This window comes from Ictidomys tridecemlineatus, chromosome 13 (genome assembly GCF_052094955.1).
Source record: "Ictidomys tridecemlineatus isolate mIctTri1 chromosome 13, mIctTri1.hap1, whole genome shotgun sequence".
NCBI classification, from domain to species: Eukaryota; Metazoa; Chordata; class Mammalia; order Rodentia; family Sciuridae; genus Ictidomys; species Ictidomys tridecemlineatus.
Window position 1 is genome coordinate 39,142,863 of NC_135489.1, and position 144,179 is coordinate 39,287,041.

The 144,179-nt window shown below is 35.4% G+C and overlaps 2 protein-coding genes and 1 long non-coding RNA gene across 4 annotated transcripts; 1 reads left to right on the plus strand and 2 right to left on the minus strand.

Annotated features, from left to right (window-relative positions):
* Window positions 1–18,351: 18,351 nt before the first annotated feature.
* On the plus strand, window positions 18,352–109,072 carry LOC120886180 (uncharacterized). Its single transcript, XR_005728949.2, has 5 exons — window positions 18,352–18,615; window positions 85,516–85,831; window positions 101,080–101,202; window positions 107,877–107,913; window positions 108,946–109,072. It is a non-coding gene; the product is annotated as an uncharacterized LOC120886180 (long non-coding RNA).
* On the minus strand, window positions 31,696–57,246 carry Dsg4 (desmoglein 4; the record flags this gene model as incomplete). The annotated part of the gene is given in 15 exon segments (XM_078030691.1): window positions 31,696–32,463; window positions 35,185–35,393; window positions 36,803–36,866; window positions 37,016–37,155; window positions 38,860–39,165; window positions 41,177–41,395; window positions 43,910–44,049; window positions 45,354–45,625; window positions 48,732–48,917; window positions 50,135–50,269; window positions 50,536–50,702; window positions 52,581–52,725; window positions 53,235–53,390; window positions 55,437–55,568; window positions 57,187–57,246. Coding segments are annotated over 15 exon segments (3,099 nt in total), but the record flags the coding sequence as incomplete, so codon positions are not given.
* On the minus strand, window positions 84,351–117,348 carry Dsg1 (desmoglein 1). 2 transcript variants are annotated; one of them, XM_078030693.1, is made up of 17 exons: window positions 117,301–117,348; window positions 108,660–108,695; window positions 108,121–108,252; window positions 106,670–106,825; window positions 104,750–104,894; window positions 102,522–102,688; window positions 100,708–100,842; window positions 100,232–100,417; window positions 97,597–97,856; window positions 95,756–95,895; window positions 93,510–93,719; window positions 93,336–93,467; window positions 90,728–90,861; window positions 90,357–90,429; window positions 88,244–88,452; window positions 84,802–85,672; window positions 84,351–84,735 (listed from the first exon to the last, which is right to left on the minus strand). In XM_078030693.1, the coding sequence occupies exons 1-17, from the start codon at window positions 117,346–117,348 to the stop codon at window positions 84,581–84,583; spliced, it is 3,189 nt and encodes a 1,062-aa protein (XP_077886819.1). In that variant the 3' UTR covers window positions 84,351–84,580. The 2 variants fall into 2 exon arrangements, with proteins under 2 accessions (XP_077886819.1, XP_077886818.1); XM_078030692.1 differs by having other exon boundaries at window positions 84,351–85,672; window positions 93,336–93,578; window positions 93,654–93,719.
* Between the last annotated feature and the right edge of the window lie 26,831 nt (window positions 117,349–144,179).

The window sequence follows — 144,179 nt, forward strand, 5'->3', positions numbered from 1 at the left end:
AAGTGATCTAATGATAGATACAAAAAGGTATGAAAACAAGGTAGATAAAATCAATATGAATTTACTATGTTCTCCAGTTATCTTATGTCTTCTTCATTTACACATTGTAAATCTTCCTTTCGGTGATAAAGCATTTCACAGAGGTTCCCAAGTATTTTTTTTAAAACATTTATTTTTTAGTTGTAGGTGGACACAATACCTTTTTATTTTATTTTTATATGGTATTGAGGATTGAACCCAGTGCCTCATGCATGCTAGGTGTGAGCTGTACCCCTGAGCCACAACCCTAGCCCCAGGCATTCTCAAGTATTTTTAAGTGTCAGGGGGGCCTTGACTTTTGTTTTTCTAGTACTCAAATTGTACCAATATTATTATTAATTTCTTAGGAGACAGATTTTTTAAAAAAATTGTCTCATTTACTTAGTGGTACTGGGGATTGAACCAACTACTAAGCTACATTCCCAGCCCTTTTAATTTTTTTTTTTTTTTTAACCTTGAAGCTGGGAGCAATGGCTCTTGCCTATAATCCCATTAAGGGGAGGCTGAGGCAGAAGGATTGCAAGTTTGAGACCAGCCTCAAAAAAATAAAATTGAAAAATAAAAAGGGGTGAGGATGTGGCTCTGTGCTAGGGTGTCTCTGGCTTCAATCTCTAGTACCACAAAAAAGTTTTTTTTTGTTTGACACAAAATTTTTCTAAGTTGCTAAGGCTGACCTTGAATTCACAAAAAAATGCTCCTACATTAGCCTCCTGAGGAGCTGGGATTGATTACAGGCATATGCTACCACGCCCAGAAAGAAAAATAATTGTTTTAAATTAAATTTCAACTCTCCACTCATGGGAAGAAATAGCAAGGTGAATATTCTGCTGTCAGGAGATGTGACTGCCAGTGGAAATAGACACTCTGGTTTGTTGGAAGCAACATCTAAATTTCATGCTCTGCCACAGATGCTGATCTGTAGGATAATTGAGTCTGGGAGCAGCACAGAATTAAGAAGAAACAATCTCACTGTAAGTTACTGAGAACCATCCGCCTCAGCATGGGAGGAAATGGGATGCTTCTGAAAATAAGCATCTGATCGTTTTTCATTTTTCAAGGCCAGTGCAGTTTTGCACCAAGGACTCACATGTCACTAGCTTTGCACTTAGGCTTCATACACTGATGCCTTCAGGATCAGCAAGTTCCCAGTAGGTTTGTCAAAACCTGTAAAACTTGCACAAGTTATGGTACTCTGTATTTTACTATTGGTATTCTAACTGGAAGCTACTAAACCTCTGAAAAGATTAATTAGAGAGAACAGAAATTTTAAGTATATTGTGTTGCTGATATTTTTCAAGGGGAAGAATAATATTTCCATCTCACATAGATCTTTTTCATCCTTACCTAGTGTGTAGGAAAACTTTGACTTGAGTTTAAACACTTTTTCCCCCAATAGTTTTGGACATTCTAGTTGGTTTTCCTTTGAATAAACATCATTATCCCATCCATTGACAAAGATTAGAATTCATTACCTACCTGAACTGTTTATAAATCTTCCCTATATAATTTTTTCTATTTTATATTATTTCTATATTTTTTCTATATTTCACATTAACTTATGTTATTTTTTATTTGTTTTAATTAGTTACACATGATAGTATAATGACCTTGACATATCATACACTTGAATCAGATGAGATATAACTTCTTATACAGGTTGCAGAATCATATTGGTCATGCAGTCACATATACACACAGTAATAATAATGTCTGTTTCATTCTACTATCCTTCCTATCCCCTCATCCTGTCCCCTCTCCTCCCACCACTTCTTTCTACCTAATCTAAGGTAACACTATTTTTTTTCTCACATCTTCATACATGTATTTTGTATAACGATGAGGGTCCCCTTCCACCATAAGCAGCTGATCATATTTCATTTTTCAGGGCCAGTGCATTTTTGCACTAAGGACTCACATGTCACTAGCTTTGTTCTTAGGCATCATGCACTGATGCCTTCAGGATCAGTGCAATGCATGCAATTCCCCTTCTCCCTCCCTTTCCCTCCCAACTCTCTTCCTAGGAAGAGCATGGGAAGAAGATCAAATTAACTTTTTAAAAACATCATTTCAATTTACTTTCCTTTATAGAAATTTCTAAAGATTCCTATGGTTCATTTAGTCTGATTATAGGTGTTTCTCAAATTACAATCCCTGCAGCATGGATTTTTGCTCTTTGATCAAAGACTGGGAAAGCTGCAACAGATATGGACTTGTTCTGGGAAGTTTACCCAAAGAGGGATGAAAGGGGGTTGGGGATTGTAGCTCAGGGGTAGAGTGCTTGCTAAGCACGCAAGGGCTCACAAGTTTGATTCTCAGCATTCTGGGGAAACAAAAAAAAAGAGAAAAACTCCATCTCTATTGTCTCTTATGAGCACAGCGTGTTCATGAGTCAGTTTAGGCTTCATTTTTGATGCCTTAGACAAAAGGCCAATTTTATGGATATGTGTACATGTTGCTCAACTCTGAAGCTTAATATTAATCTTCCACTCTCCAGGGTGAAGTCAGATTCTCATGACACTCTTCTGTTTACTTAGACTTTGAAGTGATACAAATTAAGTTCAATTGGGTTGGTCAGCTTTCATTTGAAGGAAGTGCCTTAGCTTATGAAGTCTTACCTCTAGTTCCTAAGTGTTATCATACTGAGGCTCCTCAATATTCAATTGGTCTATCAAGAGTTTTCCTTTTGGAAAGAATTATCTTTTGATAATTTATGTTTTGCTAAGAAATTATTCTCATCTTTTAGCATTTTCAAATTTATTATCACATATTTGCACACAGCACTTTTCCTAGACATTTTATGGTGGATTTTTAAGGAATAAATGTAATTTTAGCAGTGAGACTCTAGGAAGTAAAAAGAATCACAATTAAAAATTGTTAAATACTTAGGAGGAACTTTCTTAAGACTGTAAAGAAGAATGTTAATGAAGGATAAGATCAAAGAGAATAGAAAGATATAATTACATTCCTGGATGAAAAGAAATAAAATAATCAATTCCTATTAACAAAAGGTTAATGCAAATCTCATACTTGACATCTAGTCTAAATAGGGGATGGAGGTTGGAGGAAGATTTTTTAAATCTGAAAGTTTATGTGGCAGAAAAATATGTTTCTAAAAGCTAATAACATAATAAGTGGGGGTGGGGAGATAGTTCAGTGGTAGAATGTGTGCGTGCTTAGCATAACATATAGGCCATAAGTCAGGGGAAAAAAAAACTAAGAATAAAAAGAGTATGGAAGGGTCTTGCCTTACCAGGTATGGAAACTTAATGCTACTGTAATCCAAAAAAACAAACTTTAGACACAATCGTTGTTTCTGGATCGAGTGTTTCCATGTGGGAGAACTTAGGCTACAGCAAGACTAGGCTGATTTAGCTTCCCATCCCTCTTTTGTTCCTAATTATGGATAGAGAAAGAAATCATCTAATTGATGATCCTGGGAAAAGGAGCTGAACTTGCTGGACTCAGTCCCCGGGACTCTCCATCTAGGGTTGTCTCTTTTGGAAGCAGCCTGTTCACCGGTTTGTGCCTCTTCTAGCTATAAGCTCATGGGTTGGGGGTGTCCCGGGGTGTACCACAGCCTTTGCAGTGGTATCTGTGGCTGTCTGTGATTGGGTACATTCATTCTGACTTGAGATTCAGGATGCTCATTGTAGTTGCCCGCATTCACATCTATTATGGTACAAATAAGAAAGCATATTTTTTGTCTGTTTCCTATATCTTATTTCACAATTGCTTCCCATATAAGAAGATGAGAGAAGTTGGTGCCCTAACATCTAACAAAGATGGTATTGTTCTAGAAGTGGATGGATTAAGTAGAATGCACAAAGTAGAATATTCTGTGGACAATAAAAAGAATTGATTTGAGATATGCCTTTTGATTTGTTGGTAAACTACTGACTGCTGTTGAGTGAGAAGAGCAAGATGTAGAATAGTATATCTAACGTTGTTACATGTGTTTATATGTGGAAATGGATTTGTATGTTTTATAGGACTGTAAATGATTACTTGAACATGGAGAAAATATGAAGGACAAATAAAAAGCTGCTAGAATGAATGACTATGATAAAGAAACCACAGTTCTGGCTGGGTGCTGTAGCACATGTCCATAATCCCAGAGACATGGGAGGCTGAGGCAGGAGGATTGCAAGTTCAAAGCCAGCCTCAGAAACTTATCGAGACCCTGTCTCAATAAATAAATAAATAAATAAATAGGTCTGGGGATGTGGCTAAGTACCCTTGGGTTCAATCCTGGTACCAAAAAAAAAAAAAAAGAAAAAGAAAAAAGAAACCACAAGTATGTGTTCAGGAGAGAGGGGAGGTAATTAAACTAAAAAGGAAACAGAATAAGAAAGATTTCATCGACAACTTTTGACAGAATATATGGCAACATCACATTTATTCATCTATGCCAAATATGTCAAATTAAATATACAAGTATAAAATATTAAAAAGAAAAATAACATTTTGAGAAATTACAGTTACTCTTTTTCCTTTCAAAGCATTAACTACTAAGAAAGCAGGGATGTTACTATTTGATGTTTAAAACCAGTTACATAAAAATGGACTTGACCCCAAACCTGAAAAGGTATACGTAGTTATTATTTTATGGGCTTGTCTTGTAATAAAAATAGCCTGAAAATGTGAAGCTATTAAATTTTTTTGAACTACGTGTTTTGCTTTGAATAAGAACAACATGGTCTAAAGAAATATGAATCAGCTATACACATGCTTCTGAAAGTGTTGTCAGAATGATCGATTTATTGTGTGCATTTATTTCTGGTACGACTGGTAGAGAAGTGCATGAGAACTGAGAGAGACAAGAGCAAAAATAAAAAGGAGCATTATTTTTACAGTAAGTTTGAAATAAAACTCCCAAAGAGCATCATTCATTATTTTGGAAATAACACTTTTTTTTTTTATTGCAGAAGATAAGAGAATTGCTGTTCTGGCAAGGGGTGTTAATAAAAAGTGACATTACTAGGTGCACTGGGAGTTGCTAGCCATTTTTAGGAGCATAGAAATTTCTAGAAATTATCCTAGCTGTGTTGGTGGAGGGCCTGGCTCAAGGCAAGTAGGCAGATTCCAACAGGTAATTATGGCAGCCAGCTGTCCTTGTCAGCAATTTCAAGGCAATGCGCTTGAAGAATCTACTTGTATACCATTCCTTTGGTTTCCTAAAATCATGGTATTTTCTGGAATTCCAGATAGCAGAGATTCATATGCATATCAAAATGGGATATTGAAAATATTGTTATAGTGTGAAACATGTATCTGGTCTTTCCCCCCTTATTCTATAACTCCTTCTCCAAGGCTGGCTGTAGAGACTTGAATTTCTACTTCCCAAGGTGGGTTGTAGAACCCATTCTTCTCTTGTGCCTCTCTGTCTTATAATTGATCATGGAGAAATTTTCTGACCTATGCTTTTGGATCCTAGGCCAGAAGACACTCTTCATTCCAGAGGGTCCTGCCCCACACCCTGGAGGGAGGAATGCTGCACAGAAGGCCAAGAAAAATGTTTAAAGTAGACAGGCCTTGCAGGGTTTCCCCACCCAGCCTATTAGCAACCAAGGCTCCTTTAAAACCCCAAAGTTCAGGGCTCAGAGAGCTTTTGCATAGCTGAACACATTGAGGTTCTTAAAAGGTGCTATATCTGGAGAGAACCTGAAAGATCAGTGCCTCTTTTCACAGATCTTGCCCAATACATCTTTTCATCTGATTCCTTTGTAATAAACTAGTAAAGGTAAGTAAATATAGCTCTGAATTCTGTGAGCAGCTCCAGCAAATTGATATAACCTGAGGAGGGAGTTGTAGGGAACCGTGATTGATAGTCTATGGCCAGAAACACAGGTAAAGTTGGGTGTGGTGGTGCACACCTGTAATCTCAGCGACTCAGGAGGCTTAGGCAGGAGGGTGGCAAGTTCAAGGCTAGCTTCAGCAATTTAGCAAGGCAGAAGCAACTTGGTGAGACCCTGTCTCAATATAAGAACTAAGGTGGGCTGGGGATGTGGCTCAGTGGTAAAAGTGCCATGGGTTCAATCCCCAGAAGAAGAACAACAAAAACACTCCAGGATTTGGGGACTGGCATCTAAAAATATATCAGGTCCTGGGCCAAAGCCCCCAGCTGTGGGATTGAAGCTATCTCCAGACAAAGAGTGTCTGAACTAAATTGAACCAGAGGACAGCTTCTGGTGTATGCTGTAGGGTTCATGGATTGCTTGATGGGGGCAGGAGAGAAATCCCTACCCATTTTGAGGTCACTGAAGTGTTGCTGTGGTGTAAAAGAAGAGGGAGAAGGAGACACTTTGTTTTTCTGACAATCACAATTGTATTTGCCTATTTTGTGCTCACTTTCTTCTTAATTTTTAAACGTTTATTTTGGAGGTTTACTAAAAACAATTGATGAATTACAACTTCTTAATATTCAGCTAGGAATTGTTTATTCTTGCCCTCCTCCCCAAAAAATTTTAAAAGCTTTATATTTTTAGACACATCGTAATCACCACAAGTCCATAGTTTATATAAGACTTCATTCTTGGTGGTGTACATTCTGTGGGTTGGATAAATATATAATAATATGTATTTGCTGTTAGAATATCAAAATATTTTAACTCTCCTGAAAATCCTGTGTTCTGCCAATTTATTCTTCTCCCTTCTCAAGCCCTAGTAGCCGATGATATTTTTCTGTCTCCCTAGTTTTGCCTTTTCTATCATGTCATATGGTTGGACTCATACAGTATGTACAGTATGTAGTCTCTTCAGACTGGCTTTTTTATGTAGTAATATGCATTTATGGTTCTTCCATGTCTTTTTATGCCTTGGTAGCTCATTTTTTTTAAAGTGTTGAATAATATTCCATTGTTTGGATATACACTCTGTTTATCATTCACCTTCTAAATGACATGTTGGTTGCTTCCCAGTTTGGGTAATTATAACTGAACTGCTGCAAACAATGATGTGCAGGTTTTTGTATGGATGTAAGTTTTCACTTCTTTGTGTTGATACCAAGAAATGAAATGGCTGGGTCACGTGGTAAGAATGTTTAGTTTTGTAAGAACCTGTCAACTATCTTCCAAAGTGGCTGTATCATTTTGCATTTCCACCCCCAAATGAATGTGTGTTCCTCTTATTCTACATCCTCACCAGCATTTGATGCTTTCAGTGTTTTGACTATTTAATTGGTGTGTAGTGGTATCTCTGTTTTTAATTTGCACTTCCCTGATGACATAAAACACGAGGGATCTTTTTATAAGCTTATTTGCCATCTATTTCTTTTTTGATGAGGTAATTGCTCATGTCTTGGCCCATTTTAAAAAAAGACACTGGGGCTTCAAAGTTGAATAAGAAGCAGACTGTGTCTTCTAGAAGCCTTAAATATAGGGGACTGAGGACACAGTACCATGTGACATGTGCCTTACTTGCTGTGGGTATAAAGCGTGACGCAGGGAAGGACTCTCATTTGGATTAAAGAGTTAGGAAATCTTCCTGAAGCTAAGTAGGAGCTAGAAGGGAGGACATTCTAGAGGGAACAACAGGATGGCAAGGAAGTGTCAAATTACAGGCCATCCTTCACTCTGGAGGCCAAAATTGTCTGGTACAGTTGGCACAAGGGTGCTTTGGGCAATGTGATAGCAGGAGACAATGTAGAAAGACATTGGATCATCAGGGATCTTTATCCTTGGGTGGAAGATCACCAAAATCTTTAAGAAGGGGAAATGAAGTCACATTTGTTACTGTAATGATAGCTTTGGCTTCAGTGTGGAGGAGGGAATGAGACAGGGTGATGGTCTATCACTCAAGGCAACAGAAGAATCTCTTTGACCAAAGCTACAAAGAACATTCTGTTTTTCATGACATTCTGATTGCTTTCAGAAAGGCTACATTAAAACTTGGAAGCCACTATCAATATCAGAGAGAAAGTAAAACAAAGAAAACAGTAGATCCCCCCAGCTCCCAACAGTGCTAATCTTTGCAATACAAAATTTAAATTTTTAATCAAAGTCATTATTACCAAAATCAATTAGATGAATGTTAGAAACTCTTTTTCTTCTATGAAAAAGTTTTATCATTTCTTTTCATGAAAACTTAAAGCTCTTCTGCTCTACAAGAGACAATGTGAAGAGAATGAGAAGACAAACTACTAACTGGAAAAAAAATGCAAAAGACAAATCTGATAAAAGACTAGTATCCAAAACATATGAAGAAATCTTAAAATTCAACATTAAGAAAACCTGTGTCTCTGCAGGAAGTTAGATCTTCATCCACTAAGGAGTGTTCATGGCTCTTAAATTTCTCATGAGTCTTCATTACGAGAGCCCTAAATATGACTCCAACTGATGTCAGCAAATGTAGCAGGTGGGTTTATATGATTTATGCAGAAGGAATGTACTATAGCCATTCTTTAGAGTGATGGACAGTGAAGCTGTCATTTGATTTCAAAGAAGCTGACATTTGACTTTTCAAAAGTAGGCAGTGCACATCAGCAGGTGATACAGTTGTGTGCTGTGCTCTATTCTGTAGGCTGAAGTCTTCCACTGTTCCTAGGAGAGAACCTGCTTTGTACATATGCATGAAAGCTTGTATACATATACATATACATCTGTCAACTGCTGAAAACACTGACCTGGAGGTCGTTTAATGTGTGTTTCTTAAAACCTCAGACACTGTTTCCCCCACTGAAATTCCATGTAGTGTATAGAACTCTTTATCTTTTATTCGTCTTTTCCTTACCATCATTTTTATTTTTATTTAAGAAAATACAGAAAAAAAAAAGAAAATACACAAAGGCCTGAGTGATGGACTGTGAGCTCCCAGTTCTTGAGGTTTTGTTGTTTTAGATATCACTTTTATTTTGTTTTTTCTGGAAGATTACACTACAAGTCACTTTTCTTGGTATATGTATGCTAAATCTAGGATAATCCAAGCGACTCAGGTTGAATTAGCATCATAGTCCATGCCCCAGACCCTGGAGATTGGTAATTGCCATGAACTTAATCCTAGGGTTGTGCCAAGCGTCTTATCAGGAAATTGAATCACTTCATCCAAAGTTGCTAAACTAGCAGAACAGAAGCTTTAAGTCCCAGGGTGGAGTTGTGTGGGAAGAGCTGATGGAAAATGAAGTCAGAACTGAGGCATGTGGAGCTGGGAAATCCGTACATGGAGGGAGTTGCTAGTGCTAATGCCTGAAGTGATTTCTCCTCTGTACTTTTCGATTGCATAAATTAAAACATTCCCTCTTCCTCATTCCTCCCTCTTCCTTTTTTTTTAATGGAGATTTCTTGGAAAGCTGGGAATGGAACCACCATTTGACCCAGCTATTCCCCTTCTCAGTCTATTCCCTAAAGACCTAAAAAGAGCATGCTACAGGGACACTGTTACATTGATGTTCATAGCAGCACAATTCACAATAGCAAGACTGTGGAACCAACCTAGATGCCCTTTAATAGACTAATGGATAAAAAAAAAATGTGGCATTTATATACAATGGAGTATTACTCTGCATTAAAAAATGACAAAATCATAGAATTTGGAGGGAAATGGATGGCATTAGAGCAGATTATGCTAAGTGAAGCTAACCAATCCCTAAAAAGCAAATGCCAAATGTCTTCTTTGATATAAGGAGAGTAACTAAGAACAGAGTAGGGACAAAGAGCATGAGAAGAAGATTAACATTAAACAGGGATGAGAGGTGGGAGGGAAAGGGAGAGAGAAGGGGAATTGCATGGAAATGGAAGGAGACCCTCTGGGGTATACAAAATTACATACAAGAGGAAGTGAGGGGAAAGGGAAAAATAATACAAGGGGGAGAAATGAATTATAGTAGAGGGGGTAGAGAGAGAAGAGGGGAGGGGAGGGGGGATAGTAGAGGATAGGAAAGACAGCAGAAGACAACAGACACTAGTATGGCAATATGTAAATCAATGGAAGTGTAACTGATGTGATTCTGCAATCTGTATACGGGGTAAAAGTGGGAGTTCATAACCCACTTGAATCAAAGTGTGAAATATGATATATCAAGAACTATGTAATGTTTTGAACAACCAACAATAAAAAAAAAAACAAAAAAAAAAACAAAGAGTCACTTGTTCATCTTAGACTTGTCAGGTGCAGGGTACAGAAGATAAGTTCCCTCCATGCAAATCACTAGTACCTAGAAGGACATCAGGGAGTATAGCCCTCTGAATAGCCTGCTTCTGTTGATGCAGATGAGTTGGAAAATTTGAAGTTGACCAGTTGTCCTTTTTTCTCCTCCTTTCCTCCCTCCCCCACCCCCTGCTCTCTTTCTTTCTTATTTCTTTGTCCTTCTTTTTTCACCTGCTACATTTGCTGACATCAGTTGGAGTCATATTTTTGGCTCTTGTAATGAAGACTCATGAGCAATTTAAGAGCCATGAACATTCCTTAGTAGATGAAGACCTAACTTCCTGCAGAGACACAGGTTTTCTTAATGTTGAATTTTAAGATTTCTTCATGTTTTGAATAATAGTCTTTTATCAGTTTATCTTTTGCAATTTTTTCCAGTTAGTGGTTTGTCTTCTCATTCTCTTCACATTGTCTCTTGTAAAGCAGATGTTAATTTTAATGAAGTCTACCTTATCAATTATTGGGATTTTTGCAAAAAAAAAGGTCATTTCTATACCTAAGATAATCTAGATTTTTCTCCTATGTTTTCTTCCTGGAGTTTGATAATTTTGCATCTTGCATTTAAGTCTATGGTCTACTTTATTTAATTTTTTGTGATATTTTTATCTAGGTCCACTTATTTCACATGTGAGTGTCCAGTTGTTTCAGAACCATGTGTTGAAAAGACTATCATTTCTCCATTGTTTTGCCTTTACTCTTTGTCAAAAATCAGTTGACTATATTTATATGGATTTTTTCCTGGATCTCTGTTCTGTTCCATTCATCAATTTACCTATTCTTTTGTTAGTATTACACTATCAATACTGAAGCTTTCTAGTAAGTCTTGAGGTCAGGTGGGATAGGTACTCTAACTTGACTTTTCCACTTTAACATTGTTTTTCTCTACTCTGGGTCTTTTGTCTCTACACAAAAACTTCAGAATTGATTTGTCAATATCAACATATAACTTCTTGGGATTTTGATTGGGATTGAATTGAATCTATAAGATCATGTAAGGAATAATGATGACAATATTAAATCTTTCTATCCATGAACATGGAATATCTTTCTATTTATTTAGTTCTTTTTTGATTTCTTTCAAAACTTTATAGTTTTCTTCATTTAGATCTTGTACATAGTTCATGAGATTTATAACTAAATACTTAATTTTGGGGATACTAGTTTAAAAAGTATTGTTTTAAATTTCAAACTCTACTTGTTTATTGCTAGTATATAGGAATGTGGCTGACTTTTGTATATTGATCTGTGCTCTGCAACATTGCTCTAATTGCTTAGTACTTCCAGGAGATTCATTTTGGTTTTGTTGATTCTTTTAGATTTTCTACATAAACAATCATGACATTTGCAACAAAATCAGCTTTATTTTTTCCTTTCCAATGTATATTCCTTTTATTTCCTTTTCTGTTTTATTGCATTAAGCAGAACTTCTATTTGGTGTTCAAAAGTAGGGGTGAGAGGGAAGATCTTTGCATTCCTGATCTTATTAGAAAACTTAGTGTTTCTTACCATTAAGTATTATGTTAGTTTTTTTTTCTGTAGAAAGCCTTTATCAAGTGAGGATATTCTCTTCTGTTTTAATTTACTGAGAGTTTTTATTATGAGTGGGCATTGGGTTTGGCCAAATACTTTTTCTGAATATATTGCTATATCATGTGTTTTTTTCTTTAATATATTGATATAATCATGCTATTTTTCTTTCTCATCCTGTTGATGTGATGGATTACATTGATTGATTTTGAATGTTAAAATAGCCTTGCATATCTGGAATAAATTCCACTCATCTATGGTGTATAGTTCATCTTATATATTGTTGTTGGATTTCCTAATATTTTGTTGAGGATTTTTGCAGCTATGTTCCTGAGAGGTATTAGTTTGTATATTTGTGTGTGTGTGTGTGTGTGTGTGTGTGTGTGTGTGTGTGTGTGATGTCTTTGTGCGGTATCATTATTAAGGAGTTAGGAAGTATTCCTCCTGCTTCTACGTTCTGATAGAGATTGTAGAGAAGTTGTGTAATTTCCTTCAATGTGTGGTAGAATTCACCAGTGAACCCATTTGGACCCATTGTTTTCTGTTTTGGAAGGTTGTTATTTATTGATTTGATTTCTTTAATAGATATTATATTAATGTAGTTTTATGTATAAAACTAAATTTAGGAATAGTGTAGGGTTAGACATAGGGTTAGGGAATGAATATATATATCAAAAACATGAATATTCACAAGAATGTACATATGAAAATGTGTATGAAAATATATATGTTTTGAAATAGGCAAGGATTTAATTTGAATCATAAATACAGATTTTTAATTTGCCAGATAGTAGTCTTTTTTTTTTTTTAAATCTTTGTGAGCTTTGGAAGAATGTGCCTTTCAAGGAATTGGTCCATTTTATCTGAATTATCAAATTTGTGGGCACAGAGTTATTCACAGTATTCCTTTATAATTCTTTTAATGTTCATGGAATCTATAGTCATGTCACCCCTTTCATATCTGATTAATAATTTGCGTTTCCTCTCTTTTTCTTAGTCTGCCTAGAGGTTTATTGATTTTGTTGATCATCTTGAAGAATTAGATTTTGGTTTCATTGACCTTTTCTTTTGGTTTTTAATTTCATTGATTTCTGATCTAGAAAGTTTATTATTCTCTTTTTCTGTTTACTTTGGATTTAATTTGTTCTTCATTTTGTAGTTTCTTAAAGTAGGACCTTATATTGTTTATTTTAGATCTTCCTTCTTTTCTGGTATATACATTCCATGCTTTTCCCATTTGTTTATTTTTTACAAAATGAGTCATTGTGCCTTGTTTTAAGTTAGAAAATAACAAACAAAAAAGAAAATAAAGTCATCAAATTTCAATCATCCACAGATTACCTCTATTAGTGTACTTCTTAATGTTTATGCCTTCTCTGGAACATTGAGATAATTATCTTTGCAGAGTTTGGGGGAGAATAAAGTAATTTAAAAATGACTTAAAATACTTAGCATTACATTTAAGTACATAGAAAGTACTTAGTGAATATTAGTTTCCCTTTCTTCTTGAAATTTTTTTTCTAGTTACATGTATTCATTTTTTTAAAAACCAAAATAAGATTCTACTGTATATGCTATTTTGTCACTTGCTTTTTCTGACCTACGAATTATCTCTACTTTGTCATGTCGTATAGTCATCTTTTCTATATTTGGTTCATATTAAAAATTCAAATAAGACAAAAATGACTTATATATAGATGATTTGTCCAAATCAGGATCTGATTCAGGAAAATTACACTTCAAATTTCCTTTACTTTAGTAGGGTCCTTCTACTTTTCATTATTTCAATGATATCAACTTGTTGAAAAGCTGAGGCAGTTATCCTACAAATGTCCCACCTTTGTTTTGGTTTTAACTTGTCTTATTGTTACATATTTATAGTCCTTTGTATTTTCCTTATTATCTCTAAAGATTTGTGAGACTCAAATCAAACATTGTGCAGAATGCATTCTGGATACTTCATACTGCATTAGCATTAGAAGATAGAGTAATGTCTGGTTGACTCTCTTCTCTCTCTCTTCTGTTTGGTCTTCGGACTGCAAATTAGTTCAGGTTAAAATAAGGAATTCAAACTTCAAAGAGGATTATAAATCTGAAGTGATGGTCTATTAAACTATGACTTGATTTCCAAAATATTAACCTGTTGTGCAAAGTTTCAGAAATATATCAGATGTTAAACTAACTCATAGGCCCTTCAACTGCCTCCAGTGGTGCTCAATAGATCAGTAGACCATACAGGTTCAGACAGGAGGGCAGATGCAAACCTGAAAGATGAGTCAGCTCAATTTCCTCCTTTCCTCTCATTTTATTATCCACAAAATCAGCATCATAGAGGCACATGGGAAATGCAAATCCAAACGTGCTTTTCCTTGCTTAAATCCCTCAACATCTCCCCGACTACTGCAAGATGAACTTGTGGCTTTTTAGAATCCACAGTTTTCATCTTGCAGTAGTGAACATCTCCAGCTGTGTTTCTTGGCATGCACTTCATGCTCTTTGTTGCCTGTGTCACAGCAGACTGCAGACTGCTGGCGGTTGCCAACCCCACTCCCTTGAACCGCACTTCTTCACCTCTTTGGTAGCCCTACCCTAACTCTAAGCCCTGAATCCATGGGTACTTTTCCAGGTATGCATTTCTGATTACCCACTCTAGCTTGTGCCCTGGATTTGTGTCTTCATGCCCAGAGAATCTTGCTAGAGCAGACTTTCTCTTTTTCTTTTCTTCTTCTTTTTTTTTCTTTTTATTTTTTTTTTGTGTGTGGTGCTAGGCATTAAGGCATCTTGTCTCATGCATACCAGGCAAGAGCACTACCACTGAGAACTACCGCTGTTCAGTCCTGAACCCAGAGCTGACTTCAGGGTTACACTGAAATGTTTAAGGGTTGATCTGTTAGTTAATCTATTGATTAGTCTGCGATATCCCCAAGAGTGTGGACTGTCTCTTGTTTCTCTTTGTACTCCCAGTGACTCAGTGATTCATGGTAGATGTCCAGTGAATATTTGTGGAACCGAAGTAAACTTGGTGGATTGAAATGCTGAGCAAAATGTGGGCTAAAATTTGTATTTCTGAGGATGATATCAAGGAACAGGGTTGGGAATCCTGAGAGGAAGTCTAAAATCAGGGTCTGAGATACAAGGTCTTACTCTAGGATGTGCACAAGGTTCAGTGGCTGATAAAGTATTCATTAAGATAGTATTTAGCAATTCAAGTCAGGGTTAAGGGGATGTAGGATCAGAAAAAGACTTGGCCATAAAGACTGGGTTGAAAGAAACAAAAAACAATCCCCCGCCCCTGGCAAAAAAAATAGAAATAGGGTACAAAATAAGAATAATACATCAGGAATCTGTATAGGCAACCATTTTGGTTACCCAACTCCAAACTCGGAAGTGACTTTCTGTCCTAGAACAAGGACTCCAGCTCTGCCCTGTGCTGGCTTCCTGGTAAGGTTGAAGAAGAAGGCTGGGCAGAACAGCAGGCTCCTGCAGGCTGGTGAGCACAGGCTTCTAATGCCTTTAGGCACGCCCTTCCTGCTCTCACTCTTCCTGTGATTTCTATTCTGCCTCCTCCTCCCTCTTTCTCTTCTGGATACTCTCTTTTCCCCCTCTCTGCCTATTCCTTCCTCTCTTTCTGCCCTCCACCCCCCAGTACTTTTTCCCTTTGTCTCGTCTCTCTTCTTTACTACTTCTGGGCAGAATGTAAGTTCAAGTTTGTATTACCAGCTGATCAGAGGAAATTGTATATTTTGTATTTTCACTTACAAAAGTAAATGCCCCCAAATGCCCCCTTCCACACTTTTAGAAGATCAACTAATTAAATTGCTTGGTCATCATTTAGAATGAATTAAAACCCACCATGTTAAGCTGGGCTTGGTTCCCAGTGGCTCCCAGAGGCTGAGGCAGGAGGATCACGAGTTCAAAGCCAGTCTCAGCAAAAGTGAGGCACTAAGTAACTCAGTGAGACCCTGTCTCTAAATAAAATAAAAAATAGGGCTGGGGATGTGGCTCAGTGTTCTAGGGCCTCTGAGTTCAACTCCTGGTACCAAAACAAACAAACAAACAAAAACACCTCACTATGTTAGAACTTAAAAATAGGCTACTATGAGTTGGGGGTGAGGGTGGGATGGCTGCCCTGGGCCTGACCCCAATAACAGGTGGATTGCTGGAGCTCAGGTCCCTTTTCTTAGGACACCAGTACAGGGAGAGTGGACGGTATAGCACAGCATCCCAAGGGATTCCTGAGGTCTTTCAGAACTTAGGGACAATGTTTAGGTCCCTTAGGTCTATCTCTTAGGGACAATGGTTCATTGCCCTCCCGGAGGCTTCATTCCCAACTTACTCAATTGGCCATAAACATGGTGGGAATTTCATACCTGGAGTTTTCTCACAAAGGAGATTCTTCAGAATTTATTTCCTGTTGAAAAAAAGGACGGGAATGCCCCAGACCATGGTGTCCAAGGAATTTACTTTTTGAAAACAATGACCATGAAGCCCAGAGAGGGAAGGGACTCATTTGTGGTGGTACCTGAGCCAGAATCTCATCCCCAATTTTCAGGTTACCATGACAAAATATTACTGGGTAATGGGTCCATGTATCAACCTTTACAAAATGCAATCTGTGTATAACTCCGAAGGTTGAGATCAAAACAAAAAGGGAGTGAAAAGCAGGTTTGCTTGGTTTAATTCAAATGAGCAAACAAATATGAGGCACCTACAACCCATTGCCTATACTCCACGTAGGCCAACTGTCTCCTATTAGTGACAAAGACAATAGGCCCATGGTAGATGATTCGTGTTTTTACAAATTCTTCCACTGAAATCCAGGGGAGTGACTACTTTCTTCCCAGCATTTTCTAGGAAGAGGTATTCTGTATAAAAAACCTATCCTGTGCTGACCTTCATGTAATGTGAATAATATCAAGTGCACTGAAGTACCTTTCCTATACATAGTATTTGATCTGCTCTAAGAGGTACTGCCCTGTGACTAGTGTGGCAGCTAGGGATAGCTTCCCCATTCCTAGAATTAAACACTTCTTAACTTCTTTCAACTTATCTATTGAATTCAGGCACTTAAGAACTTGAAGCAACCTGGTGAAGTAGTATAATAGCTCACAGATTTCTTCGAACCACAAATCAGGGTCAAAAACATAGTTGATGTCATCAAAAATACATACCTACACAAATACATATATAGAAATGAAATGAAAGTTTTATAGAACAATCCTGTTACTTTGTGTAATGTATTCTGATTTTTAAATGTTCTATTTAATTCCATTAATAATGTTAGTATAAACTGGGCCTGGTGGCACATGCCTGTAATCCCAGAGACTTTGGAAGCTGAGGCAAGAAGAAATTGCAAATTCAAAGCCAGCCTCAGCAATTTAGTGAGGTACTAAGCAACTTAGAGAGACCCTGTCTCAAAATAATAAGTTAAAAGGCTGGAATGTATCTCAGTGGTTAAGTGCTCCTGTTCAATCCCTGATACCAAAAAAAAAAAAAAAAAAAAAAGTTAACATAGCCAGGTGCAGTAGCACATACTTGTAATCCCAGCAACTCAGGAGACTGAAGCAGGACGATAACATGTTCCAGGCCAGCCGCATCCACTTAGTGAGATATTGTTAAAAACAAAAAAAACAGGGGGATTAGAGGATGTAGTTCGGATGGTTGGGTGCTTGCCTATTGTGAGAAAAGCCCTGGGGTTCAATACCGGGTACCATACACACAGAAACAGCATAACTTCATAACATTTTTCAGATTGGCCAATAATTTGAAAATCACTGATTTAATCCAATACCCTAATTTTATAAATAAGCAAAGTAAGGTAAAAAGACTTTAGTGACTTCTCCAAGAATTGAGCCCAAATATAAATATAATTATCAATCTAGTCATGCAGAGGTATAAGCCTTGGAATTTGAATCATCTGATCTTTATTTTTCCCTTATAGGTTGACAACATCTTTTTATGATTTATGTTTTAGCAAGTTAGATTTTCCTATTACCAACCTATAGCTATTAGAAGGGATAAATTTTTAGTAGTGTTAAGAAGTGATGAAGATAATTCAATCAACAAGTATTCATTCCACAAGCATTTATGAAGTATCAATATGTGCCAGGCACATCCTGAACTTAGAGATAGGGATGCAATCCTGGATTAGGGTCTCTACAGGTTTGAAAAAAAGAAAAGAATTCAGTGCATGTTGTGAAAGATAATGTATAACTGACTGACCATGTGAAACTATTTGATAAGTATTTAATGAAAGCCCTTTATGATGATTATATTTTTTTAAAACTCAACTTGACCTAACAAGACTCTATATAAGGTGGCAACAAGTGACCATCATAAGACTGAGAAGGGTGGTGAAAATAATCATGAGCTGTCTTGAAAATCCAGAAAGTGTAGTTCTTACTAATTATTCACTCAAACTTTAAGACTCTCCAGATTTCAAAATTCATTATAAAGCACTTCCTTACTTTGACTAGATTTTCCAGGTGACAGTGAAAGATGTGAGATTCTCTTTCTTACTGTGAATCAGTGAGATGCATATCACAGAGCTTAGGCGCTTCAGCTTCAGATTTCATTTCTGAGTCTTTTTCCTGCTAAGCCACATGCTTTGGGGCCTTAGCAGAGGGTGCTTCAGGAGCCCTTTGCCAAAGCACACAGTGAAGTGAACACACCCTCATCTTTAGAGAAAGGACCTCTCTTTTTTTTATTCTGCAGAAACTACAACTCCTAAGCCAGTGGGACTTCCTGGAATCTTCTCTCCTTTCCCCTCCTTTTACCTCTAGGGGAGGGAAGTGTGTGGAGGGAGGAATCTGGTTTGCTCCCCAGACTTTGTCTTTGAAGGTAGCCTGCTGCGCTGGGCAGAAGGGAACTGGTGTCCTGAAGAGGCTGGAAGGGCTGGAGTCAAAGAAGGTAGGTGTGCTGCCCCCTCCTGTTCGGCTATAGAATTGCTCCCTCTTCCAGATGCTCAGCTTGCTTTCTCCAGTAGAAAAGAAACTCCTTGTACCACTTATCACAGATTCCTATGGTTGACTCCAGAGGCACAACTCCTAAACTAAACCAGGTGAGTTTCCCAGGGTAAAATAAAGGATTTTCCTTTACTTTCATTTCTTCAAATAATTAGTTATTTTTTACTGATACTTTTTTTATCACTTTTTTTTTAAAGTTGTCAGTGGATCTTTTATTTATGTATATGCGGTGCTGAGGATCAAACCCAGGGCCTCACACATGCCAGCTAGCACTGTACCAATGAGCCACGACTTCAACCCTACTGATACATCTTTACAAAATTGGGATGGGTGTAAATTTCCAGTTAACTCCCTCCCCCTCCCCTCCAGTAACCTTTTTGTAGTGCTTGCTGTGTGTGTGATTTGGCCCTCAAGTACTGTTAGATTTTAGTACTTAGTGAAAGCATTCTGAATCACTGTTAAGATGTTGTGGAGCTTATGCTGCTGTATAAAAATATAATAACCATGAGAAAAAAAGGTTAATGAATCTTATTATCTTGAGATATTTGTTTCAGGGAGTTGGCATCCAAGCTTATAGTTACTAGGAAATTGATGACTGTATGAGCCAAATATTTCTTCCTATGTCCAGGCCTTCCATCTTCTTTGTTCAAGGGATAAAACTCAACATTTTTTAAAAAAGTTTAATTGCTCTTTTTAGTTATTCATGACAATAGAATGTATTTTAACACATTAAACATACATAGAGTCTAACTTCCCATTTTTGTGGTTGTACATGATGTGGAGTTACACTGGTCGTGTATTCATAGATAAACATAGGAAAGTAATGTCCAATTCATTCTACTGTCTTTCCCATTCCCAACTCCCCTCCCTTTTCCCCACCACTCACTGTCAAATCAGGTGAACCTCCACTCCTCCCTCACCTTTGCCTATTGTGAGTCAGCATCCACATATCAGAGAGAACATTTGGCCTTTGGTTTTGGGGATTGGCTTATTTCACTTAACACGGGAGTCTCCAGTTCTGTCTATTTACCTGCAAATGCCATAATTTCATTCTTCTTTACAGCTGAGTAATATTCCATTGTGTATATATACCACATTTTCTTTATCTATTTATCTGTTGAAAGGCACCTAAGTTGATTCCATAGCTTAGCTGCTATGAATATTGATGTGGCTATGTCATTGTAGTATGCAGATTTTAAATCCTTTGGGTATATGATGAAGAGTGGGATAACTGGGTCAAATGGTGGTTCCATTTCAAGTTTTCTGAGGAATCTCCGTACTGCTTTTCACAGTGGTTGCACCAATTTGCAGTCCCACCAGCAAGTATGAGTGGACCTTTTCCCCCACATCCTCATAAATATTTATTGTTGCTTGTTTTCTTGATAATTGCCATTCTGACTGGAGTGAGATGAAATCTCAATATAATTTTAATTTGCATTTCTCTAATTGCTAGAGATGTTGAACATTTGTTCGTATATTTGTTGAGCAATAGTATTTCTTCTTCTGTGAAGTGTCTGTGCAGTTCCTTTGCCATTCATTGACTTATTTGTTTTTTTTTTTTTTTGGTGTTAAGTTTTTTGAGCTTTTTATATACTGTTGTGATACGAACTAATCAGTAAAATAAATAAGAGTGTAAGTTACAGGTTATAGATTAGTAAAAAATATAGATAACAGATATAAGATTTTGATAAGTGAGAAAGACAATTATAAAGCAAGAACTGTCATAGACAGGCCTAAGAATTTTCCCCCCAAATTGTACTCAATCCAGGATATGGTGGTCTTGGTGACCTACATGACTTTGAAGTAGATTCTCACCCCCACTAGCCACCTGCTCAAACTCAGGATACGGTTGTCTAACAGTTGCTCAGACCCAAGATGCAGTTAACTGAGTAGCAAGTTAATAGCTTTTTTTTTTTTTTTTTTAACTTCTCCAACTTTCTTGCTTGCTAACTGGGAAATTCCAATCCTACTTAGGGCTCACAGGAAACTATTTTTTTAGCTTCTGTGATTGGCTGCTTGCATGATGCTGAGAAAAGTCCCTGAGCTGTGGTTTTTGTCCTTAAATTCCCAAGACATAGGCAAGGAAATTGCTGTTCTCCCACAGAGCTTCAGTCTCTACAGGCGGGTGACAGTCCCTGGCCAGGTAAACAAAGCTCTCTTTGATTTGAATTCGGACTTTGAGTGTTTTCTGAAGCAGCTCCTCATAACAATACCCTGGAGATTAATGCTCTCTCTGAGGTATAGGTAGCAAAGATTTTCTCCCGTGTAAGCTCTCTCTTCATGTTCTTGATTGGTTCCTTTGCTGTGAAGAAGCTTTTTAGTTTGATAAAAATCCCATTTATTGATTCTCGATTTTACTTTTTGCACTTTAGGAGTCTCATTGAGCAATTTGGTTCCTAAGCTGACATGATGTAGATTTGGGCCTACTTTTTTTTTCTAGTAGGCACAGGGTCTCTGGTCTAATGCCTAGGTCCTTGACCCACTTTGAGCTGAGTTTTGTGCAGGATGAGAGATAGGGATCTTACACTTTGGTATATATGGATTTCCAGTTTTCCCAGTACCCTTTGTTGAAGAGGCTATCTTTTCTCCAATGTATGCATATGGTGCCTTTGCCTAGTATGAGATAACTGTATTTATGTGGGTTTGTCTCTGTGTATTCTGTTCTGTACCAATGGTCTATATGTCTGTTTTGGTGCCAATACCAAGCCATTGTTTTTCTTTTTCTTCTTCTCCTTCTCCTTCTCCTTCTCCTTCTTCTCCTTCTAACCAGGGATTGAACTCAGCCACTGAACCATATCCTTAGCTCTATTTTGTATTTTTTAAAATTTAGAGTCAGGGTCTCACTGAGTTACTTAGTGCCTTGTTTTTGCTGAGGCTGGCTTTGATCTCCCAATCCTCCTGCCTCAGCCTCCGAGCCACTGGGATTATAAGCTTCTGCCAGGGTGCTCTGCTTCATTTGTGTTACTATAGCTTTGTAGTATAATTTAAGGTCTGGTATTATGATGCCTCCTGCTTCACTTTTCTTGCTGAGGATTGGTATGTCTATTCTGGGCCTCTTTTATTTTTTTTTTCCAAATGAATTTTATGACTGCTTTTTCTATTTCTACGTAGAATGTCATCAGAACCTTAATAGGAATTGCCTTAAATCTGTATCGTGCTTTTCATAGTATGGCCATTTTGACAATGTTAGTTCTGCCCATCCAAGAGCATGGGAGATCCTTTCATCTTCTAAGATCTTGTACAATTTCTTTCTTTAGTGTTCTGTAGTTTTCATGATAGAATCTTTCACCTCTTTTGTTTGATTGATTCCCGCCCCCCGCTTTGATGATACTGCAAATGGGATAGCTTTCCTAATTTCTCTTTCAGTTGATTCATTAGTGATATATAGGAATGCAATTGATTTTTCGTTGTTAATTTTTATATCCTGCCACTTTACTGAATTCATTTATGAGGTCTAGAAGTTTTTGGTGGAGTTTTTTTTTTTTTTTCCGGGGGGGTTATTCTAAATATAGAATCATGTCATCAGCAAATAGAAATAGTTTGAGTTCTTCTTTTCCTACTCATATATCTTAAATTTCTTTGTTCTAATTGCTCTATCTAGAGTTTCCAGGATTATGTTGAATAGAAGTGGTGAAAGAGAGCATTTCTGTCTAATTCCAGTTTTTAGAGAGAATGCTTTCAATGTTTCTCTATTTAGAATGATGTTGAACTTGGGTTAACATATGTAGCTTTTACAATGTTGAGGTATGTTCCTACTATCTTTATTTTTTCAGGTGTTTTGAACATGAATGCATGCTGTATTTGTCAAATGTTTTTTTCTGCATTTATTGATGTGATGAATTATGTTTATTGATTTCCTAATGTTGAAACAACCTTGCATCTCTGGGATGAACCCTACTTGATCACGGTGCACTATCTTTTAAATGTTTTTGTATGCAATTTGCCAGTATTTTATTAAGAATTTTTGCACTTATGTTTATCAGAGAGATTAGTCTGAAATTTTCTATCCTTGATGTGTCTTTGGTTTTGGTATCAGGGTGATATTAGCTTCATAGAATGCGTTTGGAAGGGTTTCCTCCTTTTCTCTTTCATGGAATAATTTGTGTAGGATTGGTGTTAGTTCTTCGTCATAGTGATATGATATATTATATTTTTAACTCAGTCTTACAGATTTAATCCCACAACTGAAAAGGAAACTGAACTCCAGAGATGAAAGTAATTTATATAACTATGACTATTGCAAATTGGTATATAAGGTTTTCACTAATATCAAGAATGAGCTTGTTAACAATATGTTGTAACACACAGATTCTTAAATATATGCATTCTTTGACCAGAAATTTCAATTCCAATGGAAAGGACATAAAATGCATATAAAACTTCATGCACAAAGATATTAATCACATCATTATTCATAATACGAAAGAGAGTGGGGAAAACCTCATGCATAGGATGCACTATCTCTTAAAATGCTTTTACAAAGACTAATAAGTGCAAACCTCTATATATGATAATTTCAACTTTAAAAATATATACAAGAGTAAAGGTGTAGAGAAAAATTCAATAACAGTCATGACTTTGGATTTCATAGACATTAGCTGTCAGTTGAAAGATAGAACTGTGTTAGCATTAACTGAGGAAAACAATCTTAGTATTAACAGTAGTAGTTTCTGGCTAATGGGACATGATTTCTACTTTATATTTTCCAAATTTTGTACAATAGCACACATTACTTTTATACTAGGAAAATAGTGCTTAACTCCTAGCCAAAAAAAAAAAAAAAAAAAAAAAAAGGCTCAAAGTCTCAACACTGACTTTTCTTTTGATTTCACTACTTTTCATTCTAAATGTAGAAAGCATATTATTCTGAAGGTGAAAGACTGGGTCTGAATTTCCCTGTTCTGCTCTTCCAGCACATGGCCCTACAGGTAGAATCCTACAGAAGGGCATTTACCGGGCACTGTGATTTTAGGCTACAGTGCCCTCTTTGGGACAAAGTTGGCCTAACTGACTACCACCATTTGCTGCTGATGACAAAGGCACAATTGTAATATGATTTTGGGATATGGGCAATTAATAAATCAGTTACCCTAAGGGTTAGGATGTAGATGAAACTAATCATTTTCTTACTATATTGGTTCATTAAAACATCTTCTCTGTTGGTCTCCTTGTGAATAGCTCTATCACTCTCCCAATCATACCAGAGCAAACTTCATAAGTGACTTCAAATTCACTGTTCTCCTTTAAATAGCTTGATAATTCTCTTTAACCTTCAGATAGAAATAACTATTCCTTAGCCTGTCACACACATCCAAGCATCTCACTGCTTGTAGGTAGAACCATCTTCCTTCATCCTCAATCTTACCATTTTCAGGGTTTGGAGGAGCCAATCTCTTTCTTCACCTTCCCTGTGGCTTAATAATTCTAATAGTACAGCTATCCCACTGTCTTTCCCATTCTGTTGGCTGGGAATGCCCTTCTCATTTCTTCATCTGGCTATTTCCTGTGGTTCCTGTTGGACTGGGCTCAAAGGTCAGTTCTGAGGAGAAGTCTTCCTCATGTCCACTACGTGGGACCCTTCTTCTCTCCTCCATCAACACTCATCCATAACATGTATATAATACAATACTTGCTTGACTCTATTTTAACTCTTCACTTCTTCCTGTATCTCTCTATGAAGACTTGATGGTGAAGACTGTAGTTTACTTCTCTACCCCTGCTCTTAGCTCACTGGCAAGTAGCGAAATCTCCTCAAAAACAAAAACAAAAAAAAAACCCCAGTTAGCCAATGGAAGAATGAACATTGGAACTGCTCATGGGTCACAGTGGTTCCTACATAATTTTAAAATTTTTTCTTAATTTCCTTCATCTTTAAAAAGAAGATCATGAGGTGGATTGAATGAGAAAGATTTTGAAAAGCAAAATCTTTCTCATTCAATGAGACATGTGAATAATCTATATATTTTTTTTCTTTTTCTTTTCTCTAACCCCTATCTAGGTTCATGTTCCTCTCACCTGGTGGCTCATGCCTCACCGATACTCAAGTCTCCTCCCAGTCAGTGCCTCCTTGTTTGTAATGAGACGTCCCAGTCAATCAGTGTTTATACTGATCACACAGTGTGCACTGTGACTTTTCTACCAACACCCACCATCAATCATCACATATTCACTGCCTGCCTTTAGACACACATTCAACATCTCTCTCACCTTTCACTTAGTCATCTGTTAGTCACAGAGAAGTTTAGCTCTATGAATTCGTAACCAAAGTGTGATCCGTTTTCTAAGAAAAAGGTTGATCTTTTGAGCCAACAGCCACAAATATAGGTTGTGGTGTTTAATTTTCATTTGTTCTACTTTAGTTCAGTTTGTTTTATCTACATCATATATTGACCCTCCTAGACTGCCTTTCTTATGCACAATTCAACTTGCATATGAACCAATGAACAACCACTGTCTGGTGTCTTAGCACATGCTGGCTGTCTGCCAACACATTAATAACCAGAGAATCATTCTAACCCATAAAACAGAATTAATTTGTAAAATAGTTTGGATAATTTTCTTGCTTTTATTGTATTATTTTAAAGAATGGCATGGTTTCTTACAATCTTTTGTGTATTTGCTATTTTTATCCACAGTAGTCCTGGCAAAGTCACTGCCAATTAAATTACTCCTTCCCAATATAAACTCAGGCTACTATTATTTCAAGTAAGCTGAAACAACATTTAAAGAAGATGTCTTAGCAAAGTAACTTTCATTATCTGTATTTAACATTTAGATTATGTTTAAAATATGGTAGTAGTTTTTTAGATATTGCAACATCCATGAAAAAAATAATTACATGGTATTTTGTAATAATAAGTTGGTTTTCTAGAAATGGGATTTTTTTTTCCAGGAGCATGGGAATTTGATATTTTGGGATCATTTGGTTGGCTTTTATGATTGTTTTGAGAAATATATTATAACTGAAAGCAAATAACTTTTATACTGATTTTAATATTGGCAACTCTACTTTTCTTCAGATGAGTGATCTTTTGTTTTTACTGAATTTATAATAAGAAATACTTTTGAAAGAAAATATAAGTTGTCATTCAACCAATGGTTATAATGAAAGGCAATCTCTTTATCAATTGGCTTTGTCTTGCAAATTTCCAGAAGTTTTAACATTTTTCTGAAGTATTCTATGTAACATTCATACTATAAAAGGAAAAAATATAGATTAATGCTTAAGTTTTGAGGGTCTCAAAGTTATTAATTTATAAATTCAATTTAATTAGTTATTTCTATAAAATCCTTCAAGTTTATATTTTTAGCTTAAGTATCAGAAATGTCCAGATAATTAAAAAAAAAAAGAAATTAGTTGTACTGTACCTACAAAATACCAAAACACACTGAAAAATAGAGTGGGATAGCTGTAATATTAGAATTATCAGCATACATAATACTATATTATTGTAAGAGAAGTCTATTTAAATATTTATGGTAATTTATAAAATTTATTTAATGATTTATTTTCATTTAGTCAACTTATATTTACTAAGTATTAGATTCTGTATAATAGATGGGTAACATCAAGTAATCAAGTAGTACTAGATTATTAAACCTTTAAACTTGTTCAATAAATCAATTGTTATTATTTATAGTTAAGCAATCTTGCCAAGAATAGTTGGTGGAAATAAAAATTGAAGTTCTTTTTTTTTTCTTTTTCTTTTTTTTATTGGTTGTTCACAACATTACAAAGCTCTTGACATATCATATTTCATACATTAGAATCAAGTGGGTTATGAACTCCCATTTTTACCCCAAATACAGATTGCAGAATCACATCGGTTACACATCCACATTTTTACATACTGCCATATTAGTGACTGTTGTATTCTGCTACCTTTCCTATCCTCTACTATCCCCCCTCCCCTAAAATTGAAGTTCTTTTTGAGAGGAAAATTTGGGAAAACTCTGTAAAAATGATTTGACATATCCTTTGTTATCCCCCTTTGAAGAGGGAATTTCAGCTTCTGTGTCTATATGAATGTGTGTGTAGAATGTGTATGTAAGCTATAAGCTAATGTTCATGTAGCATTATTTATAATTATAAAAACTGGAGTCCATCTTTTTGGTAACAAGAAAATGATAACAATGCATGTTGCAAATATATGAATATATGCAGATTTTTTGAAAGAATGAAATCTGACATTGAATGATGTTTATTATAATGTGAGAAAATCAAGTTACAGATGAGTATGACAGAAAAAAATATTCAATGACGAAATCATGGTGCCAAACTCATATTGTAATAGCTCTATTTTGGTTAACTCTGGGAAAAGCCACTCTGCTGTCATGGCTGTAAATACTGGCTGTGTTGGATATTAGTGGTGGATTGCAATTGTCAATTCTGCATTATTATCATCATTCACTTTTAAGGTTTTCAAAGTCCCACCAAAGTCAGCTCCCAGTCATTGTATCCCTGTTAAATACATAAAAAAGAAGTCCTTGTGAATCAATGTTTATTTTGGCCATTTTTCAGATTCACATTCCAGGCTCACTTTCTCTATAACACTTTTAGGATTTATTTTATCCATCTACATCATCATTGTTTCCAAAAAAGCATGAGACCATAACTTCATTTTGGTACTCTGTATGCAAAAGATCCATTTTGCCTGAATTTTCATTGTGGGTTATACACTTGCATATTCTTGCTAAGGGTGACATTTGCACAAGGCTTTGGAAGATCACCTCAGAGCCTGCTATCTAGAGGGACATTGTTGAACTAAAGACACTTGGTTTCAGGTGCTAGAGAGAATTGAACTATATTCTTCTAAAATTAATAAGGGCATACTAAGTCCTAGACATTCTAATAATACTGCAGATAGAGAAATGAGAAGAGTGTTGTTTTTGATTTCAAGGAGTTCACAGTCTAGCAAATAAAGTAGAAATAGTGTGTTCATTATTCAAGGGAGCAAGGAAGGAGAGCTTCAAACAAGCAGGTTGTGGTTGTGGGAGGAAGATCCAGCAATGCTCCTGAGAATTGGCAGTGCTTGAGGTGTGTTGAGGGGTAAGAGAAAGCTAAACAGATGAGGGGAGTGGAGAGGGTTCTAGATTAAGGAACTAGGGTGGTGCAGGGTGACAGAAGGATGAGGAAGCACGCCTTGTTCCAGAAATTATGAATAGGCCACACACCTCTCTTAAAGTAATAAAAAAAAAGTCAAGGGCATTCATTGTGTAAATTTAATTAACACAGAGAATGACTAATTAGCATCACTTTAGATAATTCAACCCAAACCAGAGCTCTCTTTAGTGGTGATCTGAAAGATCTCCTTGTCTTGGGATGTTGACTTAACAGATCCTGACTGCTACAGAAGCAAATACCAGGCTCTCAGCGTCAGTGATCCCTTCATGAGGGTGTGTCTGTTGTGGTGATCAAAGCACAACAGCTGTCCCATAAAATAGGATCTGGCTACTGCTTGGCCCAAAAGTTTCACCAATTAAATCCAACCCTCTAATGAGATTCAAGATCCTCTTTCCCTCATGTATCCTTCCAGAATAACAGTAACAGATTTTGGTGAGTAAGAATAGTCTTTGGAGTTAGATTTTTGATTTGATTTTTAAACCTGCTACTCACGTAAGCTCTAACATAAAAGTAACAATTTTTAACTTGAGCATCTTCATCTGTGACATGGGTATAAATCATACCTTATTAGTGTTGTTTTGAGGATTCAATAGGATAATTTATGATAATTCAATAGAATGATTTATGATTATATGGCAATTTTGTAATTCAGATTCAGATATTTTTATTATATTTAATTTGAATATTTAATAGTTTTTAGATATGTTTTTGACCTTTGAATCTTTGTAATTCCTATCAGACAAAATCTACTTGACCAAGGCTAGATGTCACCATCTTCAAAGCAACTTTCTCAATTCCCCCAACTGAAATTAATCATTCTTTCCTTATTTCCGTAGAAATTGGTACATTTAGTACAGAAATAATAATAGTAATTTTGTTGAATTTAAATCCAGTGGGAAGAGACAGTGTAAGAGACTATAATTACAATGTCTAGAATAATTTCTGATGTTTATTCATATGATTTGTTATTTTATAATGAGCATTCAAAAATAAAACAATGATTCTATTAAGAATTCTTCCATTAATAAACAAACGGATTATTGTGATTTCAATTTACAAATGAATTCATGCTCCTGTATCATACACACAATGAGAAGAATGACACTCATCTAGTGACACAATGGGAAAAGCTTTCCCCAATGGGTATCTGTGTTTATGCCTGGAATACGATGTGTACCCAGAATAAAATGAAGCATTTTTTTCTCTCTTAGCACACATTTTTTTTAATTGAAGAATTATATAAAACATTATTACATTTAGTAAGATATTGCAATCCAAAATATTAAAACAGGGGATTTTTAAAAGAATAATTCCCTTTGAACAAATTAATAAATATGCTCATATTCTTAGTGATTTCCTTTCCCCTCACCTAAGATTTTTCCAAGAGAGTCCATTCATTCATTTAGTAATGCCATCTACTTAAGCAATTCCACAGGTCAGGCAATATGGCTCAAACAATATGCTGTTATATTTATTTATCAAATCTCATTTCCTAGACTTCTGCATTCATTGTCAAACCTTAACATAAATGCTATATTAAGTTTACTTCGTGGACAAAACAGTATTCTAACTCTTAAGCAGTGAAGAGGGATCTTGGTTGATGCTTTCTATTTTGTTTGGGATGATATTTAGAAATGCCTCACTTTCAGAATCTGGAAATATAGATTCTGAACAATGCTCACCATCAGGGCATGATGAGAAAGTTGCCTCTCACTGTATGCTGAGAGAGAAAATGGAAAGCTTCTGTTCTTGTTTTCACAGAGAATGTGGGGGAAGGCATCCATAAGAGGTGGATTTTCTCTTTTAGAGGTAATTGTAAGTTTTTGTGTATTGATAAAGAGAGAGGAAAAACTTCACAGAAAAAAATCTCTTACTCTTCTCACAAGTAGTTTCATCTCCTTTCAAACTTTTAATCTGTTAAATCAATGCTTATTTCTATTTTATTTATTTCTCAAATTTCATAGTGTTTTCAGTTTTGACTTCACTAACAGTTTACATTCAATTATCCACTAGTCATTTTATAATTCTGAGAATTATTGGTTTAATAGAATGCACATTTCAAGAGTAATGTCCATGTCAGGACAGAACTGAACACATGAAGAGGCTATAGGGTGGGCCGTTGATTGTTAAAATGACCATAAACCAGTGATACTTGGCTCCACCCTAGATTTCATCAAATTATAGATTAATAAAGTGTAGCAGAATCTTTGTTATAAATAACTAAAGTGAGGAATGACTAACAATTGACATTACCCACAATTTGAAAACTAGTACAAAATGGGCAATGCTTTAGTTATTTTGCACTTAAACTTCATAAAACCTATTTTAAGAGATACTTTTTGTTCCAAATAGCAACAGCAAAGTCCATGCAATAGACAAAATTTAATCCTCTTCATTCTGATGAAGTTATAGTATTGAAACACTGGCTAGGGTATCTGAACAATGGGTTCAAGGTTTTGTTCTACAACTAGCTCTTTGTGGTCATTTAATCCATTTTTAGATTCATTGTCTATAAAATTGGTGAAATGGGTAAATGATTATGTAAGATGACTCAATTTCTATAATAGTTTTATTCATAAAGGAACAAACAAAAAACCAAGAAGTCCAATTACTTCCTTATGAAAGGAAAAAGCCCTGAAAATGTTTATTTCATTTCATTTACATTATCTTTCTAGTCACATTATAGTTACTGCTATATAGTTTACATATCTTACAGAATTAAATAAAACCACTCTGCAGAATTTCTTTTTCTTAAGCCAACTTTTATGTCTACTGAAGCAATCTGTGCACGTTTCCATTTCATTCATTCAGTGTGAGTAGTAATATTAGAAACCCAGCTTGGTAATGGATTAAATAGGTTACTAGTTATTCTTGGTAGGAACTCAAAGTCATATTTCAGAGTTTTATTTTAAGTATAGAAATGAATTAAAGGCTCTATGAAGATAGGAATCATGTCTGTCTTTTTTACCTCTGTGCTCACAGACCCAAGACCAGTGTTCAACATCTAGTAGCTTCTAAGTAAATATTGTTCGGTATATTAAAAAAACTATAGGTGTGCTTTAGAAAACATCTGGCTGCCAAATGAAAACCCTATGATCCAGGTCGATAAGACTGCTTAAACTATGTTTCAATAGTTTTAGACAAAATTAGAAAAAAGTAGTGAAAAAATTCCCTTTACTGGGGAAAATGGTAAGATTTCTCTTAAAATCTGTTTTTATTGTAGATTTGTCATAAATTTTCTTTTTCAATTCTAAATTAATATTACAGTAATGATACAAATCGATAAAGTGCAATAAAATTGATATGTGTATATATACTTCCTTTTGAGGAGCCACTTCCTGTTGGCAAACTCTTCTTAAAAAATTAAGCATGCCCTATCACTTAACATTGCTTATCTTGAGAAATCGTTTGAAAAAACAAATGACTTCAGATATCTATTAACATGTTCCATATTCCTTTACCATTTCCTTTCAGAAATGTACTTTCCATTAGAAAATTTTTAAAAGAAATATTTCTCTAAAGAAAAATGTTGCCAGATAAGACTTCTTTGCAAATTCCAAGAACGTGGACATCTTGATTTATGTGACTTTCTACAGGCCTCAAGACCCACTGGATTTGTGAAATGAGTTATGCACTTTAGACAATATCAAAGGATACAAAATATTTTCTTTAAGTTTTTTGGCATATATTGAAAATCAGAAAAAACTAAGAAAGACTTATCTAAAGTGCTTAGCCATATTTATCCCTCAAAAGATCCAATCAAAGCCACATTAAACTTAGAACATCTGAATGTTTGTTGCCTATTAACATTTTAAATATAGTACATTATACATCTTGGATGAATGTTTTGGTGACTATTAGGCTGCAAGATCAGCATCTAGTATACTGGTCATAAATCACTTACTGTTGGGAGTAATGTATGTTACTATATCTTGTTACTCTGTGTCGAGATGTCATTGGGGATGTAGAGCCAATGGTTTGGCTTATGTGAATGTCTGGACTCACCATTTGTGTCACTTGAATTTCTGGCCCTACCAAAATACCGCCACTCATCACAGGTCCCATGCAACCATCAGTCATGCTACCATTGTTCACGTCAGGCATACCAGGGCTAGACAGGACTCTCTCGGCATAGTATACATTGTGTGTGTTGGCTAACTCGGCAGGCACACAAATATTCCCTTGAACATCATAGACAGGTGCCATCACTGTTTCTGTTACTACCACATTGGGAGGAAGCTGAGGATCAAAAACAATTGTTGTGGGTTGTACACATGGGTCAGTCGTAGTGTAAGTCTCAGTCACTATGATATCCCCATGAATCATGGGTTCAGAGGCTGCCATTTCTGCTTGGAATTCAGCTTCTGAGAGAGTCATTCCTGAAGATTCATTAACAAAGTAATTAGGTCCCAGCAAAGGGAGGTCAGTACTGATAGGGATACAGGCCTGGTGTGAAGGAAATGGCTCAATTTCGGTGTCTAAGCAGATTTCAGCAAGAGTCCGAAATTTTGGATCTAAAGTTTCCATGTAGCTTTCATCCAGGTCGTCCACGATCCAACTGCAGCAACCAATGGAGCCCACTGGTGACCCAACTCCCTCATGGTCGTAGATAAGCAAGCAGTCATTGGCTGGTCGGCCTTCATCCTCATCTGCATATGCGTATGCTTTCTAAAATTAGAAGAAAAATGGAGAAGTAGAAGTTTCCTTTCCCTTAAAATAATCAGAGAAGCCCTGCCAGTGGCCCACGCTTATAATCTCAGAGGCTGGGGAGGCTGAGGCAGGAAGATTGTGAATTGAAAGCCAGCCTCAGCAAAATCGAGGTGCTAAACAACTCATGAGACCCTGTCTCTAAATAAAATGTAAAATAGGCCTGGGGATGTGGCTCAGTGGTCCAGTGCCCCTGAGTTAAATCCCTGGTACCTGCCCCCCAAAAATAATAATCAAAGAAGACTAATAGCAATGCTTCAGAGACTTCTAAGATTAAATTAAGGAATAAATTGAGGAAAAAGACTAGCACTTAATGTATTACTAAATAACTGGAATTTTTAAAAAGGAGATCAGATTGCATTAATGATGCATTCAATTTGAGGATTAAACATGAATTTCTCTTATTTGAAAACTAATAAATGATAATGACTATATTTTGTTCAGATTTGAATCAAAACTAATATTTAAATCTTTTGAAGTTATAGACTTTTGTTTCTGGAATAAAATTGTATTTAGTTATGTTCAAACTATTTTTATAAAGAGAGATATTTGATCAATTTGAAATGAAAGCATTTATAAAGATTTATATCTTTCTGAGCTACAGAGACTTGTGTTAGAATGTTCATGAAATTTTATGTGGCTTGAGCTGAGATAGCTGGAATGATCCCTGGAGTTAGTTCCATAAAAAGGAAGGCACTAAAAGATCATCTACCATGATTTTCAAATTATTCTTTAAAGAAAGACATTTAAAATGAAACCTTAGGTTGGAGCACAATATGTAGAATAGAACAGATACAAGTAGAATCTCCCTGTTTGGAGGAGGTGCCAGCTCTCTTCCTTCTTCCCTCACCTATAATGGTCTTTGTTATTTAAAATCAGAAAGAAAAAAAAAAAAACTCGAAAAAGCCTTATCTAAAGTACTTAGCAATAAATCTTATGGAATCTTACAGGTCCAGCAGAACAGCATTTGAAATCCCTTGATATAGTTCAACCTTCTGTTTACCTTATAAAGTAACTACAAGCCCAGAGAAGGTAAGAGTTGAATTGCTTGCCCAAGACCCACACAGTCTTAAAATAAAACTTCAAATCCAATTTTCCCTTTTACACAATATGGTGTTTCCCCTCTGATCCAGCTTTTAAATTCTACCATTAGAAATGGAATGATTTTTAGGCTTTGTACCAACAATTCGTGAGTTAAGAATAACCTTAAGCCTTTGTTATGTAATATTTGGAATGACTCCTCAGTAAGAGGGTAATCTCCTCTTGCACGCATGGAACACAAATTAGTTGGGGGGGGGTGTAGGGGTAGATGTTGGAGATGTGTAAAGTGGCAGGAAGGAAGCATTAGTAAAATTTTGCAGAGGCTCACGTTGGGGTAGGGAGAGCTTGAGTCTCCTGAAATCACCTCAAAAATTTAGCACCATTTTTAAAGTGTCGAGCTAAATGTTTTGGGAAGGATGATCTCAGTTCCCACAAGGGAACACATTTTTATTTTGTCTCATAAAGCACTGATGATAACCAAAGGAAAAATGCCAGGTGCAATTTGCCATTAGTGGTAGAGCACCTTTGATACTGGTGGGGTTTTATGAATAATTTAAAAAAATATTTCTTCTATGATATATTTTTTGTGCCTGTTCGTTGAATGAATTAATGGTATCTACCATTCATTTCAATGAGTTTATGGTCTGAAACAGTATTTTTACTTGTTTAAATAAGAGACAGGGTTTCACAAAGTTGCTAAGGCTGGCCTGGAATTTGAGATCCTCCAGTCCCAGTCTCCTGTGTCTCTAAGATGACATGTGTGCACCACTGAGCCCAGCTTGTTGCAAAAGTATTTTTTTAACTACTAATTTTAAGATATAGTTTACATCTACAACAACATCTTCAGCATTTTTTTTTTTTTGTGAATAGCAGTGGTGAAATTCATGACTGAGTAATGGTGAATAAAATGGGTTTATTGAAATATGAGATCCAATGAATTGCTAATTAAGCAAATTAAACTTTCTGAATAGGATACACAAGATTTATTTACCCATTATGTCATTGTATTAGGCAAACTCGGTGACTATGGGCCTTTCTTCTTTGGGATGCTCATTAATAGACCTATGACCCTTTTTCTTTGTGAGAGTGAGTCTAGTGGAAGGCAGGATGGGTGACCTCCCTTCTAGGTCCTCATTTGTAACCAAGTTGTGGTGATGCTATATGTGTACCTGAGCTTTCACTCCCTTCACTTCCCAGTTTTGACTTTTAATTTATTCTTCTCCATTTCTGGAGAACAGATGGGACATCATAAAGAGAGGACATGAATGCACATTTTTTTGGTGGTTTTTTTTTTTTTTTGATCAGAATTCTTCTTGTTTTTTGATGCTATGGGAAACACAGGAGAAATCAGAAGGAAACAGAAGACAAGAAAATGGAAAAGAGAAGTGGAGAATGAAGAGGAATGCTAGCTTTTTTTCTTTTGTTTTTCTTTCTTTTTTACAGTATTAAATTTTGTTATGGCAACTGAATATGTAATACTGCTGTGAGTTGGCTTTATGTATGTTAAGGAGAAGTAAACTGTTTCTTTATTAAGATTAGGATAGGTCTAAGAATATTTGAATGTATTTCTGGAGGGGTCCACTGCCCTTGTTTTCATGGTTAGTCACAGATATGTTGTGTGTAACTGCGTAAGAGAATTACCTCTGAGAAGTAGCTGTCCAGGAAGGCCATGTTCATGCCGGTGTCTGCATACTCCCGCAGGGTGCCTATGGTAGAACTCCTCTTCCTCAATGTCCCCATAGTTCCTCCAGCCACCATGCCCTCAGCCATTCCAACGCCTGTATTGAGTTCCACTCCTGACACACCTCCTTCAACTGTTCCTCCACCTGCATAGGTGTTGGTGTAGATTTCTGAAAAGAGAGGATGTCCCTTAATAGTGCTTGAGTTGCTTGCGTTGCTCATGCACCCCAAACATTGCCAGCTGCTGTCTTCCACCCCTCCACACCATACAATAAGCAGGCAGGCTCTGGAAAACCAGGCAAAGAACAGCAGGAATTACACCCAGAATCTCCAGGATTGGTGAGAAAACAAAAGTAGCTGATACAGAGGGAGCAAGTTATGGGAGATAGACTTCGTGTATGCACAGAACCTTCTCCTCTAGACTTAGAGGTGTAGAGCTTGCCAAGAGGAGCGGGGTCTCTGCATTGGTGCCAGTTCCTGCCTTTGCTACCTCTGGCAAGTGCCCCAGCTCCCCTAAAAGGATGTGACTTGCATTTCCAACAGTTGGAATTCCAGGTCCTCATTCACACTGGTACTGAATGGAGAGCTGGAATTCTCACAGGAATGTTCAGTCAATGTATATCTTTGCATGGAAAGTGTCAGACTTGGGATACTAAGGAAAAGAAATCTCATGTCTGCTTCAGAATGGGGCAGCTCTCTATTTGGTTCCAGCATTGCACAATATCCGGGTATTTTTCAGTATTCTAAAGTGGGGGTGGGACTGGTAAGTTAGGAAAGTATAAGACACTGTTTAGGCAAAAGAACATGTGAATTGAAGGAAAATTCTTCAATTTTTATTAGAACATATTTGCTGCTTTTTCTTTTGTTCTTATTTATATTATTGTAAATAATCCCTGTAAGAGCCTATGCTCTGTCAGGGACAATTCTCATGTATATTTTGTGACATCTACCTGTATCATACCTAATATATGTGTAAGTTTTGATATCATATTTAATATTTGTGTGTGTTTAGTTTATTCCTCCTAGCTACACTTTGAAGTAGGTATTGTGATAATTTTTATTTTAAAGAGAAGGAAATAGGCTCAGGGAAGTTGGGTCTTGCCCAGGGACTATTATTACTAATGAGTGGCTGAGCCAGGAATCAAATGGAAGCACTCTTATTTCAGAGTTTGTTGTAAAAGTCAAGTTTAAGATAGAAAAATAAAGTGGCCACTTGAACATATCACTTTCCCGGTAATTATACGATCCATTAAGGAGATCGACAGATATTTTTGGGGGGAGGGAGGGGTACCAGGGATTGACCTCAGGGGCATTTGGCCACTGAACCACATCCTTAGCCCTATTTTGTATTTTATTTAGAGACAGGGTCTCACTGAGTTGCTTAGTGCCTCGATTTTGCTGAGGCTGGCTTTGAACTTTCAATACTCTCGTCTCAGCCTCCAGAGGTGCTGGATTACAGGCATGCATCACTGTACCTGGCTGGATATGTTATTTTTTATAAGGTACTTTTAGGTGAGATACGTTTAGTTGAATAATTTTGCAAATTGAAAAAGAAAAACAAAATTTGTCGTTCACTGACCAGAGGAATCAATACGATCCTGGGTATTAGAAGCTGTCATGGGTGCGCATATATTGGACACATCCTGAAAAGAAAAAAAAAAAGATTTTAAAACAAATATGTTAAACATTTTAACATTGACATCCACTCATTTTTGTGTCATGGGTAATTATTAAAGCATGCAAAAGTTCCACCTAAACTCTGTGCTTCTCTGCAAAGTGACAGACCACTTACCCTGTCCTCGGGTTGGGCCCCCTCTATCCTCCAGGACTGCATCACTCCTTCTCCACCCTCAGGCACAGGAGCAAACCTGGTCCCCAGGCCCTCTGGTTGTCTTCGTTTGCAGCAGCACATGAGCAGCAAGAGTGGCGACACTGCCCAAGAAAGCAATAAGTAAGGGTTAAAGTCTGTCACTCAATCTAGGAAGCCAATGAATTCATTTTTTTTTGTGGCATTATGGTTAGAACCAAAGGGATAAATATTAAGATAAAAAATATTTAGGATAAATACTAAAATAAAATAAATTTTGCTCCTACAGGATTGAGAACACATATCCATGTCTATAAATACTAACTTACCAAATCACATAGGACTTTAGAATGGAAATGGAGGGAGTGTGAGATCACTTAATTCAGACACTTTATTGATAAATTAGGAAAGTAAAGTCCACCCTTTCCTCTAGTCCAAGACTCCTGAGCCTGTTGGTAGCTTATTCAAGTTAGGAAGACTAATGAAATTCTAGTGCTATCCTGCAGAAAATGTAGCTGATTCTGGGTTTTAACCTTCAAATTCCCAAAGGCTTAAACATGCAGGGGCTTAGGTCTCATTTTGAGTTAGGGCTCAGATGTAAGTGATTATAAAGCCTTCTAGGTGTTTCTTATGTACTGCTAGGGCTGAGAACAGCTGATTTAAAGGCTAGCTGCCATCTCTACTCAGTTGCTCTGGAATTGTGTTTTGGGAAAATGTCTCTAATATTATTTTGAGCATCATCCATTATTTTTTATAGCTTTGCAAAATCACAGATTATTTTAAGGATGATAGGCTGTCCAAAAGTCAGTTGCTAATTTTTTATACTTTGAAATGATAATGTTTTAATTTGTGCTCATTCATTAACACATGTTCAATCCTTTTTAATTTTAGAACCAGTGTTTGAACCCCATGAAACTTAAGTCTTGCAAGGGCAACCTAAAATACGTGAAGTATTTCTGTTTTGAGGCTCTGCATGGTTTTTAAAAAGATATAGAGAGAGGAGAACTTCATTTTGAAAGTTCTGCTTGGGGCTCTTGCCATGGTCTTAGTTCAGAGCCCAGAAGCTAATTCCCTTTTCTAAACTCGATTCCAAGCATCCTATTGCATCATAGACAGCAGGTCACCAGATCACCTGAGCTCCAGGTCCTTACTGATTCCTTGTTGCCTGTGGACCAAAGCCCAGAACATTTGGTATATCATGAACGTGCCTCCACGTGGGCCCCCGACCTATTTTTTAGCCTGTTCACCTCCTGAGTGTGCTCTGCTTTTCCATCCTCCTCCTGTCTGTTGTTTTATTTTGTTTTTTGGTTCTGAGGATTGAACCCAGGGCCTCACTCATGCTAAGCATATGCTGGGATATACTCCTAGCCTCTCTTCTGTTTGTGCTTTTTCTTTGTTGTAGATGGCTATTTGGCTTTCCTACACACATCATCCTTCTAAAAAAATTCTCAGCTTTCAAAGGCCAGCTGAAAATCCATTTCTTCCATGAATATTTTCCCAACATTCCTATTTTGAATTAATTGCTTTTGCTTTTCTGCTCTTAAAGCATGTTGATGAAATTCCGATTATAAGCTTATTTTATGCTCTTCTATATTTATGTTGGTGATTAGCATGGTTTCTCATTTTCAGGACACTCACTAACTTCAGGTCAGTTACCATTATTGAATAGATGCCTACCTTATCAGCCCCATCGTTTATTTCCAAGGGCACACAAAAATTGCCATAGATTCCAAAAAGAAACAGCCACGTGAGCCTAGCCATCCTGGTGTGCCTGGTGACAGCCCTATTTTGAAGAACTGCTGAAAAGGTGGACTTAATACAATACTTACAGAGCAGAAGTAAGCCACCCATCGCCATCATGCCAATTGCTGCTGGTCCGAGACCAACATTTGAATCTCCAGCTTGGTCATCAGTGATTGTCCCATACATGTCATCAGGGGATGAGCTGATGTCTTCAATATGGATACCCGGAGTGCTAGAGTGCAGGCATATGCCATTGCTATCACAACTGCAGGCATCAAACTGCACAATCTGTGGCAATTCACATGCCCTGTTATAGCTGTCCTTCACTAGGATTGGGATTTGGTGAAGTCCTGGAGATATCACCTCATCAGTCGTCAGGATTGCAAAGGTCCCTGAAAAGGAAGAGAAGAAACAGAATCAATTAAAATTCCCTGAGGGTGGCTCTTAATACCCAAGACTAAATTAGAAACCGAAGTTTCCATGCTCTTAGTCATAAAGCATCCTCTCCTTTGATTAATATTTTCATTTATAATTAATTGTTCAGTACTGCTCCCTGCTTATTTCTACAAAGCAGGCAGGGACTCTGTTGGTTAATTCTGGAACAACAATACCTGGAATTTGATAGACACTCAATAAAATTGGTCTAATGATGAATTATATTTAGTTGAAAAAAATATTGGAAGTTTCCTACTGAGTATTACAGTTCACAAAATAACCTCCTTAGAGCTGTTATTTATTAATTGCCTTTGCATTTAAAATTAATTCAATAGCTATTCTAATTCTTTGTGCTACCTTGCTTATGAATTTCTATGTGAAATATTGCTTAAACATTGGTTGATATATACTTATTAACCCAGGGAAAGTTTAGAGATGATTAAATCTTTACCTAAAATATGAATAGTAACAAACTAATGTTAATAGTAACTGATTAATGTAACACATATTTTTTTGTTGTTGTTGTGATGGTTTATTACCTTCAGTCAGCTTTATAAAAAGCCAGCTGTGTCTGCCAAAATCTAACCTGTGCACAAAATAAGAATCAAGTAAGGCAACATCACAGCAAGTAGACAAAGTTCATTGTATTCTTCAACATTAAAATGGATTCTAGGAAAATTCTCTCTGGTGTGGTTATATTTATTGGCAAATTTATAATGTCATTTGTATACCTTTGCCAACCTTCATGTAAAACAGTTTTTAAAGATATTTTTTACTCAGAATACCTAGGATATGAATGAAGAAAAAAGTGGCTAGCAATTATCATTTAAGAATGGTCTATTAAGCTTTTTAGGGGAAGGTAGATTGAGAGTTATCTTGATTTTAGTGGAATTTCTTTAATGTGTTTAGCTTTTGAAATATTGATGTGGTTTTGTTGCCCCCCCCACCAAATAAATAAATAAATAAATAAATAAATAAATAAAGACTTACACCAAGTATTTTTTCCAGTATCATTCAGGGTTTCTCCATTCTGTGAAATCTGTGAATGATGGTCTCAGAGTGGTGGGAAGTATTTTCTCTCACTTTGAGGGTAGTCTGACACCCGCCTTGGTACCCCTCAAAGTTTTTTGTATTGCCCCAAATAAATGTGAACTCAGGGTACTATCTTAGTCCAAATTAGGTTTCTCATAGTATTTAATTTTCCATTTATACAATTAATGTTTCAGGAGAAAGAATCCATGGTAGATAAAATGGTATGTTGCTTAAAATTTACTGATTTTTTAAAAAAATCAATGTCAGACATTCATTTCTATGTACCTATAGTCAGCACAGATACACAGAATGAGTCTTTCGCTTCACATTCTTTGGTTTATGCATTCCTTTGTGTTTAAATACTTTGCATGATTCTAATTTTAATGGCTGTGTAGTACCACATCTTAATAATATGTACCAGAATTTGTTCAACCTTTCTTCTAATACCGGGAAATTTGGGTTTAAATTTTTATCCTTACTAATAGCTCCCGATTAGAAACATTTTCATGGATCTTATGTGCTCCTTAGTAGACTATATATAAATGTGTCTACATGAATACCCAAATTTCAGAGATTAATGACATGCATGAAATTATTCAGAATAGGGAACTGTGACATTAGGTGATTTAGTTAAGTGTTCTGTTTATTTAATCTGATCAAATATTGGTTTACTCACTATCTATATAAAATGATGGGTAAACTGGTATCTGTTATTTATATACCACTATTTATAAATGCAGTATTAATGAAACATTTTGACTTTTATTTCAGTCTAAATTTTCCCTCAAGTATCCTAAGTGTTTATGAGAATTTTTTTTTCCATTTAATGTGAACATGGGAAGAATTATGAAAAACAGACATAGAAATGACTTACCTAATTATTTGGTAACTGTTTTGCCTTTGGACTTAAAGTGACCAAGTTTACATTTCACTTACCATTTATTGGTTCGATATTCCATATGTCAGCTGTTCCTGGTGGCTCATCAACAACACAGAAGGTAAAGGGAGCCCCATAAGAATGATCACTAACATAGATAGGGACTGATGGAGAAACCATGCAGGTGGTGCTGCTTTCAGAACAAATGACTGGACAGTAGTCATTGACATCAGGAACCTCAACACATATGGTTCCCGTAGCTGTTTTCCCAGAGCCATCTGAAAAGCAAAGCATTATGTGTTGAGATAAATGGTGCCAGGGAGAAAACTCTGTCTCATATTTCATGATGATGCCACAGTATATAGGAATTGTTTACCAGTTCATCAACCTGCTTTCACTCTTGCTCTTCCTTTGTGTGTTTCATTTCAGTCACATTGGCTTCTTTTGCTTTTTTTTTTTTTTTTTTTGGCAGAGCTGAGACCTGTACCCGAAGCCTTGCTCATGCCAGGCAAATGCTCTACCACTGAGCTACACCACCAACCTTTTTGGGGTTGCTGGAACAATTTTTTTCCTAACTTGAGGTTCTTATGCATTCTGTTCACTCTTCCTAAAGTGATTTTCATCTTCATTTCATTCCCCTAGAATCTCTGCATCCTAAGGTGGAAAATTAAATGTCCTTCTTTAGAGAAGTTTCACTGCTTTCTATTCTCACACTGTCCCAATAAATTAGGGTCGCCCAGACCAGGTGACAACCTTCCATTTGGGATGCTTATGGAGACTTAGGTGTTGGAAATAACTGCAATTAAAATTAAAATAGTTGTGTATTTTTCTTTCTGTTTCTTTGTTAATTTGAATCCCTTCCTATTTCTCTCTGAAATGTTACTTCTGAAAATAAATGTGAATCTATTTGATTTTTTCCTCCTAACCCATTTGAAACAGATTTTTAGTTAACATAATTTATTGGAAAAACCAGGGGATAAGAATTAGGAATCTGTGCCTGGTCCACTTTTTAATTCTATATTCTCTGATGGTAAATAAAGAATTTCATGTTTGCTTTTGCAACCCACTTTGGTTTTCTCATCATTTGCAGACCAGAACATTATCACTTCTAGGACTTTACTGCGTCATTTTCTGAGAAGTTAATTGATTTTGTTTATCGCTTTTGTGTGTGTATCTAAGTGGAGTCACTGAGTTTACCAAATGACAATAAACCAATGAGCTATCCAAGTCTAGCATGATTTTGTACAGTCTGTTCTGATACCCTATTTAGCAATAGATTGTCTAAAGTATTTATTCACCCAGTCTCTCCTTAGAGAGACATCAGATGATCGCATAGATTGCTTTGACATTCTCTGGTCCTCCTTGCTTTCTTATGGCCTCCTGGTGTAGTAACCAAAGCTGAAGCTATTGCTTACAGCACCTACTCTCCAATGCAGTTTGGTTCCTCCGGAGTTCTGTCTTCATTCATGATGGACAGGCAGCCTGGGTCAAAACAGAACTGTCTGGATATCTCTGTGCCATGCAGACACTGCTCAGGTGACAAATGATGAGCCTGTGTTTAGTTTACCATGGGTACATTTTGATTACACTTTCACTCTCTTTCTGCACTTGAAATGACTACTTTTCTAATTCTAGTTTAGGAAGATTGGCTTCAAATATAATCAATATGTAAACATGGGGTGTGGTCAATGTGGTTAAAATCCATTTCCTTCTCGAATACTGATAGTAAATATTATTCATAAACTGACTCAGATGTTGAAAGTTACACCCTTAGGATGAAGACCAGAATCTGTGGCCCATTGCTTGGACTTTAATCACGGTCTCTTTTTGAATCTTATGCTGCTCATTGTATCTTTCTCGTTTGGCTACTGTAAAGATCAGATATAAAAGTAGTGCAAACCTACAGTATTTATCTTACATTAGGCATGTGTTTGAGACATCTATCTTTCCCCTTCTTTCCTGGTTACTGACCTATCTCTGTTTTGTTCTGTAGCAGCTGGTTTCCTAGGCACTGCTCTGAAGAATCATTAACTGCTGAAAAATCAACAAATCCTGTTGCTACTCATCCAGATGAATGTGTAATAGATTTTCTCATGTGGGAAGTGGCTCAATTACAAATTAATTCAGTGCATTTGTGCTTCTAGGCTTTACATTTGAATCTTCTATTTGGAATAATCTGGTACTTTCATGGCTCATAGTATCTTATTCTGGGCAATACGTCTAATAAAACAGTACTTATGCAAATTTGTCATTGTAGTTCAGTTTTGGTGGCTCTAAAATAACTATTGCCTTCCCAGCAGGTGATCCCACAGTGAACTTTGTGCACAGATTGTAGAATTTACTTTAGGTAAGCATTCCTGACATACTTGAAGGTGGGATTAGTCATACTTAAGAGATGAGGTAATAAATGGAAACAAACCTATATACTTTTTCTTTTTTTGGTGATGTTGCAGACCAAACCTACAGCCTCACACATATAGGCAAGCTCTCTACCACTGAACTAACTCCCCAGTCCTATGTATATATATATTTTATCTTCTATATTTTATTCTGTAAACCATATTAAATTCTTTTTGAAAGTAGGTGAAATAAATTATACCTAAGTGTAAATTAAATTTATGTGTAGTTAAATTCAGTTTTTGATCTTAGGTGCTTAGAACGTTCCTTAAGTCTTGCCTATACCACTAAACGATATATTTTGTGACTCATATATCAACATAAGAATAATAACATTTATAATATTTAATACAATAGGATTAATTTTTTTAAATATTGGAAATAAATATTCTTACCATCTATAGCCAGGATCTGTGCTGTGTACATCCCATTGGTAATATATTTTGACTTCTTATCAAATTCTCTAGAAAATTGTATTTCACCAGTCCTTGAATCAACTTTTAACCACTTGCCTGCATCATGCCCTATGACGTACCTGTTTTTAAATAAGTTCATCATTATGCTTTTATGAAAATTAATACTTTAAAATCACGTAAGAGATTCAATGTGGTAAACATATTGTTTCTGCGTGCTTTATAGTGATAATTGTCTTGGTTTATAAAAGGCATATATATATATATATATATATATATGACAATAAGAATCCAATATTAAATGTAATAATGCACAGGTTGACAATAAATATTGAAATTTCATCATTCTTACTCTTCTAGCTCTGAGTGTAATTAACAAAATGTATGAGTTTCAGATCTATTTATTAAATCATAGCAATATTAAATATATTTTATTTATTTTAAAAAACAAATATGGTGTATTCATTTTTACATGTGGCATACTTAGTATATGTGCTGTGGATTTTAGGGCATCTTGATTTCAGAGAACCCCATTGCTGGCTTGTTTGGGAGCTCTCCTTGCTTCTCTCTCTGGGTCTTTTTATAGCTAATGGATTTAAAGTTCTTGGCCTAATTGGAGGGAGATTTGGGTCTCTGTACAAGGCATAATTTCAAATCTTCAGTTCATTTATTTGATATTCCTCTTCTTTTCCCCTATACCATCAGGCTTCATACTTTTTTGAATCTGTTAACTTGTTATTTAATTAGTTGAAACTGTTAATATCAAAGTAACTTATAAGTCAATAGACTTTCTTGACTACAAAAATATTAGAAGGAATAAAAGGAGAGAGATGGGAAGCATATAGAGAAGACCCATCTACTTCACTGTTTTACATCGTTTTAATTTGCATCTATGTACCTAGTTCCCCTCATACCTACCTTTCTATTTCTCCCATTGTGACTCTTTATGTTCATTAAATTTCTGAAACAACCATGTTTTAGCTTTTTCTATTGTTTTTCTTTTTCCTCTTAGGTTAAGCAGAGGGTTGAAATGAGTCTCAAAGTCATAGACACCCATAGGCTTTAAGAAAACAAGCAGTGACTCATCTTTAGAGTGTGTTTCTGTCTACAATATGATTTAATCAGCCTTAGTCCAGGCTAGTACAACTGGGTACAAGAGATCAAAGAGACTGCTGGAGTAACTTGGGTGGATCTTTAGTTCTACAATTGTTCCTTGCACACAACTAATCTTAAAATCAATTGGAGCTCTTATAAAAAAAATTTCAAATGGCACACTCACTAGTTTTCTTAAAGAAATATTCATACAAAGAAGAGCAAAACAAAGTCTTAAAAAAGTATTTATAACCAAAATACACTAGCAGATACCACATAAATTAACAATGGCCAGAATCAGGCTACACCAACATGAATCAAGCATTGGCAGTACCTGACATTTGTTGCAGGATTTCCTGTGTCCATATCAATGGCTGTGTATGTGCCAAGCACATGATTCAATAAGGAATCTCCTCTTATTCCTTCCCGTACTCTAAAAGTCATGGAACTTGGATGAAATGTGGGTCCTTCTCTCACGTTAACAATTTGAATTCTCACAGGGGTTGAGTGCATTCGGAATTGAGAAGCAACCGAGTGGTGAAAATCAGCTTGGTTTTTAACTCCAATACCAAGATTTACATTAGGCACTTGTTCATAATCCAGGGTCTAAAATAATGAAAAGTGAAAAACTCTGAAACAGCCAACAACTCTTTTTTTATAGAAGGAGAAACCAGGACTAAAGCCCAGGAGCTATGCAACTCAGATTTTAAATGGGAAAAATAGTAATTACTGCATTGGGTATTTTAGCATCTGATTCTTTTTTGTCTTTTGGTATAATCAGGTAGGTATGTAGGTCATTTAAGTCTGTGGCTTTAAATTGGAGTCTAGTTTTGAATTTCTTATACAAAAACCCTTATACAAATGAACAGTTTATAAAAAATAAAAAATAAATTTAGAATGAAATAAAAAATGTTCACAACCATTGAATGAATAAATCAATAGGACCCAGATTTCCTTTGTAGAACTCACATTTGAGAATCTGTTGGAAGTATGAAGAGCAGATTAAAGGAGTCAAAATATCTGACATAATTAAACAAATAATTTTTTAAAAATGACACAAACAGTTCTAAAGAACTTAGGAGTATTATAGTCAGCCCTACACTATAAATTAATTGCACTGGGCCTGGTGGATAAGAAGACTCCTTTATAGAGCTCATTCAAAAAAGTAAATACCACACCCTGAGAAAAATAACCTTTGAACTTGGTTTGCTGGGTGAAAGATGAATAGAATCATTTTATCTAGAGTGACTGATGTGGTGACATGAAAAGTTCCAAGAGAAAAAGCCGTTGTAAACAAGGGAGTGCTGGCCAATGTCTATCCAGATGTGCTCTGGAAGCTAAGGTGAGAATCACTTGTGACACATTTGCCAACAATAAAAGTCAAGATGTCTGTGGTCCCAGAGAAGTTCCAGGACATCATGAATGTTTTATTAGATTTTGGAGTTCAAATTTCCACATGTGCTGATAAGATAGATAGAAATATAAGCAGAAATTCACATGAATTTTTGTTGGGACATGGCTTAGCATGCCTCACTTGAACTTCAGCTAAAACCCTTGAGTTCTAGGATTTTGACTGCTTTTATACATCTGTTGACAGTTGCCACCATAATACAGATGAATGTGCCAGTGCACATAATATGAACTATGGAGCTAAATAGGAATTGCATACTCAAAGATGAGTTTTCAATGGGAAGAGATTCCTGTTCTACAACTCAATTTTTATTTTCTAGAATTCCATGTTATCTTTAAGTAAATGAAAAATCTGGGAAACTCTATTCTGGTAGAGAAATCCCTTGGGGTTTTCCTATGTGTATATGCACAAATACACTTCTGTTCATTACAGTAGTTCTCTCCCTAATGAACAGACTGTAATGCAAATAGACTAACGTGTGCCTACATTTGTACCTACAATAGGAACTCATGGAATCTAGGGACAGGAAGTTGATTGAGGATCAATATTCTTTTTAGCAGGGAAGATTACAAGGGGGAAACGCAGACATTTGTATTTATTTTTTCCAAGTGGGATCCTTTGTCAAGAATTTTCTGATTGTGTCTAGACATCTTAGGTTTGCAAAGAGCAACAATAACAAACTGTTTACCCCAAAGTGTTTTCTTGGAGTGAATGACTAAATCAGATTCTTAGGACCTAAGGACTTAATTAATATAGGAATTATTTTTGTAAGTTTGATCTTTTCAGAGTTGAGCTCATAAGCCTATTGCTATTTTTTTAAATTCCAAAGCATTTCTTAGTGTTTAATAAAGGGCTGAAAACTTTTTTTGGTCAAAGTTGTGATAGTAAATATTTTAGATTTTGGGAGTTGTGTACAATTTCTGTCTTAGTATTCATCTTAGCCCTTGCAGTATGAAAATAGCTAGAGAAAAATGTATAAATGAATGAATGTACCTGTGTTCCAACAAAAAATTTATTTATAGAGTAGAGAGTTGGCCAGATTTGGCCTATTGGCCAAAGTTTGTTGACCTTAAAGCAACATTCTCAAACAGTAAGGCTATAGTGTATTCTTTGAGTCCTTGTGTTTTCAGAAAGAATTTTAAAATTTTGTGGGTTTTTTTGAATGACAAAAAGTCTATAGAGATATCTTCTATAATTTTGGTGACCCTATCATAAATTAATACACTGCATGATTTCAGTGCATGATTGTATTTTGTTGGCAAAGTAATAATACTTTAAAAATTGCTTCAGGCACTTGAGAAAAGGAAAGATACTTGATGCATAGATGGTGTGTTTATATTAGGTGAAGGCTAAATGGATTCCTAATATACTTTTAAAAAAATTCACAGTAACTTCAACAGAAAAAAGTAGTGACCAAATGGGATAATCACAAGCATATTATGTACCAACCTAAATAGATGTGCCTGTGTGTGTCTGAGTGTGTATTTTCCTGCCTATAAGTGTTGTTTATATTGTTAATGGCAATTTCCTTGGAGAAACAAAATTCCCTCATTATACGAATATTCATGTGATTTTATTGGTTTGTGGTTTTGTTTTTAATTTATCAATGTTTAGATTTCATTGTTGCCCATGAAGTAAAATAATAAAGTAGTTTAAGAAAAAATATAGAAAAAAGTCACCCCTGAGAGTTCAGTATTCAAGGTTCTCAGCATAATAACCCTATGCGACATCTATATTCCTCCTTCTCTTTCTTTCCTATGTAAAACCTCTGCTTAGCACAGCCTCACAGGGCTCTTATCAGGAACCAAATATGTGTCATGTTTTCTTGCCTCTGTGTGTTTGCTCCTGCCATTATACATAGTAGCAATCTCAGTTACAAGGTCTTGCTTAAATCCTGCTCTCTGCTTTTCAGACAAATCTAGCTCAGAAGGATCTCCCCTTCTCATGTTATTAATTAGTTCATATTTCATCCACTTGGCAATCAGTTAAGTTTTATATCATGAAATCTGTACCACTATTTATTATATTGCTAAATTCACAGCTGTTGTTTAATTCAGAGATACTTCCTTTATGTTCTCAAATAGATCTGGGCACTGTGAGAACAAACCAGTCTTCTTATTTTTCCTTAGTAATAACTGTATTGTTGGGAGGGAAGGGTCAGACTGACACAGTGGCCTGCTTGAGACACATGTCAATATAAGCTGCATTCAAGGTTTTATGGAGTACTTTAAAGGCAGATTCTGTCACTGAGAATTATTAAAAAATTCTTTGAAAGAAAATATCGCAGATCCCATACTATACCTTGACTACTTTCAAAATGCCTTCGTTGGTACGTGGGTCTGTTTGAATATCAAACCAGTTTCCATCATTTCCAGAAAGGATTAAATATTGTGCCAACCAATTATCGGTGCCTTCTTCATCAAGATCGATTGCTTGTAGTCTCATCAGTTCTGAACTCAAACAATTTTCTTCAATGCTTGCTGAGTACTGAAATGACATGGATTGATTTTATAATCAATGAATTTTCAAAAGCAAAAAGATATTTACTAATACATAGTCATCTTCTAAAATGCTAAAGATGAACTATGTCAATGAGTTTGTACTGTTGTTAAATGGCAAATGTCCAATCATAAATAAAAGAATTAAATAATTCTAAGATAGTAAAATAGATTTTCATGTGCTGCATGTGAAATCAAGATCAAATTGGCACTCTCTCATTTTGTCTTGATTTTAGAATTCAAATGATTGTCTTCATCTGCATCTGTGGCACATAGCTTTATCACCAGTGCATACAGAAATAAAGATAATGGTGGAAAATGGCTGGGAATTCCATTAAAATTAGTTCAGCAAATCAGTAGACATAAAAAGGAAGAGTGGTTGAACTTCTGAATTCTCTTCATTAGAGTTTTCTATGAGTGTGTGTCTGAGTGTGTATATTTTTATCAACAGTATATTTTTATCGACTCCATTCCTTTCTGTTAGATAGGGATCAGATTTTTTTCTGTAAAGGGCTGATAACAAATACATTAGGTTTTATGGCCCAGAAAAATCCCTTTTTTTTTGCCTCTGTGGTTGAAGCACAAGGTAGCTACAGACAACATGGAAAAGAATGATCAATAAAATACATTTTTACAAAAACAGGTGGCAAGTCAGATTTGTCCCTGGTATTTTACATTTTACGTTTTTATGCCTGAATATGAAAATTGAAGTTGAGACTGCTTGGGATTCTGGTGGAATTAATTCAGCCAACCATGAGTCATATATGAACATATTACTATTACATTATTCTGATTTATATCAACGAATTTATACATTTCTGTGAGGAGAGTATATGGAGTAGATAGTTCTTGCTTTCAGATAGATTTTCTTTGAAATATTGAGTTAAAAATAAACATATAGAGGCTAGGGTTGTGGCTCAGTGGTAGAGCGCTTGCCTTGCATATGCAAGGCACTGGGTTCATTTTCCCCGGCACCACATAAATAAACTAAATAAACAAAATAAAGGTATTATGTTCATCTACATCTAAAAATATTTAAAAAATAATTTAAAAAGATGAATATATAACATTAAGTTATATTATACATAAGAAATTCAGAGTCCATCCATACAAGTGACAAAACCAGGCTCATGAACTAACTAACTAATCGAAAGCAAATCGATTACTGATACTTATGGAAGAATGATAATAAGAATATCCACTTACTGAAGTCTTCTCTAAGATGGGGAAATTATCATTGACGTCCAAAACCTTGATTCTACAGTCACACTCAGAGGACAGGCCATCTTCAGCTCCATCACGGTCAGAGCCCCGCACAAGTAGGTTGTACATACTGTGTTGCTTAATTAAGATGAAAAAAAAATTGTAAGACCTAGATCTTGTCTTGAATAGAATCCAACATATTACAGTGCCAATTTCTGTCTTTTTAAAATATCCACATTAAATAAAATCTATATGAGTAATCTTTTAATTTTCATTAAAAATGACTGGAATTGTTTTCCATCCCTCCTTCACATGGGATTAAGGGCAGACATGGATCATTTCATCTTTGCCTCTTCATAACTGAATTCTTTATTTCTTATCATTCCATTCACAGAAGGCTTTACCTCTCTGTCAAGGAAACTGGACATGGTGCGGACTTCTCCAGTGTACCTGTTCACAATGAACATTGGTGCACCTGCAGGCTCCTGAGAGATGATCTTGTAGGCGATTTTAGAATTTAAATGATTGTCTTCATCTGCATCTGTGGCACTTAGCTTTATCACCAGTGCATCTAGAAATAAAGATAATGGTGGAAAATGGCTGGGAATTCCATTAGAATTAACTCAGCAAATCAGTAGACATAAAAAGGAAGAGTGGTTGGACTTCTGAATTCTCTTCATTCGAGTTTTCTATGAGAGTATATTCCATAACTCACAGCTATACTGGTGATTACTAATACAGCAGATTTGCTTATATGAAACTTATATGAAATTTTCTACTATTTATAAAGTACTTTACTCCTTAAATGATTAAATGGTAAATTAGTAAATATAGTGCTCTTTAGTGTGTGAAAAAGAGTGCAGAGACTATCAAAAGTCAAAGGAAGTGATTGTGTCAGTTTCAATTTTTTGCTATGGTCTCGTGAAACTATTTTAAAATGCCCAATTGAGAAAGATTATAACTTAGTTAAATTCAACATTGCAATTATTTACTGAGCACCCACATTCTTAATTGTCACTCACCTAGAAAGCAGAGAATTACTATTGGTTACACTGGAAGATAATAGCACTTTACTAAGCAGTCAAAAATACATAATTACTGAAAAGATTTGCTCATAGGAATATAAGACATTTTAAATTATTCACAGAGACAAAGAACAGGCATCCCAAGCCAATCCCCAGGGACAGTAGTGCATGGGGAACATTTTCCAGAGTTGACAGATTCCCTAACATACTTTTGCTTTGCAGGTCCCAAAGTAAAAAATCTTACCCCAGATAACCAGGGAGGCCTTGAATAGAAAGAGCCAGGATTCAACCCATCACAGTCTAAATGCAGGTTGTGCCCTGGCCCTGCAGTCTTTAGCCAGTAACTACTCTCTCTGGAGGAAGCATTAACGACTTCTTTTTTTTAGCTTGTGATTTTTAAAAAAATTCTAATTTGTTATGTATGACAGCAGAATGCATTACAATTCATATTACATATATAAAGCACAATTTTTCATATCTCTGGTTGTACACAAAGTAGAGTCACACCACTTGTGTTTTTATACGTGTACTTAGGGTAATGATGTCCATCTCATTTATGATCTTTCCTACCCCCCTGCCCCTTCCTTCCCCTCCCTCCCCTTTGCTCTATCTAGAGTGCATCTAACCCACCCATGCTCCCCACCCAACCCCATTATGAATCAGCATCCTTATATCAGAGAAAACATTCGGCATTTTTTTTTTTTTTTTTTTTTTGGAATTGGCTAACTTCATTAACAACATCTCATCAGCAAGGTGGTTACTTGGCTGAAGGTATTGCCTTCTCTTTTTCACCAAGGTTGTCCTGAAGTATGTCATCAAGGAAGCACTCTCTGTTTTGCCTCCTTTTGGCAAATCTTTCTCTCTGCCTCTTTAGGTTCTCCTATCTTTTACATTAAAAAACATTTTGTGTTTATCTGCTTTCCTTCTGAAACTTATTTTTTTTCCCCCAACATTTCCCTCCAAATGGACTTAGAGGTATTTTGGCAGGATTTGTAAGGGAAAGGGATGTTAGAGGACTGTGTGTGAGGAAGAGGAGTAGCCAGCACCATCACTCTGTCCTGGTGTGGTTCAGCCAATAATTTTGAGGACAGACCAGAAAGGGGCCTTATTGAACATTCATGATTTCTTCCTCAGGTTACTCTTGTGGAACTCAGTTCACCGTGAACCCCTGAATACTTGAGAAAGGTGCAAGCACTGGCTTAATTGCATGTGTAAAAATACCTAAAAATAAGAGGATATTTAGTATTTTTAGGCATGAGTTCTTTTCTGAGTTTTCAGTTATAAGTTTGTGGAGTTTACTCAAAATGCAAGTTGAGCTCTTTCCGATCTTTAAGTTACCAATATCTTTAAGTTTCATTGTTCTAAAGCTTTTGATGAAAGGAGTTAGATACGGTTTAGTAGAGAAAGGACATCTTCTGACTCACTGGCGTCACTGTTTTCTTCAATGCTGGCTGTGTACACGTTCTGTGTGAAGACCGGGGGGTTATCATTTATGTCCATAACTTTGACTCTGAGCTCTAGCGGTCTCTCTAAATCTTCACCCCGTGAATTCAGAGCCCGGCAATAGATCTGTGGAAAGTTGAGAAAAACAACAACAACAACAACAAACCCAAAATTGACATTCTCCACCAAAGGAAAGAAAGTAACATGTTTGAAAGTGCAGGCTGAAATATGTAAAGAAACAACTTTTTACTGAAGTCAGACCATATTGTCGTCTACAATTAAAATGTCATCAAGACATTTGGTCATGTGATACTGCAACACACAAGAGAATCTTGCATTATAAACATACATTTTCACTTTTCCCACTCCCTCACGTCTTTCATTTGTTTCAATTTAGTGTTTTATCAAAAGTAAGCCATATGCCTGAAATGATTTAATTTTTTTTCTTTCTTTAGTTGTAGATAGACACAATCACTTTATTTATTTATTTTTATGTTTTGCTGAGGATCAAACCCAATGACTTACATGCTAGGCAAGTGCTCTACCACTGAGTCACAACCTCAGCCCCCCAGCCGCTGAAATGATTTTTTAAAAAAAATAATATGAATAAATCTCAACGCACTGCTGTGGCTTACCAAGAAGAGTGGAGTTATCTCTCTGTCCACCACCGAAGTGATGTTAATTTCCCCAGTGCGAGGATTAATGGTGAACACCCCATAAGGTGGCCGATCAATCCCTGCTCCGGAGATTCGGTATGTGATCTTCTGGTTCACTTCGCAGTCTGATCGAATCTATGAGCAAAGTGGTTAGGATTATGAAAGCAAATCATGATCCTCAGAATGTCTTGAAATGAAAGCAAGTGGGAATTGTAGACAGATGGTCTTTGGTTTGAGAGCACAAGACTTATTCAAACATCAGCTCTTGGTGAGGACAACAATATTACTTGATAGGCTAGTTGGGGGGTTGTATGAAATGATTATACAGCCCCAGTGGAAAGTATATGTGCACATGGGATACACACTTGATACTAGATTTGTTATATTAGCAATACGTTCAATTCTGATTTTGTTTTTATAGAGGCAATCTGATAGAAGAAATCAGAATTGTCAGCATTTAAAAATGTGTTATATTAATAAGTACCATGCTTAGATTTGAGATTTAGCCAAAATGGCAGATAAATTTTCAAAAATTGGAAGAGAAATACAATGTTTAGAAAATTTAAAAAATTTAATTTATTGTGTCATTCTTCTTCCAAATAGATTTTATGGTCAATATTCTACTATATGGATTTTTTTTGGGGGCACAGTGGATTGAACCCAGGGGGCACTTTACCACTGAGCTACATCCTCATTTTGAAACTTTATCTGTATACTAAACTTTATCTAATCTGGTAAAAGATTAGTATTTATTATCCAAACAGCTACAATTAATTAAAGTCAGTGAAGAATATATTCAGTTAGCTCAGGTCTATTCCATATGTAGAAGAAAACTCAGAAATATCCACAATGCAAATAAAAAAGAATGTGCAATATGAGGAGAATAATGTAAAGGTGTAACTGTGAATTTAATGAAAATACAAATGATAATTTAAAAATAATAATTTAAAAGCTTTCTCTAGCCCCTATTGTTGAGGGTCTTGTTAAATTGCCCTGGCTGATCTTAAATTTATGCTTCTCCTGCCTTAGCCTCCCAAGTAGCTGAGATTATAGGTGTGTGCCACTTTGCCTAGTTTTATTTCTTGAGCTGAGGTTACACCTATAACCTCATTGCTAATACTTACTCTATTTGTTGTTGTTGTTGTTGCTGTTCATTTGAATCTAAGGGAACTCCATCACTGAGCTACATCCCTAGCCCATTGAAAAATTTTGAGACAGTGTCTTGCTATGTTGTCCAGGCTGGCCTTGAACTTGCAATCTTGTTGCCTCACCCTCCTGAGTATCTGGGATTATTGGCATGTACCACCATGTCTGGCTGATACTTTATTTTTAATGTAAAGCTGTAAAGCAGGAATTTTGGTAGATAAATTTGCTGGTGATTTCAAATTTAGTCCAAGGTCAAGAGAGCCAGAAAGAGCTAGCAAAGTTGTTAATGTGGATCCTAGTCTGCATGGATTGTTCAATTACATATGATTCTTTCTTTAGCTCTCCTTCCTTATTGGTAGACATTGTTTGTGAAAGCTTTTTAATTTTTTTTAAGCTTTTTTTTCTCTTCTCCTTTTCAGTATTAAACCCTAGCTTGCATACTAGGCAAGCTGTCTCCTATTGAACTACATCCTCAGCAACCCCCACCATTTTTCCACGAGACAGTGTTTCCCTATGTTGACCAGGCTGGCCTCACACTTGTGATCTTCCTGCCTCAGCCTCCTGAGTAGCTGGGAAACAGGAGGCACCATCAGGCTTGACTTGTAAAGGCCTTTTAATATCCTTGTACCTCCTGGTTGTAGAGATCTGATGGGAACATTTCTGATGTCATCTTTATTTGCTTGACTTAATCAAAAGCGATACACCCTTGATTTTTTTCAAGATATAGTCTTCAGACTATCATAAATTTCCTATAACACTGACATGTAGTTATGAGCAGCACACAAACACATAAAATCCACTGGTGCTAGAGATCAAGTCTTTCTTCTTGGCCAAGTCAAGTCTTTCCACTTGGACTCTCTGTTCTGTATCAGCCCCCAGCACGTGATACTCAAAAAAGTGCCTCAGCAACACAAGCCATGACTGCATACCATCTTTTTAATTCACCATGGACACTGAAGACTGCAAATGTTCTAGAGCTTTCCGGCACAAAAGCATTGCGATCAGCTCAGGATATTCCCACTTGTCATCACTTACTCTGGCGATTGGATTCCTCTTCGAGTTGTCCTCTCCTTCTCGACAGGCAGCTGCAAACTTGATCCACTCCCGTTTTTGTCTTCTGACGGTTTGCCACGTTGTCGTGCCATTTTCAATGTCTAATTCTTTCACCTTAAGCAAAAATGGTTCATATTTCTTATAGTGTTAAAACACTTTTACTTAGGATAGACATGCATTTAACACTGTCGGGAGCATCCAGAAGAAACAACTGTGTTGAATTTGAGGAACAAAGGGATTTTTTTTTTAACTTAATCACAACTCTGGAAAGATATAACTTGCCTACCTCTGACTACTACTTATTTTGGAATCATCTTACTTTTAACTATAAGACTCTAGTGCAACAAATTTCATTAGCTGTCTGTGTGCTCAAAATGGACATACTTCTTCATATGGTGGAGTTTTTCTCTTATCTAGCCTCACCAGGTAGAGGCCTTTCCTACCTCACCCTTCCTTGAGCTCTGACCAGACTTTACCAACTCTAGAGTGCAGATTGTCACTGTTTCATGTGAATATGTCCCTTAAAAAGTGGTAGTTAGATAGTTGTGCTCAGCTAAAAGAGGGAAGGTATTTTTTCTTCTGTTGATAAGACACCACTATGGCTAAGCATCCAAATATGTCATCACAAAATTAGAAGAATATTGTTAAATGATGGGACCAGAAATAATCTTTTGCATGTCTTTATGGCTTCTCAGTTTTGTATATTTGTATCTCTGCTTGCTATATGTTTGTCCCTTTATAATTTCATGTTACAATTGTTGGTGAGTGCTTAACAATTTTATACTAACTACTGCAGAGTTTAGAAATGCTACTACATCGAAAACATATACATAATGTGAATTTATTTTTGGAAGTTCTAATGTCTTTATTGAAGCATAAGCGGTTATATGTTTACTTAAGCTAAGACTTTAATTACCACTTTTGGGGAAGCAGATGTTCTGTATAAATGGAGCTTATTTTTTTTTCAAGAACTATTGCATTTACACTTAATTTTAATACAATTTCATGAAAGGTATACATATTTCCTATTTTGTAAATAGAAATTAGAAAAGTAATTTCATCTTTTCCAATGATTAGAGATAATTATAATGAAAATTAACTATGATAATAAAATTAAGCACCAACAGAGAATAGGAGAGTAGGTTTATTTCCTGACTGACTCCCACTGTGTGTGTGTGTGTCTGTGTGTGTGTGTGTGTGTGTGTGTGTGTGTGTTTGGTGCTGGGGATTGAACTTATAGCTTCATTCATACTAGGCACTGGCCGCTGAGCTACATCTCCAGCCCTGTGGATCTCACTTGAAAAGGTACCACATTATTTATTGGCTTAGTTAGTGATACTTAAAAACGTTTTTTATTTTTAATCTTTCCCTCATTCATAGACCATCAACTGTCATTCTTGTTGATGTGTCTAAAACTCCTCTTCCATTCTAAAATGTTTCTTTGCTTCTTTTGCTGTGCCATTGGTTGGGGGACATGTAAATAAGCTACTAACATAGTCTGATGAGTAGGTGTCACTACGGGAGACACTGAGCTGACACAAACCATGCTCTAAATAGAAATTTGGGAGTCTGGGTTTTGTCATTACAATTTAAATTTGGTTGAGGTTATATCTCTTAATTTTGATCTGGATGTCTTACAGATTCAAACATTCTAATTTTTGATATATGATACATTATAGAATCCAGCTTTCTTTTAATTTTATGTAGAGAAAATAATTTTATCATACATTACCTCGACAATAAATTCGCTGTTTACTTCCAGCACCACCTGTCATGGAAGGCACAGTATTAGCAAACATTTTCATATTTAGTGCTATAAAAGCATTGGTAGTATTTTTCATTAACTTATTTCTTAAATATATATTTAACTACTAATACAGAATAAACTTGAGTAATAGAAAATGGATAAGACTTTCCAATTTAGAAGGCATTTAAACTTTTAGGGAAGATGAAAGAATAACTCTTCAGTAAGACATGATAAGATACCTGCTTCAATGGAGGCACCTATGGGCTCAAAGAAAGGGTAAAATAGGCAACTGAAGGTATCAAAACAAATTTGAGGGGGGCTTCATAGGGAAGTGGGGTTCTGAAGAGAATTGCAGGATGAAGCTGTTTGGATAAGAGGAATTAATAAGGAAGAATATTTTAGCTAGAGTAAAACCACAACACATGGAAAGGTACAAAGCTTCAGAGGATGTTATAGAAATGGTAAATATTAGGGGGAAGGTAGAGGTGTCGTGGAATGAAGTTTGGAATGTCAGTTTGAAGGAAGATCAGGAAGTGCTTTATGCAACAGGCTAAGTAGCTTGAATTTAACTGGATAGAGGCTGGGAGTGACAAAAACATTGCCTTTAAAACATTGATATAAGGGAAGATTACAAAAGAATGCCCTCAAGACACTTAGGAATTATCAATGGATTAGGTAAGATGTATTTAGAACAGGATCCTCAGTGCTGCAATGGCACTGGAGAGAGAAGGAGATATCACCCCAACACTGATAGGGCTTATAGACCAAGGGATTTGAGGGGAGGAAAAGTCAGATGATTCTGGTGACTTTAGCTTAACTTTCTGGAAGAAGAGAAGTACTATTAACAGAAATGGAAAATTCAGCAGGAGACTATTACTGCAGGAAGGTGATAGTTTAAGTTTGTTCCATTGTTTTTCAAGGCACTTCTAATATCAGAGACAGATACGAAACCTGAAAACATGAAAGTTTTCCAAACAGCCTTGTTTGAAGTTGAAAGAAATGAGGACACAAAATCAAACAGTTTAAGAAGATAAATGGAGTGAAGAGAGAATAGAGTCTTGCTTACTCTCTGGCAAGGAACTATAGGAAGAAGTCTGAAGGCAGAGAGCTTTGATTGAGGACAAGACACCCTGGGTGGGCTCAGAGCAGGTTCTTCTTAGTGTAAGAATATTGAGAAATGTGGAGGATTGGTATAGATGCAGGGTTTAGAAAGGAGAGGAGATTGGATAAGGAGGCAGAAGGAGTGCAGTGCTAAGAAGTCAGACAAACAAGGGCTATTTAATGGTTTATGTGCTGCAGCAAAGTCAAGGAGAATGGGAACTGACAGCCCTGGGATTTTAAAGCAGGCAATCATGGCTCACTTTTGCAAGTGGCATGCATCACATTGCAGGAAGTCAAGAAATTAAGTGAGGAGGAAAGTAGAAATAGCGATCATAGATTGTATTTTGAACAAGTTAGCATGAAAAAGAAATATAAGAGGTTTGATGCACTTCAAGGTCTCATTAAATCCAGGAGTAATTTTTTAGTTTGGAAAACCATGACCAAATATATAATCTATGGGGATAGGAGAAAGGGTTTATGGGAAAAGAATGGTAGAATGAGAGGAGAGAAAGGGAGAGGAGGAGGAAGAGGAAGAGGAGGGAGAGGAGGAGGAGGAAAAGAAGTAGTAGATACAGTTGTGATTAAGAGAGAGTAGGAGTGGTTAAACTAAAAGTACAGGTAAATGATAATAACGAGAAAGAATATTTCCTCCTTTGGAATGGAATGTCAACATATATATGATATTTATGTGTTATAAAATACACACGTATATCATATATAAAATATATATATAACACTTCAAAAACCAACAGAAGAATACAACAGAGATAAAAAACTGTCATGAGGTGTAATTGGTGGAAAATTACTTACATCTCTATTCCCTAGCTTTGTGGTGAGCAAGAATGAGGAGGATTAGAGGTGACTGTCAACAGTTTCTAGAAGTCTTTAGGGAAGTGACAGGAAGCTACCTAAATGCCATGGGATGGAGGAGAGAGGTAGGCCCACCCTGTATTGTTGAGTTAGGAAACATTTGAGCTCAGAATACTAGAAACAGAAACAAAACTATTTTTCTATGGTTGGTGAAGATTTGTGGCGAAGCTGAGATGAGGAAGTAAGAATAGAATACTTATTTCTCCTGTTTGTTGACTTCTCTGTAGAACTTGGTAAACTGGGAGTAGGGAGAGGAGGACACGAGGACTGTCCTGGGGTTGGGGATGGTGGTGGAGGCAGAGTGGAGAGTTAGGGAAGAGATGAGGTACTACTGTGAACTCCAGCCAGTTGGGGAGCAGAGTGAATCTGGGGAGCTCCTGTGAACTGAGGCTGGAGATTGGACAGGTGGAGTGGGCCAGAGCAGATTCTGCAGTGGGGGTGGTTGTAAAGGGAGCAGAGGGAGGGTATGGGCAGGATTTGTCATGGCAAAAGGTAAGTCCAGAAGGGACCAACAGAGATGAGGAATTTGTTGGTAAGAATTGAGTCTCTTCTTAACTCACTTTCTCACATAAAATTTTACTAGATATGTGTAAAATATCTAGACCTGGGAATGAATATCAATATTTACTAGATCATATTATTTGGTTGCATAGAATATGCTATTTTATGGGTTAAATTTTTGACCTTTTGGGGGTTAAATTTTTGATGTTAGAAAGGCAGATGATTCTGGAAGATACAAGAAAAAAATCATAGGATCTCATGAACAGGAGTTAGCAATTTTTTGTCACATTTTTTCTTTGTAAACCCATACTTTCACAAACTAATTTTTTTTTGGTCTGGGGATTGAATGCAAAGTTGCTTTACCACTGAGTCACATCCTCAGCCCTTTTATCTTTTTTTGAGACAGGGTCTCATTAAGTTGCTTTAGGGCCTTGCTAATTACTGAGGCTGGCCTCAAACTTGGGATCCTTCTACCTCAGCCTCTTGAGTCACTGGGATTACAGCCATGTGCCACCATGCCCAGCTAATTTTTTTTTAAATCAAAAGAAACCATGTATATTGAATTTTTAAATTTGCCTTTGCACTCAATGGCTAACATGGTAAGTTCTGTGTCCATGCATACATATAGACTTATGTTTCAATGTTGCCTTATGTATCATTTAGTAGTAGCTGTCTTTCATCTGGTCACTGGGACTTTAGGGTAACTGAGAACCAGTACCTTGAGCAGTTCATGCTGCAACACTAGACTCTGACATGCAGTTCTCAGGAAACTCCTTCAGTGAGAGGTGAACTGGAAGCCCTGCTTTGGTGAATGCCAGGTTGGTGAGCTCAGAGCATGTGAGCCCTTTATTAACAAGAGTCTTCCTGTCTTCATTTTTGGCTCCACAATAGTTTCTGTTTCCTCCCTTTTCTTCTCCACTGCTCTCTTTCTTTCTCCTCTTTGATATTCTCTTCCAGTTGTTCCCTTCTTCCTTCCTGATCCTGTCTCTGATCTGATGGAACCACGGTAACATCATTATGTTGCTTCCCTCACCCACCCTGACATGGGCAAGCTGGGCTGCAGAACTTCAGAGCTAATAATCTAATATTAAACAGTGAGAGTGAGTCTTTGCTGGGTTCTCTCTTAATTCAATTAGAGATGTGAAAGGTAATTTTCACTCTATGGTGGAACGCATTCTCTCTGTTGTTTCTGCCTATTTACAATAAGCCTACAGGTTTATACTGTATCCATGAAGTATTAAAACAGCAACTGAGAATGGGCCCAAGTCCCCATCCTACTCATTATTATATTTTTTAACACCTAAAACTGTTTTTTTTTTGAATTAACGAATATTACCTTACCAAACTGTTCTGATTTTGTTTGGATATTTGTGTCATGTAATTGTGCCCCTTGCTCTGAATAAATTTTGATGTTTATGTTGACTGGTACTGATATTATCTTTGCAAAGACTTCCAAAATTTTGCTCATGAAAACTTGAGACATTCTGAAATGCATTAAAGAAATGAACAAATGATCTGAGCAGACAATTCTCAAAAAATGAAATACAAATGGCTAATAATGATATTTTGAAATATTCAACTTAGCCACCTAGGAAATGAAAAATAAAAACAACCTTGCAATTTCACCCCACAGTCAGTATGGCTATTATAAAAATAAATAAGTAAATAAATAAATAACCAATGTTGATGAAGATGTGGGGGAAAAAGAATCCTATATCTGGTTGGTGGGAATACAATACTAGCATAACCACTATGGAAAACGGTATGAAGATTCCTCAGAAAACTAAAAATAGACATACCATACGATTTAGCCACACCACTCCTGGGTGTATACCCAAAGGAAGTGAAGTCAACATATAAAATAGATACCTGCATAACTATTTTTATTATGGCATTTTCATAACAGATGAATGGAAAAGAAAACATAGTACCTATGCACAATGGAATATTATTCAGCCATAAATAAAAATGAAATCATGTCATTTACAGGAAAAAGAATGGAACTGAAGGTCATTGTGTTAAGTGAAATAAGCCAGACACAGAAAGACAAGTATCACATGTTTTCTTTCACATGTGAAAAAAAAAAAAAGAAAGAAAGAAGATGGCTTGAAAGAAGAAGAGGAAGGAAAGGCAGGTGGGGAGGGAGAGTGGAGAATACAATCAAAGAATAATAACTGTGTGTGACAGAAATGTCACAGTGAAATCCAAAAATCTGTATAATTAATGTGAGTTAAGAGTTATAGTAATAAAAACTGAATAAAGAAATTATCCTTGCTTTTCCCCAAAAATAGAGCAACAAAAATTTTTTTTGAAAAGAAGATGTGCTTCTTTATATTTTTCTATGATAGCTAAATCTTGTCTTTTGATGCCAAGTATCATCCATTTGAATAAGAAAAGTTACTAAGTTCTTTAACAGTCAGCATTTATTTTACTCCAATTTTCCTTGAACTCTTATATCTTATTTCCATTGATGACCCAAAGGACTAGATTAGCCTTACAATCATAATGAACAGCACAATTGAGCATCAATATGCAAATATGAAAGTTTTGATACAATATAATTAAATACAAAAAATAAAACTTGATTGGAAATGTATCACAGAGATGAATGGAGTTTTAAAAAACCAATGGATAAGTAAGTAATACTAATTATTAGAATTAAACAAGTTTCAGTATCAATTCCAGTTGTTTTCGTCTTTTACTTGTAAATACAGTTCTTAGAGAACTTTAATAGCTAAATGATATACATTCTTTAAACTTATTCTGAATGACATGACCTAAAGTTACAGAGTAATCTATCCTTAAAAGTTATTTTTAAATGATATCTCTAGTCAACTGATAAATCTTTCATCTTTGTTGAAAACAAATAACTGAAAACCCTGACTAATGAAAAGATTGATTAAAAGCTTTCGAATTACTGGGTGTGGTGGCACACACCTGTAATCCCAGTGGCTTGAGAGGCTGAGGCAGGAGGATTGAGAGTTCAAAGCCAGCCTCAACAAGGGTGAATCACTAAGCAATTCAGTGAGACCCTGCCTCTGAATAAAATGCAAAATAGGCCTGGGGGTGTGACTCAGTGGTTGAGTGTTCCAGAGTTCAATCCCTGGTACCTCCCCTGCCCCACAAAAAAAGAATCAGAGTCAATTTTCTTTCTCAATACGGAAATCATATTTTGAATTGTCTCTTAGTTTAGTGCCCCAGATAGTTTTATAGTCCATTGCACTACAACTTAGTAATGTTTACCATGGGCAATTTTTTTTAAAGGGGAATGAAGAGAGAAGAACCAGCTGATACCTTGGGTTCAGGTGTAGGTTCAGCTAGTTTAATTTAAGGAAAGAATATAGAAACTAAGGACCTAGAAAATATGTCGTTGAAAAGTATGTGAGTCCTTTGAGCTGCTCATGCATTTCAATGAGTGTGCCCAACTGAAGACCACTGTTTTGATAACAATGAAGCTGGTATCAAGTTTCTTAAATTGGTGCACACATAAAATCAGATGACTTCTATTCCATAGTGGACACTTAGGTTTATATTACCATTTGACTTGATAAAAAGCAATGTGGTTTAGAGACACAAATTCCTTAGACTTGGAGGCAGAAGAGCTGGGTACGAGTCTTGATTCTGTCCTTTGCCAACAGTGTGACTATGGACAAACCCTCCAGGCCCTCTACTTCTGGCTCTGATCCAAATGGAATCACAGTGAGAAATGGAAGGACCCAGTAGACATTTGGTACATCTCTAAAGAGGAGAATGCAAGAAGTTTTTTTTTTTTTCTCTGCTTGAGAGGATGTGTTCATGGCACCCAGGCCATATAAAAGTGCTAGTTAATCATTTTTAGAGACTGCAAAGTAGCCACATCAACTAGATTATCTTTGGCTCAAAGAGAATAAGAAAGCATTTGAGATCCTGTTACTTTGCACTTGTTCAGTTTATGGAGAGCTTGAGTAGCCCTAAGAATCCTGGAGTATAACTTCCTTTAAATCCTTTCACTGTTCCTGACATTTTCTAAGACCAGGGAAATGCAATGTTAGATCCCAAGTCATGATAGGTGTCTCAGTTAACAGAACTTGTGCAGGATGGAGGCCTCTGTGATACACTGGTATTTCTGTTCCCTGCTCAGCTGACTTCACTGCTGAGGGTTTCATTAGCCAAGTCCTCCAGTCCCACGGCTTCATGTGCAAGTCTCCTTGAAGGAACTCAGCAGGTGTTACTGGGGAGGCCTTTGAAATCATGAGCTCTGTCAGGAGCTCCTTACATTTCAGGAAACACCTGGCATGGGTGTTTTGGAGGAAATGTGAAATGATATCACCTTCCCAAACTGTGCAAAGTAGCATAACTGCGTGAACCTCAAACTCTGAAGAATATTTATGGGCTACTGGGTAATTGCAGAACTTCTTGGCTGTGAGAATCCCTTGCCATGTGAGCTTTTCAGAGCATAGGGGGGCCAGACATGATCCTCTGATGTGGCTTAGCCTAAAAGCCTGGTTAAAAGACACCCACACAGAATGGAACTGGATGAAGCAGTCACCCCAGTGATAGAATACTAGAAATGACAGTTGGAGGCATCTACTGTTGAGGGAGCAAATTAACCTGGACAACTGTGGGTCATCCTAAATGTATGATGGTTTCTGTGGACCTCATTGATGAGAGAGTTTTTGTCTTTTCTTTTCCTTTGTGTGTCCTTATAATAAGTTGCATTAATGAAAGGAACCAGAAAGTGCCTAAGAAAATAATTATAGGTGTTTGTGCATTAATTTATGAGAATTCAGTGGAGAGTAAGACATAGTTCCCGCCTAGAAAGGTTTGCATATTAAAAGAGAGGACAAGCAGATAAAAGAAAAAAGAGATTTGGGAAGTATTTGACATTGTAAAAGAAGTATATGTCAATGGGACCTGTGTAGGGAGTTAATTCTGATTCAGTTAAAGTGCTTTTAATCTTGCATTGTTTGGTTCAAATCCAGCCTGTCCTAATTGTGGGTTCTCATTTCTTTCCTAATTTTTTTTTTAATTTCTAAAATGAGATACTTTTATATACTTTTCAGGAATTTTGTCATATGTTGAAATAACATTGTTAACTGTAAAATATTTTGTTACTGTAATATGGTGGAATGACAACACAATGACAGACCTTACCCCCAGAACCTATTCCTCTTTGTCTGAATTTAAAATGCTCAAGCTCATTTTGAAGCCCATTAATCACATTGATGCTGTCTGTCGACATGTGGGTGGTAAATACCATAAAATGATTTGGCAAAGAGAAACACCAGGTAGACACTAGATCCATTCATTTACTGAAAAGGTGTATGTGATAGGCACTGTTCTCTGTATGCAAGTTCTGACTGGTTTTTATATACATGATTCCAAATGGAATAATAGAATATATGACATTAATAATATATTGCCATTTAACTTTTAGCAAATTGCAGAGAATTGTCTGGGTCTTGTCTTCTCTTTCAGTATTTGCTCCTAGAGAGAAACTGATGATTTTATAAAAGATATGTGAACTCCAAGTCATTACCTGGGTTCATTGAAATATCAGAATGCATGTTATTCTCTTACATTTGGAGTGTATTTAAAGTCTGAAGTATTGAACAAGGCTATTTGTGTGTCTATGACTTGCCTTTTTGAAGTCAGTTTTGAATTCATTGGCACACCTAGGACCATCCTATTAATAAGCAGTTCTCTCTTGAATTATGCTTATAAAAATTATTGAGTAAAGTAGTTGCCATCTTCCTAGGGGTATGGCGGAGCTGCCAAGTTTGAGCCTAATTATACCACTTTTGTTTCTAATTGAAGGTATATCAAGTAATGGCCTTTTAGTTTGTAAGCCATGTAATTTTCTGTGTAGAAAGGGAGGGCAAACAGTTCTCATGCAAGTAATATCTAAGGGCTTCACTTGAGTCTCTGGTCACATACCCTGTCATCAAAATGCTCTCTATGAGGGAGGAGGAATTCCAACTGCCTTCCCACTTGGGAAAGGGAGGGAAGCATCACAACAGCCCAATTAATGGATTCATTGCTCTGTGATGAAGTCTTCCCTGGACCCCCAAACACTAGAAAGAAATCATCATTAGACGAGCTATTTAGGATTCAATGTTCTCTAAAAAGAAGGAGAAGTATCTTTAAAAAGGAAAAGCATCACATAGTCTTAAGAGTCAAAAAAATACTTTTAAGGCAGGATTTTTATCCTGAAATTCTATAGGTAGATATCACCGAAGGAAACTGTACTAAAATTATAGTAGGGTAATAATTCTTGCTATCTCTAGGAATATAAAACTTATTTTTTAAAACTTGAAGTTCCTATCATGGACTATGCGGGAATTGGAAGGTAAAATTATAAATGTGTCCATTTGGCTTAAAAAAGTACTTAATGGATATAATTCCTTAGCCACTTATATCAAGAGAAAAAAGTAATAGAGATGAGATTTCATGCTTCCATGTAACCTTTAGAGTTTCTGTAGTATGCAGTACTAAAACCAATCATTTAATGTGATCTAGGATATTCTGTTTAGTACAAATAAAACAATCAGATAATACATCCCATCCCACCACCCCTATCATTTTATTTCTGGAAACCTGCCAGTCAAAATAAATAATAGAGGTGAGATGTGCTTCTATGGAAACACCAGCCTTTTTTTGCTTTCCAAGAATCAGAATGTTTACTTGGAGTGTTTATATCTCATATGACAAACAAACGGTTACCATATATGGAAAAACTTGTTAATCTAATCAATGGATTTTTTTTCTTTATGGTTTTATCCCTTGATAGAGTGTAGTCCTCATTCAGCTAGTAACTATTCTGCTTCTAGTGATTCCTTCCTAAAAGAAATTATACAACCTAAAAAATTTACCTAAATCTTTAGATTCTCTAGGCAAATTTACAAAACTAAGGTTCAGGAGCCAGTAATGAACTTCTAGTGCATAGGCATTCAGTAATGATAACCATAGAACAGCAGAGTTCTGACAGTGGAGGAGGCTTCGTGACATCATGTCTGACCACACATTCTCCCTGGGTTACAATAAAGCTCTGTGAAGTGGAATGCTTTCCCCTAAGTTACACAGCCACTTTGAAGGGTAGCTTGTGACTCAAACCTGAGATGTTTGAGTCTCAGTTCAGTTTTGATTGTACCCCACCAGCACATCCAGTTTATAGCAGAAGAACATAATGAACATCCTTAGAAAGAAAATGATAAAAAGACTCAATAATAAAATAAAACACCCTATTGAAACCTAGAGTTTGGGGTACTTTTATTGGTTAAGCCAGTCAAAACTTTGTTTAAAGTACTCTTTGTGGTTGAGATGTAGCTGACACAAAGTACCCATAAGTCTGAGAGGTCGCCACACCCTCATTAATGTAAGCTGCAATGATGCCCCAGAGAGCCTTTGATTTAGTTGATGAAAAAGGGGTAGAGTTCAAGTGTAGGAAATTGAAGAAAAATAGGCATGTTTATTTTCCTATAACACCTGTAATATCATATTGATTCTCCTAAACATTTCTTGGATTTGTCACAATCTTGAAATATGCTGGACATCTTTACTTTCCTGTTCCAGACATTTTTAATTGTTATCTTCAGGGAGCTGTTAGAAATGCATAAGAACTTATGCTCATCACAATTAAAATATCAAAACAAATACTATAGTATCAATGAGAAGTGGGAAAGGATTGAGTGTCAAAACCACTAGGATTACCAAGGAAAATAAATTAATACTACCAAAAAGAGGTCCTGGGAATCTGAAATAGAATACTCTTTCAAGATCAAGGAGAAGGTGAATTGACTCTTTAATTAAATAATAACACATTTAATAAAACATGCCTGTGCAGACAGCAATAATAGGCAAACTTCAGTTGCTTCTAAAATCTTGACCGAGGCAGTTTTCCTTGCTGAAAACAAAATGTTTATCTGAGCCAAAGCATGGATATACCCCAGAGAAGTATGACAAGAGGTATATGTGGATAATTTAATATTTTTCTTAAAGACAAGTCTGATTCTTAACCTTCCTTTAGTAAAACATTGTCATTTAGTAAATAAATAACAATCATCTAATAAGACATTGCACTACTCTAATGTTTTTCAGTTTAAAAATATTTTTTTAAAAATGGTCTTGTTGAATAATGTCTCTTCAACTAGGGGAACAGAATGTTCTATCAGTGTTCTCACGTTCCCTACCGAGCTTGGGCGCTGTGCCCTCTGGCAGTGTTGGGCTTCTGCACCGCTTTTGAAGTTCATAGAGACATAAACTCTGGAAAGACACTTCCTATGCCAACTGGTTAACCATGTGTTCCCATCACTCCCAGCACTGGCTGCCCTGTCTTTTAGAACCAAAGCTCATGAATTTAATGTCTCTTGTCTGGGAATAGCATGAGAATCATTTTCCAAGTTATGTCATAATACTCCTGCAGACATAACACCCCTGAGAAGACTGTGGTAGAGTCAAGTATGGGGTATTTGCTTAATTTGCTTGGAAAAAAAAACTATATAATTTCCTCTCCTTATCTTTCTCTTATTCTTTTAATGTATTTTGACTGATTTGTTTTGTCAAATTAAATTAGACTTAAGTCTAATCTAATCCAAACCGGCTTAATTACTTCTTTACATAATCTTTTCTAATTGAATTAGCAATAGTTACCTCCTCTAAGGGTAGGATACTCACTGTGAGTGGTGCCCAGAGAGACATTTCACACCTTGGCCACCCAGGGTTGAGGAAAGTAATATAACCTCTTAAATGCCATATTTATGTTAAAGAAACAGATCATTTAAATATTTCCTTCCTGACTAAAGGTCAACAAAAAGTATGTTGTTTCCCTAAGGTCTATGCATTGTATCAATGTTAACTTCCTAGTTTTCATATTGTATGTAGTTACATAAAATGTTTCCATTGAGGGAAAATGGGTAAAAGGTATAGGGGACCTCTCTGTACTATTTTGGTATATTGCTATGAATCTGTAATTATTCAAAGTAAATAATAATAATAATAATACTAAAATAAATAAAAACTAATTAAATAAATGAATAAATTTCCTTCCTGGCTTGTAGGAGGAATGCTTTAAATAATAAGACTTAAATATTTCACAATTAGTTGCAATGTAATTTTAATATAGCTGACATCCTTCATCTTTGAAGGAAACTCACAGGAAAAAACTGTTGAAAAGAAATGCACTATCTTAACTTTACATCCTTTCAAATATCAAATGCATTTGTACTAGTAATTTTCACAACAATCTGTCTGATTTAAATATAAGTAAAAGATGATGAAAAATGACTTTATTTCTAATTATAAATTTTAGAATATTCCTAGCATTTAATCTGGATTAGATTGTGTCTCTGAGACCATATAAATTCAATTTATTAGTCTAACTAATTTCTCACTCTGTTTCTCTATGCCATTGGGTCCCTTGAGGCACATAGAATCCTGTGAAATAAATGGAAGCTGGACTTGTAGATCTCTCTTTGCAGAAAGGAGGTTAAAAATGGAATAAATTTCATGTAGAAAGAAAGCCCAAAGGAGACAGGAGAGACAAGAGCTGAAGGCTATATTTCCTTCCTTAGCCTTTAAATTCTACTTACCATTAGAATGATCAAAAGACAAATGTTTCTGAGAAGGAGCCAATCCATTCCTTCTGGTCTCTCTTACATGCAAACCCCAATGAGATTCAATTTTAGTCCTGGTCTTCTGAGTCCTGAATTAGGTTCTGTGGCAAGATGTGCTCCGGGATGCCCTTTTAGGAGGGCATGGATGATAACTCTGATGCTCTCCGGGCCGAGGGATGAAGATATTCTATAATGACTCTGTTTCCCCACCCCAAACTCCTGGGCTGGTCTGGAAGGCTGGCATTGTTTGGGCCCTGGGTAAGAATGTAGACACACCTTGATTCTTATTGCAATGAAACCCTTTGTGGGACACCCTCCCCCCCAAAAAAAAATCATCTTACAGAGGAGTACAAGATTTATAGGGAAGATACCCAATGAATAATAAATTACTCACAACATGAAAAATAATTAAAATGCTAGGGCCTATCATCATGCTGAATGAAATTAGAAGGCTGTTTCTTACTGCCAACATTGTAAAAGCAAAATTATATATACTGACAACACAGACACACACATGTCCACTACAGAATCAACTTCAAGGAATGATACGCTTAGCAGAGGGCATTGTAAAAAGGCAGCAGGCCTACAGAATGGTGTGGGGAGGAAGACAGAATAATGAAACTCTCCTCTCTTACTTCATAAGATTCCGGTTCCTCTTTAAGAAGTCCTACGGTTGACCTGCACTCTGAATTTTTAAAATGTTTTGGAATAACATGGTTAAGATGAAGAAACTGATTTAACTGGTACCAGGATGTTTGTTTTTAAATTTTGGCACCTTTCTCCTGATTGTATAATTGAATCTCTGTGATAACAATACTTATGGAATTATGTTAAAATAACAGTACAATTTCCTTACTCCTCACGGGCATTTCCACTAATCAACAATGTATGTATCCAACACGAATGAGGAACATCTTTTAAACTATCACAAATGTTCATTAAGGAGAAGTTGTAAGTTCATTAAAGAGAGTTTAAAAACCAAAACCAGAGCTTATCTGGATTTAAAAAAAAAATCATTTTCCTGTTTAAATTTCTCTCTTTTCCTTAGTTAGTATGTGTTTTGAATAGGGTAGAGTCTTCAAAAAAAATTGCAGGTTGGCAGCAACATCAACCAACATAAAAAGAAAATATATTTAAATGTTCTCTAATTGCTAATACCTGTTGATTGGAGAATTTCAAAGGGAGAAGGATCTTCACTATCCTGTCACTGTAATTCATAAGCACGGCAGACTCAGCAGACTCTGCTGTGGAATGTATGCTAAATGGTGCTTGCTTTCTTGAGAAATAGTGTAGCCTTTTTGGGAGCATCAGAAAGACTCTATAGGCAATTAGAGGGGCAGTATAGTACTCTAAAATGAAGAGAAATGAATTACATGTTGGACACATTTATGAGAAAGAGAGAAGAAAATTATATTTCAGCAATGGGGAAAATGAATTGCTGCAAAGAGGTAGTCTTTGAAGTTGTATACCCAAGCCAAACCTTAAATTTGGGAATATCTGCCTGATTCAAAAATATATAAGGTGACCAGGTATTTTTTGGTTTATTTTATGTATGATTGAATTAGAATAATTTTATTTTCCTAACAGAATTAATGAAATAAGTCTAGATTCCTAAGTGACTTTGCTTTTCATAAAGGGAAGACTATATTCTTCTCTATTGCTATGTCTAATGGAAATATTTCAGGAAGGTTTTCACCTTTGTTTTGCATTATGAGAGACTGATTTTTCTATGAAAATACCTGAGGCTGGGTAATGTATAAATAAATGAGGTTTATGCAGCTCACACTTTCGGAAGCTGAAAGTCCAAGATCAGGCAACCCCATTGTTTTGGCTTCTGGTGAGGGCCTTCAGGATGCTAAGCAACATGGTGGATGGCATCATGGCAGTAGCACACACAAGAGAGGGATAGCAGTCACATGGTAGGGGAGAAAACAAGTGAGATTCAGGGGCCTGACTTGCTGTTTCTATACCTTTTTGGAAATAACCAGAGTCTTTTAAGAACTACATTAATACCTTCCAAGGGCAGTGTCTCCAGTGACCTAATCATCTTCCCCAGACCCTGCCTCTCTAAGTTTCTATCACTTTTTTACAATCACAATTCTGGCACATGGACCTCTGGGTGATGTTCAAATCATATTCAAAAAATAACAAGTAGTTTTAGAAGATTCTGTAATAATGAAGAAGAGATTACTATACACTCCATTATTTCATTTCTATTTACTCCTTGGGAGAGTTGTAGTCCTGATCTTAAAGTACAATCCCCAAAGACAATACTAGATCATGGTTCTGAGCTTGGGTAGATGAAGAGCAGCTACTTCTGTTTTACCTGAGAGCTTCCAGATACTATAGAAAAAAAGAGCATTAACTATTAATACCTAAAGATACCATAGAGATCATATAAAGCAATGTCTCTTCCTTCTCTTCTACTCTTGTTATAGCAGTAGTCCAGAGAGGCCAAAGACAGGGCAAGAATTTCATCTCCTGCTTCACCACCAATCTGTATAAATATCAGTATTTGTTACACGTGTGAAGACAAAATAGTTGATGGTCAAATATTATCGGTTTTAAGTAACTTTTACACACCTTACAGTTTGCTTAAACTACTGAATTTAGTAGTTATTTCTATGAACAGAATTTTTTTAGTAAGTTCTTCCTAGTATTTATCTTTGACGTCAAATCTATGGCATGTCATTTGCTCAGATAAAAGTATACCTTGAACTTCGGGAATGCTCTGGATATTTAATGATTGTTCTTGTGTGTGTATAATATCATCCAAAATAGCAGGACATTTTCATTCCACATATTACATGTATATAGTGCATAGAACTCTTTTTTCTTTTTTATTATTAATTTTTTAAATTTATATATGACAGTGGAATGCATTACAATTCATATTACACATATAGAGCACAAATTTTTCATATCTTTGGTTGTATACAAAGCATATTCACATCAATTCGTGTCTTCATATATGTACTTTGGATAATGATGTCCATCACATTCCACCATCATTTCTAACCCCCTGTTCCCTCCTTTCCCCTCCCACCCCTCTGCCCTATCTAGAGTTTGTCTATTCCTCCCATGCACCCCCCTATCCCACTATGAATCAGCTTCCTTATATCAGAGAAAACATTCAGCATTTGTTTTTTGGGGATTGGCTAACTTCACTTAGCACTATCTTCTCTAACTCCATCCATTTACCTGCAAATGCCATGATTTTATTCTCTTTTATTGTTGAGTAATATTCCATTGTGTATATATGCCTCATTTAAAAAAATCCATTCATCTACTTAAGGGCATCTAGGTTGGTTCTACAGTTTAGCTATTGTAAATTGTGCTTCTATAAACATTGATGTAGCTGTGTCCCTGTAGTATGCTGTTTTTATGTCCTTTGGATCTAGACCGAGGAGAGGGATAGCTGGGTCAAATGGTGGTTTCATTCCCAATTTTCTAAGAAATCTCCATACTGCTTTCCATATTGGCTGCACCAATTTGTAGACTCACCAGCAGTGAATGAGTGTACCTTTTTCCCCACATCCTTGCCAACACTTATGGTTGCTTGACTTCATAATAGCTGCTATTCTGACTGGCGTGAGATGAAATCTTAGAGTGGTTTTGATTTGCATTTCTCTAATTGCTAGCAATGATAAACTTTTTTTCATATGTTTGTTGACTGATTGTATATGGTCTTCTGAGAAGTGTCTATTCAGGCCTTGGCCCATTTATTGATTGGGTTATTTGTTTTTTTTTTGTTTTTTTTTTGTTTTTTTTTTTTGGTGTTTAGCTTTTTGAGATCTTTATATACCCTAGAGATTAGTGCTCTATCTGATGTGTAAGAGGTAAAATTTGCTCCCAAGATGTAGGCTCTCTATTTACCTCACAGATTGTTTCTTTTGCTGAGAAAAGTTTTTTAGTTTGAATCCATCCCATTTATTGATTCTTGATTTTAATTCTTGTACTATAGAAGTATTATTAAGGAAGTTGGTGCCTAATCCCACATGATGGAGATTAGGGCCTACTTTTTTTCCTATTAGTTGCAGGGTTTCTGGTTTTATTCCTAGGTCCTTGATTCATTTTGAGTTGAGTTTTATGCATGGTGAGAGATAGGGGTTTAATTTTATATGGATTTCCAGTTTTCCCAGCACCATTTGTTGAAGAGGCTATCTTTTCTCCAATGCATGTTTTTGGCACCTTTGTCTAATATAAGATAATTGCAATTTTGTGGGTTTTTCTCTGTGTCTTATATTCTGTATCATTGGTCTATGTGTCTGTTTTGGTACAAATACCATTCTATTTTTGTTAGTATTGCTCTTATGTAGTATAGTTAAGGTCTAGTATAGTGATGCCACCTGCTTCACTCTTCTTGCTAAGAATTGCTTTAGCTATTCTGGCTCTCTTATTTTTCCAGATGAATTTCATGACTGCTTTTTTTATTTCTATGGGGAATGTCATTGGGATTTTGATAGGAATTGCATTAAATCTTTATGGTGCTTTTGGTAGTATGGTCATTTTGATAATATTAACTCTGCCTATCCAAGAGCAAGGTAGATCTTTCCATCTTCTAGGGATGCCCTCTTTCATCACTTCTATTTAACATAGTTCTTGAAACACTGGCCAGATCAATTAGACAGACGAAACAAATTAAAGGGATACACCACAGGAAAAGAACAACTCAAATTAGCACTATTTGCTGATGATTATGATTCTATACCTAGAAGACTCAAAAAGTTCCACCAGAAAACTTCTAGAATTAGTAAATAAATTCAGCAATGTACCAAGATATAAAATCAACACCCATAAATCAAAGGCATTTCTATATATCAGTGACAAATCCTCAGAAAAGGAATCGAGGAAAACTACCCCATTTACAATAGCCACAAACAAACAAACAAAAAAACAAACTTGGGAATCAACTTAATGAAAGAGGTGAAAGATCTATATAATGAAAACTACAGAACCATAAAGAAAGAAATTAGAGCATAGAACTCTTAACACTTGTATTTCCCAAAGTAATGCCACAAGAAAGCAGCTAGTTCATTGTGTGCCAGTACAAGTTCTCTTTGAAAAAAAGAAATGTAATCTATATAGGCAAAGATCTTGTAGAAATGATATTAGGGAAAATTTTCCAACAAACTTTCATAGTATAGGGTTACTGGCAGATTGAAGGATTTAAATGCAGTTATACTTCTTGAAAGCATGTCTTCGAAGAAAGGATATTTACAAAATATTTATGGTCCTAAACTGTCAGTAGTTTCTAGAGCTGACACAAGCCAAAGTGTTTTCATTAGTCTGGACCTTGGGGGCATGGACAAAAGGTAAACAGGCTTGTTTAGTTTTGACCTAGAATGTGGCCATGAGTACATGTCTGATGGTTCATCTACGGTCCTGAAGATAAGCATCCTATCCCCTCATTAAAGTCAATTTATGTATGGCAACGAGGGGCCCACCAACCAGGTTATTTAGTAGGTGTTAGAAATCATAGAGTTTAAATGTCAGTTTCCTGAAGTGTTACGTTAATATCATAAAGATGATGCTAGTTTACACCCTAAACGCCCTAACAGAGGTAACTTGTTGATTCTTTCTGTGACTTTGCGTCACTGATGTGGATGTATTCTAAATACTAGGGACAGAATAGCATGGCTTCTAGCTCTGTTTTAATTAAAGTGTGCTGTTTACATATTTATTACATACTTGCTACATACATATCTTATTCTGATTTCTGACTCCCAATCGTGGTGGTGGTACCTGTACCATAGTATGGTAGTTACTTAGATATCATTCTGGCTACTTTGAGGACAACTGGTAGTGCCCTCTTGGGAAAAGCTGTACCATGTATACAGTTTATCTTTGATGCTGTTAGTTATGCATCTGGCCAACTTGGAGACAGGATCTGGGAAGCTCAGTTTGTTTCAGAAGAAATCTAGGAATAAGATGGTCAAAAGCTGGGAAGTGCCTTTTGAAATATGTTTCTTGGGCCAGTATATATAAAGTGCCTCTTTCCTGACCCCAGATATACTGAATCAGACTCTCTAGGAATGAGACCAAGAATTATTCATAGTTAACATGTTCTCCAGGTATTACTGGGGTTGCAGGCTGAAGTTAAAAGCCATTGAGTCAGGATAATTACCTGTTCCTATGAGTGGTCTAGGGAGAAATGTCATCATGTAAAGCAGGAATTTTTCTGATGTGAGTAACATTTAGTACCTCTTCATGTTGCAGGCAGCAGGGTGGTATTGGCCATTTATGTTTCTTTTTTATGTGAAATGTTTATTTCCTTTTCTTTTTTTCCATTTTATTTATTATTGATTTGTAAACATATGCAACTTAGAGAAAATGAAGGTGAAATCTTTACTGAGTTTGACCTTCAGCTTTCTCTCTCCTCCTCCAGTGACATGGAATTGGCTCCCCACAGGAATGTTCTCTGATAATTTTATAGTTTTCTTACACCCCTAGATTCTGAAGCATTGTGCCACTTTTAGGGACATTTCCATTCTTAATCTAGTCCAGTCACAAAAATAGCAACAAAACAAAACAAAACAAAAAAAAAAACCAAAATAGCAGAGGCTGGGTTGCTTATGAACAACAGACATTTATTCCTCTCAGTTCTGGAGGATAAGTCCAAGATCAAGGTGCTGGCAGATTCAGTGTTTGGTGAGGGCCTGTTTCCTGGTTCATAGATGGTATCTTTTGCTGTACGAAAACATGGTGGAAGGGATGGAGCTCCCTTGAGCTTACTTGATCAGGCAAATAATCCCATTAGTGAAGGTTCAGTCCTGTGACCTGATCATCTCCTAAAGATTCCACCTCTTACTATCGTCACCTTGGGGTTTAGGATTTCCTCATATGAATGGGAAAGGGCCAAACAGACAGATAATAGCAACCCTTAAGTGGAGTTGGAGAAACATCCGCTAGTTTTAAACCTTCCTACTTTGGAGACACATGTAGCACCATTCTTGGTGTTAGGTATGTGTTTGGGCAGATGGGTTGGTTACTATTTATTTTTTGAAGGTGGAATATTTCCTATTCTTATTTCACTTATTATTTTTATTTGGTTTCATGGAGCCCAATAGCGTAAAAACATCTTGACTCTCTGCTGATCATCCTCAGGGTCTCCATTTTCATCATCATTCGGAGCTTTTGTTGTGTTCCAGCTAAAGTGTATTCTTATTTCTTCAACTTATCCCTAATTAGGGCTTCTAGTTGGTCAATAATCATACAATTATATCCCTATTTGCACTTAAGGTAAATGTGCTTTGCCAGTGTAGTATATTGAAGCATTGAAGGTTCAGATCTGGCTCAAATTCTAGGAGTTCCACTAACTTGATCTGTTTTTGAGTGAGTAAATTCAGCCCTCTAAATTACAATTTCTTTATCTATTTCCCTATCTGGAGAATTTTGGGGGATTAATTTAGATATGTTTATATTATATAAAGAAACTAGCACTTTATAAAGTGTTCTCTTTGGTATTTCTTTCAAAATTTCTGGAATATTTCTATCTTTAACATTTTTGGTACTTATTAAAGTCTATGGTAATAGGTATGAATCTATGCTGTTTTTTTCTATATATTAAAACTTTTAAATAATGGTCATTAAACATGATTTTTCTTTCTTGTTTGTTAATGTAGTTCATAAAATCTAATTCATGATAATTTTCTTCCTGTATTTAAAATTATATTTCATAGTCTTTTTATTTTGGTTGCAATAACTTTTAAATGCATTATGTGTCTTCTAAAAAATCTAGTTCATTTTCATCTCTTCACAAACAATGATGCCATTGAAGGAAGACTTTAAAGCTGTTAATGATAAGTATTGCAAAAAAAAAATCCAGCCAGAAGTCTCCCAGGGTTTTTCTAAGGAGGACTAAGCTTAATTAATAATGGGGCTTGTCAATTACTTCATTTTACTAGAGTTTCCCCGTTGCACAGTTTATATTCCAGTTTTCTTTTCTTTATTTTGAAATCAGATTTTTTTTAGTGATGAATTCTCAATAATTGAATAATAGAAGATGAAGGAAAAAGCAAAATATTAATCTGTTAATTTGCAGTATGTAATAACTTAATCCATGAATAATAACTCTTTGCAAAGTATATCTTCTGCTTGCCATAGCAATCAAGGAACAGTTCAAAAATATTTATTGGTCATGAATAGAGAACAAAGATGGAAGGATATTTCTACATTGTCTTCACTTAAGCTGCAGAGTTATTTTGCTTCATGATGGGGGAATTCTCATATTTTTTTCTTGCAGTGAGTAGTATTTGGAAAGTTTTAGAATCTTTGCATATGTTTGATTTAACCTATTAGGTGACCTTATATATACATAAAGATGTATAAACACACATATATTTATTTATCTATCTCAGAACTATGGGAGCACATTTCTATTGCTACTATGGCTGTTGTTATATGATTAAAGTCACATTTCTTCCCCAATTTTAGATTTCTTTCTTTACTCTGTTTTTCCAAATAGTTGAAAAATATTTTCTTATATTTGAAAGCAAACTGATATTCTTGCAGTTTACCTTATAGTTTTAACAAAATACTAACTAAGGCATAATTTTTTTAACATATCTCATCTTTTCCCAAAACATATTTAAAACAATTGGTCAAGGCACATTGTACACTCTAACAAAGTTAACTCCTTAAGTCACTCAGTTTAAAGAGGCACTGGCACATTGAAGAACAATTCAGAACAAATAGCTCTATTTGGAACAGTGGGAATTTGATAAGCAATATAACGTGATGCAGGGGATCAGTTTTCATATAGTCTGTCAATGCAAAGATGGATAGTAAAGCAACTTGAGTAGTGAATATACTATATTTATTCATGTGTTCAACAAATAATTATGGAGTTTCTGCTTACTGCTGGCTGAACTCTGTGCATCACACATTAATTCAAAATTTATTTAATTGCTTGTTTATCCAACTCATGGCAATGTAATTTTTTGGTGTGCCTTTTCAAATAAACTAGGTGCAAGCACTCAAAGACAGAGTGATTTGGCATGATGTTGCTAGCAATAGACTATTAAAATATGGGGGTTGTGTCTATAAAACTTTAGTGAACTGGTAGACTTTATTTTTGGCAATAAATATATATCAAAACAATTAGCTACTCCAGACACTCGTTAAGTCTGCAAGAGTAAAGCCAAGTCTGTATTATAGAATGATTACATGTTTAAGCAATCTATGGGAGGAAGTAAACATCTAAATAACATGAACGATCGAAAACCAGGAAGGTACAAGTTAATGACTAGGGGATCTGAAGGCTTTCCTATTTCACACCCTTGGGCTTTGTTGCCTAATTTATCAGCATGTTGGCTCTATGAATCATTCTTATTTACAGGGGAATGTTCAAGAAAATCCTTTCAAATCAGAAAATTTTGAGGTTTTTCCTAGCACATTTCACCAGAGTGCTACAGAGTACACCGGTGACTAAAAGACCTTCCCTGACAGGTCTCTTATTTTGTTCCTATTGTTTCAGGGTACACCCACCCCAAATATTAGCTCCTGCATTTCTTCACTTCAGTGATGCCAAAGCTACTTTCTGCACCTGTTCAGCAGTCTCAGGGACCACAGATGTGCCTGAGATTCTCAGCTGGTGGCAGCTGGTGTGTGTGAATACTTCCCCTGGTGTTTTGAATGGTTCATTCTGCAGTGCACGTACTGTGCACTTGCTACCAGTGGCTTTCCCAGGAAGATGGAGCTGCCGTTATCCATGGCTGGACCCAACTTGATACTGTACCTCTGACTGTCTTCAATATTCCCTTTCTTGTTTCTCTTCCCACTTCCTGTTGTTGGTTTTTAAACTTCCTTCCAAAATTGCTTTCAAATCTCATCTCAGGATCTGTTTCTGGGTGAAGCCAATATAAGATACAATTATAACGAACAGAGAAACCCAGGTCTGTAATTTATCTAGCAGAAAAATTGGAGCGATTATTTACTAAATTGAATGGACAAAAGTATTTTTCTTTGAAACAATATGACAAATTGCATGCTGGGTCAAATCAGAAGTGAATTTTGGTAAGAGTCAGAATTTTGGTAACTGTTCAGTTGTTTTCTGAACAGTTCTGGGAAAGGTCTGGAGGCAGAATCCATTCTCCCTCAGTTTCATATAAGAGACAAGAAAGAGGGGACTGAGAAACAGGTGCAGATTGGGATACACCAGGTTGATAAGCTTTCTTTGTCAAACTTGGAAAAGTCACTCTCCCACGGTCTGCAGGAATTTCTCTTCTTTCTTTCTTTTCTTTTTGATATTGGGGATTGAACCCAGAGTTGCTTAACCACTGAGCCATATCCCCAGCCCTTTTATTTTATATTTTACTTAAGAGACAGGGCCTTGCAAAGTTGCTGAGGCTAGCTTTGAACTCACAATCCTCCTTCCTCAGCTTCCCAAGCTGCTGTAATTATGGGCATGTGCCAAGGCACCTGGCAGAAATTTCTTATTGGAACTCAGTCACCAAGTACATGACTAGAAACTGGCATAACTTTCAAATTTTGGTCAACCTAATATTCTTCATTTGCACTGTGAATGCTTGAGTTTTTCCAAGGCAGTTTATAATGAGCCTCAAATTTAATCTGTTGCTCAGTGACCTTATATCCAGTTTCTTTCCGCATGCCGCTTTATTATTGACTTGTCTAGAATTTTTGTTTTGTTTTTGTCACTTGTTTTGCTAACAAACTGCCATGATCTGACCACTCTCTTGGATTATCACGGTAACCTTCTAGCCAGTTTCCTTGACTCTGTGATTTCCTTCCATGAGTGCCAACACTGTAAGTAGAGTGATATTTAAAAAAAACAAAGCTGAGCAGAGCACTGCTCATCCCAGACTTTGCTAGTGGCTCTTTATTATACTCAGAATGAGTCAGAGTTTAGAATGGCCTCCAAGGCCAACTCAAGTTCACCCCTGTTACCTCTCAGACCTTGTGTCCTGTTGTTTTCCTTCTTGAACTCTCTCCAGACCCACAGATAACCTTGCTCTTTCTTGACTACCCCTTGGTCAGGAGGGTTCTGTGCCCAGAGAGATAGATACATGGCTTGCTGACACAGGAAGGAAGAGGTCTGACTTCAAAAGCAAAAAACAAAAGCCACTTAGAAGAAACAAAATGTGAGTGTAGACAAAACAGAGTATGAAAGAAAGAAGTAAAAGTATAAAATAAATATGTAATACATGAAATGCTAAAAAAATATCAAAAGTTTAAAATGCAAGCTTTTATTTATTTACTTTTTAAAAACCATCTGTTTATTTGAGTGAGGCTAACTACCTGGTCAAGGCTGGGCTCTGGCTTCCCTAAGGTGTACTCAAGAGTAGATCTCTCAGTAAACATGGAAAAAAAAAAAAAGCAAAAGAAAGGAAACTAGGAAAGGGAGAATGAAAATATATTTTAACATTGTGAAAATAAAATAATTATATCCTTGAGTATGGGCTGAAAATAATAACTAGAGATTTAATAACTCCTAATTATTTCTTACAATCTACAACCTCCCCCAACCTTATAATTCAGAAAAGATAACAGAGGCATATCAATCTTTATTGCTATAAACACAACTCGTTGGAATTACAAACTGTCTTAAAAGAGCCACCAATTATGAAGCAAGGAACTAGCACCCAAATAATCCCCAAACTTTTATGTTGAAACTTGAAGGAAAGCACCTTGTTTTAAACATCTCCAAAGATGAACATCAAGAGTTTTAAGATGCTTGGGAAATAGATAGACAATGAAAAATAAGTTAGATCAAAAGCAATTTGATCATGAATTGTTTAGTAATTAATATAAAATGAAATGAGAGAAAATATAGATAATTAAACAATAAATTATTCATATTTCAAAAGTGTTTAAAGAATAATAGGTTGATACATTCAGGCTTTGTCTTATCACAAATTGAATAATCTGGGACTAACAAGATTTGTTCTACTGTGAACTGTTGTATTCCAATGCAATGTGAAGTAGGTCTTAAAAATATCAGAAATCCCCTACAAAGGCTGGAAATTATTAAATAGGCATGGAAAAATGTAAGTATTTTTTTTAAAGCCTTTCCAAAATAGTCATAGCCATTTTTTCCCACTGATTTTAACCCTTTTAATCTCCTACTAAAAATAAAGGGTGTCATATGTGTCATATGCTTTGGCTGACAATCAAATCTTGGTATAAATTTAGATATGAATTATATAACTAAATACATCCACCTAATATAAAAAATGTAATTTTTTAAAGATATATAATTAAAATTTAAGAATAATACATCAAGTAAAATTATGATGCCAAAAACTTTATTAATAAGTATAGAGAAGTCGAGATGAAGATATATAAATAATGTTAAAAAGATATTTTACCTGCAAGTTTTTCAGTGTAAATAGTTACATCAGGCACAGAGGTAAGTAATATTTAGCAGATATATCTGGAATTCAATGTCAATATTAGCTCAAGAGGGTATTTTGATTGATATTAAATAATAAAGTATTTATAATACAGTAATTTTTGCCTTGAGGAATACCTTTTTAGAAAATCAGATGTTATATAAACGTGGTTTGTTTTCAAACCATATATGCAAAACATGAAACTACTATCTATTCCTTCTCCCTTTTGCTAAGAGCATGTTGTTTTACGATTCAACATGCCATATGGATGTAAATTGTAGTTATTTACTTATGAAATTATTTCCACATCTCTTCTAGGTCTATGGAATGATGTATCTGAGTTAGAGTAAAGCATCAAAAGAATGAAATTCTGCTTAAAGGCTACTCATTGAAAAATATACCTTTACATGAGTCTTAAAGTTTTTGATGTTTTAAAAAGGTGATTGTGAAATTTACAACTGAAGAGTTAGAACATCACTGTGCAATCCCCACCCTCCCTCAAAAACGTTGACTTGAAGGACTCTTCCTAGAAAAATAAATGACTAATGTTAGCATTTTAAAATTGTATTTTCCGTAATTTTATAATTGATCTTGACAACAACAGCTGTACGATTATCACTCCACCATTTGGTAGATAACCTAAAAACCATCTCTGGAAGATATCAGGTATTTTAAGAAAAGACTTATCATTATATATCATATTAGGACAATAAATAAATTTCTTATGGTCAGATACCATTCCTTTAATGAACTAATTAATTTCTTTAATCTCTTAATTAATGAATAATTATTCCTTTTCCTTCAAATTCCTGAACCCAGACATACTCAAGTATATTTTAATAAACACCTCTTGATTTTGTTTCTGGAAAAAACAACCCATCCTTAATGCAATCCCCTAAAGTGACAGAAAGAAATAAAAGAAAGACACCCTTTAAATGACTTTATTTACACCTCTGCATTTTGGCATGCTACAGATTATCAAAATTTTACATATTCTACAGAGTTAAAATAAGATGCATATTGTGGCTTTTAAAATATTAACCTCATTTGCTGTTATGTAGAGCAAAATAGCTCTAGGTAAAACAATTCACTCCTAGCCCTCTTTGAGAAGTGCTGGAAGTTAAATGATGATTCTTGGATTGTATAACACCCTGGGAAATTTTAGTAGACAGGAGAAAAATCTTTAAAAGTTGTATAAAATTCACAATTCCAGGGGAAAGATTTTTTTCTAATTTTATTTTGTCAGATCTAGTTTCATTTTACTGAAATTTAAATTAACAATGGATTTTAAAAAGAGGAAATATTCCTCTACCATGCAATAGGAAATTTACCTATCTCTTTGAATGGTTTGATTCTTTATAGAGAGTCTTAATCAGGTAACATAATATGGCAAATACACAGAAATAATACATCATAAATAGCACATTACTAAGTTTTGAAGCTAAAAAAATATATTATACTATTTTATTTGGAAAGTATTAATCAGAACTAAGTATAAGCCAAGAGCTTATTAAAAATAAAACTAGCAATTTAAAATTTATGATAGTGAAAAAATTTAATTAGGGAGTGGGATAGACTGAAGAAATGGGTTTGTCTAGTATCATTTCACTCTTGCTAACACAATATCATCAAACTCTGTTAATTCTGATTTATCACCTCAAAATGGCAGCAGAGGATTGTTTAAAGAAAGTACCAAACTCAATTAAGGCTAATAATTACTATGGTATTACTTTACCAAACAATTCTTTTCTAACTTTCCCCACTTAAAACAGTTTACATGTTCTAAAAACATTATTCTTAGAGACCCTTAAAAAAATTCCCCGCAAAGCTTAACCATACTGCTAGCATTTTTTCCCCACAGCTCAGCTTAAGTAAATCATTTTTAACTTAGGAGCTATGTAGTAAAAAGCTGAGTATGAGTGAATAGCATGTACCGAAAATGCAATCTGAAAATACAACGAAGTTTCCATCTGCTTACTTGGAAGGTCATTTACCACCAATGATGACAACCATGTTAGGTGTTATTTGCTTCAATCTAAGAAGTTAACTTGGCAAGTTTTCCTTATTATTGATTCTTTACCATAGTGGTAAAGAGAGAAATGAGTGTGATGTCCCATAACCTCACCAGTAAGCAATATTCTTCAAGATCACATCTACCATCACACACAGTCTAGAATCAGAAAAGTCCTTGACTCCATAGGAGATTTAAACGAAGTCCTAGCATGAAATTCAGGTGCAGACATTGCCAGTTTCCCCTGAACAAATCTTACTTTCTTGCTGCTCTTTCCCCTAGGAAATATTTCCTAATTTGAAGTTCACTTCATTGAGTCCTGTTAAGGTGCGGTCAAGGTAAAAGTCCGTGGTTGTTTATGGACTTGACTATAGAGTCAGATTTTATTTAATGATTAACCCTGGTCTAAATCTATGGTTGGATTTTTAGTTTATATTATCCATGAAATTAACAGGGTATATGGAGGGAAATAGCATGTTAATAACCTGTTTCCCCACATAAACATATCACATCTTTATACTTTTGAAAGTTGCCTGAGCTACATGGCAAGTCATAATAGAGCAAGGAGAATTATGCCAATTGCCATATTAAGGCCAGTGCTTTTACATATCACATTTTATTTCTTAACATATTGGAGATGTACTACAGGCCTCATAGATGCAAAAAAGGCCCTACAGGCCATGAATCCAAAAAAAAAAAAAAAAGACCATTCCTTAATTTAGTTCACGATCACAATTTCATTAGTACTAATATAAGAAAAATGTTGATGAATGCTAAGGAAGGCTCTCCCCCACAGCAATGTTTTCATTTATTTTTCTCATCGTGGTTCCTCAGCTTGTTCCACAATTATCTTAGCACCTAGTTGTGCATCATAAATTGCATTGTTAGATATTTGGGTCCTGGGAATTGAACCTACATCACAATTACTGTGCATAGGTACACTGGGATCCTGATTACTTGGTATATTGTACTGTACTGTACTTTGTGATTCGACTTCGAGATGTGCTAGGGGAGGCAGATCCAAGGGTCTGGCTAAAGTGATGGTCAGAGGAACTCCTCACATGACCAATAGTGGCTGTCCCCCCCATACTGCTACTCAAGCCCCCACCTCCACCCAGGTTGCTCAGCCCAATGCCACCACCACTGACTCCAGCTCCACTCATGCCCATGCTACCGGCACCCATGCTGGTGCTAACTAGGCCACTGCTACCTATGCCCCCACCTCCACTTATCCCACCTGTGCCACTAATTCCGCTTATGCCAGCACCAGAAACAACCCTCTCTGTCACAATCACATTGTGGGCATTTGATAAGTCAGGATGCATACTCAGACTGCCCATCATGCCAGAAGTTGGTTGGATTACTCTTTCTGTCACTACCACATTTGAAGACTCTCTAGGATTAGAGATGGTCAGAGAGGTGGGTAGACTTGAACCTGGTGCTATGACCCTTTCTGTCACTATCACATTCGAGCCATCTCTCAAGTCGGGAATATCCAGCATTCCATGCAAATCAGCACCAGAGATTGGGCCCACTACCCTCTCTGTCACCACCACGTTTGATGCATGCCGGTTATCATGAAGATGGACAGAGGGCTTCAGAGTGCCAGAGGTGGTATAAGACTCTGTCATAGTGACATTACCATAGCCCAGAGGATCAGGAATAGGCATAGGATGCTGTACGCCAGGTCCTGAGGGATAGGTGCTCTCAGAAATTACGGTAGTAGTGCCAAAGTGCGGGGAGACTGGTGGGTGTCCACCCACCATGGGCTCTGTTGTCTGCTGAGGGCAAGGTGGTTCAGTGCTCTGAGGTTGCCAGGAAGGTTCAGGGTCTGGATAAGAGTCGATTTCTCTTCCCAGGCTGATATCTGCCAATTTCTTAAATTTAGGTCCCAGAGTATCCAAGAAGCTTTCATCCAGGTCTTCTCCAATGAAACTGCAACAGCCCACGGAGCCGGCAGGCGAACCTACCCCTTCAATGTCATATATGAGCAAGCAGTCATTGGACGGGCGTCCTTCATCTTCATCTGCATAAGCATATGCCTTCTGAATTTGTAGAGAAAAGAGAGAATGAAATTATGAATACATATTGTCATTACCATTGTTGTTTCTTCCAGGGCATTTCCAAAGAGGCCTATGCAGAGCAAAGTTCTAATATCTACTGGAAATGATTTTAAAAGCATTATAATTTCTTGAAAGAATTTGGTAAGAAGATATTTTAACTCTAATTCCAATAATATGTCTTGATTTTAAGATTTACTTTGGTAGACTTATTTCAAATAGTACATTTTGGGCACAGAATCACATACAAAAAAGTCCCGTAAACAATTTTATAACCAAGTTAGAAGGAGGCATATGAAAATGCTGTACACAGTCAGGTGCGGTGGTGCACACCTAAAATCCTGGGGGCTGGGGAGACTGAGGCAGGAGGATTGTGAGTTCAAAGCCAGCCCCAAGAACTTAGTGAGGCTCTGTCTCAAAAGAAAAAATAAAAGAAAGGACAGAGGATGTGGCTCAGTGGTTAAGCACCCCTGGGTTCAATCCTTGGTACCCAAACAAACAAACCAACAAAAAATTGTTACACACAAAAAAAGTTAGAAAGAGGTATGCAAAAATGTGTTATATATATATATATATATATATATATATATATATATATATATATAATTTTTTTTTTCTAAAAAAGGCAGTTCATAGTTTATGGGTTCATTGAGCATTGTATTTTCTTTCCTTCAAGCAGAATGAATGTTGTGGATCTGGGAAGGTTTATTTTAATGTGTTCTTTTTATTTACTTACTTTTTAAATTTTAATTTTATATTTGCTACCAGGGATTAAACCCAGGGGTGCTTAACCACTAAGTCACATCCCCAGCTCCCCTTTTTTATTATTTTTTAAGACAGGTCTAAGTTGCTCAGAGCCTTGCTAAGTTGTTGAGGCTGGCTTTGAATTTTTAATCCTCCTGCCTTAGCCTCCAGAGTCGCTGGGATTATAGCTGTGTGCCCCTGTGCCTGGTTTAATGTGGCCTTTTTAGTGCAATAGGAAAGTTTGACTCTGGATCTGTGCCATTTTATATTAAAAAATAAAGGTGATCCCAGACAAATTTTAAAGATTAATCTCTTTCAATTCAAGCTGAAAGCCCACAGATGTGTGTACTTTGATTTCATCTTTGCAGTTCATGGTACTGAATTGAACCTGAAGGCTTTCAGGTTGACTATCAGAAATATCAGGTAGTCAACCAACTTATTGTGCTAGTTCCTTAAAAAATATTTATTCAGCCTTTGTTCTTTGGCAAACACTCTGTTAGGAACTTAGCTATGCAACAATGAACAAAAGCAGATATGATCTTCTCTCCTAGGGCTCATGTTTCAGTAGGACGAGACAGACAAGGCATGATCATAGGTGCCAGGGAGCATGGGTTCAGGTATGCAGAGTGATGGAGGTTGTCCGTCTATAGGAGAAGGAAGTCATCTCCTTCAAGTGGTGCTGATCAGAGATCACAATGAAGTCGATTGAGTGGCCAGTGGGAGCTATAAGTGTGAAGGTTTCAAGGCACAATTCTACTTTTTTTTTTTTTGTGAAGATAATATTCAGAGGTAGGGACCTGAATGGGAAGTATTCTCATATGTTTCAGCAGCTAGCCCCATTATTACTAATTACTATTTAAAAGGCTTTTACTAATGTTTATTTTAAAATATCAATCACTCTCTAAACCAGAGGGGAATTAATAAAAGCATTTTAGGTGAGAATGCAGAAGGACAGAACTGTATTTCTAGTCCAAATCAGAGACAGGAAGTTGCTGAAGGCTGAATATCATGTAATGTGTAACCACAAGCAGTTGGGTCTCTGCCTGGGGATGTCAAGGTTAATTCTCCTTCTGCCAAACTTTTCCAGGGCCCACACTCTTTTCATTTCTTAGAATGTTCTGGAAATGTACTGTGGCTCTCTTAGTGAGTGTTTACTATGTGCTTGGAACCGAACTGAGTGCTAGCCCTACAATGTTAAGAACATATGGATGAGACACTAAAAATGGTGGTGGACATATACATGAAGACATTTTGACAATTGTAAGTTCTATAAAATGTAAAAAGTACGACAAAAATACAGAGGAGGAAACACGGATCTTATTTTGGATGAGATAATTAACTGTAAAAATTTCAGAGAGGCAGTGACATTTGAACTGGATCTTCATGGATGGGTGCAAGTTTTTGTGAGAGAGGAAGGGATGAAAGCATTGCAGGAGGGTCACACAGAAGCAAAACCTTAGAGAACAGTCCACTGTGCAGAAGGCAAAGGTGCTCAGCAAGTGAGGCTGATGGGAAGGAAGGGTGATTGGAGATGTGGCAGGGTGGAGGTGTCAATTTGTGAATCGCCTTAATTGTCATGTTGAAGAATTCGGAATTTATGTTATAACAGAACACAACTGGGAGTCACTGGCTATTTTTAAAAGGGAGAGTACACATTCTCAGATGAGAGCTTTTGGGCTATTATTTAGCCACAATACAAATTGTTGGGCATGAAGATTAGAAATTGGGAATCCAAGACTCTTCCCAAATTCCCTGATGGAAAAACTTAGAATATGGTGGATAGAGAGGAAGGTACGCAGCTACAGGCCTTACCTGACAAAAGTAATTTTCCATGAAATTCATATTCAAACCGCCTTCTCTACATTCCCTCATAGAATTTCTTCTTAATGTTCCAGAATATTCTTGACATATCTCAGGTGCCGCTGATGTCTTAACTCCATCCATTAGTTCAAATCCTGTTGTTCGTTCTCCTCCTCCCAGATCCTGCATTTCTCTGCCGCAATACTCATTTGTATAAACTCCTAAAAATGTTGATCACATTAAATTTACTTTCTCTAGTATAATATAAACTAAAAACTACTAGGGTGTAAGATTTCTTCATCCAGGCATGCACTCATGAGCAAAGAAATAAAATGAAGATGACATATAAAGAAAGGAGAGGTAATTATGATCTTGAGGTCAAAAAATAATGATCAATTTGTTAATTTGGTAATTACCTATCCAGAGACTACTGTATGATGTGTTAGAAGTGGGGACTGCAGAAAAGTTACAAAAACCTATGCCCTCAAGAGTTTGATTTCGAATTGAGAGACTGGGATAAATAACTCAAATTTTGAAGGTTAAAAAAACAGTATAATCATACCTCCAATGTATTATTGGAAGCACAGGGCATCCAGAAAAAGGCAAAAGCAACAACAACAACAACAACAACAACAAAAGTAACTCCACTAGCTTTCAGAGAAGAGGCCATGGTTCTTCAATCTGCTCTTGGACGTGAAGGTTGAGTAGAAACTTGTTACAATATTTGAGGTAGGTGGGAAAAAAACAATGGCATGGACTATGGAAATGCCACAGAGAGAATGTCCATAAGAGTATAGGAATTCCCATGACCTTAATATTTGAAAGATCTTGAATTTATGGGAAGTGTAATTTTCATACTTCAATTAACCTGGTGTCTTCCATAATGATTTGTTCAAGATCTGTGCAAAGGTTTATAGACTTTGTGAAAGCATAAATGCATCAGTAAACAATGTTGGATACGATAACTGATTGGACACCAAGGGAAAAGGAGATGTGAGTTCACAAGAGTTTTTCTTTAGGTTGGGAAGATATTGGTGTCATTCACCAAAATGGATATGTGAGGAGGAGAAATAGGTTCAAAGACTAGTTATTGACTTCTTTGAATAAGGTGCAAGTTATAAACAAGTTATAAACACTTCAGTGCTATTACATTTTAGAGTGTTCAAAGTGGAAAAGTAATCATTAGTAATAATTAGTTTGAAAAACTCTAAGAGAAAAATAACAATCAATAGCATTTACCTTGGAAAAGGAAACATGGTACAACTATTTTCACAAGTTATGAGAAGTTATTTTAATTGTTCCTCTTATTACAGTGGTAGTCATCCACTTACTGTGAGATTCTAACTGTTCCCTGGTTTTTGCCTGTGAAGTGGTCTGGACTCCTATTTTAAGGCCAGTTGTATTTATACAGTCTTGTCCCAATACAAGGGGAAATTCCACCACATGCACAAAATCTTAGCTGAAAGCTTTAAAAGATTTTGACAGTGTTGAGTCTTTCAATTTAAGTAAAGATTTTAGATCAACTCTGATATTGAGGCTAAGAATGAATCTAGTTTTTTTCTTTGTCATAATAAGCCTCTAAACTCAGAGCAACTTTGAGTCATTGAACAAATTATAGAAGATTGTATTCTTAATACATGAGCACAGATCTACTTTAATCAAGTTGTATTTTAATTTTAGTATGTATATGTGTATATACACACATATACATATATGTGTATATATGTATATATATAGATACACTTAAAATATATTTTGATATACATTTTAATTATATATATATGACATTTTTTCTGTTAGATAAAAATCTTGACAAAATTGACTCATGGTTATGATTCAGTACTTCCATTTATAGATGTCGTAATTTTTTCATCTCCTATGCATTGAGGAGGAAAATCATCAGTCTCCTATGTATGATTGAGGAAAATTTCAAAAATATATCACATAAGAATAATAATTATAGCAGGTTTACCTTTACCATATAATTTACACATTAGTCATTTAAAAAGGAATCATGTAAACACTTTTAAAGACAAATAAGGTCATTAAAATATAGTAACATATACAACCAGAGAGAACAGAGTTCCTTTTTAGTTATTTGAGCTGTTCAATTCTTTTTTCTTACCTGAGTTGTCAATGCATTCTATCATATTTACATTAGTAGGTGGTATTGTTGGTACACAGACTGTGGTCATATCCTAAAAGACAGGAAGCAACATTTTCTCATTCTTATCATACATTTGTTTTATTCTCAAATTGTTGCAGATTTTCTAAAAAAATACTTTGTAGGAAACTTCTGAAATTCATTTAAAACATGATCCTCATATTGAAAAGCTTCTCTGTGGTTACTTCCATCTAATTTTGATGTACTTTCGATTCCCCTTCCTTTCCCCATCAGCTATTCCAGAACAAAGTATTACATAGACTGAGTGATTGTACCATCTTGGCTCATGTATGAAGACTGAATTGAGTCCCTTTCTTCAGATTAGCACTTACCCGGGGTTCAGGCTGTGGTCCTTCTACTGCCCATGAATGAATTGCTCCGTCAGAACATTCAGGAACAGGTTCAAAGCCAGCTCCACCACCAGGGGCTCCTCCACATTCACAACAGATCAACAAAAATGGGACCACTGACAGTGGAAAGAGAGGAATACTGCGGTTAGTAGTGGGCCCTATTAAAAGAAAACAATCTGCTTTTTTATAGTTAAACTTGAATTTCTAATAAAACTTCTGTTGATTTTTAAATTATTATGGAAACTTCAGGAAACAAACTAATGATCAGGTATCAAAGTAAAAGTGAGCCTCAATATACTAGACTACAATCAATATTAAAATTGTAAATAGTATTGCATGATTAAAACAGATGACCATTTTCCCTGTCACAGTATGGGAGAGAAGAAAGTAAGCTGGAGGTACCAGGCAATGTGCTTGATTCTTCTGTTTTCTCTTTCATGCCTTTAGTTATTTTTCTATTCTTAGACATGCCTGCCTTTCTGTATTTCAATAACAAAATCTTACTTGTGCACCCAGAGATTTTTCTCATTAGGCTATTATTTCCCCCTACACAGATATCTTTTCTTTGAATTACTTTTACACAAAGAGAGACTATCACACTGTTCAACAGTGTCATTTCCTGTTAATCAATTGGAGTTTTCTCTTTCATCTGTTTATCATCTTTTCATATAATAAAATATTTTTAAATATTTTTGAATAATGGGTAGATGAAAGAAAGGATATGTAAGTAAAAAAAATTGAGGAAAGAAGGAAGGATAAAATAAGGAAGCAAGTTAGCAAAAAAGAAAGATAGAACCGAAATAAGAGAAAAAAAGTAGAGAGTAAACTAAGAAGAAGGGGAAAAAAAATCCTGTGTGCTTTGCTGTTTTAAAAATATAGTAGGATGGGAGAAAAATTTAAATCTAGAGGTATTGAATCAAAGGTCCATTTCTAATTTAAAAGCCTTAATTAACTACGGAAAGTTAATCAGCAATATAAAAACAAGCTTATTTATTTATTTACACAGTTGTGATAATCACACTTGGGTAATCAAGTTACACTTAGAAAGTAATATACTTTAAAGTTTTATAATATTGATAGGTAATCATTATGGCCAAAATTTAGAGGCTGGTCTTTTCTCATATGCATTTTATGTTATGTTCTGCAAGTTTGCTAGCATTTTTACATTTTTCTTGCCTTGATTCATTTTGATGACATTTCATCCTTTTTAAAAACTTGTTCCCTCTTTCAGAGAACTTTTCCTGGTTACTACTTCAATACATTATGAGCCAATAAAAATAAACTCTTATTACTTACTATAGAAATTTCATTTTTTGGAGTATATTTTAGATACTCATTTTTAAGCTGTGTTATTAGCATGTCCAAACTCTCTGTGGTTTAGACAAATTAGTGTTGATTACAATGTTCAAAGGGCACTGTTATTTAAAGTCAGAGTAAACTTGGTTTACAAATAAGTTTGGTAAAAAAAATGTATATTTATGACTGTTCATGTGCAAAGGAAGGTAGAAAACGTATTTCATATGTAAGTGCTCAGAATTCACATTTTGTGTGTGTTTTAATTACATTTGTGAAGTATCTTCTGACATGAAGATTTTTATGATTCCATACTTGAAATGGGAAATGTTTGCATTAACTTAATCATACTTCACAGTTTTCAACTTATTTATTTCAGCAGTTCCCCTCATTCTCAGACACTTTAGCACATGGCCCATCTCTCCCCTACTTTCTACCATCATCCAAGGCAGTGCTAAAAGCCACTGGAGAATCCACTGGATTGTACCTTGTGACTAGATTCTTGACTAGACCTCTAGGACCACAGGATGTGCTGAGTGCCTTGTTTGGTTCTTCTTTTCTGCTATCACAGCAATGTTGTGAAGTAAGTATCATTATTTCACACATGAAAAAGGCAAGGTTTGGAAAGATTTGGCAACCTTTGAAAGATTCAGACAAGGAACCAGAATTCAGCCCTAGATCTATTTGAGTCTCCATTTTATTCAACTATGCAGCCTCGGCATTGCATGAAATCCTTTCAAGATATTGCTCCTGCCTATCTTTCTAGTTTCAACCCTGACCATGCTTCAGGAACACCCTTTATTTCTTCCACACGAGAGTACTTTATTTCAGTACCTGGTTTTCTCATTCTTTGGGGTTTTTGCACATGGAATTTCCCCCTTCTTTGTATCATGTTCCTTTTCTCTTGTCCATAAAGCTAACTCTTACTCATTTGTTAAAACTCAACTCAGAGTTTACTTATTTTAATGTAGCCTTTTCTGATTGCTTCAATAAATTATTTCTGATTGTCTTCACCCAAATAGATCCATTTGAACTTGCTTGTTGTGGCATTTTCCCATCACATTGAGATTGACAACAAACAAATCTTTGCCTTCTACTGCACTATAAGGGGCCAAGGAGTTTGATTTTTTTTTTTTCATTTTGTAAACTCAGTACCAAGCATAGATATTTCTTGGGTAATTGCACAAAATCATAATTTGTAAAATATATTTCACCAAAGAATTAGAAAACTCTTTCTACCACCCACCATCTTTTTTAAAGGGGGGGCACATATAAATAGAATCGTGGAAGTACTTACATCCCAGGACTAAGAATCCCATGATGAGTAGTCCAATACCCGCAGGACCAAAATGTACATTATCTGAGAGAATTCTTTGACCACCTGAATTCTCATTAGGCAAATACTCAGTTGGTTCTCCATTGTTGTTTCCTTGTGTGTTGGGAGTACCGGAATCAGTGGAACCATTCTCACTTGTGTTGGTACTGGTGTCTTCTCTTCCTTGGTTGTTATTGGTACCGGTACTGGTTTCAGTATTGGAACCTGTATCGCCGCCGGTGCTGGTACCACCGTCACCACCACTGCTACTTCCACCACTGGTACCACCACCTTCATTACTAGTTTCCCAGCCAGAACCTTGAAGGTCTATAATGACTGTGCCAGTGCAAGTTCTCTGAAGAGAATCTATAGTGATGTTCAAAATAGAGGAAATATTTTATACATTGAGTGTAATAATGTTTGGATAAGGTAGAACTTTTTTGTGCCAATACCTCTTTCAATGTCTTTATTTGCATAAATTTAGTAAGTCATCCCTTGTCTGTGACTCAGTTTTTATATACAAATATTTTTATATTATTATAATTAACCTTATTACTATTACTCTTAATCCTATTCTTGGATTATTCCTTTTTGGGAGGATTATTTCTTTAAATAATAAATAGTTGGGTAATACATAAAATTTGAAAAGTATAGAATTAGAGAAAGAAGTAAAATAAAATAAAAACCCATAGTAGTAGTTCCAAAGGGCCCCCCCATGTTGATTTGTTCTGATGATATTTTGTCTTTAATTATGTCTGAACATTGCTTATTATTTATGTTATATTGATAAGATCATATAGCTCATTCCAGTTTATATTCTTTACTTTAAACTATAAGCATTCTTTCATGTCTTAATACACCTTTCACCAATATAGTTTCCAAAGGTTATATAATTTCATATCAAGTGGACCATGATTGACCTGCTTCGTTGCCTATTGACTTTGCCTTCAATACTTAATTATTAAAGTTAGTGCTGTACTTAGCATCCCTGTGTATTCAACCTTTAACATTTAGAACTTCTGGTACAATTATTGGAAGTAGAACTATTGGGTAAAAATATAGGAATAATTTGAGTTAAGTTTTTCTCCCATTGTTGCTTGAAGATATTTATTCAGCCTCATTATGCCCTGTAATTTGGGGAATGCGGACAAGAACGAAAACGACATGAACACTGCTCTGATTTATACTGTATATTAGATATAATAAACCTTAAATTAACACCTATCTGTTAGCCATCAGCTAAATGTTTTTCATTTAATCGTGCCATTTAATCCTCAAAATTATATGATTTAAAGAGGTTACTGCCCAAATCTGGCAGAAGGAAAAACTGAAGTTTAGAAGTTCTTGCAATTTTCCCAAGATTTAATTATGTCAAAGTTAGAACTTCTGACTATACATCCAGTATCTTCTTCACTAGACAACAAAAAGGCAAATGATACATGACATTAATAAAAGAAATGCAGGTAATTTTGTTAGTGCTATTGTATAAATGTGAGCTCAGCTGTTTAACTTTTCATGGATATAATCCCAGACCTTGGCACAGTGGTTGACCTTGAGTTAGAACTCAGTATGTCCTTTCTGAACAAAATGGAAGCAAATGTCTGAAAGGGTGTCAAAGAGAGATTTAAATCTCGTCAATCTGATGTTAATGTCCATGCACTTTCACTCAACTGTGCTCATAGTATTGTTGTTGCTTCTGCTATTGTTTTTTTTTTTTTTTTTAGAGAGAGAGAGAGAGAGAGAGAGAGAATTTTGATATTTTATTTTATAGTTATCGGCGGACACAACATCTTTGTTTGTATGTGGTGCTGAGGATCGAACCCGGGCCGCACGCATGCCAGGCAAGCGCACTGCCGCTTGAGCCACATCCCCAGCCCTATTGTTTTTGATTATTATCATCACATCATTCTAATTCAAAATTGTTATTGTCCCATTTCATAGAAGATTGAGGTATGGATGGGCTGAATAACTTCTCTAAGATTCTAGGGCTAGTAAGAGATGGTACAGGATACCAATGCGTCTCATCTCAGGGCTCATGCTTTTAGGCACTGTATCATACCGTCTCACAGCATTAAAGATTTGAGTCTGTAACACCCTACATAATAACTTTTGTTTGAAAAGTGTTTTTAAAAAATATATTAATGGGGCCTGGGGCTGTAGCTCAGTGGTAGAGCACTTGCCTCTCACCTGTGAGGCATTGAGTTTGATCCTTAGCACCAATAATAAATAAATAAATAAATAAATAAATAAATAAATAAATAAATAAATAAATAAATAAAAGTATTGTGTCCATCTACAAGTAAAAAATATTTTTAAAAATATACAAATGAAAATTTTAATGTCTGAGTATGTTTGCATATAGCTTTCTCTAGAAGAAAAATAATTTAAAATTGATTTCTTACCATCTATAGATAGAATTGTTCCTTGGTATTTTCCTTCAAGTCTGTCATATTGATCCTTGGTAACTCTGTTTCTTAAAGTGATGATGCCTGTTTTTGAGTCAACAACTAGCAGGTCAGCTGGATTATTTCCCATTACATATCTGTATTTGAAAGAAAATAAGGTAAATCAATGTCAACTATCTTAACAAAAGACTGTTTAATCATAAAATGTATTTCTTTAGTCATAGTAATAAGTCCTAAGTATAGATTGCAATGAGCTGAGATTTTTTTTCACGGTACCAGCTATATGGGGCCATTCAAATGGAGGCCAAAATTTAATTTAAGGAAAAAAAAAAAACAACTAAGTAAGCATTTCTGATGAATGTCTTTTTATGCTTATATGCTTCAGTATCATCTCCCTTGGGTGACAGCAAGACTATCCGGGAAGACCTAGATCCTGGGCTGCTCTAAGTCTATATTATTCTCTTATCAAAAAGAAAAAAATTCTTTCTCTAATTCTATACTTTTCAAATTTTATGTAGTACCCAACTATTTATTATTTAAATAGGCCTCAGCGTGGCCTGCACTCCCTCTCAATTTCCAGTTCTCCCCACTAAATTAACAATGACTTTGCGAGACTGCTTTTGAATTCCAAACTTCGTCCTTGCCTGTGCATCCATCTTATTCTCCTTCTCTCTCATCTTTGACCTCAGTGTTCTCCTCATTGACATACTTGTGAAACAAACACGGGTCCTATGACTCCCTGTCTCAGGCATTGTGCTAAGCTTTAAGGACAGAACCTTCAGAAAAGGGGAGGATGCATCTGTCAGTGGATTTACTCCTGAGGGGTATGAGAAAGGTGATCAGCAATGGTGGTCCAGAGTGATGAGGTCGAGGACACAAGTGCTCACATGAGAACACGGGAAAGAACTCTTAATACACCTTAATAAGGTCTTTTCTCCACTCTTCCTGATCATAGTCACATGTGCAAATATATGCACAGTTTTTTTTCCTGTGTGTGTGTGCGATTAAGTAGAAGAGTTATACATACAGAGTTCTTAAACTATACTTTTTTTCCTTTTTTTCTTTCCTTATTTATTTATTTACTTTTTTGGTACTGGAGATTAAACCCAGGGATGCTTTAACCACTGAGACACATACCCTAGTTCTTTTGATTTTTTAAATTTTGAGACAGGGTCTCAAATTGCACTTGCTATTCTCCTGTGTCAGTCTCCTGAGTTGATGGGATTACAGGCATGTACTACCACACCTGGCTTAAACTTTATATTTTCTTATATCAAATACTTTAAGCGACGATTCAGTAGTGAGCACTTTTTGTCACAGAGAGTTCTTAAAGTCTTTATAATATAGCACATTTTTCCTTAATATAACTAATGTTTTGTATCAAAGTTATTGACTAGCATTTAATGCTGGTAAAAGTGAAGAAAATAGTCAAAATGGGCTAACTAAATCTAATTTTTTCAAGCTGAGAAATTTTGTAATGTGAAAATCAGTTTCATAAAATCTTCCCAGGATCTAAGGTGAGATTGGGGTACTGTGGAAAACCAATGCCTGTGGTAATTAGCTAATTGATTAATGAGATATATAAACACAGGCATGTAAGAACTTTCCAGATATATTATTGCCACTTATCTTCACAGTTTCACATAGTACATTTTGCACAAATTTTTATATTTCCTTAAATATCCCAAGTAACAAATCAGCAGTTAGTACTTTTTGCATTTGAATGACGGTTTAAAAATAATGAAAATATTTTAATTCAGATACTTAAAAAATTAAAAATAACATATGTACTTATGTTCAATATTTGGTAAAAATTAGTTAGAAAATGTCATTCTTACCTAACAGTTGTTGAAGCTGAACCTGTGTCCAGGTCAGTAGCTATGAACTCTCCTACTTTATGATTTGCTCCCATATTACTTGTAACTGCAAATGTCTTTGAACCAGGGCGGAACACTGAGCCTTCCACCACATTTAACACAACCACAGAGATTGCAGTTGCTGTGAGTTTATATTGAGACATAATTGAATGATGAAATTCAGCTTTATTTCTAACTCCAATGCTAAGTTGCAGATTCTTTATTTCTTCGTAATCTAAGGGCTAGAAAATACAGAGTGAAATAGTTTTACCATAAGAAAACATTTCAGGGCTGGAAATACAGAGTCAAGTTGTTTTATTATAATAAAAAATGCCCTTTTTATTAAAAATGTCAGAAGAAAGAGAAGTCCTTTGAGAATAATAAAAGTGATTTCTTTCCATCATTAAATACAAATGCATGCAAAACCAAATCCATTCTTACTTTCTTTGTCTTTAATTCAATGTAAAAAATACATGCAAACATAGTAAGAAGAAGTCTAGTTGTTCTACATCACTGTTGAAAAAATTGCCAATGTATGGCATGAACTCTACCCATTCAATAAATTAAAAACTTAAAATAATACAGATGGTGAAAATCATGTATCTTATAGTGCAAAGATAATTTATGTCAGCTTCCATCATTTTATGTTTTTATTCATAACAAAGTATGGGTCAACTATATTGGAGATTTGATCATTACACAAGTTTCAACCATAAAGAATTATTTAGAAGAAATTTTACTTCTGTAAATGTGACTTTTTGAGTATGTCGGGTACTGGACTATAATATTCATATTTATTATACGATAAAATTCCTATTTTTCTCCAACATATTCTAAAAAAATTAATTTTGTATTATAAAATAATCAAGTAGTGAATTTCATTATGAAAAGTGCTGTCAAAATCCACAGCTCATAAAATCTACAAAACGACTAAGTCATTATGTCCCTATGTACCAAATAAAAAGATATTTTTCAGAATTTTTGCATGAGAGTAATTTAGATAAAAACAGAGATTCACACACTGATCTCTCCTGTTTAGCTAAAATTTTGAATTTTGGTCTTAATTGCAATTTAAAGAGTAGCTACAATAGCATAGATGTATGTGTACATTACATACATAATTATCTCAACATAATTATGACAAAAGATTTAGTATATATGATATTATGTTTGAGAAAACAATTATTATACTATATTCTGGATAGAGATATGAAAAAATATGGTGAATAAATTTTTAAAGTAACATATTAGTTTAGGGTACAATAGATGAGGATCCAATTTCCCTAATATTGAATTGCTCATAGTATTATGGAAAGAATGTGAATTTCTTTTTATTTTTTATTTTTGGTACTGGAGCTTGAATCCAGGGGCACTTAACAACTGTGCCATATCCCAAGCACTTTTTATTTTTTATTTGAGACAGAGTCTTGCTAAGTTGCTTAGGACGGACCTCACTAAGTTACTGAGGCTGGCTTTGAACTTGTGATCCTTCTGTCTCAGCTTCCTGAACCCTGGGTTACAAGTGTATGGCACTGCGCCTGGCTAAGAATATGAATTTCATAGCTAGAAAAACATAGGTTTGAATGTTGGCTGTACCACTTACCAGCTATGAGAACTTGAGGAAGTTGCATAGTCTACCTGAGCCTTAATCTCTTTACCTGCAATATGGTCTAGTATAACCTAATTTGCAAGGATGCTATGAGAGATAAAGCAAAGTTAGTGTATATTTCAGATACTAAATCTTATTACTCTTATAGCACAGGGTGAAACCTTCACTATCAGCTCCTTACAAGTCAAATACCTATTTTTTCTTGTATCTCAGAGAAAATTTTACTGCAGGTGAATGTGGTAGATCATTAATATGAGGGGTAGGGAAATAAGAGAACACTGGACCAAATATTTATGTTTCTAATAGCCTTGGTCAGCAGCCACAGAAAGATGGGATTATGACAATTATTGTAATCCCAATAATTTAATTTTAATTTTATAAAAATGCATGAGAGGAATAAACAAATTTTAATTTACATGGTAAATATTCTTGGCATACAATAATTGACTTAGAAGGTTGAGCATGGGCACATTTTTTTTGAGCCTGATAAATCTGCGTTTAAAACATTCTGAAAAGATTAATATTAAATATTAATCATATGTTGTTGAAAGTGTAAAATAAGATTCTCCTTTAAAAATGCTTTCAATTCATATTATCTTTTGGGAGTACTGTAATGATAAACATAATTTCAAGTTGTATTTCAATGCCTATTTTTCTGAAATATTATAAGCAGAAAGATTTCATATTTAAAAATTTAAATCATTTATAATTTTAAAGCACAGTAATTCTTTTTTTTTAAAGAAAGAGTGAGAGAGAGGGAGAATTTTAATATTTATTATTTTTTTTAGTATTTGGCGGACACAACATCTTTTGTTTGTATGTGGTGCTGAGGATCGAACCTGGGCCGCACGCATGCCAGGCGAGCGCGCTACCACTTGAGCCACATCCCCAGCCCCACAGTAATTCTTATTCTTTCACTAACTCAAGTGTGTAAAATGTTATTGTCATTTTAAACAATATTTTGAAAAAGATCAAGAAAACAAAATAAGTAGGATAATTGCACTATACCTTGACAACCTTTAGAATTCCTACATTGGTTCTTTCATTCATTTCTATTTCAAACCAATTTCCTTCATTTCCAGAGATAAAAAAAATTACTGCCATCCAGTTAGCTGTGTATTCTTCATCCAAATCAATTACTCTAATCTGGAGTAGGTCTGAATGTAGAGCATTTTCTTCAATATTTACAGAGTACTAAAACAAGAAGTGGGGAAAAAAAACAACAACAACACAAACTATGAAAGAAGAACTGTACTAGGCTTGTATTGATGTTTTAATATTATTCGTTATTTAAAAATTATATCTGTTATAATTTTATTTTTCATTGTTTAAATATATTTTTCCCTGTTGTATAAACAAACACAAAAAGTATGTCTACATTTCAATTATGTTATTACACATATATCTGTAAATATAATTGTGCAAAATTTAAAATATACTGATTTTAAATTATTAGATTAAAAACTGAAAGAACAAGTACTTACCGAAGACATCTCCATATATGGAATGTTATCGTTGACATCCAGGATTTTAATATTGCATTCACACTCTGCTGACATGCCGTCTGCCCCACCATCTCTGTCTGAGCCTCTCACAGCAAGAGAATACTGGCCATATTGCTAAAAGAACACATTACAAACAATATCACACTTGACATAGAGTCTTTACTCTGTCTTACGTAAAGTTTTTCTAAAAGATTGACTCAGCATTTATGATAGAGAGAGGGATAACACAGACTGTTGAAAAATCCACCAGTCTCACATGAGCCAATGTGGAAGTGGCCACTTCTATTCTCAGCATTATTTAAAAGAAGCGACACTTTTTTAAAGATCTTGTGTCTTTTTTAATCATAATAGGTCCAGAGATGGAAAAAGTTGATAAATGATGAAACAGACCAGAATGATCAAGAGGAGAAAGATCAGACCAATGTTTATCAAAGATTTAAGACACGAAAATTCCATACATCAGCCCTTGAATAGGTGAGAAAAATAAAGGGAGAGAAACAGTTTGTATTTTGGGGAGGTGAAAAGTTGTGGCACTGGAGTTACTGATGATGTATCTATTCTTGGTCCTATGCAGTGGTGTTTACATTTTTAAAAGTTGGTAAAAGCTACAAAGTTTTTTTTTTTTAATTAAAAATTTGGGTGTAACTTTAAGGCATTCATTGTTAAAGACATCTTGATATCTCTTCATGGCCAGGTTTCTTAATGTCTGACACTCCTTTCTTAAAGCTCTTTACCATTATAGCTATTTTGATATTAAAAGATTCTCACTGGGATGCTTCAGAAAGTTTGAAGAGCTAAATAATCAATTTCTATTACTGATCATTTTCAAATGTGTAAAAAAGGAGATTTTGGTAACCTAGAAACTGATAGCATTTTTTAAAAATCTGAAAATAATCTAATTTATCCTAAACCTAAGAGTCATTAGTAGGGAGACTGTCATTTTGAAGTAGCTAAAATAATTAAAATTAAATTTAATTATGCTTCAATTAGAAGATAAAAATCCTCATTTGTATCCCTAATGCATATGCAGATTTGCTACATTCTATTTAAAGACTGTATTTCTTAAAAAATAAAAAAATAGGTATTTTAAAATTAAAACATTGCACCACATGATACAATATAAGTCATGCAAGGGTGATTCTACTCCTTTAACAATTACGAGTCATTATTTGTAAATCAAAGATTGGTTTGGGTGTTATTTAATTCCTATCTGTTATTTTGACCCTGTGATCCAGTTCTGAAAGTAAACCAGTAGGTGGGCTGCCAGTAGATGTTACATGGAAGGAAAAAAGAAAGAGATGGAGGGAGGAAGATGGGGTGGGGTGGGGGATTAGAGTACTGCTTCCAAAGAATTCAAATTGTGCTAGGTTAAAGAAACAAGCTGGCTTCTTTGTCTCAATATTATGTTCTTGGAGCCTCTACCATGATCATATGCACTGTGACTCACCAACATGGGACCAACAGCAAGTATTTCTTATGCTTATTTCATTAAAGAGCACACCTTTTATTTTTTAATGGCGTTTTTATCTCTACGCAAATTTTATGTCCTTTTACAATACATTTTTCTTAAAGTAAGGCAAATCCTAATCAATTGATGAAATGAAAGATGTTGGAATAAAATGTCATTGAATAATCCATACTTTTTTCATTTACATATTTTCTTGTTAACATTATGAGAGATGATTATATAACTAATAACTTCAAAACATTGTTTTCTTTCTCTCTCTCTTAAGTATTCTTGTTTTTAGAATCAGTTCCTTTGACTAAACACCCATTTGAGGAAAAAAAATTACCTCTCTGTCTAGAAAATTGTTCATTGTTCGAATTTCTCCAGTGTATCTGTTGATGATAAACATTGGTGAATCAGAAGGTTCCTGACTTATGATCTTGAAGGCTATTTTTGAGTTCAAATTGTTTGGTTCATCTGCATCAGTAGCATTGAGTCTCATCACCAGTGTATCTAGAAATGAAGGAAAATAGATTGCAAAGAGACAATTTTACATTTTTGCTACAGTATAGTATGTTACCTACCCAACAGTGTGTTAGTTGTTCCATATAATCTTAGTATCTTCCCTTTCTACTGCTTCAACACATTAATACCTTAGCACCTTTCTTTGCCTTTGTCTTAATAAGAGATCATATTTTACTAGAAGCTCAGACATTTCTGAAGCTAGCAAACAAAGGAAGTGTATTATTCTGGATTTCCATTTCTTATTTTAGTACAACTTCTTCTTCTTCTTTAGGATGTTTTGTTTAGGTGAAACAAATGATATTAAGACCCAATCAACTTTTTCTTGACTTTCACACTTCGCAACTAAATCATCTGGTCCTTAGTTTCCATAGCTATAAATAGAGATGATGGTAATATATTTTTGTTGAGATCAGACAAGATTTAAATAGCTAATGAAGTTCTTATTAGATATGCACTTTTAGTAAATATATATTATTATTGTTTGGGGCTGTTCTCAGTTAAGTGCTGAATAACTAGTAGATTTAAAGAAATGTTCATTTAACTACATGTAGTCCTGTCCTGTCTCTTATCTTTTCCGTTGATCTTAGGAGTGTTTTTTGGGGGGTATGGGGGTATACCAGGGATTGAAATCAGGGGCACTCAACCACAGAGCCACATCTCTAGCCCTATTTTGTATTTTATTTAGAGACAGGGTCTCATTGAGTTGCTTAGGGCCTTGCTAAATTGCTGGGGCTGGCTTTGAACTCGCTTTAGATCCTCTTGCTTCAGCTTCCCGAGCCGCTGAGATTACAAATATGCGCCTCTGCACCGGGCCTTATGAGTGGTTTTAATGAAAGGTGCTATAGACTATGAAAAGCTGCAAGTATTCATTTATAATCTAGAATTCTTTTCTACCTTCCGAACTGTTTCAAAAAAGTTTTTCTACAAGTGAAGCAGGGCATCTCTTCCCTTTTTTCTCCCTTCTTTTCTTTCTCCCTTTCTTCATTTTAGCATAGTTTAAAAAATGTTTAGCATAGTTTAAAAAATGTAGGTAATTAACTAATTATATGTATATAATGTGAAATCCAGTGCAACTATTGAAATAAGTGAAGAAATCAGGAAAGATGGCCTGATATGGAAATATGTTCAAAATATATCTAAATAAAATTGCATGGATTAGTATGTATAAGGATACTACTTATGTCCAAAAGCATGTTTATTTATGTTTATATAATTACAAAACATGTACCTAGTACAGATGTTAAAGTTTGCCTCCAAAGAATGATACTAGGGAGAAGAAAAAATAGATTCCCATTTCCATTTTATTTTTTATATTGTCTGGTGAATTTTTACAACAGGCATTTTTATAATATTTTAAAAATTCAAAGTATAGATATAGTATTTAAATGAATAAAAGTAGAATGTGAAGACTTATAGAATTTATAAGAAGTTATACTATTTAAAGATTAAAAGTTTCTATGTAAATTGAAGTTTTGACTTCAAAGGAACAACCTTATCTGTTCATGTGTTTAGGCCACCCTTTAATGGCATGATAAACAGCTAACATACTTAGGTACCTTATGTATTTGGCAGCTAAACACTGCCCTAAACAGTGATCCACAAAGAGACAATGGCTCCTTGAGACTGTCAAAGTCCTTGCAGGTAAGTGCTCTAACTTAAATATCTAACTTAAAAAGAAACATGACGATCAGAAGAGGTGAGACTGCCCTTCAGCACAGCCAGGTTGGGAGACTAAATGTTCATCCCTATGCCCTTGCCACCACTTTGGAAAATGCTCTTGGAATTTGTTAGGAATCTTCTACAGAGCCAGTGTATGAGTCACATAAATAACTCCTCTTCATTGCCTTGGAGCTGCTTCTTGTAGATAATGGACTGGAGCTACTTCTGTAGTTGAAGGGAAAGCCTTTTTGTTCAGAATGCTTTTCTATGGAAAGTCTCTAAAATCCGCCATGTTTACCTTGATGCAGTTTAGTCTGTAGTTGCCTGGAAGTAAAGAGTGATCTGGAAGCCAATATGTTCTTGTTTACTTTAATAAAGTAGACTACTTACTTGCATTAGAATTTTCTTCTATTTGTCCTACAAATGTAGACATGGAAAACACTGGAGGATTGTCATTTATATCCAGAACCTTGACTCTAAGCTCCAGAGGTCTCTCCAAATCTTGGCCCATTGAATTGAGAGCTCGGCAATAGATCTAGGAGAGAGAAAAGAAGAATAATTATATAGTGAAAGACATACATATTAAGTTCTGACTTTTTTTCAGGGGGCTTGATACTAGGTACTGTCGGAAATTAAAAGATAAGACATATTATTACCATCATTTTATACTAGATATAGACACAACTTATATAATCAACAGAGAAGGTGAACATGAACACAAAATGTTAATTAAGAGAAGGCAATATGATAAGATATATAAAGGAAGAACAAAAATACTATGACTTTGTAGAAGAATGTGATGATTGAGGTAGATCTTGGAAGAGAGTTTCAACAGATGGAGCTGGGAATTGGCAAGTGTTCCAAACAAAGAGATTCTTAGAAAGGAAGAAATGTAGTGATGCGAATGCTGTGTTTAAAATTAGGAACAGAGGTGATTGGGAGTGGGGTTGATCACATGGTAAAGAAGAGTCACATGGGAACTTTGAAGAAATGTAGTAGGCCTTTTTTCAGCAATAAGAAAATAATTTTTTCCTGAACCATATACGAATGACTATGGCCCAAGAACATGGATTAAAGTTACCCTGAATGACATGTTCTGAAATGTAGCATTCTAAAGTTAGGAGCCACTGTGGGGGTATTTGCATTATTATTATCTGCAATGTGCATAACTCTGATGTTTACTATTTCATATATGTGATACATTTTGTATAAATGTGGATTGTGTGTCAAGAAAAACTGATACATTAGTTGTCTGATTTGGAGTTTGTGGGGATACACTGTGGAAGAAAAGGCAGGAATGCAGTTTTGGAATTGAAGGCAGATATGGAATTAGAGTAGTCATAGGATTAAGCCATATGAGTGAGATCAGCAAGTGCAGATTGCTATTTGAAGGCCTTTTTTGGATATGAATTGCTGATATTTTAAGAGATGAGATTACAAAATCAAAGAAGAGTTTATTTAATTTTTTTTTTACTGTAAGTACTAATAGGTGTTGACTATAATGATAGATATAAATGGAAGCAGGCAATGGGACAAGCAAAAGATAAATGAAAAAAAAGTTGATGGAATAAGGCTCTTGAAGAAAGAGGCAATTATGGCACAATGGGAATATCTTGGCTTAGGTGTGGGGAAAAGCAGAGACTTGACTCTGCTTTTGGATTTAATGAAGAACATTTCTGATCTGGGGGAGAGAGAATTAATTGTGGGAATTTGTGTTGGGTGGCCCCAGCTTTTTAAAGCTGGTCTCAGAGTCAATTGCTTAGGGGGAAATGAAGTTGAAGATTTGAAGAGAGAGGTGCTGAAGCTCACAACAGCTCCTGCAAGAAATGGAGGGCAATCCAGGTAAGGACGAAAGAATTTCCAAGGCTCATTTAGAGCTCAGGTGCATTTGAGCAAGGTGAATTTATAATCAAATTGTAACACATTTGATTATAAATTCATATTTAATATTAATAAATTAATAGTATCAGAACAGAATCCTTCATTAGTGGCATTGGAATGGAAAAGAACAAACATTTTCAACTGAATTATTTTAAAAAGGAGTAAAAGTTAGATACTTGTTCCTTCAAATCAATATTCTAGTTTGCCACAGGGGCTGAGTAGACACTGGTATTTTTGCTAACCCTTAAGTGAAATATTCCTTTCTTTCTTAATTTTCTCTGTATTTATTGGATATTGAGATTCTTGATATCAAGTCAAGCATCGATATGAGTTTGAAAATTTCCATGAATAATTTAGGCCTGAACACACACACACACACACACACACACACACACACATACACACACTCATTAGATAAAACCCACTTACAATGAAATAAGGAGTGACCTCTCGATCGACTATGGATGTTATATTAATTTCACCAGTTTTTTGGTTAATAATGAAGATTCCATAAGGTGGTTGATCAATTCCTACTCCAGAGATGCGGTATGTAACTTGCTGGTTGGCAGCACAATCTGAACTAATCTGCACAAAGAACACAAGTGAAAATATTACAGGGAGCAAGTAAAGGGTTCTATATTGGATATGTGACAGCTATCTTTCTTGAGAATTGTTGAATGTGTGGTCCCTGTCATCATTTGGGAAATGTTGAAAACATAGAGTTATTTTCCTTGAGTTAAGGGGGGCGGGAATTATAATGTTAAAAAGAAAGGATGTTTAATTGGGGGAAGCTGGTAATTTTGGTAGTCTATTAACTTCAGCATTACATTAACTTTATTTATTTACTTAACTTTACTTTCAATAATAATGGTAGCATTTTTAATGGTAACCAACAATCAGTAAAACAAATTCAATTTCTATTTCTACTAAGATCAGAAAGGTAAAATATCACCCCAATAAATCTAAATCTCTGCACTTGTCATTCATTCAACATTCATAATTTGAATTTGTGTCATTTTCAAGCTTTGTGAGCTCTCGATCTGGAGGAGAGAGCTTCTCGTTCTGTCAGGAGTTCACTGGTGCTCTCATTGCATAACTTTGATGGTCAGTATTCAAAAACTAAAAAAAAATGTAAGATTTAAAAAGAAAGTTTTAAGTGCATTTTTGTAGGTATCAAGTTACTTAGAGATTTTAATTCTGAAATTGTAGAGGATGCATTAGCAGATAAAGAAGGAGGCTGCTCAAATGAATGCTTTTAGAAATCAGAACTTTCTTTGAAATAAGGCACTGAATGCCAGCAAACAAATCATACGGGGAGTCTGTGTATATCTGTGTGAATGGGTGTGCACATTTGTGTGTATCTGTGCATGAACCTATATATCTGTGTGTGTGAATCTGTGTGTGCAGACACATTTCTGATTGTGGTTGTGTATGTGTGTGCAGAGAGGAAAATGAAGGAAAATCAAAGAAAAAATATAGCACAAAAGAGGCACCTGTGGATGTTCCTAAATAAGCACAAAATTAGGAATTCAATTCTGATAGATTATGAAGCAGAAAAAGCACATGCTGAAGTGGTTCCTGTGAGTGTGACAAACACTAAATTCTTCAAATCACAGTATTTTTTTTTCCCATTTAGACTCCTGGGTGGCACATACGTTAATTTTGCCAGCGAGGTGAGTCAAGTCTTAAGTGTTCATTTAAATACTCAAATTTCTTAATCTATCCTTTCAGGAACTTCGGTTTTCACAATTTGAATGATTCTAGTTCTCTGTCATACTTCTCAGTGAGATTGCTCTCCACACATTTAAAAGATAACTTCTTTTGAAACCTGAACACCATCCATTTTGACTTTCAGCTTTGGTTTCGGGGCTGACAGTTACCCTGGCAATTGGGTTTCTCTTGGAGTTGTCTTCACCTTCACGGCAGGCTGCAGCAAACTTGATCCATTCACGTTTTTGCCTTCTGATCGAATTCCACTTGATGGTGCCATTTTTAGTATTATAATCTCTAACCTTGAATAGGGAGGACAAAGTAATAGTATCCATTATTTATAGTTCATATTTCACTGGAGGTTTTGGAGGAGGGGGAAATTATAATGTTAAAAAGAAAGGATGTTTAATTGGGGAAGCTGGTAATTTTGGTAGTCTATTAACTTCAGCATTACATTAACTTTATTTATTTTTTAATGTATTTTTATTTTGAGACAGAGCCTCACTAAGTTACTGAGGCTGACCATGCACCCATGATCCTCCTGCTTTAGCTTCCTGAGTCTATGGGATTATAGGCATGTACTACCATACCTGGTTTAGATTAACTTTACATATTAGAATGAATCTTCTTTGGAAAAAATTCTGTTACAAACATTTTTCTTTTCTTTTTTAATCAAAAATCATTTTTCAATGGATTTGAGGGAAATTACCTGGATTCGAAATTCACTGTTAACTTCCACCACCACCTATGAAAAGAAAAAAAAAGATAATTACAATAGTCGATTTTTAATTGAATGTTATAAAATTCATGTTATTCCATCATTAAAAAAATCAAACAATAGTCTTGTGAGTTATTAGAATTATTCATCAGTCTGAATAGCTGATGGATCTGGTTTGGCTCTGGGGTCTGGTAAGAACCTAAGAATTCTTCCTGTTTTTGCTTTTCACTTTGCTTTTCTTTTTATTACTTTTTAAAAATCTTTTTTTCATTCTAAGCTATGTAGATACTCCCAATCACATTTTTGAAGCAAGATCCCATGCGAAACGAGGGTTGGAAAATCAGTTTTCTTAATAAATCCTGTTCCTGAAGAGCTGGAGATATTCTGATATTATGCAGTGATAGTCAATGGTAAGTCCTGTATTAGAACTTGGGGCTATGGTTGCAAGATTTGACATGCTACAAATGGAAATAGAAAAACAAAATTGTTCAAAGTAAAGGAGAGAGCTGTCTAGGAAACTTCATAGCAATTCTTCCTTTATACTCCAGTTCTAGATGGAAGGTTTTCTAGTCTTTTTAGAAATTTTAAGAAGACAACTCTCCTGCCTGCTTTGAAAAATAAAAATAAAAATTTTGAAATAAAAGCAAATAATTTACTATATGTAAAATGAGTTCATATTTGAAGTTTTATTGTTAACATTAAAACTGAAATAGATGCTATAAATACAATCTTCTATAGCAAAGAGAGGAAAATACAGGAGTGTATAAATTGCTACAGATGAAGTGTTCATTAATCTTTTCTTTTGCAATTTCTCTGGTCAAACAAGTGTGCTGGCCATATTTCTGCCTAGTTTAAGCTCTGGACATGATCTTTACACGTGATCAGTAGTGAAACATCAGTATAATAACTTATTTTTTCCCCTAAAAACCACAAGTGTTTTGTAAAATATAAGACATACACACTTCAATTCTGATGTTTCCATATGTTTGTTTAAATATTGCTTAAACATGGTTTTGATGGCTAGTTTGCATTTATTAGGTTTTAGATTGCACTTGGAATTAATTAAAGATGATGTACTTCCTTAATAAGACATGTTCAACATCTAATTGAGTTTTCTCCAGAATTGCAAAGAATGAAAATTGTTTTCACAATCAGACATTATCTGCATCAGTGATATAAGAAAATTACTGGTTGCATTTTAAAAATGATAATAATAGTAATTTTTAAGTATGGTAAAATTCTTTTGATAGTTTGTTTTTAACTTCACTCTTAAAGAAAATGTAAAATGGCAGTCTCCAAGTACCAATTTTTAAAAATTGTCATGATTGATAATTCAAGAAAACATGTATTTATAGTTAATATGAGTAGTGTGAAAAGAGAATTATTTACCCATGGTGTAGTATTAATCATAATTATCACTGTTATGATTAACTGAATGATAACTAAGTACTAGACAATATGTTTAGAGGAATCTATGCATTTAATCTTTTTGGGAGAGGCTCCACATCAAAGCTAATGGGGAGCATTTTAAAGATTTATTTTGTTTTATTTTTATTGTTGCATTATAATTATTTATAATAGTGGGATTCATTATGCCATATTTGTATATATGCATAACATAATTTGATCAATCTAGTTCCCCAGGACCTTCTCTTTCCCTTCTGTTCTCCCTCCAGTGATTCGCTAGCTATGTACTTAATCTTTGCAGTAAGTCCGTGTAGTCACTATTCGTATTATCTTCATTTAATGGATGAGGAAATTGGGGCGTGGCTATTAACTTATGGCTACATATGACCCAATAAATCTCAGCTTAAACTTGTGCTTGGGGGTTTTACAATAAATGATATGTTCCCTCAAAACGTATTATACAGAATTGACATAACACCTTAGAGAACTCAAAACTATCTGATAATTTAATATATTATCCTTGCATGGATGAGAAACAGGTTTTGATTGTTCTATGGTGCCAGGGATTGAATCCAAGGGCTCTTAAGCACTGAGCTTTTTAAGCTTTTTAAGACAGGGTCTCAATAGGTTGCATATAGTCTCCATAAATTACTGAGGCTAGCTTCGAACCTGTGATCCTCCTGCCTCAGCCTCCTGAGCTGCTGGAATTACAAGCTGTGCCATCTTGTAATAACAATGACAACAGTAGTAAAAGGGAAAAAAGGAATGTCAAAGGCCTAAATGTTTTGCACATGTAGCTGAGATGTTATCTGTAAAGTCTGTCTTGAGTACAAAACTGAAAAGATGCTTGTGCAAATGCACTCTCCATACCTGTAGAGGTGAAGTACTTCTCCCTTTTTGCTGTTTGTGGAACGGGGATGTGAGATACCTTATTTGTCAGTTTGGAAACCCTTTGTTCATAGTTACAGAGCTGCGTAGACATCTGTTATCTGTTTTTGCATTTCCCTTCCTGTGGTGAGGTGTCCTGTCTGCTGTTTGTTTTGGATCAATGTCCCAGATGACTAAGAGACTTTTCCCACTTTATGAAGCTGGGTCATTCTTTTTCCCACGAGAGGCAACTTAGGCAGGAGACCAAGCAGGTTTCACCATTGTGTCAGACTCACAATTGGATGGGTAATTAAAAAACTGCCAAGTCTGCTTAAAAATGTGGTGGGTTGACCTAAGCTTATTTTCTTTTGCTCAGAGTCTAGAATAAGCTCAGATACAATGTCACTCTTGGACTTTCAAAGGCAAAATAGTGACAAAAAAAAAAAAATCATTGGGAGAGTCAGAAAAGCTTCTAAGTCCTCTGGGCTTTAGTTTCATTTGTTAAAAAAGGAAGACCAACTTACATACCTTTCCAGTACTAACATCATCTCCCTTTGTTCATTAGGAAGGTACGTTTTGCTCATGGGAAAGACATGATAAAAATTGTGAGCTTAAAAGATGAATCAGACAACAGTTAGTAGAAGTGATGGGAAGAGGCAGCGATTACAGTATGTGAGCAGTTGAGAGTCTCCAATATCAAGTTCGGCTAGAGGCAAGGAGAAACTAAACCTGAGCAGAGATAGTAGGAATTGACAGGGAAATATCAACACAGGGAGATATTAGAATTGACAGAGCCTGAGAGATGGGGGAATCAAGAGAGGGAAGAATCTCAGATGATAGTGATTTTAAAAAGTGAGCCTGAAATCAAGGAATTAGCAGATTGTATAGAACACATTGAGATGTAAGAGAAACACTCAGGTAAAGATACTTAATCATTTGTAAAACGCATCTTCACCTTGATCAAAAGCTCAGCCTGGTTTTTTTACCTAGATTTGAAGTTCCTGTGCTCAGGCAGGATAGTTGAAATCATGGGAGAAGTTGCAATTCTTAAAGTAAAGGGTACAGAAAAGAAGTTGTCTGTGGCTGAGATGGGAGCAGGGAATTCCAACATTTATATAACTGGAAATAAGTTTAACAAACAAGAAACAAAGAAGCAGAGAAGGAGTGGCCATCGAAACAGGAGGAAAATATAATGCATTTTAACAGATCACAAGGGAAGGGGAAATTGAGACAGATGGTGTGTAAATAGGCATCAGATGATATTTTTAAAAGGTGAAAATGTGAATCCTGAAGACCTGAGGTTTTAGAGAGAACACTTTCATAAAGATGGAACAAGCATTTGCTGGATTGAAAAAGATTAAGGAATAAAGAGGAGGGGAGGAAGACACAAAGATGGCCGCTCTTCCAAGAAATTTGTTGATAAAAGGAAACAAAGCTAAAACGAAAGGATTAGATACAGGAATCCAGAAAATTTTGGTGGAAAAGGGAGATCTCTGGATTTTTGAAGTTGAGGAAGGAGACAAGGAAATTTTGACTTAAAATAAAAGAGATTCTAACAGAAGATGCTAAACAGAGTTGTTGGGATGGAGGGAGGAGGACGAAATAGGCAGAAAAAGAGAGGACTTCAGAGACAGAGGACAGAGAGGAGAAGGAGGATGGAGACAAGAATTGATTAGGCCAAGTAAGCTGAAGGACATTGCTCTGATCTTGTCCCTGGAGTAAGGTTGAGGTTGTTTTCTGACAATTAGGGAAGTAGCATGGGTGGAAATAATTCTGGAACCATGTTAGGGAGCCTGTGATGGAAGTTCATGCAGTGAGGAATATGGGGCAACCCCTAAGAGTCTCTTTCTTGTCCCCTGGTTACAGGCACAGGGATGGTCACTCTATGCCTCGATTACCTCATCTGTATGTGAGAACTGAATCCTCTCATATTCTAAAATTAATTAATTAATGGATTAATCCATCTAAAGTACATCTTCGGTGAGTTCCCCTGTTCATCTTTGTTTTAGGAGACAATATATTCATTTATTTATTTTGAAAAAGCCACAGGATGCAAAATTGCATGGTAATTTTAATGATTCCTTATTTGCAGTTGTAGCATTTTTTTTAAATTGAAGTGTATATTTTTTATATAATAAAAAATAGACCTGAGAAAGTAATTTTATAAGGAAACTCTCTTACATTTAATGATTTTGAGCATCAACGTGTTAAGCGTCAAATCTTAATGCATTTAACGGCTATGTATGTCACAAGGATGAATTTAAAGCAAAGGTAAAATATCATTTACTTATTTTTAAAAACCTCCTCTTTGTCTTTCTTCTTTTTACTACTCCAGCAAAGGATATCAATCTGAGGTGGATAATCCCTCAGTTGATTTCTCACATTTTTTTTTATTAGTTTGTGCATTTCTTTGACAAACATGTATTGAATGTGTATTCTATGGATCCAAGACTACTTTAAGACTTAAGAAGGGCCTAAATCCTAAAAATATTATGGTAAGCCTTAGAAAAAAATGTCAAGAAAATGCAATACTATGTCATAAAAATTTTAGGAAAATCCAAAGTGATTATTTCCAAGTTTAATACCTTGATATTTTTGGAAGGGTATGTTTGAGGAAAGAAAAAAAAAACTATCCAAAAATCCCCCTGCTCAGTGTGATTAGATACCTGCTGAGCAATCTTGCATAGGTTCAAGGCATTATGAGGAACACAAAGCTGAACCAGGCACAGAACCTGCCTTCAAATAACTTATAGTCAAGTAGACTGCTAAACAACAGACAGCTCTGAATTTGTGGAGATGGGATTTCTCATCAGAGCATTGTTCTCTTAGACCAATTAAGAGTATGGATCAGCTGCCAATGGCATTATAAAAAATTTCAACCTGTCTAAGTCCATTAAAGAATTTGCATGCCAAGCATAACCAGCAGGGGTGGCATGACCCAGCACTCTGTGAGGGCGTTCCCTCAGTTGAGGGCTGAGCATCATGAAACTGCAATGCCAGGCAGAGCAGGCTTGGAGCTTATAGAGCAGGCGGTGCCTATTAGGACACAAGGATACTCAGCAACAGTGTCCTTGATAAAAGCAGAATGAAGAGCTATCAGATGTGAAGTGTTCTGGATGTAGACAAAAAATGTCATTTTTTAAGAGTCAAGAGACTCTTCAAATATGTGAATTTTGACCCTCGGGGTCAAGTCTTCAGATTGATAAATTTGCATTCCTAGTGATTTAGGTTTTCCTATTACTTAAAACCTTAGGATGGCAGAATGCTTTTACTGTGAAGCAACTCACACTAATTGAGTGGTGATACGTTGGCATTCCTGTTTATGTAAAGGTGAAAGAAGATGCTGATCCTGAAACTGCATTGAAATAGTAATTCTTATTCACTAGCCCTGTATCAATGGAAATGGTTACGATTAAATACAATTTGTGAGTTTCACTGACTAGATGAACAGATCTACTGATTCCATTTTCTATAAAATATTTTACTGAAATACTAATCTCTATAATGTATGTAACTATAATATGTGCACAAGAAAGCAGAGTTCTCTCCTCCGCTCGTCTGCTCAGTCTGTACTAATTTTTTAGCCCTCTCCTGCTTTAAATGCCACTGAACACAGTTAAGGGAACTTAGGATGTTTGATTCAAATCCATTGATGAATCAGGTAATAAAATGAATATAATTTTCAGTGTATTTTAGTCTGAGTGCAATCATGTAGATCTTTTTCCTTCCATCCTTTCTATTTTTTTTCTTTATTTTGAGTACTTTTTGAGACAGGGTCTTGCTAAGTTGCTCAGGCTGACCTCAAACTTGTTATCTTCCTGCCTCAGCCTACTAAATCCCTCAGATTACAAGCATTCACCACCACATCTGGCCAGATGTCTTATATTTGGTGCGTAGGTAACATTGTTCTATTGCCAAAAGAGCATGCATTCTAACTATTTCCTCCACTCTAAATGCTAATTTTATGGAGGAAAGGAGAGGTGAAAGAGAAGGAGAAGGAGAAGAAAAAATAAATGTGAAACAGTTAATGTTTTTGGCTTTCAGTGTTAAAGCAGATGTGGGCTATTATCTGTCCAGAAGACTTGTCTGAGTACTGGAACAATTTTGAAACAACCTTGACTACTTTAAGAGTAGCTTCTGTGCTTTACTCTCTCTGGCCCAACTCAAAGATTGATCAAGGTCTAAAACTTTCACATAGGTCGAGCCGACTATACGACATGCTGTGAACAGACAGTTACCCAGCTCTCAAATGGCTTTGCATTATGGATACTAACAGTTTAAATATCTTAAATATCTTCACAATTGTTCATGTATGTTGCTACATGGATTTTTATTTATGAATTTGAGCAGAGAAAAATATAAAGCCTTTATGTAGTTTTTTTTTTCTTCTTTTTTTGGTATAGGCAAACATTTGAGATTAGAGGAAAGGAAATTGAAAGAGTTTGCTATAGTGGTGGTTGTCTTTAGGGAAGAAATATTTTAAAGCAAAAGACAGATTAGAGATTCCAAAGGACAGTTACCAAACCCATCTGGTAAAATCAGCAGTAAAAATAAATTATGACCTTCAAAGCCATAGAAAGTAAAATGTTTTACAAAAAATGTTATGATGGCAATATGAAAAATAAGATATTTAAGGTCATTACAATATAAGTTTCTCAAGAAATATTTTTCACAAGACATGAGAAACTTGTGATTGATTCCAAACTAAAATATGGTCAAATGTTCCTCATTCCTCCAAAATCAATCTATAAAAAAATCAAAGTTATCCAGACTCAGAAATTAAAGCACAAATGCCCAGAAACCTCTCTCCAAAGAAAGCTCATTGAGAATACATGAATTTTATAAAATGATATGTTTTATTGAAGAATGATTAATTAGGACATAGCTGCTTAAAGGAATTTATAGAATGAAAATCAGTTAGAAATAATTATATAGATCAAGAAGCAGGGCAGATCTCATAGACTTAATGAAAGTACATAGACATTTGAAAACTCTAATCAATTAAAATTATACAATAAACTTTAATCAGTCAAATTTACATGAAAAGAATTTGTGTGAAACTAAAAATAAAAGTATTTGATTATTTGGCAATGAAAAAATATTCCTAAGGTAAAATATCAGAGTGGTAATGCTTATTGATCATGGCCATATCTCAAGTTAAGATATCAACTGAAACTGAAAATCCATTGACAAGTCTATGGCATAGGAGTAGTGATGTTTGAAGTGCAGTTTGAAAAACTAAAGCTATCCATTTACTGAAGCTCATTGGTAACTTAATGTACTGTTATGACCTATTTTCATTAATAAGTGGAATTTAAACTAACCAGCATACTTTGCATCAAAGATCTACCTTGTTATTACACAAACCCAACATTCCAGTTCAAAAATTAAGCAAGTAGGAACAAATATGAACCACATCCTGCCAAAGCTGAAGGGTGATTTACCTGGCACTTGCCTTGTGGGATTCCATGAGTCTTACGGTGAGACAGACTATGACTTTAAAATTGTTGCACAAAATGAAATTTCTTTTTTGATATAAGGTATTGGTGTTGCATTTAATATTTATCATCTCTAAAGAGAAAACTAATAACAGGTAAGGGGGCAATGATAAACCATTTCCTGACATCATTGACCATCAAATGTACAACTTTTATATCAGTCATTACTAACTTTTCAGTAGTAAGAATAAGCAGAGTGATAATTATACTTACCCCTTAATTATAGCCATGCCTTTGCCTACTGTGTTATTTACAAATCTCCTAAACTGACAGTTTTTTTTAAGATTAGAAAGTTTTAAATCAAATCATAATAAGTAGCATGGGCTTCTGGTATTCATAGTGTGGATCCTGAGGACAAATTGGTCCATGAGCTAGTGAGGCCCATCACAGACTGACTTCTATAATTTAAATTTATGTGGACCTTATTTTTTTAATTTAAAAATTACAGTGACTCTGCCATCAAAGATACCAAAAGAATAAAAAAAAAATGTTTAGGTTGAAAGTCAGGACACACCTGCCATACTTAATATAAAAGCCCACCTGCCAATGAGAATTTGTACAGTGACCCAAGGAGTGATAAGAATTTCCCAAGTTCAGTATTTTCCCAGCATGTCTTAGCAATGACTTCCATGTCAGTGATATGATAGGATGAATGGACACGGAGGCATTCATATGATCTGGAGTCTTCAATTAAATAGAGAAACCCTATTTAAAAATCGAGTTCATAAAATCACCTGGTCATTAACATAAACTTTTAATGGGTTTAGGTTAGAAGTGCCACCAAATAACATTTTCTAAAAAGTTCTCACTTGCTTGCGATGAGGATGAAGATGAGAATATTTTTTGTAGATTCCACTTACCAGGAAAATGAATAGTACTGCAGCTGTTCGGAAGGAATTCCAGTCCATTGCTGCTGCTGGGATCTCTTACATCCAACACCTAGGGAGTTTTGTTTGTTTCTTCTCTGTTCTTTTTCTTTCTCCCACTCAGCTGGTGTCTGATTAAAATAATTTCTCAGTAGATGTTCGTACATGCAGGCTTTGAGGTGTTTCTGCCTTCCTCTGGGAGAAGGACTGCAGGTACGTATAACCAGTCCGGATCCCCACCCTAAAAACTTGGGCTGGTCTCACTGAAATGCTTGACAAGATCATCATTGCTCCCAGGTAAAAGCTTAGGGACACACCCTTCTTCCAGCTGAAAAGCAACCCTCTCTGGGGAGAGGAATATTCACTTCTCTACTGAAAGTTTTCAGTGATAGGCACTTTAAGTGACCAAAAATAAGGAGGGTTGTGCGATTGATAGGGGCTTCCAGTTTAGCTTCTCCCCATATTAAAAAGGCAGATACAGTTTGGCTGTTCATATTTTTCAGAGAATTATCCAGCCCATGTTCAGAGCCAAACCCTCAGGTCAGGGTAGAAAATGATAAGCTTTCCATTTTAGTAGATATTAGAGAAGATACAGTTTATTTTCTAAGTTTTTAAGAGACAGAAAATTTGCCTGTGTTTAGTATAAAGTACTTTTTTTTAAAAAAAAATCATTAATCCAAATAAGCAAAACTATGGTACTTAACAATTATTATTATGGTACTTACAATTTTTAGGTCCTCTACATAAATTACAAATCCCTGTAAGTGACCAGCCAAAGTCCAGGTAAGCCTTCATTTTCTCCCTAAATGAATATTTTTCTCTCACCAAGTAATTTTCTTCCTTTTAGATTCTGTACTTTTTCAAATGCAGTGACACACAATTTAAAATGTCAATAATCTAGGTTCAAAGTAAACAACTGCCAATTAAAATCCTATCGATAATTTTTTTAAAGGAAGTTTCAGTGCCTGAAATGCTAATGGTAACACAGAAAGCTGTTCTTCAGGTGAGGTGGGTTAAAAGTCAGCGATGATTCCCAAGCACAGAGCCAAGAATCCACAGAGTGAGCCAATTAGAACATAAGGATATGACTGCCCACACATGCAGGTGGAAAATTGAATGCGGTCCTGAGGGTTTTGAAAATAAATAGTGACCCTTGCAGGGCACCATTGGAACATATTGGTGTGATATGAACTTGTCAATTGACAATGTCTAGTGGCAGGAAGTCTTATAGATGCTGGATCCCTTCAGAGTTTGAAATGGCAGTCTGGAACAGCAGACTTACCCAAGATATCGATTATGGTCAAAGGATACTAGAAATGTCTCAGAAAGAAAGGCTTTCTTTGAGAGTCAGACAGTCTACAGAATGCTGTCATTTCACTACAGTTGTATGGCAAAGTTACTTGACAGAGGTTTTGAAATTTTATGTGATTCATCATAGAGCACAGAGGGATGGAGAAAGGCTGTGTAAGTTTACTTGCAATGAATAAAAATGCTTATGACAAGATTAGGTCAATGTAAATGAAATAAAAGAAAATAAAAGAGAGGGCAGGCTAAATTTCTCATTAGTCAAGTAAAATACAATGTGAGCGTTGACCTATGATTTAAGTCTGAGCAATGTGTTAGTGGTAGGATTGTCTGACTGTGAATGACAGAAGACTCACTGAGCACCAGAAACCAAAGGACCTACTCTTACACCCTTCCAGTGACAGCGAAAACATTATCCATCTTGGATTCTGGGCATGAAGCCAGGGTATGCCCGGGCCTTCCTCATCCAATGAATTACCCTCCCTAAACCCAGCTGTGGCTCCACCCCTAACTCAAAGCCCTGCTCCAACAATCCCAACCACCTAGAGAATTTTCAGGAAAGCAACCTCTGTAACAGAGGTCTGCAGAAGGGATGTGGCATCTGGATGATCACATGAGAGCTGAAGACATTAATCACAGTGGTAGAGGGAATTCAATTCCTCTTCCTTTGCCTCTTCCCCTGTCTTTCTCTCTTACTCATTTTTTTATTTGTTTAGTTACACATGACAGTACGATGATCTTGACATATCATACATTTGAATCAGATGAGGTATAATTTCTCATTTTTCTGATTGTACAGGTTGCAGAATCACATACAGTCACCTATATACATACAGCAATAATAATGTCTATTTTATTCTGCTGCCCTTCCTATCCCCCCTCCCCGCCCCTCCCCTCCCCTACTTCTCTCTACCCAAACTAATGTGACACACTTCTTTTTTTTTTACCCCTCAGATCATCATACATGTATTCTGTATAACGATGAGGGTCTCCTTCCATCTTCTGTGCAATTCCCTTTCCCCCTCCCCTTCCCTCCCACCTCTCTTCCCTATTTAGTGGTAATCTTCTTCTCATGCTCTTCCTCCCTACTCCATTTTGAGTCACCCCCTTATATCAGAGAAGACATTTGGCCTTTGTTTTTTAGGGATTGGCTAACTTCACTTAGCATAATCTGCTCTCTTACTCATTTTTTAAAAAAATATTTTTCTTTAGTTGTATATGGCCACAATGACTTTATTTATTTATTTATTGTTGTGGTGCTGAGGATGGAACCCAGTACCTCACACATGCTAGGTGAGCACTCTACCACTGAGCTACAACCTCACCTTCTCTCACTCAGTTTAATCTCCTCAGAATAGTGCTATCCAACAGAACTGTGGGCTATGTGGAAATGTTCTCTATCTCTAGCTGTTCAACATGGTAGCCACTTGCTATATGTAACTACTGATCATCTGAAATGTGGCTATTTTGTGGAAGAAATGAATTTTGAAATTTACTTATGTTAATTTCAATATCAATTTAAATAACCCTGTGGCTACTGGCTACCCTATTGGATAGTTCAAAAGGGTTGGAAGAGCACTATTGCTTTTAATATCTTCTGTCTTACTCCAAACCTTAACTACTTTTCACTTTTGAAAATTTAACTCCCTTTTAATTAACTTTTCTCAACAGGGGGAACTCTACCTTTGTTTCAGTTTACAATTAACACCTGGAATTCCCTTTCCTTCATGTAATCTTATTATCTCACTTGGGTCCAATCTCCTTTCCTTTCTCCTTACTGATTCTCTTTCCTAATGCTAATGATTTAAAACATAAGCGACCTAAATCCTTCTCATTTCCATGTTACCATTTTCTTAATCTTCTATGGCAGTCGCCTTATCTGTGACTTGACACCACACTGTGGCATAACTGTACTGCACATTTGCTGCTTTTCTCTGGTCTCCATGCATCACACCTTGTTTGTACTGTCACCATTGGCTGGTACTTATACCTCCTTGTGTGTACCTATGGTTCTCATTTCATGAAAATTTTGTGGAAATTAGGGTGACTTTTCTGTTGGAATTTTCCTGGTGATCTGCCAAAAGTTTCCCATAGAAATAAAAGTTCTCCTGGTAAGTAAGTTTTCCTTTCTTTGACAAGGCACTGAAGACTCCAGAATATCATCCATTCCAAGTGTCTGCATTTCTATATATGGCTTAGGATAACATAACACTTTCTTGAAAGATGAAAACAGCATCTTTAAAGTTGATAGGTTTTACTGGCTTAGAATTTCTTGAAACTAATTCTGGTAACTGTTCTGTCCACCATAATGTACATAGTGCCCATAGCATGGGCTTGTAAGTCAGAGAAATGCCCTGGAATATGCTTTTATATCATGTGTGAACCTCTGATTCATGTATGTATCAATATTACCAATTGTTTTTAAAAACACGAAAGATAAAGATAAATCTTAAAATGGAGAAGAAATTGAAGTACATATGTTGAGGATAATATAAAACAAAAGAATTTATTTTACTTCTATAGTCATGTTCCTATGAAGCATATTGTTTTCAGATCTTGTTCATATTGCTTAAAATTAGATTATTCCTTAATGACTCAGCGTCACAAAAACTATGGATGAGGAATGCTATTTTAGATAAAAAGAGACTTTTCTTTTAATATGTAACAATCAAATGCAATTTTTGATTCTTAACTGGATTTTTGGTGTGAACAAAACAGCTATAAAAGCAATTTTAGGCTATTTGAGGAAATTTTAATATAAACTATTAGAGAATTATTATAGATTTTATTTGGTTATGTAGTATGAAGTCTTTATTTCTGTAGATATGTGTTTAATTATGTAGGGAGAAAATTTCATGATGACAGAAATTTTCTTTATGATGTTTCAGTAATAAAGTAGAAGAGGCAAATATGGCTAAATGTTTTCACTATTAAATGGAGATAATAGTATATGGTATTCTTAGTGCTTTTCTATTTATTTGAAAAATTATATAATATAAAAATAATAGACTAGAGCAAGGTTTGGAAAATTATGGCTATGGGCCAAATCTTGCTTGTTGCCTGTTTTCACTTTTTTTTTTTTAAAGTTTTTATAAGCCATGTTTATTTGCTTATTATATATTGTCTATGGCTACTTTCACTCTACAAAAGCAAAGCTGAGAGTAATTATGACAGTCTGCCCGGCCTGCAAAGCTTAAAATTATTACTTATCTAGTCTCTTACAGAAACTATCTTCCAAGCCCTGGACGAGATGAATAGATTATAGATTGTAGTACAAAATACGACTCATTAGCACATGAGATGATTTTAGGAAGATCCATAAAATTGATCTACAGGACATGAGCAGAAATCATGATGACTCAAAGAAACCTCTAAGATTAAAGAAATTCATCACTGAGATAGAATACATCTTTATAATCAAGTTGAATTTTTAGTTTGATATTTTTAGAAAGATTTTAATGACTAGAATAATAGATAGCCTAAGGAATCTTCCATTCTTTTAAGACATATCTAAGAAAAACCTCAATTATATTTTTCTCTAATAAATTCTAGAATGACAGTTCAGTAACATCATATCTATATACTTGATATAAAAAGAATATTTATGAGTTGAGGAAAAACTCAAATGATTTTGAAAACATTGGATTCTATCTCTTTTTTTGGCCGGTTGCGGGGTGGGTACCAGGGATTGAACTGAGAGGCACTTGATCACTGAGCCTCATCCCCAGCCCTATATTGTATTTTATTTAGAGACAAGGTCTCACTGAGTTGCGTAGTGCCTTGCTTTTGCTGAGGTTGGCTTTGAACTCCTGATCCTCCTGCCTCAGATTCCAGAGCCCCTAGGATTACAAGGGTGTGCCACCATGCCTGGCTGGAATTTATCTTAATACTTAAGAATCTTATGATAAATTAAGAGTGGTGAAAGAATAAACTATCATTGCTTGTGCTTTAAAAGTTTAAAAAATAATAATTCTCATTAAGCATCCACTCACTGCATGTTCTTCACTGTGCTGCGTACTGTGGGATGTTCAAAATAATTTTGAATCCTGTTCTTTAAGGAGGTTGCATTGTGGCTGTGAACTGGTGATCAGAAGTATTGCTATACTGGGCTGGGAGGCCTGTCCTACACTCTTGCCTGTGTATATTAGCTGCTGCCCCAGTGTGAAATTTGAATTTCCTGAACAAGTTCAGTCCCTCTGCTTACTTATAATAAATGATCTCCAGTTCAGTTCCATATTATCTTCTTTGGCTTACATTATATTAGGCACTGGGGTGACAAAGATGGATACAATATAGTCCTTGCTCTTGTGGTTCCAAGCTAACTGGAATGAAAAAGATAATAGATTCTCCCCACCCCCCTGACATGCTCAATAAAAGCATGAACAAAATGCTTACAAGTCAAGTTTCATTGCAGGTGACAGATGAGGAATGAGACTACACATTTATGACAGAATGGAATTGATTGCTAAAATGTTTGATTTTTTTTCCCTTTCTTTGTAGCTTACCTAAATCCTTCATTTTTTTAAAAATATATTTTTTAGTTGTAGGTGGACACAATTTCTCTTTCTTTTTTTTTCTTTCTCCCGCCCCCTTTCTTTTTGGGTACTGCTGAGTGTCAAACCCAGTGCCTCACATGTGCTACCACTGAGCTACAACCCTAGCCTATAAACCCTTCATTTTATACTTTAAATGTTATCTTTTTTTCTCCCACCCCAACTTTGCCTCTCTTTTTATTTCTACTGTTGTAGATCCTCTTCACATCCTTTTTCCTGGGATTGCTTTCAAACTTCTAGTTGTGATCCCTGCATCTCAACTCTTCATTTTATCCCATGAAACAGTATTTTCCAGAATAGTATTCCTGGAACATCGCTTTCCTTATGTTACAACTCTTCTTAAGAAAGTGCAGTAACTCTTTATCTCTTCCCAGACCAATGTCTCTGCATTTTAACTCCTCAGCTGCACATTTATGTCTCTGGATTATTCCATGGATCTGATGAAAACAAGGTTCATCATTTTCCACACTCATAAGATTTTCTACCACTGCTTTTCCTGTTTCAAGACCCTGCTTTTCAAAGTGATGATACCAGTGTGTTTCCAGGTAACAGTGGTGATTGATATTTGTATAGGCTGTTTTCCATCTGGTATATATGTATAGTCAATATATATATAGTCAGGAGCTTACTTTGTCATTTTTCAAAATCTTTTGACAGTGGTTTTTAAAATTCGATGCCACAAGCATTTCTTCAAGGGACTGTGTGGGTTCTGAGGAGAGATAAAAATGGATAATAAAAGTTCCCATATTTAAGAAGGCTATAATTTTGACTGGATCTTAAAAGGGTGATGAAGCTTGTCTCTATTACAAGGTACACTGAGATATGTACAATAGCAAAGGCCTAGGGTGCTTTATGAGCCCCTGCAAAAGGGAAATGATTTCCATGTTAAGGGAATTGGAGAATTCATCATGGAAGGTAGCATGAAATTTTCAGGAGTGACTACATTTCCAACAAATGGAGATGCAGATGAGAAGGAAGGCAGGAGAAATACGTTTTTTTTTTTTTTCCTGGCAAAAAGAAATCACATTATACCTGAGCCAAATATTTGTGAGTAGCCGGGCTGATAAGTAAAGAGAAATAGATCTGGGGAGAACCATAGGACTTCAAACACCCAGCTGAAGAGTTTGGACCGTGGTCTATAGCAGTTGGAGAACCAGTGTCAGATTTTGAAAAGGGTATTTTCCTCATCAAAATTGAGTTTGCCCTGGAAGCTTTGGGTGAATGGACAGGCAAAAAACTCTAGGGAGAGAAAGATACATTTGGAAATATATATCACTAAATACATGGTTTCGTTCATGACCATGACAGATTTGGTAATGAACCTGAAAGAGTGTGATTTTGGTGGGAAGAGAATGGGCAAAAGAACATGATGGAGTTAGAACAGGCAGCATGAGACAATATATTCAATGGAGGTAGAGGAGTGGGGGAAATGCTTACTTTCTTTTAAAGTTACGGAAGATACTGATCCTTTAAACAAATAAAAAAAATCTGTCTGAGGTTTTCATGGAAGTTTTTAGATTTAGTCTGTTTGTGGTTTTTTTCTTTTTTTTCCCCTTAATTAATTAAAATCTTCCATCTAGATTTATAACATGCTAACATTTTGCCACATTAGTGCCCTCTTTGTTTCTATGCACATGGTTTTTTTTTAATCATTGTTGTTTCTGTTGAATAATTTGAAAGTTGAGGCTATCATGTCACTTTATTTTCAAATACTATAGTATTTGTCTTTGAACACTAAAGCATTCTGGCATAGCCTAACTGTCTCTGATGCAACAAGTGTCAAAAAGAATAATGATGCTAAGGAGCTAGGACACACTGAATGAAAAACAATACATGAATTCACAGTGTTAAAGGGTGACAGTGGTAACAAGCTCTTCTATAGAGAAGATTGCTAGCTAATAAATATAGAGAAAAAAAACTAACTGATTCAGACAAAGATGATACCAGGGATGTTAATACTATTGAATCAAAGTTTGTTGGAAAACCATGAGTTTGCATGCTCTAAAGTATCATACCATCTTAACAGCTGTCCATAATGGGACAAACTGACAACACATACCTTGTGTTATGCAATGAAAACTACAATGTCACACATACAGTGTTCTTGCCCAGAATGTTTAACCAAACCCTCAAATAAGACATCAATCAGAATGGTCTCCATTTTTGAACAGTCTTTTAAAAAATGATCAGGATCTTTAACAAGTGTCAATGTGTTATGACATACAAAACATAGCAGGGGATTATACTTAATTAAAGAAGACTAAAGAGGCATCAAAACTAAACACAAGGGTTGGGGGTATAGCTCCGTGTGAGGCACTTGGTTCCATCTTAGGCACCACATAAAAATAAATACATAAAATGAAGATATTGGGTCACCATCTGTAACTAAAAAATAATAAAAAATAAATACAATGTGTGTTTTTTTAAGTATTTATTTTTTAGTTGTAGTTGGACACAATACCTTTATTTTATTGATTTATATATGGTGCTGAGGATCTAACCCAGGGCCTCGAATGTGCTAGGTGAGCTCTCTACCGCTGAGCCACAACTCTAGCCCCAATACAACGTGTTTTGATTAGTTATATCATAGAACATTCAATAGATAAAAAAAAATAGTAATCGAGGATATTTTATGGGACAATTACCAATTTGATTTTGGGGATTTTATACTGTATAAAATAATCATGTTTTTAATGTTATTTCTCTAAATAGTTTTTAGCAGCAATATACACAAAATAAAAGGCAAGAGTAACATTATAAATCATTGACAAAAATAAAACATAAAAGGCAAAAATTTGTGAAAATGTAATTGTCATAAATATTTTTGTGTAAGTAAACTATCATAACATACCCAAAGGAAAAGTACAGAGGAAGTAAATAGGACCAAGATTTTAATACATCTTTAGGCATTGAGAGATTATAAAAATATGATTATGAAAACAAACTAAAGGCAGGAAAAACAGAGCAATACAACAAGACAAATTAAATAATCACATTTTCTAATATAATTACTGAAGTTTGAAATAATATATTGGCATGAATTTAGGGCACACAAAATGAAAGAATAAGTCATGGCCAACAGGAGGTTTCTCTAGGAATGCAAAGTAGTTTAATGTTAGAAAAATCTGTTATAGTAATTAACTATTATAACAACTCAGATTACAAAGTAAATTACCTAGGTGTTTAATGAAGCTTTATATTATTCATCATTTTTTTTTTCTCTTTTGGGTGGTGCTGGGGATTGAACCCAGGGTTTCTTCCATGCTAGGCAAACACCCTACCACTAAATTATACCCTCAACCCCTATAATCTGTGATTAAAAGCAAGATTGAAATACAAATAGAATGACCATTAATGTAATCAAAATTTTATATCATAAAAATCTATATCATACCTAGTATCAAACTGGTAAAAACATTCTTATTAAAGTGAGGGAAAAATCCCACGATTGTATTACTTAACATTTTCTGAAAATAATGATCACATAAAAACTCTTTAAAGAGGTTGATCTTATGATTGTTTATAAATGATATATTTTTATACATATCATCCTAAGATAATAAAAAATTATAATTGTGAACAACATAAAAGGCAACTTAGTGCCTAATTAATAACAAAATTCAGTAATTTAGATAAAAGTGCAGTAAGGAATACAGTCAAGCCTGACAAGGTACTAAACCTACCTTATAACTCTCTAATAATTGAGACAATTTGGAACTGAAAATTAATAAACAGTCAATGAAATAGATTAGGGGTTTCAGGGAGGGATTTGACATGTGTTAAGTTAAACCTTTAATCTGAAACGGAGATGCTTCTTAAATCACTGAAAAAATTATGTAACTCAAAAGATGTTTCTGAGGCATGTGAGTATTCATTTAGAAACAATATTAATCTACTCATACAAAAAAATACAGGTGAAGAAAGGACGTAATTGTGAAGGAAGACCATTGTAGAAGGAAAGGAGTAAGAAAAATTTAAGTAGCTTGAAGTGAGGAATGTCTACCTAATTCCAGAACCCATTAAGTAAAAAATTAATAAATTTAACGTCATGAAATTTAAAATGTAAATATGATAAACATAAACAAAAATATCTGTAAATTGGAAAAAGTTTTTTACATGTATAACAAACAAAAGTCCAGTTTTCATAATACATTATAAGCACTTGCAAATCTGTATAAAAAAGGAAAAAATGATGTTCCAAAATAGGCAAAAGACACAAATAGTATATGTTACTTAAAAGGACATAAAATGGCTAAGAGGGAAAAGATGTTCAATCTCAGTCTGAAATCAATATACGAATAACAATGAAAACAAAACAAGTAAAGAATATTTTACCAATTAGATTGGAGTTTGATAACAAAACATTTAGATAATATCTATTACTGGAGAGGAAATACTTTCTTCTTTGAAAGTGGAAGTGGAAGTTAGTATATGTTTTGAGACAACTTCACAATAGCTAACAGAAATTTAAATATGCATACAATTTGATGCAACAATTTCTATGCTCTGAGCTTAGCCCCAGATATTCTGGTACAATAGATTAAAAATCACATGAAAGTATATTCATTGCATTATTGTTATAATTGTGAAAAATGGTAACAAACTAAATATCAGAACAGAATTGGCTAAGCAAATTGGGGTTCATTTGCATAGCAGAACAATAAAAAATGAGACATCTTCATTTACTGATATGGAAAGTTGTCTAAGTTGTAGTAAATGTGAACACCAAGATAATGTGCAGGACATGAACGCTGCTTTGTATTAAAGTAAAAATGTGTTGGGTATATATATATATTTATATTTATATAGAAATTTTCTGGAATTATTCATACAAAACTCTTTAGGACAAGGAACTATATGTTTAATTTTGTATTTTTTTGATCCATTTCTATGTTTTAACATTAGCAGACCTTTATTTTTTAATAAAAAGTGGCAATATTTTAAGCTTTATAATTGTCATGCTAATGTGGTATGATTATATGAGATTGGTAGAGAAAATGGATGAGATCTTTTTTTAAAATTTTTTTTATATATATTTTTTTACATTTTTTATTGGTTGTTCAAAACATTACATAGTTCTTGATATATCATATTTCATGGATGAGATCTTGATTGTCCTTCTGAAGTCAAAAATAAGTATTAGAAACATATTTGTGAAAGTTGTCAATTTAAAGGTTTTATGAAATTGCAGAAGTGGAGGAAATCATGTAGGGAAGTTATGAAGAGAAATATGTGAAAATCTCTGAGGGGGAAACATGAATGTTCACATTTGTTTAGCAGAGGGGAAGGAGAGTCAGCAAAGAAAACAGAAAAGCTTTAATAAAGAGGTGGTAAAACCAGATCTGTCCATGGTAATTTAAATCAAAGGCAGAGCTTCCATATTAAAAGTTTCCAGAAGAGTCCTGAAGACAGAGGACTCTTCAGGGAAGAGCACATTTCCTGATTTTCCTCCCAAATCTGGCTATTACGTTTCAGTTTCTTTGCCACCATGTTCTTTCCTAGTCACTGTTCAGTGTTTGTCTCGTGAAGTTGGAATCTATACTCCTTTTCCCACCCAAGAGTGATCACTTGTAATAACAACTTATAGGTAAATTTACCCACTCCAGACCTTTTCTCCAAACTCCAAACCTCTGCGTCTAAATGCCTATCTTCTCTTGAAAGTTTCAAATACAATTCAAACTCAGTGTGTGGAAAACTCATCTTCTCATCTTCATCAGCATCCACTTCCCAGGGAATAAGACCACCACCTACCTAGTTGTACAAGACAGAAGCCCAAGAACTATTATCCACATCTTTTTTTCCCCTTACACTTTTATTTCCAATCCATTATCAAGTTCTACTGATTTTACATTCAAAATGGCTCTCAAGTTTATTTCCTTAAGCACCACCATCTTAACCAAATGATCATTGTCTCTTACCAGCATATCTGTTGTAACTTCCTAACAGATCTGCATCCATTTTGGCCAGCTCCCAATCTGTTTATTACACTAGTGATGGAAATTTACTTCAAAGAGCACCTTGAGACTGTCAATCCTTTTTTTTTAAAAAAAAAAAAACAAAAAAAACTTTCAATGACCTTTAGAATAAAAGAGATCAGAAATCCTTTGACTGGGCTGTAAGGTCTTAAATTGTCCATCACTGGCCTACTCTCCAGTCTATGTTGTACTGTGTTCTATGTATGGAACCCTCAAGGCCCTTGTACATCTTCTTCTTTGTGATTATCATAGTTAAAAGTTTATATTTATTTGTGATTGTCTATTCCTGTTTTTACCACAATATGGTTATGTCCAGAACAAGAGGAACACTGTTGATTGGATCAAAACCCCAAATTGGAAACCTTGCATATGATATTGTTCAATAAATATTTTTGAATTAATGGATAAATGAATGAAAACAAAGTGAAGTTTCAAGAATAAAGGGTGTGTGTTTGTAACTTGGCTGAGAGATCTAAGAGAATGAGAGTAAATTCTAAGAAACAGAGAACCGATTTGAAAATAGATGATTTTTTTTTTTTGGTGAATTCCAGATGCACCTTAAAGAATATGAAAGTGGCTATTGACAAGAATATTCAAACATCTAGCGTGTGGTGTGAATTTTGGGAAAAGAAGCTCCCCTAAGTGATTAGTTCTAAAGAAATGCTGGGCATAAGAGTATAAGATCTCCTGAGGTCAAAAGACATATATATTTGAAGCAAAGGAAGGAGAAAACCAGAAGGATTGTGACCCTAAAACCTTTATATTAGAGTGCACATGTTGACAAGTGGAATGATTTCATGAGGCTTAGGGTGTTGCCATAGAAACTGGTTCTTATGATAGTATGAGTTGTGGTGGCTAGCCTGGGTGATGTTCCCTGAGAAGTTAAAAGGTCCTTAAAATTGAGGAGCATGTCTCCTTTCTTCCTGCCTCCCCAGCAAGGCACCCAGTAAGTGTGCAATACATATGTCCATTTTAAGTTAAATTGAAAACCTTATTTTTTCAGAAATTCTGCCACTTTGCTCTTATAGCATCTTTCTAGACTCTGTGTCTCACAGTTAGCTCATACAAATTGCTTCCACAAGACTTCTTAAAGGAATAATTAGTATTTGCTAAAGCTTCTACTTCCTCATCACTTGATCTTAGGCAGTGAGAGGTGTGCATATGCTTCACTTTTTTCTACCATCGGGACTTCAAGAATTAAGTTGCAGTGACAGTCAGTGAGCAGTGAATGTATCTTGGCAATTATAACAAGAGTTACAAGAAACCAGAGAACAGGTTTTTAAAACACGTTAGTCGTACTTGGGAGGGTTTTTCAATTCAAGCAACTGCAAACATCATCAAAATTCCATGATACAATCAGCGAGGCGCTATGAAATGCTGATTACTAACCTCTGGAAATGCACATCCAAGCAGCCAAACTTGTATATTATGACTCACAGAACGGTGGCCTTATAGTCAGTAAGAAGAACACCCAGGAAAATCTGCATACCGCCAGAGGTATTGATTGAGAAGCAGGTATACGAGTAACACCCACCCAATCCTATCAGGAATCTTGGTTGAAGAGAAAATTGTTAACCTTAACTCAATCTGAAAAAGAGCAACTCTGGTATCAAATAGTAAATGCAAAATCTCACAAAAATCTTTTACCCTCAAAAATATTTACTTCCATCCAGAAGTACTATGTTTTATGGTAACAAGTGCCTTACACAATATAGTATATAGAAAACTATTTCTGCAAATGTACCAAAATGAGGATTCCTGGGCCCTATTTTACATTATCAAATTCTCATTTCCAGGGAACGGGGAGCAGGAAACTAGATTTTTGGTTAAGTGCCCAAGGTAAGTTAGATGCACCTTCAAATTTTGAGAACATCTGACACAAAAACATGAATAGGAAGATTCAATCCCTAAAATTGTTCGGGTACAAATATCATAGCTGTTACGCAAATGAATAGAGACACAGTGATTCCAGGAGTGTTCTATTACTTAAACTGCTATTGTCAGTTTATGATGTTCCCATCACTGTGAATGTTGCTGTTAGAATTTCTTGGCACACAGAGAAAAAAGACACCTTTGGGATCAGACAAAACTGAGATCCAATCCTGGGCCTTCCATTGTGAGAAGTTGGCCAAACCAATTAATATCCACAAGTTTTAGGTTTTCTTATTTAAAAAAATAGAGATAGTAACATGTTTAATAGGCAAATAAATGTGTATGGGAATTAAATGAGAGGGACGAGAATCATGATGAGTTTGTACAATCTCGGGTAGTTTAGTCCACATGAAAGGAAACACGAGATGGGAAGTGGTAAGAGAGAAAACCAGAAATATGGTTATGAATGGTCTTATAGTCCATGGGAGTGATTTGAACCTGATGATATTGATTTTTTCAAATGCCCAATGTGGTTTCATGGTCTTTATTTTATTAGATATAGCTCAGTAATTCTTCCTCTATCTCCTTAAACAATCTCAGCTCCATTTAATTCAAGCCTCACTGTCTAAGGATCCTGAAGAAAATAATAGGATGTTACTTAGGTAACACAGATGGGGAAAGAGGTAGTGCTAGTAATCACTTCACTAGCAAGAGAGGTTGCCTGCTCCACTTGAGCTCTTCCAGTCAAGCTGCGAGGGGTCAGAGCTATAACTAATGGCATTGAAACAGCCTGCATCACCCACCACAAATAAATAAATAAATAAATAAATAAATAATGCTTTCTCTAATATGTGGATGCTAATTCACAATAAGGTGGGGGTGCACTATCGAAGAATAGAGTTAGATTAGATAGAGGGGAGTGAAGGGAAGGGAGGGGAGGGGATGTTGGGGATAGGAAGGTACTAGAATGAAACAGACATTATTACTTTATGTATATGTATGACCACATGACCAGTGTGATTCTACAGCATCTCCAATCAGAAAAATGAGAAAATATACCCCATCTATGCATGATATAGCAAAGTGCATAAATGCATTCTACTGTCATATATAGCTAATTAAAACAAATGCAAAACTTTAAAAAATATAATTAAAATATTAAGTGACAACTTCTGTAATTGAAGTTCATACATATTTCTATGGGAGAAAACATTAATCTGCTTTAAGAAGTGAGAGGAGTCCTCATAGAGGAGTTACCATTTGAGGTGGGCTTAACAGAAGGTGGAGAATGTCTACACAGGGAAGGACGTGGGCAGGGGAGTGCGTCATCCTAGGGGGAGCAGATGGTGCCAAAGCCACCTTGAGCTCAGGCCTAGAGAGCTGGAAGAGGCAGGACTTGGCCAGTGATTGTTCTGGGTTAGCTTTGCTGTAACCAGCCCTGCCTTCTTTATTCCAATGGGAGTCACAGGTGAGCTTCCTTCTCCAGCTGCAGAGTGGGTTGCAAAGGCCTCGCTGGGAAGGCATGCCATGTGGGCCGTCATTCTCTTCCCTCCACCATTTCCTCACCAGGACACACCCTCACAGGTGGCTCTGCAATCCCTACTGGCTTGCCATCGTCAGCCCACATCAGAATTACTTTTCTGAAGGTCAAGTGCTACTTTCTTGGTGCTTGTTCAACACTTGGGTTGTGTTACTCATTTGCAAGGCATTTTAGGATGTGATAAGCCTTTTCTCTTCAGCACAAGTTGGGAATGAGAGTCCTGTTGGGAAAATTTCATATCCATTTTATTTATACAACCAGAATCCCAAAACAAAGCTCTTAAATGTTAGCTAGGTATTCCCTTCCAAGTGTTTGCTTAACAAGTTATTATTGTTGCTTATCTGTTATATCTTTCCAGAGGATGTTCTCATTGTGTGTATGTGTGTGTGTGTGTGTATGTGTGTGTGTGTGTAGTGTAATTATGTGTATTATTGTGCATGTGCATGTCAGTATGTTCTATGATGCTGCAAATGTCCTGATAGCATATAAAGATTCTCCTTTTTTTGAATGTCTTTTATTTATTGTCAACACTTGGGGACTTGGAAAAATTCCTATGGGACTATATATCCCATTATGAAATCTTTACATCTTTGTACCTAAGTCTAGAAAAAAGGGCCTTTGAACATTGGGTGTGGCCTGTCCTAGAAAACTCTGCTTGGACCAGCATTCTTCAATGGCAAGATTTTTGGTACGAAGTACTTTGATCTTGGGGGTTACTTCCTCTTTCAAGAGAACCTCCTTAGTTGTGAATTAAACGGTGTGGATACGACCACACCCTGTGGTGTGAGCCCAGGCAAGCATTCTTCCTTAGAATGAATACCCTTCCCTCCACTTGCACTCAGATCCCAACAAACACTGAGATGGTGTAAAAATACTCACTATCAAAACAGAAAAAAGATCCGACAGCAGAATAATATTAGGAATAGTGGATAATGAATTTAGAGAACAGCCAATTAGTGTGATTCAGTAATTTTTTTCATGCAATAAACATGGATTGAGTTCTTATTAAGTGTCAGATGCCATGCTAGGTATTGGGGATTCAAGATACCCATAAAGAGGTCACTGTCTGGATAGCATGATGTTCTCCTGAGAAAAACCAGAAGTATTAGTTTGTACTCATATGTGTAGTATTTATTTTCTACATGTCAGGGGAGCCCAGCCTTTAAGCTGGAAACTCAGTGGGATGAAATTATTGCAAGAAGCATCTGGTATATTACATTTATCCATCATTATTGACTAGATAATTGATAGGTTCAAATTTTAAGTCCTCCACTCATTATTTAAATAGCTTAGTAATAAACCCAGATATTCATTTGAATTTTCAAATATCTATAAAAAATATCTTATTTGGAAAATATAATCACATTAATAAAATACAAATTAAATTGGTTAATTGAAACTTTAGTCATTGAGTATTTATTGACAGATATTAGTAGTGATACTTATATCTAATTAAAAACTTGTATATAATTGTGAACTATATAACATTAAATTAAAAGGGGAACTCTATACTCTAAAAATAGGAGCTACGTGAGAACCACTGACCATTTAAATTGTGTACATGAATGAGCCTAAAACATAGTTTATAAAATAAATAAAAATTCATTAATTAAAAATGATTTCATTAATATTTATTGAGTATCTACAACCAGGTGCTGCATCTACAACAGAATATTGCAGAAAAACTTGATAAATATTTGTAAGATTAATCATTTGACAAATATATGGATAAACTAATTTGTCTGCAATGAATCTACATTTCTCATTATCTTTTACATGAAATTATTAATGTTTCAAGTACAATGTTAGTGATCTGGTAGTTAATATGATGAAGTAAGAATGCAGAAAACAAATAAAAGTGGTACAAATGCTTTTTTAATTGCAAAAGTTAGAAAGAAACTTAGGTATTCTCTAATATTCCCTGATGCTTAAATTCCTCTCTTTACCACATATTTAATAGTAAATTATTGAAAAATTGTTAATCTTTGCAAAGTGCAAAATGAATAAATATATTGAAATAATCCCTAAAAGCATTATTTTATATTTAAAGTAAATAAAGGAATATAAGTTCTGAAAGTGATAACCAAAAAAAAAAAAATCAGAAATTTTGGTAGTGTGGCTACTTTCCCTATAAATTTTCCTGCAACAAAGGTGGCAGATCAAAAGATTTTCAAATTTAATGAGAGTACTTTAAAACCTCCTTAGCGTGAGGAACTGGGTTCCATCCTCAGCACAACATAAAATAAATAAATGAATAAATAAAACCTCCTTAACTCTTATACTTAAAGTACCATGTACTTTACATGAAATGTTCATTTCTTTTGTACTTGTTATGAAGTTAATCAATGACCATTTTCTTAAACATCTTTTTAAGTTTTTTTTTTTTTTTTTTTGTCGGGGTGGGTAGTGGGAATTGAACTCAGGGGCACTCAACCACTGAGCCACATCCTCAGTCCCTATTTTGTATTTTATTTTATTTACATACAGGGTCTCACTGAGTTGCTTATTACTTTGCTTTTGCTGAGGTTGGCCTTGAACTCACAATCTTCCTGCCTCAGCCTCCTGAGCCACTGGGATTACAGGTGTAGGCTACCACGCCCAGTTTATAGATATTATATAAAGTTTATTTAACTATCATTGAATTATAGGAAGTTATGACTGTAAAAGCTAAAGTATATCACAACTTACCAAAGCAGTGAATGATTTAGTGTTCTGGGTCATGTCTACAACCAGCCACTGCTTCATGAGAAAATTAGGAAACTGCGACAGTTTTTATCCATCTTCTCCAGCTAACTTAAGAGCCTTTTGTGTTCTAGGAGCTATTAACATATCAAGACAGTATTTGCAGGATCTAGCCAGGAAACAACCTTCCTGTTCAGTTGTTGGATAGTAAGGGTGATTCATGCTAGAGTTTCCCAGACCCTTGCCTGAAAGCAGTATTGAGATGGAGTCATGATACCTGGCTGCAAATTCTATAACTGGGCATGTATATTTGATTTAAACATTAATCCCTCAATTTTCTAATCATTTTGAAATCAGAGACACTAATAGAAGCTGGACTTTCTTTTATCATCCTAACTACATACTTGTTCCTTTAGACACACCTCCCAGATAGAACCATAAATATAAATGCTACCTCATGCTGAACTTATGATACATGTCCATATTAAATTGGAATAAAACTTTTGCAACTCAGGAAAAATTTGCTCTCTGTCCTACATTCACTCCTATCTTATTATCCTGCTAGCTTCCACAGTTGCTTTATATCAATATCACTATTATTTTGCTAGGTCTAGTTAATAGATGTTCTTGGCAAGAACTTGTCAAACTTGTTTTCTTTTTTTCTGAGTAGGTGTGCCCTATCAAAGTGTAAATTCACACTGTACTTATGTCTTTGTTCTTTGTACCAATTTTTGTTACATACATAGAACTTAGTTTTGAAGACAAAGTATTTTAAATACTTTAGAGAAGGATTAAAATACAGCAGCATCAAGAAGACCAACTACTTTTTAAAAGGTCTCACAGTCTTTGTGACATGAAAAATGAGTTTTTCTTGGCAATATTCAGGGAAGTTGTGGTTAATTTTTATAAAGTCTTGCTATCATTCATTTAAAAATAAGTTATACCTGAAGCAGACTTGCCATATCTCTGGATCTCAGAGTTCTTGTTTAGAAAGTGGAAATGTTCTGTTAGATGAAATGAAGTTGCTTCTAGTTCTAACAGTTTTTTATTTCAGAAAACATATACTTCTGTAAGAAATATATTTTATTATAAATTTGAGAAAGAAAACTTTGGAATTGTGTTAAATATTGCTGTTAGTTCTTAATGTAATGTATACTTCTCTGATGATTTTTTGCAAGATTAACTTCTGTATCTTATACAATAGAAAATGTTTACTTTTCTATAACCCAGTGATTACCATACAGTATACAGTCCATATATTTTTTCAAGGACTCAAATTTTAGAATTGGGAAGAAACTTTGTTTTAATCTAGTGATGACACTTTACAAAAGACACATGGGAATCTGAGATAGTTATAAAGGACTTACATGTTCAAGGTCAAGTTAGGTCTTCCTTCCATATTGGCTTAACTTCTCAATTCGATATTTCCCAAGTGCAGCTATTTTTATGGGGACAGAAGATTAGAATTCAAAGACTGAAATTACTACAGCATAACCTGATTATCAGAATGATAAAGATACTAGGCATTCCTAAGATACACAAAAAGAGTTGTACTATTTTCACAATTGTAAAAAGGCTAGAAACTTTAACCAAAAATTAAAATATCAAAACAATAATTTAAAATGTAGGACCCAAACTTTGTTGCTTATTTCTGTTAGGAGGAAAAAAAATGATCTTCATTCAGTTTGCTCAACCCCTGATTTTTGCCTGGTGTGAAGGTTCAACCTGTGATCCCATTGATTCAGGAGTCTGAGATGGAAGGATTGAAAGTTTGAGGCCAGCTTCAGAAATTAGTGAGAACTGAGAACCTGTTTCAAAGTAAGAAAAAAATTAAAATGGGGTGAGTGCCTGAAGACAGTGCCAGTAAACAAACCGTTAATTTTAAGATTGCTTGGACACTGGCCCATAGTTATCATTTGGTAGGGATATTTTAAAAATGCTATACAATTCATGGTGACAGCAATAATGTATATACTTCCCTCCTTTTGTTTAAAAGAGTAATAGAAAGATACATTGAGAAATAAACTGAAAATCTTTTGTATTCTCTTTATAATATTGATCTGTCCAAAGATCTAGGTATATAATTTACTAAAAGTTTGTTGTATATTTAATTAGAAATAATACATCATCAACAGCAATTTATTGCATGAAGATAGCTAACATCTTTGAAAATAAAACGTGTCTGTGAAATATGAGTGTTTCCTCTGACTTTCATCTTTAAAGTAAAGGAGTAGGATTATGAAGTAAATCATTCGAACTGGATTCATGTTGGTCTTAAAGACCTATGAAAATCATTAAATTTGTTTTTAAGCTTTTAAAAATTAATTCCTTTTTTTAGTTTTATTGATTTTATTTTTGAAAATCATTAAATTACCCACATATAGCAATATGTTATAAAGTTATGGATATCTAATATAGGGGCCAGGGAATTTGTCAGCAGGGGTACAAATCCTGGTCCAGTCATTTCCTATCTATGTGACCCTGGGAAAGTTATTTAACCTCTTTGTGCCTCGGTTTCTTACGAGGCTAATACAAGTGTTTATCTCATAATTATGTGATTTAATATATATATATATGCCAAACACAGAAAAATGCTGAATAAATGTTAGCTATTATTATTACTATTATTATAAATAGAAATAAGCATACTATAATAATGAATATGCATAGATAATTTTAATTAATTTCCATTAATTAAAAATATTTTGTTATAGATGAACATGATACCTTTATTTTATTTATTTTTAATTTTTTTTTTAGTTGTCAATGAATCTATATTTATATGTGGTGCTGAGAATCAAACCCAGTGCCTTACACATGCTAGGCAAGTGCTCTACCACGGCCCACTATGACCCTAGCACCTATCTGTTTATTTTTAATGTGGTGCTGAGGATGGAAACCAGTGCCTCACACATACTAGGCAAGCACTGTACCACTAAGCCACAACCCCAGCCCCTAATTTCCATAAATTTAAAAATGAGTGTTTGAATTCACGTGAATTGATTTGGGGTGTGATAGTGTTGGTATATTCTGTCCTATCTTCAAGTGTGTTGATTTAGACTTTTTTCAGTGTGTGCATGTATGCACTGTGTCAGAGAATAAAAGATTTTTTTGTGTTGGGTCATGAAAAAAAAAATGACTGAAAGTGACCGTCCCAGAGCATCTAGATTCATAGGCTCCTGAGAGTTTCTGAGTGCTGTCTCAGGTTTTCACCCACTAGTGAACAATGAGCAATAAAACTGGCTCCAGGGATGGGGAGTGAAGATAATGGCATAAGCAGCTTGGAGGGCGGGGGATCACCCCAGGGTGTAGACTGGGCAGGGGCCGAGGAGGAGGAGGTGGAGAAGTATAACAGGGTGGAGCTGCAGAGGTCCCAGGACAAGCAGTAACATGTGCTTCCACTCTGGGCTGGGCTGTACTGAGGGCTAGGGAGGCTTCGCTGAGATTAGGCATGCTTGGTTCTTGAAAGGATGGAACGCAGGTTGAGAGAGACAGAAAAAAATGCAAGTAGGCTAAAACTTGCTTAGCATAGGATGCGGTTCCTAGGGGTAATGCTGTTGAAAACTTAAGAGAAGGTGGAAGTAGGTGGGGCATGGCGGAACGATGAGAGATACTGGGGAGAAGAGCTTAAAAAAAAAAAAAGAGGTTGGTATCAATTAAATAAAAATTTTGACACACAGGAGTCTTTATGACTCAAGATGGTGTGTTAGTACTCCTAAAGCCAATTAAGAGCTAAATGGAACAATAGCAACCAAAGTGATGTTGCTATTCATGATTTGTACTGGATCCAGGGAATAAGAACAAGAAGTTGTTGCAATATTGAAGTTCAAACTTTGGTTTCTGTGGCTGATGATGAGCTTGGGTTGAATTGCAATATTCACAAAGAACTGAAGAAACGTGAAGGGCAATGGTGTGATTCTCAGTGTGATCTGTTTAGGGAGGTATTTAATCTCCCAAGAAACCACCCAAAGTTATAGTCATCTCCTTATTAAAACCGATAAACTGGAGGCAATGAGGGACAGTCTGTGGGGAAAAAGGATAAATGAATCGCTCTGATCCTTTTAATTTTAATTGATCTTTTACCGGATAGGGCCCCCTCACCTGCTAATAAACCCTCAGATCACTAAAAGGATCATCCTCTCAACTGCCCCAAGCAAGCCTGAGATTTCTAGGAGGATTTCACCCAGTGTTCATGGGCAGAACTGGTTGGATGCCACATGCAGCACTTCCCATCCCCAGATAACATTATCGCTTTCACTGGGGACAAATGGATCCTAGATGCAGACATCTGGGAAACCCCTCTTTTATTATGGAGGGGTGTCCAATTAATGAAACATTATAAAAATCTTTCAAGAGTGAAGATCTGTGGACCACTGTGAACCTAAATCTCGCACATGGGCAGTTCAAGAGAACTCTGTTAATGCACAGTGTCTGTTCTCCAGTGTGCCTGACTTTCCCAGAGCCAAGGCTTTGCCATTGGGCAGAGCTCTGCTGGGCTGTCTCTTTCCTTACAGCGAAGTCGTCTCTGCCTTGCTACACAACCGCACATTGATTATTTAACTTTTTTACAAATAATTTAAATTGACTATAAAATGAAACAGGACTCTCAAAAGTTGCTCGAGGGAAATAAATAAATTAGCATCAATGTTTTCATTTAAGAGCTTCTAAAGTACTTTGTTTTTTCCATAGAGAGCCCTTTTAGTATTTAGTAATTACAATGAATAAATATATAATTACATAAAATATGTTCTGTCCTAAAATGAAAGGGTTGTTAACCTGCAAGAAGCATGAATCTATGTGTAGGGGAGATCCCTTTCTCCAATCCCATTGTTTGCCTTTGGGTGCAGCATGTCTGAGATGGGTCACCAGGAATGGTGGTCTACAGGAGGGACTGATAAGCCACCTTGCAGAAGATCTTACCTGGGAAAAAGAATCAGGAAAACTTGGGGAAGAAACAAACATTGGTTGTAAGATGTGAAGAACCAGTGCTGAATATACCTGTTGAGCATCATATAGATTTGTCTCTTGACCCAATATATTTCCAATTCCAATAGAAAAGGAGGTAATGTATGTAAGACTGAAATGACAGTTTCACTGAAACCTATAGACATTGATTACTAATACATGATTCCCAATCCCAACAACTCCTTGTAGAACCCACTGCAGCTTCTGCCATTTGAGGATTCTGGACATGTCCAGTATTTCTGGAGGATACAGAGTTTCATGATAAAAGATGATGGTGAACCCTGCAAAACTAGCTTATCCCTAGCACTGAATTCCACAGGAAAATTATCAGCAGAGAAAAGAGGAAGAAAACGGAGGGTGCTTGAAGTGGGGGCAAGTTCATGAGCATACATGAGACAACTTTGCATTTTTAGACATCCTGGGGTTCCACATAAATTTCACATATATATCACTTTGAAAAGTAGGGTGCAATTGTCTTTAGTTATCATTTTACTTTGATTTTTTTTTATATAGGAGATTGAAACCAGTGCTTAACCACTGAGCCACATTCCCCACAGAATTTTTTATTTTTTTTTTAAATTTGAGACAAAGTCCTTCCTAAGTTGCTTTGAACTTGCCATCCTCCTCCCTCAGCCTTCTGAGTTGCTGGGATTATAGGTGTGCCCCATCTTGCAGGGCTAGTATGGGCTTTTAATCACCTAGACAGAAAAGTTTCAAGTTCTGTTGCCAAGTCATCATTTTAAAAACCATGTATAAAAAGAGCAATAACAACAAAAATTAAGAAAAAGTTGTGTCATCTTGTCAATCCTCCATCAACCTCCTCACCAAATTAAAAAAAATTTAATAAAATTTAAAAGATAAATGATATTTTTGTTGCATTAATGTAACAAATCACACTAGACTCAAGGCTGAATTTTACTAGCTTTTATTAACACTAAATTTTGGCCACATCTCATTTCTTTGACACAATGAACTATAATTATGCTCAAAAAGCGAATTAAGGCCTGTATGTCTTTCAGAATAATACTAGTCGTTAGCTACAAGAGAAAGATAAGGAAAGAAAAAAAAGGCTACTTGTCCTCCTTGAGGACCAGATTGAAAGAATGCAAAATGTCCATAAAGCCAGGAGATAATAACTTAAGGTCTTATAATAATATATAAAAACTTATGATTTCATAGCATAGTGTAGAGGGTACAGGGAGGTCAAGGAGATGCTTAACAATCTGCTACTCACAGATGGTGGTTATCAAAGGCCAGACATATTTGTCATTGAAGAAAGAACTCAAGTTTACTGGTTCTTTGTCTAAGACAAATTGTTTTTGGATTTTGAAATAATATAAGAAATGAATCAACAATTGCCTAACAACTATAGTAGAATATTTGGAGAATATTCAATGTCAGTATTCTACTCTCAGACTCTGAAGAGTTTACTGAAGTTCTCAAACATGTAATAAATGCTAAGACTATGGAAAAAAATCCAGAAGAGAATAATGAAAATAATTATTCATGTCGAATACTAGACTTCAAGCAATAAGCTGTGTTTATTTCCTTTATTAAGTTAAAGTCTGAAGGAGGATAGTTATTTTTATGTCTATTCATTTAGTAAATATATATCAATTCTTGATATATGCTAGGTTCAATTTTAAGTGTTTGGAAAGTAAACTAATAGTCCAAAACCCTGAGTTATTGGATCTTACAGTCTAGTGAGGGAAGACAGACAAAAACAGTAAAATGATAGCTAAATTATATGATATGTATTAAAGCGTTAAGTGCTTTGATAAAAATTAAAGTGTGGAAAAGGAATTTAAGAGTGGGATCTGGAACTGAGGTGGTAGAGTGGTAGAGCACTTGCACTGGGTTCTCTTCTCAGCACCACATAATAATAAATAAATAAAACAAAGGTATTGTGTCCATCTACATATATGAAAAAAAGAGTGGGGACCTGCCATGGTTGAACAGAGTGATCAGAATAATTGATCCCATGACCTTTGAGCACAAACACTGAAGAGTAAAGGGATTATCCATGCACATATCAGGGGGATGAACATCTCAGCAGGAGGAAACAGCCAATGCAAATATTTTAAAGCAGAAATACCTTAAATAAAGCAGAGAGGAAAGAGATGTCACAAAAGTAAAGGGAAAAGTGGGACAGATGATGTGGGACCTTTGTAAAGACATCATAAGGAATTTGATTTTTACACTGGATATAATAAAATATTTCTGACTTTTGAACAGAGAGAAACTATGATTCAATGTTCATTTTCAAATGATTCTTCTTATTGCAATGTGAAAAATAGATACCAGAGAGGTAAAAAAAAGATAGCAGGCAGACCACCTAAGAGCCTAAAGAAATAATCCAGGTGAATGATCTTGGTTGCCAGTATCACTATTACAACCAGAGACATGGAAGGAAATTGACCTGGATAGATTTTGGAAGTTGAGTCAAGAGGATTCGCAGACAAGTTGGATATGGAACATGAACAAAATAGAGGAATTTAGCTGAAACTGTTAAGACTATGGAAAAAAATCCAGAAGAGAATAATGAAAATAATTATTCATGTCGAATACTAGACTTCAAGCAATAAGCTGTGTTTATTTCCTTTATTAAGTTTATTTCCTTTATTAAGTTTGATAGGCTGATTATGTTTTTAAGAGGATCATTGAATAAGCAGTTGGCTAAATGCTTTTGGAGTTCAGGAAAGAAGTGTGGGCTGGATGTATGAACACGATAGTGATTGGTGTCTGTGGTTTTTCGACTATAAGACAAGAGAATATAATCAACGAAGTGCAGTGAGAAAGATGCGAGCAAAGGGTTAATCTTGTGGAATTACAAAACTGAGAGCTAAGGAAAGAGAGACAGAACCATGAAAAGAATCAATAGGTAAGAGGAGAAAAGTAAGTTTGCTGTACTAGGACATTTCAAAGAAAAGCAGATCAAGCATGATTGAATAAAGCCAATCAATTATATTGAATAATTTCACATGATATGAAAGATGAAAAATCGACCATTAGTTGGATCCAGTTTTTGAGAGATTAGAGAAGAAAAGCTTGACTAGAATGGGTTTAAGAGATTGAAATGGGGCAAGAAGAAATGGTGAAATGGACAGATCTTGGCAGGAGATTTGCTAAAACAGAAAGACGAGAGGGAAATGAGGAGGTAGCTGGGAAGAGAAGAAGGAGTAACAGATTTTTGGGGAAAAATTTAAAAATTTTATTATGAGAGAAGTGGAAGTACATTTATATGTTTGTGGAAATGATTCAATATAGAGGGACGACAATTGAAAAAAGATGGGTGTTTTTCTGTCCACCGAGGACTGAATCAGGGAGAATGCATTTCACTTCTATTGAGGGATATTCAAGATAAATATTAGAAAGAGCTTATTGACCACATAACAGTGAGACCAGAAGATAAAATCATAAGGAGTTATTTGAAGTTGATATGCTGACATTTAAAAACATCCGTGTAAATAATAATGTAACAGATGCTCATGGAATATTTCCAGCACTCAGGACATTGGAGATACAATGATGAATGAAACTGTCTTGGATTTTCAGGAGTTCACCATAGTGGATTGATAGAGAGTAAAGACCTGAGAGTCAGGCTGGATGGCTTGAATCCTGCTCTGTTATAGCTCTTATTAGCTAACGTGACTCTGGGCAGGTTACTTAAACTCTCTCTCTGCCTATGTTTGCACTTCTTTAAAATAGGATAATAGGAGTATGTACTTCATACATTAGTTATGAGAATAAATTAGTTAATAAAATTTTAAAACATACATAGTAAGTGGTATCTAGAGCTATTTATTAGCTATTTGTAGTCCAATGTAATATGTGCTCATTTAATGGAGATAAGACAACCAAGGCTGCATGGAAGAGACTGGTACACTTTGACTTAGGGGTTATGAGAGGTCCCAGAATACATGCCAAAGAAGCCATATTTAAATAGACCTTGCAGAATCAGAATCATTTAACGGGGTAGAA

Excerpts from the sequence above, each read along its gene's own strand:
- Dsg1 (XM_078030692.1), bottom strand. The coding sequence starts at position 117,348 with ATGGACTGGAATTCCTTCCGAACAGCTGCAGTACTATTCATTTTCCTG. Across the intron at positions 108,253-108,659 it reads ACAGTGAATTTCGAATCCAG|GTTAGAGATTATAATACTAA; the intron begins GTAATTTCCCTC and ends TCCCTATTCAAG. Across the intron at positions 102,689-104,749 it reads AGAAGAAAATTCTAATGCAA|ATACACTGGTGATGAGACTC; the intron begins GTAAGTAGTCTA and ends CTTCATTTCTAG.